This window comes from Notamacropus eugenii, chromosome 2 (assembly GCF_028372415.1).
Source record: "Notamacropus eugenii isolate mMacEug1 chromosome 2, mMacEug1.pri_v2, whole genome shotgun sequence".
Lineage (NCBI taxonomy): Eukaryota > Metazoa > Chordata > Mammalia > Diprotodontia > Macropodidae > Notamacropus > Notamacropus eugenii.
In genome coordinates, this window is record NC_092873.1 from 57,148,729 (window position 1) to 57,263,010 (window position 114,282).

General features: G+C 47.4%; 5 protein-coding genes across 6 annotated transcripts; all 5 read right to left on the reverse strand.

Moving 5' to 3' along the window:
* Positions 1-13,917: 13,917 nt before the first annotated feature.
* On the reverse strand, positions 13,918-20,604 carry ABCF3 (ATP binding cassette subfamily F member 3). Its single transcript, XM_072640465.1, has 21 exons — positions 20,337-20,604; positions 20,101-20,248; positions 18,516-18,595; positions 18,106-18,152; positions 17,797-17,894; positions 17,589-17,711; positions 17,197-17,463; positions 16,963-17,043; positions 16,814-16,873; positions 16,648-16,704; positions 16,534-16,556; positions 16,349-16,404; positions 16,042-16,242; positions 15,883-15,959; positions 15,702-15,746; positions 15,479-15,611; positions 15,167-15,255; positions 14,999-15,090; positions 14,747-14,879; positions 14,492-14,579; positions 13,918-14,391 (listed from the first exon to the last, which is right to left on the reverse strand). Exons 1-21 carry the CDS (start codon positions 20,407-20,409, stop codon positions 14,233-14,235), a joined length of 2,130 nt encoding a protein of 709 aa, XP_072496566.1. The 5' UTR covers positions 20,410-20,604; the 3' UTR covers positions 13,918-14,232.
* Positions 20,605-21,674: 1,070 nt separating this feature from the next.
* On the reverse strand, positions 21,675-31,323 carry AP2M1 (adaptor related protein complex 2 subunit mu 1). The gene is given in 13 exon segments (XM_072640466.1): positions 21,675-22,306; positions 23,494-23,605; positions 24,046-24,143; positions 24,231-24,366; positions 24,444-24,563; positions 24,812-24,953; positions 25,049-25,184; positions 25,311-25,316; positions 25,734-25,816; positions 26,097-26,301; positions 26,303-26,363; positions 27,833-27,949; positions 31,193-31,323. Coding segments are annotated over 12 exon segments (1,308 nt in total). The 5' UTR covers positions 27,907-27,949; positions 31,193-31,323; the 3' UTR covers positions 21,675-22,171.
* A 3,582-nt stretch (positions 31,324-34,905) lies between these two features.
* DVL3 (dishevelled segment polarity protein 3) lies at positions 34,906-60,034 on the reverse strand. 2 transcript variants are annotated; one of them, XM_072640464.1, is made up of 16 exons: positions 59,731-60,034; positions 52,464-52,533; positions 51,709-51,830; positions 51,417-51,526; positions 50,995-51,130; positions 50,695-50,788; positions 50,516-50,585; positions 49,068-49,207; positions 48,784-48,860; positions 48,258-48,370; positions 47,744-47,893; positions 46,872-47,003; positions 46,552-46,719; positions 37,432-37,650; positions 36,929-37,333; positions 34,906-35,641 (listed from the first exon to the last, which is right to left on the reverse strand). In XM_072640464.1, exons 1-16 carry the CDS (start codon positions 59,889-59,891, stop codon positions 35,610-35,612), a joined length of 2,199 nt encoding a protein of 732 aa, XP_072496565.1. In that variant the 5' UTR covers positions 59,892-60,034; the 3' UTR covers positions 34,906-35,609. The 2 variants fall into 2 exon arrangements, with proteins under 2 accessions (XP_072496565.1, XP_072496564.1); XM_072640463.1 differs by having other exon boundaries at positions 48,303-48,370; positions 59,731-60,028.
* A 1,145-nt stretch (positions 60,035-61,179) lies between these two features.
* Positions 61,180-78,995, reverse strand: EIF2B5 (eukaryotic translation initiation factor 2B subunit epsilon). Its single transcript, XM_072640462.1, has 16 exons — positions 78,553-78,995; positions 74,872-74,996; positions 72,634-72,819; positions 72,368-72,545; positions 72,156-72,236; positions 71,866-71,943; positions 71,397-71,709; positions 70,256-70,401; positions 69,796-69,934; positions 69,598-69,714; positions 69,297-69,404; positions 64,443-64,533; positions 63,523-63,646; positions 63,011-63,136; positions 62,120-62,230; positions 61,180-62,002 (listed from the first exon to the last, which is right to left on the reverse strand). The coding sequence occupies exons 1-16, from the start codon at positions 78,730-78,732 to the stop codon at positions 61,943-61,945; spliced, it is 2,163 nt and encodes a 720-aa protein (XP_072496563.1). The 5' UTR covers positions 78,733-78,995; the 3' UTR covers positions 61,180-61,942.
* Positions 78,996-101,082: 22,087 nt separating this feature from the next.
* Positions 101,083-106,466, reverse strand: LOC140523482 (5-hydroxytryptamine receptor 3C-like). The gene is made up of 8 exons (XM_072638328.1): positions 106,303-106,466; positions 105,789-105,833; positions 105,178-105,287; positions 104,697-104,866; positions 104,020-104,180; positions 102,604-102,808; positions 102,192-102,407; positions 101,083-102,083 (listed from the first exon to the last, which is right to left on the reverse strand). Exons 1-8 carry the CDS (start codon positions 106,447-106,449, stop codon positions 101,914-101,916), a joined length of 1,224 nt encoding a protein of 407 aa, XP_072494429.1. The 5' UTR covers positions 106,450-106,466; the 3' UTR covers positions 101,083-101,913.
* Positions 106,467-114,282: the final 7,816 nt, after the last annotated feature.

Sequence of the window (114,282 nt, forward strand, 5' to 3'; positions counted from 1 at the left end):
ACCAAGTCTATATCCCAAAGAGTTTTTAAAAAGTCGGGGGAGCAGGCAGGGGAAGGACTTTTTGCTCAAAAATATTTATAGCAGTTCTTTTTGTGGTGGCAAAGAATTGGAAATTAAGAGGATGCTCATCAATTAAGAAATGGCTGAACAAGTTGTGGTATATGATTGTAATGGAATATTATTGTGCTATAAGAAATGATGAGCAAGATGATTTCAGAAAAACTTGAAAATATGTAAATCAATTGAGAATGAAGTGAGCAGAGTGAAGAAAACAATATACTTAGTAAGTACAGTAAAGTAAATGGAAAGAATTGACCAAAAAATCACATCAAATGGGGCTCAAATGACCTCCAGCCTACCCCCTTCATGGAGGTGAAAAGTCCACGTGTTACAATTGTACATTTCCAATGTGCTGATTGGTTGTATTGGCTTTTTTCTCTCTCTAAAAAAATATTATTTGTCTGTGGGAGAGTTGGAACATTGATCCATTGTTGGTGGAGCTGTGAGCTGATCCAACCATTCTGGAGAGCAATTTGGAACCATGCCCAAGGAGCTACAAAAATGTGTATACCCTTTGACCCAGCCATATCTCTTCTAGGGCTATATCCCAAAGAGATCATAAAAATGGGAAAAGATCTCACATATATAAAAATATTTATAGCAGCTCTTTTTGTGGTGGCCATTAACTGGAAATTGAGGGAATGCCCATCAATTAGGGAATGACTGAACAATTTGTGGTATACAAATACAATGGAAGACTCTCATGCTATAAGAAATGATGAGCTGGTGGATTTCAGAAAAATCTGGAAAGACTTATATGAACTGATGCTGAGTGAAATGAGTAACACAGTGACAGCCACAGTGTGTGAGGACTGTTTCTGATAGACTAACCCTTTCACAGTAATGTAAGGATCTGAAACATCCCAAAGGACTCGAGGCAAAATGCCATCCACATCCAGAGAAAGAAGTATGGAACTGGAATGCAAAATGAAGCAGACTTTTTCCTCCTGTGTTATGTTATGTTTTGTTTCATTTTTTTCTTATGGTTTCTCCCATTCATTTAATTCTTCTATGCAACATGACTAATTTGAAAATATGTTTAATAAGAATGTAGGTGTAGAATCCATATAAGATTGCATGCCTTCTCAAGGAGGGAGGGGGGAGGGAAGGGGAGAAAATTTAAGACTTATGGAAGTGATTGTTGAATACAGAAAACAAATGAATTAATTAAATTTTTAAAAAGTACTCTTTGGCCTAAAGGATGACTCTCTGAAAGGGGGAGAAGGCAGGAGGATATATGGGATACTATGATGTATGACACAGAAGATAACAGTAAAAACAAAAAAAAAGTTGGTGTCTTCAAATTCTAGGTGAGTGATTTTGACTTCTCTTTCCAACAATACTCTATCAGGCGTGGGGAGCCAGTGACTTTGAGGCTATATGTGGTCTTCTAGGTCCTCGGGTATGATCTTTTGACTGAGTTCAAGTTTTACAAAAAAAATCCTTTTATTAAGGGGATTTGTTCTGTGAAGTTTGGCTTCAGGCAAAGGGCCACACTTGAGGACCTAGAGGGCCATGTATGATCTTGAGGCCTCAGGTTCCCCGCCCCTGCTCTAGACCATAATATTAAAGCCATCCTTAGAAAGGAGTATGGTGATCACTAAAAGTCAGACCAGATCATGCCACACTATCCTCACTTTTTTAAAGATAAGGTGAATAAATATTTGGGTATAAGCTACTAGACCCACAGAACAGTCATGGGCTGACAAAGAAGTGGACTCCATTTGCTCTCATAGGTTTTATTTAAGGATATACACACATAGTTTGCTTCCTCAAAATGGCCATAAGCAGCAGCTGCTTCCCTCGCCCATACATTTCTGGAATTCCAAGGATGCAATTGCTGCTGCCAGTAGTTTACTCATCATAGGCTAGGGTTCCTATTAGAGCCGAGTACTCTGCCCCCTTGTGGGGATTTGTGACTTTATTCTAGGCCAATGATCATTTACAGAAAACGTTTGGTTGGAGCAACAGGTGCAAAGTGCTGTTTACCTGAGTGTTTGTCTACTGTTTGTTCAAGAACCAGGTCTGATCCCTGCCTGGAGTGATAAACACAGGCAAGGTGAAGCTGTTGTGGCTACCTCTAGGAGGATAATGTTTTAGATCAAAGACTAGACAGAGGACAGTACGAAATTTCAACAAAGAATTGGACAGGGTTTCTCATGGTATCTTTATGGACTAGAAAGAAAGACGTGGGCTAGATAATAGAATAATCAAGTGAATTCCCAAGTGGATGAATGATTAGACCAAAAGAGTAATGATTGTGTTTCATTTGGACCATTTTATCCAGTACTTCAGAGAAGTTCTCTTCCTTCTCATCCTTTGGGACGAAGATTCTAGCTTAAACTGCCATTATTTTATGATGTTCTTCTTGCAGATTATTATCAAAAGGCTCAAAATGTGAGATGACTAAATGTCCCAAGAAAACAATTTCTTGCTGCCCTGCGATGTGTGATAAAAAACAACTCTGATAACTCCTTTATTTGCCTGTGAGTCATCCATTTATTGGGCTCAACGGCCTTTTTATCTGTTGGCTTCATATGTAGCAAGAATACCAAATCCGAAATCTTTCTGTTCCCCTAGTGTTTAATATGGCCGTGCATTAGGCACTTGGTCTTTAAAGTACCCAAAACAATCAAACTAATGCTTAGAAAAGTGTTTAAAAATCTGACTCTTAATCTCCTCTGCCTCCCTTTCCACTTTGATGACACTGGTACTGAAAATGCAGGAGGGAGAGAGGCTTTGTACTTTTGTTTCCTGAGTTGCAGTGGTCAAATATTTCAAGACCTGATGAGGATACCATCCACTCTTGGTTTTCACTGGTCTTTGGAAAGCAGATTTAGTCTGTTTTGGAGACAAAGCCCATCCACTTGTTCTTTCCTGTGTGGATGATCAGGTCAATCTCTTCTAACAGGTTTAAATCTTTTTTTTTTTCCAGGAGGTTCTGCAACATTGTAAGGCTTTAATGCCAATAGTACTGAAAGCAGGAATACTGAAAACAGGAGGTTTTTATCATCCACAGGGAATCCTGCATAAACTTGGACTCATCACTGGATCTCTTCCATTACTATTGTGAAGAGCGTGGATCAAATACACCACCCTGCTTGATGCCTCATTTGATGTTATGGCTATTACGCCAGATTGTATCCATTATTATAATCTGTCAAAGACTCTTGAATAATTTTGATCTATAGATGATATAGAGTCTTTAAGGTTGCATTTTCTTGACTGAATTGACTTATTTTATAATCAGCAAACAAGCATTTATTAAGCCACTGTTATGTGCCAGGAACTGTGCTGACTGTTTTTACTTATTTTTAAAATACTTATATTTTTATATTATTTCATTTGATCCTCACAGTGCCTTGTGAGGTTGGTGCTATTACCATCATCTTCATTTTACAGTTGAGGAGACTGAGGTAAACAGAGATTAGGTAACTTGCCCAGGTTCAGACAGCTAGGAAATGTCTAAGGCCAGATTTGAACTTGGGTCTTCCTGACTCCAGGCCCAGTGTGCTATACATTACTACCTCACCATCTTGTGTCCTCTAAATCTTTTGGCCAGTTGTGAGATGGTAAGGATATGGTCCATTGTAGACTACCACTCATGAAAAACTGCCTGCTCCCCATTGAGGATGTCCTTAATAGGAGAATAGATGATTCTCAACACAATTACGTATAAATGGGAAGGCAGTTGTGGTCTTGTCTGACTCTCCAGACCGCATCTGGGATTTTCTTGACAAAGATACTGGAGCAATTTACCATTTCTCTCTCCAGCTCATTTTACAGATGAGGAAACTGAGACAAACAGGGTTAAGTGACTTGCCTGGGGGTCACACAGCTAATAATTGTCTGAGGCTGGATTTGAACTCAGATCCTCCTAACTCCAGGGCCAGCATGAGTTCTACTGCACCACCTAGCTGCCTTTCCAGGCTGGTAGTATTCTCTCAGTCGCCTTTTTTTTTTTTTTTTTGATCTGATTAAGATCTGAAACATTTTTGATAGCTTCTCCTCTTTCAGATACATTATGACAACATTCTTCAATGTTCTCCTAATTGTGTCACCTCAAGCACAGACCTTTCTCATATACTAGCCCTATTTTGGTTGTTTTTTTCCCATCTTTGTTAACCTTAGGGCCATTTTCATCTTTAAATTACATAAACAGTATAATTATATAAAATAAAATTACATAAATCATATTCTACTTCTATTTTTACTTAAATTATATAAAATCTTGTATTTGCTTTTGAATATATAAAATAAATTCAGCTAAGATAAGAGGAAATAGGCTCTGAGAAAAGGTGTTACATAAAATATCTCCAATAAAACATATGTTATAGCTAAAATCCATGGGAAATTGTTGTAAGTCTCTAAGATTATGACTCATTCCCTAAAAGTTGAATGGTCAAAGAACAACTACTTCTCGTAAAAAGAAATGCAAACTACCAACAGCTATCTAACAACATTTTTAAAAAATCACAATTAAATGGAAAAGTATAAATTAAAGCAACTGTAATCACTTTAGATGTCAAAGGATCAAAAAAATGCCTTGCTGGTAGGAATGTGAGAAAACAGGTACATTAATTTACCCTTTTAGAACTGTGAATGGATCCAAACATTCTGAAAAATTGGAGTTATACACAAAAAGTTACTAAAGAGTACATGCCTTTTGATAAAGCTGTACCACTGCTAGGCCTATACCCCAAAGAGTTCAAAGAAAATGAAGAGGTCCTGCATATGCAAAAAATATCAATAACCACTTTTTTGTGATGGAAACAATTGAAAACTAAGGGGATGCCCATTAATGAGAGCTGAACAAACTGTGGCATATGAGCGCAATGGAATACTACTGTACAGTAAGATAGTTTCAGAGAAACGGGAAGATTTGTGTGAACTGACACAGAGGGAAGCGATTAGATCAGAACAATTTATAGTACAACCTATATCTTTTAAATGAACAGTTTTGAAGACTGTATAAACTGATGAAGAATGAACTGTATAGACTTATGAGTCAATAATGCCACAGTGAAACTGTTGTCAAAACTTTTACAAGTTTTCTTGGATCCAAACCCCCAAACTATTACCCCAAATACTGAGACTGACTAACAGCTCTAATTAATGGCTTTATCAAGAATGGACCGTGCCAAATTAACTTTATTTCCTTTTGGGACAGGTTTATTAAACCAGAGGGAAGGAGAAGGGAATAAGTAATTATATAGAGCCTTCTATGTGCTAGGTAGGCACTGGGTTAGGCCTTTTAAAACATGATCCTCACAACCACCCTGGTGCTGTGATCCCCATTTTACAATTGAGGAAATTGAGGTAGTTGGAGGTTAAGTGACTTGCCCAGGACTGCACTGCTAGTAAGTATCTGAGGCAGGATTTGAACTCAGGTCTTCCTGACTTTATCTACTGTACCACCTAACTTTAATGAGGATAGTCTTACAGTTTACTACTCCAAAAATCAATTTCACAAGATAGGAAAGGCATGATTAATCAACAGTTGTTTTTGAAAAAGATCTGGAGGTTTTAGGGGACTACAAACTCCATATGATTTGGGGATATAATGTGGCAACCAAAACAGCTAAAGAAATATTGAGTGGTATTAAGAGGCATGGACTTCAGGAATAGGGAGGTAATAATCTAATTCTCCTCTGCTCTTGTTAGACTCATCTGAAGTATTGGATTCCATTGTAGATACTATTATCTAAGAAGAATATTGTTAGACTGGAGCATGTATAGGGGAGGGCAAACAGAATAGTGAATGGATTTAAGTTCACATTAAATTGATTGGTTGTTGTCCTTTGTTCTCAAAGAGGACCAAAATGACTTCACTATATTAGAGTCAAGCTACAGTGTGTCCAACTGGCTGAGCAGACCAATAGGAACTTGGAATGCTCTACCAGAGGTTGGGCACAAATAGTTCGTGTGAACATTTGGGGTGGATTCTCTAAATTTGCACATCTCACTTTCTTTTGAGCCACTTCAATTCTCCATTGCTTATAGGACACAGCACCTTCTCTGACAACTATGACATAAAAACACTCACGCTATCCCTTCTCTTTATATTTTCTAGAAACAAGATCCTCTGTCCTTTGTCATTCTTGTTCATACAGCAAACTAATTGGGAGAAGGGCTGTGACGACTCTTTGAATGCTGTCACATTTCCTGTTTTAAGCACTAATGATGATTGTACACAAAAAGTAATGTTAACAAAACAAATGAGATGAGCAGCTCCTACAGTGAAAGCAGAGAATAACAGATGGAAAGGCAGAGTGCCCATGAAATATTAAAAGACCTAGAATAACCAAAACATCCATACCCTTTAACACAGAGATCCTGCTGTGAGTCATACACCCTAAGGAGATCCCTGACAAAAAAAGAAAGGCTGTATGCATGTGTACAAAGAACTGGAAACACAGTAGATGCCCATCAGTTGGGGAATGACTAAACAGACTGGGGAATGTGAATACACTGGAATGATATCGGGCAGGCAGAAAAGGCAAGTATAATAAATGTGGAGAAACATGAACTTACAGGAAATGAAGCAAAATGAAGCCAAGAAAACAACATACACAATGAATGCACCAATGTGAATGAAAAAAATAATCACAAAAAATCAAAACTGGATGTTGCAAAATTATAGAGAATAATCTTGCTGTTCCATCATGTCAGATTCTCTGTGACCCCATTTGAGGCTTTCCTGGCAGAGACATTGGAGTGGTTTGTCACTTCCTTCTTCAGCTCATTTTACAAATGAGGAAACTGAGGCAAACAGGGTGAAATGACTTGCTCAGGGTCACAGAACTAGTGGCTGAGGGTGGATTTGAACTCAGGAAGATGAGTCTCCCACTCTGCCACCTAACTGCCCCAAGAACAAGCTTAACCCCAAAGAAGAGACAGAAGACGTTGTCTGGATCAGTTTTGCTGAATTAAATTTCTTTTCTTTTTTCTTTTCTTTTCTTTTTTTTTTTTTTTTTTACAATGGATGGGCCTCTGGGAGGAATAAGGGGGGGTGGTGGTGGTGGTGGATTCTGAAGGGGATATAAAAGTGAAACATGTCAATTATTTTTAGAACTAGAGGAAGGTCTTCAGCACATTGGGTAGAGCCTCTATAGAGATTTTGTGGACGGATATAAACAAGATTTCCACAGGATGAGATATGGAAGGGTTATGATCAGCAAAATGTATCTGTTTCCTGAGTTTGGCAGTTGTGGCTGGGGGAGAAGTCAGTAAATGTGCATAATTGCTTCCTTCCCCCAGGCAAGGCAGGGGTGGGGTGGCAGCATTATTGGATGCTTGGGGGGACAGCTCATTAGAGTTACATGTGCTGACCTATGGCTTTTGAGCACAGGTCAAAATCCAGATATCTGAGAATGGTTTTCTTAACCCAAGAGGAGGAAGAAGCTGAGACAACAATGGATAATCTTACAGAAACATATAATAGTGGTAGATAAGTTCTTGCTTACTTGACCCAAGAGAGGAATTCATGGACAATGTTCTTGAATCACAGCCTACTTTATAGAGGAATGGGTCAGGAATCTTAATTTCCTTGACAGCCTAATCTAGCCTTCAACCATAGAATGAACCTCAAATTCAAAAGTTTAGGGATACAGGGGTAAGGCAACAAGCATTTATTAAGTACTAACTGTATGCCAGATGCTATGCTAATCTCAGAATTCTTTAACTTGCATGTCTCTATATTTTCAAACAGCTACTCATAGCCTGGATTTCCTCATTTGAAAAAAGAAATACAGAAGATGGAAGCAAGGCTACATAAGGAGATAATAGAAGATTAAGAAGGACAATTTCAATAGTACAGAAATTTAGAAGATTCTGAACAAAATCAGTATGGCTACAATTAGAAGGGAAGCCAATAATTGGTTAAAATCTCTCATCAAGTTTCTCTAAAAAAAGATCCTTTTTTCAAGACATAAAAAGAACTGATTCCAATTTATAAGACTTAGTCATTCCCCCCCAAAAATAATCAAGGGATTATTGTTTAGTTGATTTTTTTACACTTTGTGACTCGTTTTGAGATTTTCTTAGTAAAGATACTGGGGTTTGCCATTTCTTTTTCCAGCTCATTTTTCAGATGAGGAAACTGAAGCAAAGAGAGGTAAGTGACTTGCCCAGGTCATACAGTTAGTGTCTGAGGTCAAATTTGAACTCAGGCTCTAACTCGAGGGCTGATACTCTATCCACTGTGCCACCTAGCTGCCACAGGCAAAGGATATGAACAGGCAGTTGAAAGACTTAAAGAACTCTGATCAATGCAATGAGTAACCAAGATGAGACATGCCCCCCATCTCCTGACAGAGAGGTGATGGATGGACTCAGGATGCAGACTGAGACAGATTTTTTGGACATGGCCATTGTAGGAATTCATTTTGACTACGCATATTTTTTACAAGAGTTTGTTTTTCTTTTCTTTCAGTGGGGATGGAGAGGTAGGAGAAAAAATAGATTTGTTAAATGAAAATTTTTATTTTTAAAAATTTCAGGGGCCTCATTATCCAATTGATAAATGGTCAAAGGATATGAACAGGAAGTCTCCAGATCAAGAAATTAAAGTTATTTATAGTCACATGAAAAAAATACTCTAAATCACTATTGATTAGGGAAATGCAAATTAAGCAACTCTGAGGTGCCACCTCACACCTATCAGATTGGCTAACATGGCAGAAAAGGAAAACAGATGTTGGAGAAGATGTGGGAAAATTGGAACACTAATGTATTGTTGGTAGAGTTGTGAACTGATCAAGACATTCTGGAGAGCAATTTGGAACTATGCTCAAAGGGCATTCAAACTGTACATACCCTTTGATTCAGTCGGGAAAAGGAATTACATGTACAAAAATATTTACAGCAGTTCTTTTTGTGGTGGCAAAGAATTGGAAAATGAGGGGATGTCCACCAGTTGTGGAACAGCTGAACAAATTGTGGTATATGCATGTAATGGAATGCTAATGATCTCTAAGAAATCATGAGCAGGCAGAAATACCTTCAGAAATACCTGAAAGACTTGCATGAACTGATGCAGAGTAAAGTGAACAGAACCAGAACTTTGTACATAGTAACAGCAACATTGTGCTAATTATCAGTAACATAGTAATAACATCAGTAACATTGTGTCTACCTTTGAAAGACTTAGCTTTTCTCAGCAATTACAATGGTCTACCACAATTTCAAAAGACTCAGGATGGAAAATGCTATCCACAACCAGAGAAAGAACTGTGTAGTCTGAATGCAGATCAAAATAGATTATTTTCACGTTTTGTTTTTTTCTTTCTCTGGGGTTTTTCTCTTTTGTTCTGATTCTTCTTATTCATCTAATGTGGAAATATAATTGTACGTATACAACCTATATCTGATTGCTTGCTTTCTTCATGAGAGTGGGAGAGAAGAAGGAAAAAGTTTGGAACTCAAAGTTTACAAGTGAAAGTTGAAAACTTTCTTTACATGTAATTGGAAAAAAATAAAATACCATTAAAAAAAGGTTCAGGGTTCTGGCTATCTTAGGAAAAAGATGGGCCTTTCCTGAGCAGCACTGGGGCTTAGTGAAGGAATAAGCATGTGATGGTAGAGAAGTGGTGTACCACTTTGTCCCTTGGTCAGTGGCTCGGACTGTGCAGTTTCAGTGGGAAAGGGCTTGCCTAAGGAGTACCCAAATGTGTTTGCCTTCCAAGGAGACCAGAGGGTGATACTATGAGCCTGAGGCCTGTGTACAATCACAAGGGAGAACTATAGATTTACCAGAAATATCAAACTATTAGCCCTCTGACAGCTCTGAGTTAATTTCCTTTTGAAAGGAGCTGTGAATGTTATATGTTTCCTGCATGTTGTGTATGGCATCCTAAGAATTCCCTACACGGCACAAGTTTGTTTGTTTGTTTGTTTGTTTTGTGACAGGAAACAGACTGTCCTCTCCCCAATATGTATGTTTCCTTGAATACTTTACATGGGAGTCAGTCACCTTATTACTCATGTTTGTCAAAACAGACACAAGTGAATTTGGCAATTTCATAGTAAAATAATGTGCCCAAGAGAAGGTAACTTTTTAAGATGTCAGCCCCCTAAAGGTGGGTCTGGTATATGTGAAAACAGAGCCATAGAGGTTGCATAAACAAAGTGCTTTTACCTTCCTTTGTTCAAGTCTCAGCACCCCAAACCAATCCCTCCTTCATGACCTATTTCATTGTTAATTATCTTGGCTTTCATCTTAGTTACCTGGGGGTCCTGAATGCAGATTTTCACTACTCTGACACCAAGCCTCTATTGATCCTACAATATTCCCACCAATGATGTCTCAGTTGCCAGTTCCAAATGCCTTTATTTTCCTCCACTGTTATCCTCCTTCACCTCTATGCAGCTTTGGTTAATCCTGGATCTGTCCCATTGCCTTCTACTCTCTCCTCGTTTTCCTACTGCCTAAGTCTCCTTTCCTGGCTTTCCTTCTTTGTTCTGAGTGGTGTTATTTCTCTCGTGGGCCCTCTTTTCTTTCTATGCTCTCTTTTTTGGTGATCACATTGATTCCTGTAGGACCAGTTGCAATCGCCATGCAAATGACTTCCAACTTCTCTCCTGGCCTACATTAAGGAATATGTTCTGTCACGACCACAATCTTAACATGTTCAAAATGAAACATCTTTTCTTCTACACCTGCCCCACTGGCAAGCTTTCCGATTTCCACTGAATACACCATTATCTTTCCAATAAACCGCTTTCATGACCTTGAGTCAGCCCTCTTTCTCACTCCTCATGCCCGATCAGTTGCTAAGTCCTACAGATCCTGTCTCCACAACATCCTTGACTAGTGCCATCATCCAAACCCTCAGAACATTTTGCCTGGTTCTAACTGGTTTCCCCCCTTCCCTCTCTGCTTTCCCACTCACCCTCAAAAAATCTTCCTAAAACACAGTCTTGACACTCTCTCCTGCTTAAAACTCTTCAGTAGTTCCCTATTACCCCTGGGTTAAAATGTAAACTTCTCATTCTGACATTTAAGGCCCGTTTACAATCTGGCTCCTATCTTCTTAGCTTTTTACATTTTTCAAACACTTGCTCTTCATTCCATTGAAATTTGCCTACACCTAGTCCCTAAATTGGACATTCTACTACCTGCCTCCATTATTTACCCAAGCTGTCCCATCTCAGGATATTTATCTATACTCAAGGTTAGGCTTATGTGACACTTTCTCCATTAAGCCTTCCCTGATCTAGCTAATACTCTTTCCCTCCTTGGTGCTATTTAAGCTTGAGTCCCCACGGGGACTGTCACATCATTATCTTTGGATTCCCAGGGCCCAGCACAATGCCTTTCACACGTAGGCCTCATGCCTGGGAATAGACTAGAATTGCACAGGATGCATGAAAGGGTAGACACAGAGATGGCAGTACAACCACGAGATGAGAGTTCGCCTGAGCGTTCTGACAACTCCCACAAAGCAACATCTCACTCTTTACCCATCTTGGATTTCAGTTTCCTTTGGCTACTTTTGCTCTACTCCTCTGCAGCATGAAGAACCTTATCCTTAGTACTGAACACAAAAGCTCAATGTGGCCAAAATAAATTCATCTTTCTAAAACCGCTTCTCTATCTCTGCCAAGGGTCACGTTTGACTCCTCTCACTTTGTCCCATGGGTGCCATGAGGCAGACACAGAAAAGGCTTCATCACCTAATCTAACAACGGATTGCCATGACCTACATAATATACCTCTCTCCCGCGGTTGTCATTTGGAATAAATGATATTATTGTAAAATACCTGGCAAGTGCCTGGCACATAGTAAATGCTACATGTTAACTATTATTGTCATCTCTTCCTTTGAAGTCTAACTTGTCCTTCCTTTACCCTGTACTGCCCCCTCAATTCAATTAAATCCTTCTTGGGTACCAATAGAAAAATAGGAATTTCTGCCTTCAAATGTGCTCTCTCTGGGAGCTCATGTTTATGACTCAAGGTAGAGTATGATCAAGGTACAGAAGAAATCTCAACGGTTGAGGAACATGTTCTCAAACTTGCTTGGTGTCAGGACCCTCTTAAAAAGTGAGGATTCTCCAGAGCTTTTATTCAGGTTGTGTATCGAGATTTACCAAGTTAGACAGCATCCTAGAAGTGTAGAAAGTTTTGACTGTGCAGACTCCCTGGCAGGGTCTTGGGAAGCCCCAGACCCCAAAAAACTGATCTGAGAAAACTTCAGAACAGAGATTATTTTTGGTGAATAAGAACAGGCTAGTAATGATCCTGCATCTTCTTTACCTTGGACATAACAGAAAGAAACTTGATGTTCTCCCTATCTCCAATTCAAACTAGGTAGCCAGATTTGCCTACCTTGAAACAAAGAACTGATTGTTGCTATTCCCCTCCGGTGACATGAGTTCTGATTCGGTCATATTTAGGACTAAGCCTCAATTCTGTGAGGCTTCCAAAGCTCTTCACAACTGTGCTTCAATGGCATTAAATACACAGCGCCCTTCCTGTCCTCTGCTCCAGCCTCACTGGCCTGTCTGCTTCTTGCAAACACCCCTACACCTTCCCTCTCACCATTCCCACAGCTGCTGTACCCTCCTCCTTGCCCACTTACTTTGACACTCACACCCTGCCTTCCCCAGGAACCCCTACCCACTTTCTCCCCACCGTGAGCATCTTTGCCAAATTACTTTGTATCTATTGCACTTTGTCTCTAACATCCAACATCAATTCCTTGAGCAGGAATTGCTACATTGTTGCCTTTGTACATGTACATGAGGTTGGGATGCCCAGTTGTACTCTTATCTGCCTGTTCAAGGTGTCTACTCAAGGCAGGCAGCATGCATCCAAACGGGCTCAGTACAGGGCAAGTTCGCAGAACAAAAACCAAGATTAAATGCCACCTGCTGTCTGAGGACCAATTCCAAAAGTGGCTGTACCTGTTGCCAGGTTTGTGGCCCCTTCCACAGAACTCATTAACAAAAGGCACAAGCCCAGGGTGCATTAGGTTCTGGTCACAGCCTGAAAGTTTGAACTGCTCTGCAGCCACATGGGTGAAGGGAGGCCCCAGAGGTCCCCCAATCATGGAGCAGGTTCAGGAAGGGCTTGGGCAGCAGGTAAAGGGGATCACAGGGGGTTGGAGGGGGCATGGAAATCAAATTCTATAAAGGATGGGAGATGGGGCCAGGAGGTCAGGATTGTCTCCAGGTTCCACCTGGACATGGACTGCATAGACAAGAGATCCCCAGGCTGGAAAACCCTGGATCAGAAGACTTCATTGATTTGGAGCTTCCTAAGGCAACCACCACCTTCCCTTCCTCCCCTTGTCCAGCTCAGCTCGGCCATTCCCAGGGGCCTCCTCTAGTTTCTAAGTCTCCAGAGGGCCAGGGTTTATTAATTCACAACTCAAGTGAAGGTGGCCCAAGGAGTCCACCCTCCCCTTAGGTGAAGATGAATGTGGAGGTAGAACCAGCCATCCAAGCGAGCTCAGCGAGGCTGTACCTGAGGCTTTGGCCCACCTCTTCCAGGTACGCAGGTGGAATGGGAGCAGAACGGATGGATAATGAGTCTAGAGGAGTGAGTGTGGATCAGGGACCAGAGCACTAGCTCCCGGTCCTGGCCAAGAAAAGAGCAACACTAATCCACGCCTTCTATCTCATCCAAGGGCTGGGTTGCTGCCAGGCCCGGGTTCATCAAGGCCACAGTCTCTTATGGTGACTTTGCTTCCAGAAATCTCTGCATGGATTGGGATCCACAGCTGCTGTTGCCTTAATCTGTGCCAAAGGCATTAGGAAAATCCAGAGCCTGAGAGCAGACATTACACGGGGCCCCAGCTCCCTTTCAAGGCAAGAGATATAGGAGTCCACCTTAGGGGGCAGAGACAAGTCTGGGGGGACAAAAAGGGGGCAGGTTTAATTTACATGACGGCCACACTGGGCCTAGGCAGAGAGAGGGGAGGGGACCATAGCCCCAGAAGCCTTCTCTACCCCATGGAGAACAATCTTCATAGCCTCTTCCACGGAGCCCCCTAGGATGTATAAAGGGAACTGGTCTGAGGCAAGGGGTGGAGAAGAGAAGGTGGAATAAGGCTGTCCCCATGTTTGGGGGAGGTCCATGGCCGAGGCCTAAGAAGCAAGTTTGCTGCCTGGGGGGCCCGCAGGTGCCAGTCTGTGCCCCAGATCAGGCCTTCCAGCAGGAAGGTCCTAGAGGAAACCCTCCCGCCGGAACTGCTCCTGGAGAAGGTCCCGATAATGGTCAAAGCCCCCCTCGACCCGGGTGACACCACCGCCTTCACACACCCACAGCTCTTGGCAGACCAGGCGAATGAAGCGCTCATTGTGAGAGACAAGGATCACCCCACCCTGCAGAGAATGAGAAAAGGGTGGTGGCGTCAATGGCAGCTCTGCAGATGGGAAATGCATTCAGAGGGTTTGCTGGTGGATGGGGGGGACTGGGCCTCACCCTGAAACTGTTGAGGGCCCGGCCTAAAGCCTCGATTGTTTCCATGTCCAGGTGGTTTGTTGGTTCATCCAGAATGTAGAAGTTAGGGCTACAAAAGAGAATTCCAAGAGGTTCATTCCACCCTGAGAAACCACCTTCACTCCAAGCAGGGGAAGTAGGAAGAGGGGAATGTCTGAATAGCCTCACTTTCCAGGGAGTAGGAAGGGAAGGGACAAGGGGAAGCATAGAAAGGAGTGTGCAGCAATGCTATCTCACCAGGACATAGTCATCTGGGCAAAGGCCACTCGGCTTTTCTGCCCTCCAGACAGGCTAGCAACAGGGCGGACAGCCAGCTCCCCAGAGATGCCATAGCGTCCCAACTGGTGGCGATACTCCTCCTCAGGGCGCCCTAGAACATGTCCCTGACCATCATGCGGGTCCTTGGCCTGGCTCGGAACCCCTCAGGCATCCACCACACCTGCACCCACCCTTCCTCCTCCTCCTCCTCCATTCCCCACCCCCACACACCAGGGAACTTTCGAGCCAGCAGCTCCACAGCGCTGACATTCAAGTCAAGCTGCTCCACATGGTGCTGGCTAAAGTAGCCAATCTTCAGGTTCCTGCATGGAAGCAGCAAAGAAGAAGTGAGGACACTGGGCATGCTGCCCTTTCTCCCCAGGGGTGGGGGCTAGCTACCTGTGGGCGTGTCTGATCCCCTGCACGGGCGTCAGTTCTCCCATCAACAGCTTCAGCATGGTAGACTTCCCTGTTCCGTTCTCCCCTACCTACAAGACACAACCCTCAGTGGGGAATGATGACCTCAGGCCTAGAGCCTTCCTTCAGGATCCTTGCAATGGAGCTGGGGCAGTGAGAAAGCCTTGGCTTCCTGGATCAGCAGAGGCTGAGGGGATGAGGCTGGAGGAGAGAGGGGAGGGGGATAATGACACATTTCAGGGCCCTGGCAGGCCCAGAAAAAGATGGGGGTAATGGCAGCAACAGTGCTCATACCACACAGATCCGAGACTCGAGGTCTGCTGAGACAGAGAGACGGCTGAAGACGGGGTGCTGAGGATCGTAGTGGAAGTCCACTTCGTCAAGTTGCAGCACGGGGGGTGAGAACTTTTCAAAGCCATCAGGAAACCTGGCCCAGGTGAGGCAAGGTGATGAGGCCTCCTGCCTGGCCCCCACTGCCCCATCCTCCAGCCCTAGACACCGCCAACGAGGCACTTACTTTATCACCACCTCCACTTCCTTGTCCACAGGCTTCAGTTCTGGTCTGAGGGAAAGAGAGGGGGTGGCTCAGTGAGGGCTTTGAGTGTGACACAGGGGAAGAAGGGAGGGAGAAAGAGTCCCCAGAGCCAGGGTCTGTCCTGGGATGTAGATAGCGTGGGTCACAGGCCCCTGGTACTCACAGCTTCTCCAGCAATTTGAGTTTACTCTGCACTTGGGATGCTCTGTTTGCATTATAGCGAAAGCGGTCAATGAACACCTAGGGGAAAGGAGAGGAGGGTGAGGCTCCTGTAGCCACCACAGCTTCCTGAGCCCCACGTACCAAGCACGCACCCTCGCACCTGAATGTGCTGGCGATACTGCTGCTGAGCTTCGTACTCGCGCTGCTGGCTCTTCAGCCGCTCCTGTTTACTCTTGAGGAAGGTCTCAAAGTCCCCACGGTAGCTATCCAGCCGCTGGCTATGCAGGTGGATGATGTCTGTGGCCACCGCGTTCAAGAAGTTTCGGTCATGGGAAACAACCAAGATCGTCGAGGGCCAAGTCTGAGGGGTCATGTGGAAGGTGGGCACAAGTTGGGGAGGCATCCCCAGAAGCCTGAGACCAGAGATATCCCCTTCTCCTCATTCATCCAACCCCAGCCCCACCCACCTGCAGGTAATTCTCTAACCACAAGATAGCGCGCACATCCAGCATATTGGTGGGCTCTGAAAAGGAAGAAGAAATAAGATGCATGGTCGAAGGTGAAAAGCCAATGGCCTGTCACCACTGCCCATCCAAGCCCCCAGTCTTGAGCCACTCCCTCCCCTCTCAGCCAAAGCTCCCCAAAGACTCACCATCCAACAGGAGCAGATCTGGCCTAAAGAAAAGAGGAGGGACACCATGACACAATCTCCTCAGCTGCCCTGTCTCCTTCCCGTGCCCCCTCCTCATGAGCCCTGTGGACTCACCGGGCAAAGAGAGCCCTAGCGAGGGCCAGTCGCATCCTCCAGCCACCAGAGAACTCCCTGCAGAGAGAGAGAGATGCCCAGACTCAAGGGTGGTGTGGGTCATGTTCAATAGGCAGAGCCAGTGGGAAGAGGGGCCCCAAGGGCTGGCGGGGTGGGGGACACTCACCGCGTGGGCTGCTGCTGCATCTTTACATCGAAGCCAAGTCCGGCAAGGATAACAGATGCCCTGGAGAGAGAGAGAAAGAAGGAACCTGGAAGAGGGGATGCAGGGAGACAGGGAATAGAAGAAAAGGCATAGCAGGAGGGTGTGAGTACCTGGCAGGGGCTTTGTCAGCCTCAATCTCTTCGAGCTTGGCATAGATCTCACTGAGCTGTGCAGCCTCTGGGCCCTCCGCTCTGGGGGAAGAGGCAATTAGTTGGGAGCACGTGGAACCCAGGGGCCCCTCCTCCACATGCCAGCAGGCTGTTTGCTGGGCAGTTTGTTGTCTCCAAGGGGGTTGAGAATCTGGGAATGGTCTGCCTCTGCTAGGGGATGCCGCAGATTCTCACCGGCCTGCTGCAATCTGGGCACTGAGCTCGCGTTCCCGCCGCAACAGTCCTTCTCGGAAGGTGTCGCTCTCTAGCACGCTCTGCAGCGCCATAGTGCCATCCCCAGCCACCTCCTGCTCCACATGTAGGACGGAGATGTGGGCCGGGATCCGAAGACTCCGAGTCGCCAGCATCTTCAGCAACGTTGTCTTGCCCAGCCCATTCCGTCCAACCAGTCCATAGCGGCGGCCCCATGCTAGGTTCACATCTGCACCCGTCAACAGAACCCTGGTGGAGGAGTGAAGACAAGGACCCTCAAGGACCAACCAGGAGAAAAGGGAAAAGGGGCCAGGCCTCCAGAAAGGGCCCCACTTCTGTCTCACGGTCCCAAACATCCAACACGAGCCCCTCACCGCTCGCCAAAAGAAACATCAAAGTTCTCGATTCGCACGTCGTAGGATTTGTTCTTCCCTGATGACTCCAGCCGACTCTCCTTCTTGCTTCCTGCCTGGCTGGCTGAAGCTTCTTCCAAGACTCTGCGAGGGCACAACAGGGAATCACTCACAGTTCCCCTTGCTGCCTCGCCTCCTTGGCCAGCCTGCCGCCATCCCCCAGGCTTACGGAGGACCAGCTGTCCTGAGCGTGTCCTTCTCAGTCCGCTTCTCCTGCTTGGCCTTGAGTCGAGCTTCTGCCTTCTCCAGCTTCTTAGCGTTCACCGTCTGTGGCCAAGAGACACAGACACAATCACACTTCCAGGGGCCCACACAGCAGGGGAACCCAGGGCAACCCTCAGGGTCAACGTGTCACAACAATATGAGCAACACACAATGGGGCCCAGGGAGGCTCTCAAGTGCTACAGTGGGGGACAGAGGTCATCCCCCATACCCCAGAAGAGACAAAAATCATCCTCCGCCACTCTACCCTCCTCACCGAAGACTGGTCCCTCTTCATTAGTCCTGGAACCTTATCGCCATAATCTAAAAATAAAGCAGATGGTCACCTCCACTCCACACTTAGAACAGTCTCTAACTACCATGTTCCCTGACCCTAACCTATCCTAGCCCCACTCCAGTTCCCAGGAAATATCAATTGCCTTCAAGGAAGGGAGAAAGGACATATGGGAAGGAGGAATTATGATAGTAGAACTAGAGATAAAAGTACCCAAGGATTTCTGAGCACCCGTGAGAGCCCTCAGAACAGACTGGGAGAAGGCACAGTGAGCTAGGCCCACAAATATGGGTAAAGTTTTTCAGGCTGGTAAAGCATATGAACAATGCACAGGACTGAGGAAGGGTCTGAGGTCAGGGAAGAGCTGGGTTAAAGACATTCCCTGCACTCACCATAATTTTCAGTCATCTTAGACAACTGGATGGGAGCATCCAGTAACACCTGGCTATGTCCTTGGCTCTGGGGTTCTGCCCTGTGGAGGAGGAAAGAGATTTGGTGTAACTGACACCAGATGATCAATGCCGCTGGACCTTGCCCTGACACCCAGTAGCCATGGCATAGTTGTTTGACTGGCTCTGATGAAGAGTGCTAAGGCCTTTGCGGCCTGTGAATAACAAACATTTATTAAGAACCTGTCAGGCATGAGACAGTAGGGATGTAAAGTTGAAAACTAAAAATGTTACCTGCAAGGAGCTTAGGGTCTAACAGAAAAGGGGGTACAGGGGAGGGTTCAATATTCCTAGAGAAGGAAAAGGGGGATACATCAAGTACCATAGATAAAGCCACAGATTTGGAAACAAAAAACCTGGGCCCACATTCTACTTTTGCCACTTACTGCCTGTGTGACTATGAACTAGTCTTTTGCCCTGCTGAGGCTCACTTTACCCATGCGTAAAATGAGGGAGTTGGGCTAGACTGTTGACCAGTTCTTTTCTACTGTTATACCCTATAATCTCAAATGCTGCTTCTCCTCTCTGGGCCTGTGAAAGGGGAGGAGGGGGAATGAAAAACTGGATGATCTTTGGGTTTCCCTTCAGTTCCAAAGTCACACTTCCGGGTCTGAATTTCTCTAAGAGTAGAATGAGGCTCAGTTGGCCTGGAGTCCAAGTTCCCTTCCAGCCATAAATTTATTTATTAAGCTCCTATGTGCCAGGCACATAGCTGGGAATACAAATAGGAAAAAGAAAGCCAGATGTTACCTCCCCACTCTCCAGACCTCAACATCCCTAGCCATAGAATGGGGCAGTTAAGGTGCACACGGACCAAACGATCTCTAAGGTCCCTGCCAGATCTGCAGCCTCTGACTTTCTACATCTTCTCTCTTTCCTGGGGTTCAGTTTTCCCCATCAGTCCAATGGAGAATGTAGTTATCAACAAACTTGCTCTCCAAGCTCCTTCCTACTCCTAAACCTTCACATCTCTGTCATTGCCTTGGGCTCCATTTTCTGAGTTGTAGAAAGGAGGGTAGGAGTGATCAAGGACTAAAAGATCTCTAAGCTATGGCTCCCTCCCTCCTTGGGATTCAGTTGCTTCATCTGTAAAAGTCTTGTCCTAAGTCTCTGATCTTGTGTGAGCTAATCTCCTCTCCCATGGGCCCATCCTGCAGAGGACGGATGGTCTCTAATATCCAGTGCCCTTTCCCTGTCTTGGAGGTTCAGTTTCCTCTACTGTGTAGGGAGGTGAGTCTCTGGGTCCCCTACCCAAGGTTGTCTACCCGCTATATAGGGAAGGGGGAGGGATCTCCAGGCCCCTTCCCCTCACTCTTGTACAAAGGGAAGGGTGGGTGTCTCTGGTTCCCCCATTCCCCCTTCCTCCCAGAATTGTCTCCTCCCACATAACAGGAGGGGGGTATCTCCGCTCTCCCCCGCCCATCTCCATCCCTGCCTGAGAAGGGGAAGAAGTGTCTGGGCTCCTCCTCCTATGTCCTTCCCCCGCCCCGTGCCTCAGTCTCCCCCCGCCCCCCCGCCCCGTACGCACAGGCGCAGCGTGTTGAACATGCGCTGGCACACGGCCCGGATGCCCGCGCCATCCTTGCTGTCCCCGGACACCTCCTGCAGCAGCTCCCCCACGGCCTCCACCAGGTCGTCCACGGACTCAAAGTCGGCGCTGCCGCTGTGCAGGACGCCTGCGGACGGAGGGGCCCCGAGGTAAGGCCGGCCGGGCCGGGGGCCCCCTCTGGCCCCTCCCACACTCGCCGCCCGGGTCCAGCTCACCTGTCACGTAGTCAAACACCTGTCCGTCGATCTCAGGGAACTCGCTCTTCAGGATGTCGGCGCACGTCGCCATGTTCCAGCCGGGGCCCGCTCTGCGCAGGCGCCTTGAGGACGTCGACGCGCAGTCCCCGACACACCCCACCCCGCTCTCCTTCAGCGCCGCTCGCGCGCAGGCGCCAAGAGGGCTCCGAACGCACGCCGAGCCTTCCCAGGCTAGCGCGGATCCCCGTGCGCAGCCGCCGTGCGGCCGCCGACATGGAGTTTTCGTCCCACCCCTTCCGACTTCTCCACGCCGCTCGCAGATCCTAGCGCGCAGGCGCCGTTCGGTCGCTGACACGAAGTCCTGTCGCTATGTCACGCCCCTCCCCGAACGTCACTTGCAGGTGCCGAAGCTAGATCCCCGCGAGCAGACCACGGCCCCGCCCTCGGCTTACTGAACTCAGCTGACCTTCGCTCCGCCCTTCCCCACCCACAGGCTGCCTGGGGTGGTCGTGGCCACAATCCCTCCGCCTTCGCTCTCTCCGACTCCTAACGCGCACGCGCTGGCGTAAGAGAGGGAAGACCCCACCCCCCCACTGCAGGAGCAGGATGAAGTCACCTGACGGAACCCCGCCTCCCCCTTCCCCGTCCCAGCATCCTCCGCGCAGGCATAGCCTCCTTAGTCGCCCCTCCCGGCAGGTTTAGCCACGTGAGCCACACAGATGCTTCTTGGGATTTGTGGTCCCGTGAGGCGGGCACTAGTCAGGCAGGTGGCCCAAGGTCAGGCAGGTAGGGAGGGCCCCGGCCTGGCCGGCCCTCGGAGCGAGAAAATGCGCGCGAGAAGGTCAAGCTGGAGCTAAAAATAGAAAGCTCGCCCCGCCCCCGCAGTCTTGGCGGGGGGTGGTGGAGGGGGTGGTGGACCAGCCTCCCTCCTTTGGACCCTGAGCCCCTTGCGGACAGAAACTGGCCACCCTTGGGGCCCCGCTCCCTCCTCCCCTGCCGGATCTCATTTCACCCCCAGAAGCTCCCCCCGTAGCCAATGGCCTCTCTGGCTAGGGCCCCTCCTTCAGGGAAATGCCAAGGAATGGACCCATGGGGCCAGCACCTTCCTGCACCCTGGTCTTCCCCGCCCCCCAAGAGCTGAGGCCAGTCTAGTTGGCACAGACCTGGTCTTTGCCCTCTGGACCCAGGGCCAGCCAGGGAACTGTCACATGAGACAGGCCACAGTAAGTCAGAGCATCCTCACGTCTAGGCCACACGAGGGTTGTACCCGCTGGGTTTCTCTGTGAACCTCGTTGAGGGCCCCCGAGCCAACTCCCCCCCCCACCTCCCCAGTTCCCATACCAGGCAATCAGAGCCTCCGCTCTACAGAATTTATTGGGTCGATAACTGGACAAGTCACACGTGTACAAAATGGAGCTCACACTATCCCAAAGCAAGGGGCTGAGGGGGAGGAAGGGGGTGGGAGGCAGTTACTGGCCTTTCAGGGAGGTGCAGAGGCTAGGGGCTCTGGCAGCCCGGGCCCCCCCCCCCCCCCACCCCTGGGAGAGGGTCAGAGGCACGGCCACTCAAGAGACCCTGGCCTGGCTTTGGTCACAAAACTCAAAACAGAGCCCAGAGCTGGGCTGGGACGGACAAAATGAGGGTTGGGGAACTTCAGGACCCTAAGGGCCACTGTTCATCCCCTTCATGGTAGGGTCGGTCCAAACCTAGTCTAGGGACGTGTGCAGGGGATGTGCAGCGATGCGGGAAAGAGGAGACACCAACAGGGGGAGGCTGGGGCAGACTGCCCAGCCTGGCTCCTCCCCAGGGGACACCCAGATTGGTGAAGGTTTCGTGAGACCACAGCTGGGCAGCTAGCAGCGGGTTTCATAGATGCCACTGCGGCCGATGTAGCGCACCCATTTGATGACGTCGTGGTCGCTGTAGTTCAGCTTGGGTTCAAACACCTTTAAGTATCGCACCTTCAAGCCAGAGGGTGCAAATGGTACCTGGAGCGGAAGAAGGTGGTCAGAGGGCCTCCCTCTCCATCCCAACACTCCCCAGAGAAAGATGGGCAGCACTTCTTCCCTGCATAAGAGGCCTGCAATGGGCCCCTCCTCCTGGAGGCTTTTCTTGCTGCCACTGGTTAGAACTCCCACCTTCTGATTCTACCAGTCTGTGCACAACATGCATGGTCTTCTACTCCTCAAGTAGAATGTTGATTCTCTGAGATCAGGGACTACAGTGCATGTTTGTGTGCAAGAAAAGGGAAGTGGATTTGGAACTGGGGGGGACACGACAGGTGGGACACCTCAACACCATCTTAGTAAACACTTATTGAATGAATCTCTCCTTCTTACCCACATGGGCCTCATTACTAAGTCAGCCACAGAGGAGATGTTCTGGGTGGGCTTAGGGGGTGGGATTTCAGGCACCAAGACAAAGGGTATTTTCACCCACTTTTCTCCACAGAGCCTCGCTGCAGAGTTCAGGGATGACCTAAATTAAACTTTTCCAAAGTTCATGAGCAGAGAGAAGTCAGGAAGATCCCACCTTAAAGGCAATTGGCAATGCCAATTTGAAATGGCTGGCCAGAGTTGCTGTATCTTGAGGCTGCCTGAGGCCCATGCAGTAGGCCCTACAACCTCAATGTAGGGGCATTTCCTTCTAAAATACTACGACTAAGTGATTCAACAAAAATCTTCAACATGTGTGACAATTTTTAATTGGGCTTAAGTCTTTGTTTTGCTCCCCAATTTCTTATTCTTAAAGAGTATTCTCAATCCCTGCCCCAGAACACCCTGTATGGCCCCTATCAATGTATTACTTTGTGAAACACCAACATTAAAGAATCTGATCTTCTGGGTCCCTGTCTTGTACAACTGGCTTTAACTAGGCCTCCATTTCCTCTCCTCTAAAAGTTGGGCTGGACGAGGTAGCCTCTTGAGATCAGCCACCAGGGGTGGGGAACCTGTGGTCTCAAGGCCACCCACGTCTGGCCCTTTAGGTGCTTGGGTGTGGCTTTTTGACTGAGTCCAAGTTTTACAGAATAAATCCTTTTATTAAGGGGATCTGTTCTGTGAAGTCAGGATTCAGTCAAAGGGCTGCACTTGAGGACCTAGAGGGCCACATGTGGCCTCAAGGTCACAGGTTCCCTACTTCTGAGCCAGACCCATTGGCTTCCTGAGGATCTCACCTCAAAATTCATGGAGATGGGAGGCCGGGCCCACTTCTTCTTGTCGTTGGTCGGTAGCAGCTCAATCTCCGCACTGATCTGTGATTCCTTCATTCCTGCCATGCGCTTGATCCTAAGGGCATAGAGTCAGATGTGGCTGTTTTGACCCTACATTCTGGAGGGGTTTCCAGGAAGCCAGAGGTTAAGGTGAACAAACCAGAAGAGGAGACAAGGTGGCTTGGAAGGATGGCTCCAGACTGGAGGCCAGGCCTTTGGGGGTTTCCACATTTATCCCTTTGGGCCTCAACTATCTGTCAAAGAGATATAAGGTCACCTGCTCTGTTGTACCTTGCAGAGATATGTGCAGATGAATGCCCAAATGCTTGATAAGACAGAACTTTGAATTTGATGAATGCCCAAATGCTTGACCACAAGACAGAACTTTGAGGTGTCACTGGGATGAGACCAGCCAACAAAGAAAGAGGAAAAGAGGGAGATGCTCTCATGCTGGGGCCCAATAGGAGTGCACAGGGGCCTATCAGCCCTCCCGGTGCCCTACTCCACCCCACTCACTTCCATACGATGGCGTTCTCACTGGCCTTGTACTTGGCTTTTCCCTTCATGCAGATCACTTGAACCCCACTTGTGTTCAGCGGTGTTGGGATCCGGACCTAGAATTCATGAGCCCATCACCAACAGCCCCAAGTTGGCATGAGTGTTCCCTCCTCCCTTTCTCCCTCCCAGCTCCCCTCCCGCACCTCAATTTTCTGGGCCAGCAAAGAAGGCTTGAAGTTGGACTTAATGACAACTTTAACCTCCAGTTTGGTCCGTCCCACCTCCCGCACCAGGGGTATCACCCGGAAGGGTAGGATGATGTCCTTGGTGGTCCGGTACCTGTGGAAAGAAGAAGCAGGACAGTTATGGGGTAGCAAGGATCCAGGGGGATCCCCAGCCCACTCTGCCATACTTGCCTCATAAGCTCAAATTCTCCATCAGGGGGGATGAAACTGATGCTTCGTTCAGAGTCAAACTTACTGAGCCTTACACACTGGTGGAAGGTGCAGTCATCTATGGCAATAGACTGCTTCCCACTGTGGGCAGAAGCAGAGGGTGAGCGGGGAGAAAGGGGAGACAGGGCCAGAGTTCTTCTGGCAGGAAACAACCTCCTGAGGAAATTGGGCCAGAATCTGGAAAAGGTCTACCCCATTCAGCTGGGGGGAACCCAACTCAGAAGCCAGCTCACAGGCCATGGCTGCTGTGAGGCCCAGAATAGGACAGAGAGAAACACTGGGTCCCGCCTACCCAAGAGCCTCCCTCGCACCTCAGGGTCTCTGCCCACCTCTTGCCCGTCTCATCAGCCGTGCCCTTGCCCTGCTTCTCGATGACAATTTTGTCATTCATCCCAAACTTGCACTCGGGCATACCACTCAGATAGCTCTTCATCACAACCCGGCCTGACACGTGAGCACTGAGCACCTGCCCTGGGGAAAGAGGACAGGAGAGTCAGGCTGTCCTGAGAAAAGCCAAGGAAGAAGGCACCCACCCGAAGGCTCCCTCGGGAGGCCCGCCCTCTCACCTTGAGGAGACATGAGCAGGTTGACGCTCTCAAGCACGTCCAGGAAGAGCTCATTCCGACGATATTTGATGCCCTCCCGCCGCCAACCAATCTGCCCAGTCACCTGGCTGGTGATCTGAGACTGTTCTTCCTTTGTCTGAATGGAGGGGGTTGGGAGGGTCACAAGAAACTCACCAACATCTCCCATTCCCACCTCCTGCCCACCCAGCCTCCCAAATCCGGGGGAGGAGCCCGAGGGAAGGAAACTGAGGTACTAGCATACCTGATGCTGAAGAAATGCCACAGGAAGAGGAAGGGAGCCAGAAAGAGTCCGAATTGGGACAGGGAAAGAGAAAAGAAAGGCAGGTCAGGCCTGAGCCCCAGAGGAGCACCCATCAGTTTGCCAACCCTGGGGCCCCCAGGCCAAGTCACAGAAGAGAATCAAAGGGATCCAGCCCAGGCAAAGAGACTCTACACTTCCCCTTCTCCAACTGTGGGGCTTCGCTTCCTCTTCTTCCCCCCCCCCCGCCCCCCGCCACGAAGCAAAAAGCTAAATTCCTCGAAGCAGGGCTGCAGACTCAGCTCATCTCCTGCTGGGAGAAGGCCAACCAGCCTCTCAGAGAAGAGTCAGTAACCATGGTAACCTGGGCCCAGCCCTACACTTCCCATCAGGGCACATGACTGAGCCCAGCCAAGGCTCTGGTACCTGGCTCTTAATGCCCTGCTGGGTGATGAACGTTTTCAGAGCTCCTGTCTCCGAGTTCTGTGGGTAGCCAAAGTCCAGGATTTCTGCAGGGGGAAGAGGATTGTCAGCGGCAGAGGCTACCCTGTCTGGGGTGAGGCTGGGAAAAGCTTGGCCTCTCCAGAGCTGTGCCCAGAGGTACCAGCTCCACAGCTTGATCTTTAGGATTTTACTTTTACAAAGAAGTCTAGAGAAATGAGAGCAGATGGGGGAATCTACAGGGTATTCTGGAGCCCAGCCCAGGTGTTCATAGATCCCTGCCTGGCCCCCAGGGGAGGTCCCCCCTCCCCAAAAGGCCTGGCTGTCCTGCATTGGGCCCCCCCTCACCATCCAGTAGCTCGTAGATGAGCACAAAGTTGTTCTTGATGTTCTCCTCGCTGATCTTGCCAAAGTAGGCAGCCATGACATCACACATCTTATAGAGAAACTCAAAGACCATGGCGGCGTTGACATTTTGCTTGGTGACGGCTGCCAGCCAGATGTTGGAGCGTTTGACGTGGAAGAAGCTGGTACGGGCAATGTTGGTGACGGGGGGAGCGCACCTGCTGCCGGGCATGAATCACGTTGACGCGGAAGGCGTCCACGGCATTCCGCCTGGAGGGGACATGAAGGCTGCTCAGGGTCTAGTGGAGCAAGCCTGCTGGGGGGATACCCCCAGCTGCCACCCCTCCCCCCTTACAGGAGCAGCCTCCCTTCTTTCTGGGGGTCAAGGTCAAGCTGAAAAGATATATGGGATGACCAGCTGCCAGGGACTAGGAAAGAGAGAACACCCTCTGGACAGGCCTAAGAGTTAGTGACTAGCTGCCAAGCCAGGCCTGAGTCCCCTTCTCAACACTGGCTGCATCTCCCTAGTGAAACAGGCCTTGGGCTGCCCCAAACACTAAACATGAGGAGCCAGATGAACATTCTGAATGGCTGTTGCCTCTAGAGGCCACCCTGCTAGCCAGCCTCTAAAGAACCAAGGATTTGGCCCACTCTTTGGGGTGGGGAGGGAATGTTCAGCAGGGACTTGAACTGCCCAAGCTTGATCAAGATTGGATTCCTGGGCAAGGGAGGGAAAGAGGGGAAGAGGGAGGTCAAAAATCAGGGTTGTGGGCAAGATGCCCCAAGCCCACCTATGCCAAAGGCTGCAGCTGGCAGGCCGCTTACCTATTGCTATGGCAGCCAATGAGATGGGATGAGAAAAATGATGCCAGCGAGGAGAACAGTGACAGCAAGGAGAGAAAGGGTTAGACAGACACATGGACACACAGACACACAAACAGAGGAGGCCCACGGCTCAGGCTCAGGCCCTGGGTGACAGAGGGAAGAGGAAGCCCAGCAAAGCCCCAGTGGGCAGCAAGTCCTTTGGGGGGCACAACAAATGCCATTCTCCTCAAGGCAGCCGCTGCCCTCCCCCAGCTGTGCCCAGCAGCTCTGGCCCCCAGCCCTCTCAGCTGCACTGACTCTGCCCCGTCTCTGCCTAGCCCTGGGCTGGGGCAAGAAGGGGCCAGAGAAGAATCCAGCTCAGAGTAATGGGGCCTGGGGAAGAGTCAGGAGTGGGGGAAGAGGGAAGCAGCTCTTTGGCCTAGAGGGATCCCTCTAACAGGACTGCTTGAATCATGGAGTCAGTGACTGGGAGAGCCCTTGCGGCCATCTAGTCTAGCCACCTCCCTCATTCTTACAGATGAAGAAACAGAGGTGGCAGGTGATTTGCCCAAGTTCACACAGACTGGAACACCAGTCCCAGGACTCCCAGTTCTGGGCTCTTCCCTCTGTTCTGTCAGCTGAGTGACCCCCCCCATCTTTGGGCAGGACAGATGGCCTGAGGGCTCTCCCAGCCCCCGCAGACAGCCAGACTCTGCCAAGGCCGTGCCAAGCAGGCCCAGAGTGCTTTGGCCAAGCTCTTACAAAGTTATGAAGTGCATAGTAGCCTAGCCATTTCCAGACCATCCAAAGAAGCAGGACTAGGCCCAGGTTCCAGGCTTTCCAAGCCCTCCTGCTTGGTTCTCCGAGCTGGCGGGCATGCGAGCATCACATATGTTCCATGGGTGGGGCATGCATAGCCCACCACCGACACTCACCCGATGTCATCTCGGTAGACCCGGGAGATAAGCACCTCCCCCTTGTGGTTGTAGATAAAAAGCCCTCCGATCATGGTGGCGACTCAGTCTCCTCTGCCCATGGCTCTGAGAACAGACCTAGGGAAGGAGAAGAGAAGGTGATGCTCAGGTCCAGAGTCCCTAGGGCTCTGCTCAGGGCTGCAAGGGCCCAGCAGGCTGCCACTCCAAGTTCAACTGCCTCACCCAAAGATTAAGAGAAGTGGGGAGGGGGCAGGGGGAAGAAGGCTGTCTGACCTTTGCTACCAGTGTGCCCCTCTTCCCCCAGTCCCAGTGTCCTCATCTGTAAGACAGGAGCTGGTGAGGGTTGCCCCTGAGGCAGTCCTAGGCCCACAGCACAGAAAAGTTGGCACATCCAGCCAGCATCCACCAGGATAGACAGTTACTTCATACCCCCCCAGGTCCTCTTGAGGCACCTGCAGCCCTGAGTTACTGAATAGGCCCCAAGGCCCCTGACCTGGCAGCAGCCCCTCTATGCCCTGCTTCCCCAAGGCTTTCTCAGGGGGAGCAGTTGGGGTAAGGAATCTCCTGTCCCAGGCCCAGCCAGGACTGTGGGAGTGTCTGATAGGAGTGGGCAGGACAGATTAGAGAGGCAGGCCAGGCAGAGGGGTGATGGCCTCAGGGCGAGGCCCCAAACATACAAGAAACTTAAGCAGCTTATTAGAGCTAACAGCTGACTGAGCAGCTCCCTAGTGTCTAGGGGCTGAGAGGGAGGGAAGGGAATGACTCCCACTCCAGAGCACAAAGCCTAGACTCAATTCCTTTAGCTCAGATAGGGCTAAGGAGGCAGTTGGGACTTTGGGAACACGCCAGAAGACCAAGAGACCAGAATGCTCATGCCTGACAAGTCATTACTTGCTACCAGCTGCCCAGGGCTGGAGCTGGGTGACTTTGGGGCAGTCACCTCTTTAGGCCTATTTCTTAACCTGTAAAATGGGAAGGCCAAATTGGGCTTGAAATCCATGAGGCCGGTCCTAAAATGGTATGATTTCTTGGATAGTTTCTGGGTCCTCGTTGCTTACAGAAAAGGCTTGCAATCCTGCCAATTTAAGGAAAGGCCAACTTTATTCCTCCTCTCAGGGTTAAGCTTGGCATTGGTTACTTCCCCCTCCCTGCCCCACCCTACCCCCAACTATACTGTGAAAAAAAGGGGTTCAGGCCAATAATGGTGGACAAAAGAGTCAAAGGGAGATGATGCTACCTACAGCAAAGTAAGGGCAAGTCCCTGTAGGCCAGGATCAAGTGGGCCCAACATCCTGGGGGAGAGAGGAGCCGACCCCAAGGGTTTGCTTAAGGAAGGGAAAGTAAAATTGACAGATTTCAGCTTTGCTCCAAGAACCCATGAGTGCCTCTGAAAGGCATGACATTGGCAAATTCTGAGCAGAATGGGGGAGGGGGATACAGGCCTGGAGGAAGTTCTCTTCTTGAAAAAGGACAGGACAGGAATGGGCAGGGGACTCTTTCTGGGAAATCCGGAAGAGTAGGAATGTGTGTATGTGTGAGGTGGATCCCTCTGAAGAGGGCTGAACTCAGTAGGGTAGGCAGGAGGACAGGGCTCTTGTCTGAAAAGGAAAGGACACCCCAGGGTCTCTGGCTGAAGGGAAGAGCCCTGTCCTAGAGGGTGGGTGGGGTTGGGTCAAGGAGGGAAGGAGAACGGGAGAGGGCTGGGATCTGATAAATAGGAGATTATCAAGGAAAGGGACTCTGGTCAATGAAGACACAGGTAGAGAGGGTAAAGTGGGTAGAAGGGGAAGGAAAGGGTGGGTGAGCCCCGATAGAAAAGAGGGGAGACAAACACTGCCCGGGAATGCAAGGATAAGGAGTGAGGAAGGAAGGGGGTGGGGCAGTGAGTGGGTATGTCCCCTGAGGAGTTGGGAGCGGAGGCTTGGCTTGGTTCTAGATGGAAAAACGTAGGGAGACAGGGAGGTTTTGCAAGGATAAAAAGCTTAGAGTAGATGGGGCCCTGGCTTATTAGACCCTTCTCCTAGAAGGACTAGGATGGGTTAGGCCTTTGGTCCTGGAAAGGTTAGAAGGAGCCATGAAATGTGGAGTTGGGGAGAGTCTGCTTTAGAGAAGGGCAGTGGTAGCAGCCAGGGTAGTCTGGAGGTGGTGAATGAAGCAGGTAGAAGAAAAGGTCCTGGGTGTGAAGGGTTCTTTCCCTAAGAGCCTGGGCCTTAGGGCTCTCCAGTGGGAGGAGGGGGACATGCAGGACTGGTCATGGGCCTGGGGAGGGGGATGCAGGGGAGGCATCTCTCCTGATAAAGATGGGGTTAGGGATGGCTGTCCTGAAGGGGAATCAGGAAAGGCCACAGCTATGTAGCATCTCCCTTGGAAAAGGGCATCAGTCCCACAGCTATAGGGGTGGGGCAGAGGAGAGCCCCTTCTTGGGAAGGTACAGGCAAAGGGCCTGACCCTTTGGGGATAGGAAGGGACCACATGCTTCAGATCTAGAGGGGTGGATTTCCGTGGGGGAGGCCCCGTGAAGGCCAGGAAACTGGAGACAATTGCTCCCTCCTGAAAGAAGAGGGGAATAGGAGGGCAGAGTCCTTCCACAAACAGCGGGTGGGTCTCTAAGTGCCTGTCCCCAAAGGGTCAGCCCCGGAGCAAGGGACTGGGGGAACTCTTCTGCAAGGGAAGGGAACGCAGGGTTCTAGGTTTGAAGCTGGGAAGGGACCCTGAAGATGATTTCCTATTTTTAACTAAGAGGGAACCCTTAATCCTGGAGAGGAAAAGTGACTTGCCCTAAAAGTCACAAAACTACTAAGTAGCAAAGGCAGGATTCACACCCAGGACCTCCAAATCCAGTGCTGTCTCAGCCCTTTCATGGTGCCCGCCCCTGGGGTACGGCAGGAAAACGGGTCTGTGCCAGGGGGAGAAGAGGAGGGGTCTGCCAGTGCAGGGGGACAGAAGTCGCGGCTCTAACCAAGAGGGGTCTGGGCAGAGAAGGGGGCAGCCCTAATCAATGCGGGGAGGGCTGAGGGTTCACCCAGTCGGCTCCCGAGGGGGAGGGCGGGTCGTCCTGGAGATTCCGGCCCCGGGGTGGGGGCGGTGGGGGGCTGGGCCGGGACAGGGCAGTGGGGGGATGGGGGGTGAAAACAACGGCGGCGTTACCTGGGAGGGTCCTCGGTGTCCTTGTCTCGGAGGGATCAGTTCAGGTTCTGGGGGGGGTGGTTCCGGGGACCCTCGGGCAGGGGGGGTTAGGGGGGTGACCTGGGATTCCTGATGAGGGGTGTCCCGGGTGGGGTCGGGCCCAGGCCTGCCTCCCCACCCCTTCTCCCGCCGCGCCCCTGGGCATCCACTGATCACCGCTGCGCCCCTGCTCACCAGGCGCAGCCGCGGCCCGTCCGTCCGTCCGTCGGTCGCTCAGTCAGTCGATCCGTGCGAGGATCCAGCTCCTCCGCCGCCGCCGCCGCCGCCGCTCCCAAGATGTCCGCCCGCCCCCCGCCCGCGGCTTCAGCTTTCACCGCAGTGCCGGCTCCGCCCCGGCCTGCCTGCCCCGCCCGGCTAGGTCCACTGCGCACGCGCACGAGCACCCCTCGGACTACGATTCCCGGCGGGGCCCTCGGCGCTGGAGGGGGGCATGCGCAGGACGCACCGCACTACAGCTCCCAGCAGGCTCCGGGGGCCCTTCTCCAACCTCGCCTCCCTCGGGAAAAGAGTCTCCCAGCATGCTTCGCTCCGTTTCCCCATGCAGCTGGCTGGGAAATGTAGTCAGCGTATGTCCTAGTCTAGCTCTTGTAGGAGCCTGTATTCAGAGCCCGAAGGAGCTTTGGAGGTCAGAGATCCAGGGCCTAGGGCTGGAAGAGACGTTGGAGGCCTTCCTAGCCTTGCCCTCTCATTTCACAGATGAAGAAACTGAGACCCAGAAAGATGAAGTGCCTGGCTCCTGGTGGATGCTTAATAAAATGCTCCTTGATTGGAACCCAAGCCATTTTACCTTCAAATCCCCTTCTCGGAGGCTCAAAAAAAAAAAAAAAAAGCTCATGGATTTGGGACTGGAAGGAAACTCCCTAATCCTAAATGCCTTTGGAGCCCAAAGAGGTGAACATAGTGGTCCCAGACGCCCTCTGGCCAGTGCCGCTTCCCTCAGGCTCTTCCTCCAGACATGACTCAGGTCCCAGCAATCTTTACCAGACTCCCAATTCCTAAAGCGAGGGTTTGGACCATGTTACTCCCCTGTTCATGAAGTTCCAGGGGCTGCCTCTTGCCTGGTTGGCTTAGAGAGCCCTCCAGGAACATGGCCCAGGGAAGCTTTCCACTCCCCTTTGTGCACTTATGGTCAGGCCAAAACTGTCCTCCATGTTCCTCGAACAGCACCCTTCATTTCCCACCTCCAGGCCTTTGCACAGGCTGTGCCTTTTCCCTGAAATGTGTTTTCTCCTCTCCTTTTCTCCCCGCATCCCTAGGTCCTCCCTTTCAGACTCAGCTTTCCTGGGCACCCCCTAATTACTTTGTATGTATTTTGTATAGATTTTTCTGCTTGCCTAGTTTTTCCACAGGGACTTTGGGGGTTTTGTCTTTGTCTCCCTGGAGTGCCTGAGCGATGCTTAATTAATACTTGTTGAATGACTGACTGGCCACCAGGGATCTCCAGACCCCTAGTAATTCTAGTTCTGGGCTAAAATGCCAGAAAAAGCCCACTGGAGGCACAGGGCTGGTAGGGACCCTCATGAGGAACCATCACTTTACAGCTCGGGAAACAGGCCTAGAGAGGGTGCCCTGACCATTCACCTCACCACATCTATTGTTCCCCCAATAGAAGGGAAGCTTTTTGAGGGCAGGGCCTGTTATACTATTTTAAATCCCTATTACAGTGCCTGGTGCATAATAAGTATGTAAAACATGTTTGCTATTCAGCTGACTGATTTTTTGACCTCAGCAGGACTTACTGGAGCTCTGAAATCTCAACCCTTTTTTCAGAGAAAGGAGTGCCTAGTTCCAGATGCTTTCCCTTGAGAAGCCAGGCGAGCCATTCTCCAACCCGAGTCCCCTGTGGTTTGTCCTCAGCACTGAAGAAGTCAGTTCTCTCAGGTTTCTCCTGGGCCTGGGGAAGCCACAATCCCTGAGACGGCCCCTGAGGATGACCAAATGAAGGGCATCAGTCACCCAAGGAGGGAGGGGAGGGGAGGGAAGACGTGGGCAGCACACAGCCAGGCAGCTGCAGAGAAGGAAGACCTAGGCTTCAGTCCCAGCCTCCCCTCCACTCCCACTCCCCCCAAAAAGGGTGAGACCATTCATTTTTCCTTAGTTTGGCACTCAAAGCCTTCCACCATGGGACCCTGAAGCTGCTTTTGAAAGCTTACCTCTGTTCAGTCCAACAAAGCTATTTATTAAGCTCTTTCTGAATGCAGAGCACTGTTCTAGATCTCAACGTTAAATAAACCTCAGCCCCCCACCCTCATGCAGGGATAAAGATACAAAGACAACTGAGGCAGCTGGTTGGTGGCACCAATGAGCCTGGAGGCAGGACCCTAGTTCAAATCTGCCCTCAGACACTTTCCAGCCAGTCATTTAACCTCTGTTTGCCTCAGTTTCCTCAACTATAAAGCAAATAATAGCCCCCTCAGGATTGTTGTGAAGATCAAGTGCGATCCTATTTGTAAATGGTAAGAACTCTGTAAATACTTATTCCTCACCCACCCCCATGCCCCCCCACTTCAAATCCCAGTAGTACATAAGTGCTCACTGACAGTGGAAGGGGAGTCTGATCCCTAATATGAAAGACCATGGAATTCTTCTGCGAAGTGGTGTTTGAATTGGACTTGAAGAAGTCATGGGAAGTGAGCCAAGCCGCATCCAGGCACAGGAATGGAGGCAAGAAAGGGCAGGGTACATTCGAGGGCAGTCCAGAGTCCTGCTTGGCATCCAGTACATAGAGAAAAGAAAACCTGGGGGCGAAGGGTGGGGGGAGGGAAGTTGGGGTGACACCAACTCTTAGGGGGAATCTTGAATGCCAGGTAAGCTGGACTCAATTGGCAATAGGGAGCCATGGGAGAGGTGTGAGTAGAGAGGTGAGAGGGCCTGACTTATGTTTGAAAAAGATGATGCTGTCATCCCCTAAAGGAAAGAAGGCAGGCAGAGGTAATGTGGGCTTGACTAGGGTGGGGACAGGGGGAATAAGGAGAGGGGGACAGCTGGGAGAAAGTGTGACCATGGATTTGATGAGACTTGAATTGGATGTGAGGGGAAGGTGTACAGTCATAGGATCATAGATTCAAAGCTGGAAGGAACATAAAGCTAGTCAAGTCCCTTCATGTTACAGATGAGAAAAGTAAGGCAGACAGGGGTTAAATGGCTGGCCCAGGGTCACATAGCTAGCCAATGTCCACTGTGGGATTCCAAGTTCAGTGACCTATCCCCTACCCCATGATTTAACATTAGGAATAACCCACAGTTTTCAGCATGGGAGACGGGGAATGGTGGAGGCTGCTGATGGAAGATGAAATCAGAGACAGGCACATTCTGGCCCAATGAAGGCCAGTTTCCAAATCCACCCTGAACCTTTCTTCCTTCTGGGCTGTATGTTCCAGGTGAACTGCCCTTCCCCCACATCTCCACCGGCCCAAAGGCATCCTGGAAGGCCCAGCTCAGGCTGCCATTTCTGGGCAGCCTCCTCTGATGATCTCCATTGAAAGGATGGTATCTCTTACTCAGAATTCCATTCAGGATTCCCTTGGTTCTGTTGCACTGTGATGTCTGTATGTGGCGCCTTCTTGGCGACTCCAAGGTTCTTAGGGTCCCTGTTCCCCTATATGTGCCTTCTTCTAACATGTAACCTCCTTGAGGTCAGAGACTGACTTCATTTTGTGTTTGTATCCTAAGCACCAAAAGTACTTAATAAATACTATGTGTTCACTCCCTCACTCACTGGCTGTTGCATTCATTTGGGTATTCTCATGCATAGGAGGCTGAAACAGCGTCTAGAGTGAAGACTTATGGGATGAATGTCTCGGGGTCTCCCACTTTCCTCATCTGTCTGTGCTGGTCCCAGAGACTCAAGCCATAGCACCCATGCTGTTCACTGGGAGGGCATCAACTGTGGTACCTGGGAGCGTTTATTGGCGAAATGACCAAGATTCATACATATTGAAAGAACTTGAAAGTGGGAAAGGGCCAGAGACCCCAGGGGACAGCCTAAGTCTAGCTGGCCAATGGGCTCTTGGGCCCTGCTCTGTAGCAGGGAGGCTACAGGGGAACCTGAGAAGGCTCTCCAGGGGGCTCTGGGGATGCAGAAAGGAAGGCCTCTGGGGAGTAAGAAGGAAAAAATCAGAAACTTATTGGCTGGCTCAGGGAAGGAAAGGTGATTTGAGGGATGCATATAAAGGAGGGGAGTGAGGATGTCAGGGGGTTCATCAGAGGCTGAATTGGGGATGGGGGGGCAGGAGAAGGGAGGAGTGGATCAGGGCCAGCCCCGTAGCATAAGAGAACATAAACAGAGTGTAGTGGAGGGGACCAGCCCTGGGTCAGAGTCACATGTAAAAATTGTCTAGGCCCTGGAGAGGAGAGTCTCCAAGATAGGGTACCCTTGAGCATCAGCCAGTCTCTGCAAGAGGCTGAGATGTGCGACCCATCTTGGGATGAGTGGGGGGCGTGACCCTGAGATCCTGTTGGGGACCATGGGGGGCATAGGGTGGTAGGACAGGACATCTTCAGGGATCACTGAGGGGCTACAAGTGTGGCTGCAGCAGGAGTGGCGGGACTCCTGGTCTCCTCAGGATCGGGGCCTCCCCACGCTGGGTGCTCAGAGAAAGTCAAAAAGCCCGAAATTCTTGGCTTGGTTGAGGAGGAAACAAAGAAAGAAAAGACACATTTAAGGCCCAGGGGAGAGAGGCCTTGCTAGTTAGTGGGGTTATGGGGATGGCAGCAACCAGTACACGGGCATTGGTAGCAGCAGACTGTTAGATGGGAGGGCTGGGCCCCATCCAGGGCATCACTGCCCATCAGGTCCACCCAGGGTAGGGGGAGAGCAGGAAGCTCCATGGGTCTAGGGAAGGTTAGTGAGGATGGCAGCAGATCCAGGATGTTGAGGGTCAAGGCTGCAGGCAGGACTGGGGGAGGGAAGGAAGAAAGGGACTGCACCCTGTGCTGGGGGAGGGCCCAGGAAGCAAGGGAGGGGTTGGCCATGCCTTCTGGGTTTCTGGCAGGGTCAGTCTGTGCCTTCCTGTGTCTGTGTCTAAGGCAGCTCATCTGGAAGAGTTAGCATGTCTGTCTCAGGCTGCCTGTGGGTGTGTGTGTGTGTCCAGCAATGCCAGTATGTAGGCATGGCTGTACCAGGCAGCTTGTGACTGTTGGAGTAGGTATGTTTATCTGTCTGCCCAGTGTGTGTCTAGGGGTGTGTGTGTATCTCCCCATGTGTATATCTATGTCTCTGTATATGTGTTTGCATACACCTCTGTAGGTGGGTATATTTTTGTGTCTATCTGTGTGTCTCAGTGTGTGTGTGTGTGTATGTGCGTGTGTGCTCTGTGAGGCTGCCAGTATCTTCGTGTGTGCATGTGTGTGTACGTGTATGTGTGTGTGTGTGTGTACACTCTGTAAACTGGTATATGTGTCTCTGTGAGGTTGCCAGGGTCAGCGTGTGGCACCCAGTGATGTGGCATTCACAGAGCTGAGCCAGCACTTGAGTTGTTGTGATTGGGGAGAGAAGAGAGTGCCCTTCCCACAAGGAATCCTGAGCATGTGATCCTGGTGGGGATGCAGGGGACAGGAGGGAGCTGGGTTTCCCTGAAGAGACTGGAGGAACCCTGGGGTGATGGTTAGGGGGTGAGCAAGCAGCTGAGGGAACAACCAGGGACAGGAGGCAGTGGCTGGAGGTGGGTTAGAGGCCTGAGGTTGCAGAGGCAGCAGCGGCAGCCCTGAGGATGCCCCTCTGCCCCTCGCCCCTCCCCCCACCAGTGGTCAACCCCCCAGTTTAGTTCACTTTAGTTTATTTCCCTTTGTTTAGTTACCAGACAAGTAAAAAGAACTGACTGGTGATGGCACCAGCCCGGGGGCCTGGGGGATGGGACGGGGCCAGAGAAGGGATGGGAACCGCTTACATCACATCCACAAAGAACTCACTGGGATTTCCCATGGCCATGCGGAAGGACTGTCTGCTGGCGGTCAGTTCTGGGGGCACCGAGGCCAGGTCTCGGCCTGGGGGGGCTCCGGGGGGACCCATGGCAGCAGGCGGAGGGGGCATCATCAGCATGGGTGGACCGTACAGCGGGGGCACCCCCGGGGGCCCGTAGGACTGGTGTGTGTGGTGGCTGCGGAGGCTGTGGGCCAGTGAGTGGTGGCTGCGGACACTGTGCTCGCTGGCGGCTGGCCCAGAGCGCTCGCTGGGGGCTCGCTCCCGCCTTAGGCTGCTTCGGCTCGTGTGGTCTGACTCGCTTCCACTGCCCCCTGACTTGGAGTCCCCGGCCTTCGGGTCCTTTTCCTTCCGCCGGTCACTGCCGCTGCGGTTGGAACCACTGCTCCGGCTACCTAATGGAGGCATGGGAATGGAAAGGGTGAGGGTCTGATTATAGGAAGGAGCCCCTGCCAGGCCTCACTGACCATTTCAGGGCCCAGGGGCAGCTTACCTTCACTGTGTTGGCTGCCCGCACTGCCCCCACCACCGTAGCTATACCCTGGCTCAGGGAAGCCAGGGTGGGGGTTATAGGGATGTGGGGGGGGTGGGTACTGGTAAGGGAAAGCCATGGGCCATGGCGCAGCCCCTGGGTGTGGGAGAGGAGCCAGCGTGTCTTGGTCCGAGGCCCCACTGGAGCCGTCCTGGTCATGCAGGGACAAGTTAGCCATGTCTGCAAAGGAAAACCAAGAGAGTGAGCTTTAGGTGCTAGCCCCCACTGCTGCCTCTGTCTCTCTCACCCACGTCTCAGCTCCAAGGCCTTCAACAGCTTCCAGGTGACCTCTCTACAGCATGGCCTTCAAAGCTGCGCCTCCACATCACATTTCCTGCCTGATTGTGTATACTCTAGACAAGTCAGACAATGCATATGACTCAGCTCTAGAGCTGGAGAGGACCTCAGAGGCCATCTAATATAACTGTCTTATTTAACATTTGAGGAAACTGAGACCCAGGGAGGTTAAATGTCTTTGGATCAAAGATCTTTAAAGTCATTTTTCATTTGTGTTTGACTCTTCATGACTCTTTTTTGTTTTTTTCTTGGTAAAGATACCAGAGGAATTTGTAATTTTCTTCTCCAGCTCATTTTACAGATGAGAAAACTGAGGCAAACAGGATTAAGTGATTTGCCCAGGGTCACACACCTAGTAAGAATCTGAGGTCAGATTTGAACTCAAGCCTTCCTGACTCTAGGCCCAGAACTCTATTGACTGTGCCACCAAAGATCTAGAGTTGTCTTTTTTTAAAGACAACTTTTTTTTTTAGACATTTCAAAATAAAAATTTCAATTTATTTTAAAATCTTTTAAATTAAAAATCTTTTACTCAAAAAAGTCTTCCTTTGCCCCCCTCCCACTGCTTTTCTTCCCTACCTCCTCACACTCCACTGAGAAAGCAAGAAAAACCATGCCCTGGTACAAACGTATGTGGTTTAGCAAAATGAAGTCTTGCAATGACCGTGTCCAAAAAAAAAAGTATGAAAGACATAGAAATAGAAGGATCCTCAGAGGTCAACCAGACAACTCCTTTATTTTACAGATAAGGAAACTGTGCCCCAAAGATGCAACGTGCTAAGTGGCGAAGTTGGAACTCAACCCGACCTGCTCAGACTCCAAACCTGGCTCTCTTGCCACAATCCAGGGGCCTCAGTAAGCCCCCATACAAGCCCTCAGATGCTAATGCCTTCCCCTCTGGGTTATCTTTATGTACTCTGTCTATGTCTTTTATCTAGCTAGATATTCTACCCATTGTTTCCCCGTGGGAACGTAAGCACCAAGCACCGTCAGGGCAAGGCTTGCTTTTTGCCTCTTTGTATCCCTAGGATTTAGCACAATGTCCAGCACATAGAACTTAACAAGCACTTACAATGAGGATGCCCTCTTCCTCTCCTATGGAAACTGTCCCACAGCAACAAACAGACAAGCTCAGAGTCACCGCTCCTTGACAGACGGTGCAATAGTTAAGGCAATGGAGTCAGAGGACTTATGTTCAAACCCTGCTTTGATGCTTCCTACCTCAGTTTCCTCAACTGTAAAATGAAGGGATGAGAATTAGAAGGGATTAGACTAGAGGCCTCTGAGGCAACTTCAAGCTCTAGAACCCTTAAATAAATGTTGACTGACTGACTTAATGATCTAGGGAGACATCCCTGAAGAAGAAAGGCTTGGACTAAGTCTGCCCCCCAAACTGAATTACCCTTCCCCACTGCATTTGGGGTAATGGGATTTGAGTTCAAATCCTTGTTTCTGTCACTTCCTGCCTATGTGACCTTGGACAAGTCACATAAACTCTCTAGGCTTCAGCTTCCTATTTATAAAATATAAGAGGTTGGACAATATAATTTCACAGGTCCCTCCCAGCTCTAAATCCTACAAATTTACTCAACTATCTGTGTGACTGTTGACAGGACCCTTTTCTCCCTCTCTGGGCTTCAGTTTCCCCATCTGTAAAAAGAAGGGGTACATGACCTTGAATGTACTTTCCAGCTCCAATTTAAAGTTCTTGGATTCTCAGTTCCCAAAATTTAGGGATGATTATTGAGTATAAGGGGTCCAGGAACTTAAAAAAAATTATGTATTTGTATTGAGCAGGAGATAGAGATGAGGAGGGAGGTATGCCTGAAAAATGCCTGGAGTTGGAGAATCGAGTGTCTTGTTCATAAAAGAGCTAGGAGGCTAATATCACTAGATGACACAGTCCATGGTGGCTGGTGAGGAGGGTCAGAGAGTAAAGTGTAAGAAGATGGGGAAGGTAGGAGGGGGCTGGGCTATGAAGGACTTCAAAGGCCAAACATGGCATTTTGTATTTGTTTCTGGAGGTGACAGGGAGCCACTGAAGTTTATCAAGTAGGGGGTGACATACATGGTCATCTATACTCTTTAGGAACATTACCATCATCACTACTGCACTGGCTATACTCTCCTCTCTTCCCTGAACTGACTTCTTGGTGAAGCAGTTCAAAGCCACACTGATCTTTTCTAAGTCTCTTGCCCCCTCATCCTCTTACCAATGTTGCCCCTCCAAGCTTCAGTCTTGCATCACCCCAAATATCAGCTGTCTTTGCTCCTGTTCACATATTACTAGAGAAAATCATGAAACTGTCCTAACTGAGTCCACTACAAAATTATGTTACATATGGGCCCTCACTGTGGCAAGGCAATCACTTTACATCCTCTCATTCAACTCACTTTCCCACTTATCCTAGCAGTTCTTCTAAAACTTCTCATCTCTCTTCATTTCATGGTTTCTCCTTACTTTCTCAGCTGAGGACTTTGAATTGTATTTTACTGAAAAAATTGAGGCCCTTTGATGTGAGGTCCATCTTCTCCCCTCTTCCTCATCTCATATCACTCAGATGCCTTCTGTTAATATCTCCTCCTTCATCCCTGTCTCACATGACAAGGAAGTCCTTCTCCTTGCCAAAGCCATCCTCTCTATGTGCACAAGTGATCCCCTTTCAGATTATCTCCTCTCTCATTCATACTCAGTCTCCATTTGTTTTCTAGTTGCTTCCCTATTGGCCTACAAACCTCTATATTCCTAGCACTTAGCCCAGTGCCTTGCATAGAGCATATGCTTAATAAATGTTTGTTGAAGATCATAAGGGGAGGAGCCAAGATGGTAGAGTAGAAGGACAGACCTGTAGAAGCTCTCCCCCCATAGCCCATAAAATACCTGTAAAAAATGACTCTAAACAAATTTTAGAGCAGCAGAAGCCACAAAACAACAGAGTGAAAGATTTCCAGCCCAAGACATCCTGGAAGGCTGACAGAAAAGGTCTATCACACTGGGCTTGGAGTGGAGCACTGCCCAGCCTTGGCTATGCAGCGTGGCAGGGACAGGACTGGAGCAGGATCCAGAGTGTGGAATCACCTGTGGTACCCAGACTACTCAACCCACAAATGCCAAAGGCAGCTTCAAAGGTCAGTGAGAAAGTTCTTTCACCTGGGTGAGAAGGGAGCAAGGTCCTGCCCTAGACCCAGCCCCAGGCGGCCCCAGCACCCATTTTTGGAGCCCTCTGCCTAAAGACCCTGGGGGAATAGAGCTGCTGATCTGGATCTCAGCCCTGAGTGGCAGTCCTGGGGTGAGGAGGAGCACTGGCTGGTGGAGCTGGTGGTGACTATGGAGAGGGAATTCTACTTGAAGATCCTGGGCAGAAAAGCTTGTGGTTGCTCCCAGACCAGAGCACAGGCCTGGACAGGAGTAAACTCATCTTCCTTGATTGTGCCACTTTGGAGGAACTGAGAACTTACAGGTCCCTACAGTATACTCTCCTCTTGACAAAGGACTCAAAAGTCAAGTAACTGGCTGGGAAAATGCCCAAAAGAGGGAAAAAAAAATAAGACTATAGAAGGTTACTTTCTTGATGAACAGGTATTTTCTTCCATCTTTTTGGGTGAGGAAGAACAATGCTTACCATTAGAGGAAGACATAAAAGTCAAGACCTCTGCATCCAAAACCTCCAAAATAAATATATAATAGTCTCAGGCCATAGAAGAGCTCAAAAAGGATTTTGAAAATCAAGTAAGAGAGGTGGAGGAAAAATTGGGAAGGGAAATGAGAGAGATGCAAGAAAATCATGAAAAGCAAGTCAACAGTTTGCTAAAGGAGATACAAAAAAATGCTGAAGAAAATAACACCATCAAAAATAGACTAACCCAAATGGCAAAAGAGATCCAAAAAGCCAATGAGGAGAAAAATGCTTTAAAAAACAGAATTAACCAAATGGAAAAGGAGGATCAAAAGCTCACTGAAGAAAATAATTCTTTAAAAATTAGAATGTAGCAGATAAAAGCTAATGACTTTATGAGAAACCAAGAAATTACAAAACAAACCAAAAGAATGAAAAAATAGAAGACAATGTGAAATATATCATTGTAAAAACAACTGACAAACAACTGATCTGGAAAATAAATCCAGGAGAGACAATTTAAAAATTATTGGTCTACCTGAAAGCCATGATCAAAAAAAAGAGCCTAGACATCATCTTGCATGAACTTTTCAAGGAAAACTGCACTGATGTTCTAGAACCAGAGGGCAAAATAGATATTGAGGGAATCCACTGATCACCTCCTGAAAGAGATCCCAAAACAAAAACTCCTAAGAATATTGTAGCCAAATTCCAGAGTTCCCAGATCAAGGAGAAAATATTGCAAGCAGCCAGAAAGAAATAATTCAAGTACTGTAGAACTATAATCAGGATAGCACAAGATCTAGCAGCTTCTACATTAAGGAATTGGAGGGCTTGGAATATGATACTCCAGAAGTCAAAGAAACTAGGATTAAAACCAAGAATGACCTACCCAGCACAACTGAGTATAATACTTCAAGGGAAAAAATGGTCATTCAGTGAAATAGAGGACTTTCAAGCATTCTTGATGTAAAAACCAGAGCTGAATAGAAAATTTGACTTTCAAACACAAGAATCAAGAGAAGCATGAAAAGGTAAACAGGAAAGAGAAATCAAAAGGGAATTACTAAAGTTGAACTGTTTACATTCCTACATGGAAAGATAATATTTGTAACTCTTGAAACTTTTCTCAGTATTTGGGTAGTTGGAGGGATTATACACACATATATAGACAGAGGGCACAGGGTGAGTTGAATAGGAAGAGATGATATCTAAAAAAATAAAATTAAGGAGTGAGAGAGGAATATATTGGGAGAAGAAAGGGAGAAATGGAATGGGGTAAATTATCTCTCATAAAAGGGGCAACAAAAAGCTTTTCCAATGGAGGGGAAAAGGGGGGAGGTGAGAGGCAAAAAGTGAAGCTTAGTCTCAACACATTTGGCTTAAAGAGGGAACAATATGCACACTCAATTTGGGATGCAAATCTATCTTACATTACAGGAAAATAGGGGTGAAGGGGATAAGTGGGGTGAAGGGGATGATAGAAAGGAGGGCAAAGGGGAGGAGGGAGAAATTAGAAATAAACACTTTAGGGGAGGAACAAAGTCAAAAGAGAGAATAGAATAGATGGGGGACAGGAAAGGATGGAGGGAAATATAGTTAGTCTTTCACAAAATGACTATTACGGAAGTCTTTTGCAAAACTACGCATATATAGCCTATATTGAATTGCTTGCCTTCTCAGTGGGGATGGATGGGGAGGGAGGAAGGGAGAGGAGTTGCAACTCAAAGTTTTAGAAAAGAATGTTGAGAACTGTTTTTACATGCAACTGGGTAATAAGAAATAAGAAATGGGGTATAGAAATCTATCTTCCCTTACAGGAAAAGAGAGAAGATGGGGGTAAGGGAAGGGAGGGGTGTGATAGAAGGGAGGGCAGATTGGGGGAAGGGGTAATCAGAATGCACAGTGTTTTGGGGTGGGGGAGAGATGGGGAGAAATTTTGGAACTCAAAATCTTGTGGAAATGAATGTTGAAAACTCAAAATAAATAATAATAAAAAATGTTTGTTGACTGACTGACTGAAACATGACCATGTCTCCCCCATCCCTCCCAAACCTTCAGCTGATCCATCCATCCCCTCTATCACCTCATATCTCTCCTGCCTTTTGTGACTAAACTTCCCAAGAAGACTGTCTACAAAGGGTGCCTCCATTTCCTCTGATCTCACTCTCTTAACTCTACATAGTCCTGCTTCCAACCTCAGCATTCAACCAAAACTGCCCTCTCTAAAGTTACCAGTGGCCTCTTAATTGCCAAATCCAGTGGTCTTTTCTCAGTTCTCATCCTTCGTCTCATCTGTAGCCTCTGACACTGTCAATTACCCCTCCTCCTTGGTACTCTCTTCTCTTCAGGTTTTTGGGACATCCCTCTCTTCCTGGTTTTCCGTCTGTCTCTCTGATCACTCCTTCTGTCTCCTTCACTGTATCTTCATCTAACTCATTCCCATTTCTCCCACTATATTATCTTACTTTTGATCTCATCAGCTCCTATGAATTCTATGCTGATAATTCTCAGATACACTTAGCCACTCTTAACCTCTCTCATCATGTCCAGACTCACAACTTCAACTGCCTATTGGACATCCCTAAACATCCTGGCAGGATAAGGTACCAAACACTGAGGTCCTTGCTCAAACTAAACTGCCAAGCATTCCTACTATACTTTAAAGAGTCCAACTCCGATGGGCTGGCCATGTTTTTCAAAAGCAAAAGGTATGCTTGCCAAAGACTATTTTTATGGAGAACTCACATGGGGCAGGTGATCAATCAAATGGTGGTCAGAAGAAGTGATACAAGGACACTCTCAAGATCTATCTCAAGAACTTTGGATTTGATTGTGCGACATGGGAGACACTGGCACAGGACCCCTCAGCATGACTCTACCAGTTTGAAAACCTTATTCATATTTGGGGGCCTACCTTTCTGTGCCTGCTCCCATCAGAAAGAGTGCTGTGCTCTGTGAGCAAAGGAGAATTGAAATAGCAAAAAGGAAACGTAGGATGCATAAATTTGGAGTATCCACCCCAAATGTTCACACAGACTATCTGTGCTCAATCTGTGGTAGAGCATTCCGAGCACATATTGGTCTGATCAGCCACAGTCAGACACATTGAAACTTGACTTTATCATGGTGATGTCATTTTGGTCCTCTTCTAGAACTAAGGACAACCAACCAAAGCTAATCCTCTAAAACTGAACTCAGTATCTTTCCCCCCAAACTCTCCACTCCTCTAAATTTTTCTATTACTGTGCAGGACACCACATTCTCCCAGTCACTCAAGCCTGCAACCTAGGGGTCACCCTGAGCTCCTCATTATCTTACAATCTGCTCAGGTCCCAGTATCCAATCTATGGTTCAGTCCTGTTGATCTCACCTCTGCAGCATCTCTTGCCCGTTTCACCTCTGCCGCATCTCTTGCCCGTTTCACCTCTGCCGCATCTCTTGCCCGTTTCACCTATCTCTTGCCCGTTTCACCTCTGCCGCATCTCTTGCCCGTTTCACCTCTGCCGCATCTCTTGTCCGTTTCACCTCTGCAGCATCTCTTGTCTATGTCACCTCTGTAGCATCTCCTTCCTCACCTCTACCTCCTGGCTTCCTTCTAGTCCCAGCTAAAACTCCATCTTCTATAAGAGGCTTTTCTCAGTCATCCCTAATCTTAGTGCCATATCCGGTGTTGATTATCTCTAATTTACCCTGTATATATCTACTTGGTACATAACTGTTTCCATGTTGTCTCCCTTGTTAGACTGTGAGCTCCTGAAGGGCAGGGAATGCCTTTTGTCTTTCTTTGTATCCTCATTTCTTAGCATAGGGCCTGGCACAGAGCAGGTGCTTAATAAGTGCTTACTGACCCAATGACTTCACCTTTCTGGGCCTCAGTTTCCTTATCAAGAAAATGAGAGGGTTTTACCAAATGGCATTTAAGTTATATCCCAGCTTCTGGTCTATGAATTTTCTGGGCCTCAGTTTCTTCCTTTGTGAAATGAAAAGGTCTATGACTTCACAGGTCTATGCCAGCTTTCAACTTACAATTGAAGGATTCTTAAATCACTTCCCCTCCCTGGGACTTATTTTCCTGATCTGTAAAATGAGGGGATTGGATGAGATGCCTTTAAATCTATGATCCTAGAGTTACTTTACAATCTCAATTACTTATCAGGTGAAATTCAATAAATAATACAGTAAATCTTGTATGAGATTTTTCTAGATCCATTGGGATCAGTTGGTGGCACAGTGTATACATAGAGTGCTGAACCTGGAGTCAGGAAGGAAGACTCATATTCCCAAGTTCAGAAACTTAGAGTAATCGTGTGACCCTGGAAAAGTCACTTAACCATTTTTGCTTCAGTTTCCTCATCTGTAAAATGAGCTAGAGAAGGGAATGGTAAACTACTCCAGTGTTTTTGCCAAGAAAAACCCCCCAAAATTGGATCACAAAGAGTCAGACATGATTGAAAAATACTTGAAAGCTAGCTCTATTCCAAGTTCAAGTTAATTTTCCAAGACTAACCCTGGAGTTCCATCCCTGAGACATGGTAGTGTCCACTTTCCTCGGCAAAAATACAACTATCATCTAGCTCCTGTAAACCTTAACGTAGGTCATTTCCCTTCTTTACCTTTACCTGTGAGCAGCTTCTTGTCAATGCAACTGACAAAAAGTTCTTTGTGCCAAGTAGTTCTCTGACTTGAGACAAATGTTCATGACTTCTGGCCCCTAGTTTTCATGTTTGTCTCTGAATGAATGTTTCCCCAGACTCATTCATGCATATTTTAATTCTGCATGCTTAATACATGTATGACTGCTTCCAAAGTAGGATTTAGGTGAGTATAAATTCATAGGTTCTGAATTCAAGAATTGGCAGGCACCTCAGAAGACCACTAGTCAGACCCATTTGTTTTACAGATGAGGAAATTGAGGCCTAGGGAGGGTCATAAGATCAGAGATTTAGAGCAGCCTCAGAATCCAACTAGTCTAATCCCCATCATGCCAAGTAGGACACACACACACACACACACACACACACACACACACACACGCACATGCATATGCACACACATACGCACACAACCCCTCGGTTTATCAGCTTATGATTTTTCCAGTGACAGGGAAGGTAGGAGTGGGGGGTAGGATAAAGCACTGAGGGAGGGAGGGTGGAGAAGCACTTACTGCCACAGAGGTCACCGAAGATATAATAGCACTGCTCTGAGAAAGTGATCTTGTTGACCGTGTGACGGATGAAGCCGGCTTTCAGCAGGTTGCTGGCGTATTTCCGGGCCTCGCGCCGGTCCGTGAAGCCCTCCACATTGTGGTACAACCAGTCCACTACATCTGAACCTGAAGGCAACCCAACTTCTTGAGAGGCTGGCAGGGAGAAGGTCCTTGCCCCCAGCTCAAGCCCACCTCACCCCAGGATCTCAGCCTGAAGTTGGCTTCACCTCAGTGGGAATCATCAGTATCTCAGGTGCTGTGTGGATGATGAAGCTTACCAATGAAGGCGTTGGGAATGGTGATCTTGAGCCACATACGGTCTCGGACCTCTAGCCCAGACTCAGGGGAAGCCATGGCTTTAACTATGGTGGCCATGTCGCTGTGGATGGACAGGTGAAAGTCATCGAGGCCTGGGGGGGCAGAGACAAAGCAGTGGGAGGCAGAAAGAACCACTGACTCTGGAGTCAAGAGGACTTGGGTTCACATTCTGCCCCAGCTACTTTCCATCTGCGAGAACTTGAGGAATCTCTCTTTCTCTCACTGTTTTGTCATCTGTGAAACGAGGTGGTTGGAATGCTAAGATGGCCCCTAAGGTCCATTCTAACTCTGAAAGTCTTTGTTCTAAGTGGAATAGAACAGAAAGGAGTAATATTGTTGACCTTCTACCTTCCATATTTCAGTTAAATTCAACAAGAAATTACTCAGTATCAACTATGTGTCAGGCTCTCTGCTAGGTTCTAGGGATCCATAAATCATGGAAACAATCTTGGCTCTACCACTGATTCCCTGTGTGACTTTGGGTAAGTTACTTCGGCTCCCTGGGCCACAGTTTCTTCATCTGTAAAACAGGTCTTGCACTGGAAGGGCCCTTGAGGCCCCTTCCAGTTCTAAGTCTATATTCTTTGACCTTGGCCTTGAGAAAGGCAAACAATGAGGTTAGGGATGCCAGAGGTCAATGACTCTGAGACAGCTGGAGAGCCCCCAGGCTGGTTGCCCCCTGACCCCTTCTATCCTCAGAACTCGAGGCTCAGTACTGCTCTCTCATCTTCCTTTGCACCCTGCCCTCCCTCCTTCCTCACTTGGGGAGGATGCTTCCCTCACATTCCCTGTTCTGAGGAGGAAAAGAATGGGAGGGCAGGCAGGCACTCACGCTCAGTGTCAGGGATGGAGCTGGCGATGGAGGAGCTGGTAGATGTGATGGTGCTGAGGGAGGGGCTCATGCCATAGGCTGGAAAGGCACCTGTCATCGCTGCTGTGTGGGATACCCAGGCTGCAGGGTCAATGGGGCGAATCGGCTCACCTGGGGAGGGGTGAGATACAGGTAGTAACTGTTGGCCACAAGTCACCAGCTCCTGCTTCTTCTCCCCAGCTCCCAAAGCCTGGGACAATGGCCAAGGTAAAGAAGATGGGAGAGAATGAAGGTGACTCTGGCATAGTCATTTCCCTTCTCTGGGCCTCAGGATCTCCTCTATAAAGTGGGAGCAGTTGGACTCCACCCTACAGTCCTTTTCCACCAAAGGTCTTAGGGATCTGAAGGGCTGTTTCTGCCCCTCTCTCTCTTGCTCTGCCTATGGTTCGGCCTGAGAATAAGCTGTCCCCCAGGGGTGTGGGAATGACACCCTGAGGGGTGGCAGATGCAGGAGGTAGGAGAGACAGGGGCTCACATGTGCCAGGCACCAGCTTTAGGGACGACTCCCCCATCCACTTACTCCTGGGCAGGGTGAAGCAGCCTCGGGGGCTGGGATCCCAGCATTTGGCCACTGTCAGGGTGATGGGCCTGCAAGCAAGAGGCAAGGGGTCAGGGTTAAGTGTAAGATCCTTCCTCTCTCTCTCTTTCCAACATGCATACTTTCCCTTCTCCCAGTTGGTAACAGGTTACAAACCCTTCCCTGATCCCCAGAGAGTATCCTTTTTGGCAGTGGGAGTGCTAGGTTTGAAGACATGGAACCTGGATTCAAGTCTTGCCTCTAGCACTTACTTGTTTACCTTAAGCACATCACTTAACCTCTGTTTGCCTTAGTTTCCTCCTCTGTAAAATGAATGGGTGGGACTAGCTGGTCTCTAAGGTCCCTGTCAGCTTCTAGGTCTGTAATTCTACAATGACCTGTGTCACTGACCTGCCAAATGAACGAATGCCTTCTCTCCCTCAGTCCCAGTTATGCCCCCTCTCCCTTCCCTCCCACTTCATACCCTGGTTTGTGCACGATTTCTCGAAGTACTCGGACAGCATCATCATTACTCATGTTCTCAAAATTGATGTCATTTACCTGGAGGATGAAAGCATAGGAAGGGAAGAGAGTTGAGCCTATGGTTAGATTCCCCTCTTCCTTCCCCCATCTCCCACCCCAGATTCATCTCAAATAATCAGGCAGGGGGGTTCCTACTCAGAAAGGAGGGAGTTGTGACCAGGAAACCCCAGGCTTCAAGGAATAGGGATGCAAGATCCCCTCGGTGGTCAGGGAATGTGTGGGCACCTGTAGGAGCATGTCCCCCGGCTCAATCCGTCCATCAGCAGCCACGGCTCCACCCTTCATGATGGAGCCAATGTAGATGCCCCCATCACCCCGTTCATTGCTCTGACCCACAATGGAGATGCCCAGGAAGTTGTATTTCTCTGTCAGGATGGGGATAGAGGGAGAGACAGGATCGTACAAAAAGACAGAGTCATAATTCTGACCTCCCAATAACATGGATAACAGAGGTCACCCAGCCTCTGGGTAGCTAATTAGATAGCACAATGGGCAGAAGGTTGGGCCTGGATTTAAGAAGAACTGAGGCCAGTTCAAATCAGGCCTCAGTTGCTTAGTAGCTGTGTGACTTTGGGCAAATCACTTAACCTCTGACTACCTCAGTTTCCTCTTCTGTAAATTGGAGACAATAATAGCACATAGCTCCCAGGATGGTTGTGACATTTGAATGAGAAGATATATAAGATACACACATATTCTCACACGCATACACACATATATGAAGATATATAAGATATATATACACAGACACATTCATATATAATGTAAAAAACCTATACAGATGTTAGTTATCATTAACTCTGATTAAACTCAATGGCAGTGAGGCAGTGACTGGGGAGATAGCTCTAACGTTAGAAAGTTTTTCATAGGATTTTAGGATCCTAGGATTAAGGCTGGCAGGGATCTCAGAGCCATCTAGTACAATCCCTTCCTTTGACAGGTGAGGATTTTGAATCCAGATCCTTGGACTCCAGAGGTGGGGCATGATACTGATCTATAATACACCATACACATCCACCTTGGCCTGACCCCATCTGGGGCAGCCCATTTCCAGAAAGGTATTGACCAGCTAGACAGTGTGTGGGGGAGGGTGTCCAGCAAAATGACAGACCAGAGACCTGACCACCTGAGGATGACTTGGAGGACTGGGAAATTTAGCCTAGAGATCAGAAGCCTAGGCAGTTAACACAGAGGGGTCTCCTATTCAGGTACAGGTTGGACTAGCTGCCTCTGAAGGCCCCTAGATCATGTTCCAAGGAGGCCAGATGTTCTTGAGTCATTAGCACAGGAGGGAGGGTAGAAAGTCCTGGGTACATGAAGACTCTGAGTAGAGGTGGGCCACAGAGGGTCAGGATCACAGCTGTGATGTGAGGGCAGGGGAAAGCAGGAGAACAGGTCTCAGCGGACAGGACAGGGGCAAGGGAGACAGTTAAGTGGAGGCTTAAGACAAGGGACAACTACCTGATACTGGGAGCTGTCTAAAAGCAGGAAGGCTGGCCCCTCCCCAGAGGCCCTTGGTGGGGTGCTGGGGTTGGACTGGCTGGCTTTCCCAAGAAAAGGTAAGGGGTGGGGGCAGGATTCAGAACCTGGCTAAGAGGAGAGATATGGAGGGCAAGGGAAGGTAGCTGAAAGCTTGTGATGATGCGGATAGAAAGGGAAGTGGGCTTACTCACCCATGTTGAGCGTGACAGTGATAATGTTGAGGGACATTGTGGAATCAGTGATGCTGCTGAAAGATGAGGACTGTAAGAGAAGAAGCCCATGAGAAGGGGAAGCAGACAGGCCCCCCCATCCCCTCCCACAGGGCCAAAGAGGTCCTTGTCCTCAGCTCAGCCCAGGGCCAGGCACATACCCGCTCGATCCGGGCCACCTTCTGTTTCCGCCGACGCCGCTTGTGTCTCCTCATGAGGCGGGATGCACTGCTCTGTTCTGTGGAGCTGCTGAACCTGGGGGTTCCATAGTCCATCCCCATAGTGTCCCCACTACCAAGGCTCTGAATCCTCCTGCTATCCTTTGGGCTCCTGGGGCCCCCTCTACCCCCTGGAATTGCTGAACCTGGAGGGCCCACAGTCCATCCCCACAGTGTCCTCTGAAACCTCCTGCTATCCCTGGGGCCCCCAGCCCCACCTGAAGCCCTCCTCTCTGGGCCCACCTGCTGGTAGAATCATCCTCGTCAGAGTCGAAGAAACTCGTGGTTTCCAGCTCACTGCTCATGAGGGTGGAAGAGCTGTCGTAACCCCCAGGCTCCCTCCTCCGCTCACCTTTGGCTGTGCCATTTATCCGGGCCACTATGGAGGTGGGGGCAGGGGAGGGGCAGCATAGTAAATCAGTGCGGGAAACCCAGCTTCCAGGTCAAGCAGGAGCAAGAAGGGGAGAGGCTGGGCAGGGTCTCTGGGAGGCAGAGTGGTGCATTCTGGGAAACATAAGAATCCCAGTCTATATGCTGGTGCAGAACTGCACATGTGACCTAATGCAAATCGCTCGGCCTCTCAGAGGGAAGTGGACAAAGCTCTGAATCGACAAGCCTATGGGCTGGGCAGAGGGGTCAGGGGTTGGGGTTCAAGGGGTACGCACCGTGTTCTGGCCCATCCCTCCGTCGGGGCCGCTCCTGCTGCGCAGACACCAGGGAATCAGTCTCAGTGTCATTGTCCAGGTTCTCCTGGCTCCCCCCACCAGTGTGAGGGCTGCAGGGGGAGAGGGACCCACATTGGGGGATGGGAGCAGAGACACACTCCCATTTTCAGGCCTGGCCAGAGGAAGGTCAGTCTCCTCTCCCACTAGCTGGAAGTTCGATTACTTTCTTTCCCATCAACTCTTTTCCCACGGGGTATCCTTCCTCCCTCCTCCCCATCTTCTCTGTACTCACTGGAAGGAGGGAGGTCGGGAGTCACCAATGCCACCCGTGCGTTCCATAGGGGGTGGCAGCTCGGAAGGATTGTCAGGGCAGAAGGAGCCAGGCTCTGGGTGTGAGCCCTCTGCTGACACCAGCTAAGTGTAGAGCAAGACCATGGAAGTGAGAGAGAAGTCAGGTGATTTTTTGGTGGACAGAGGATAAAATGGGGCCAGTTGGCAGGTTGGAGGTTTGGGCAATAAGACGGCATGGCACTACATTTGGAGAAGAGCTGGGTTTGAATCATGGCTTTTTTTGAGTGCCTATGAGACCCTGGGCAAGGCACTCAGGGCCTCAGTTTCCTCATCTGTAAAACTGGGGCAAGAGACTAGATGGTTTATAAGGCCCCACTCAGGTTTAATTTCAATGAAATGGTTTGGGAAGGTGAATGAGACAGGGCAGATTAAAGGGGACAGGCCCAGGGAGTTGAAGCAAAGGTCACCAGAGGCTTGAAGAGGCCTAGCCAAGAAGATATCTTGTACCCATAGGAGGTCCTTGACCCTCTCCCCTTCTCCCAACCATGCCTGCAGAATAAGCGATCCAATTCAGACAGGGAAGATGCTGATCCCAGAGGACCAGCCGGGATCCCCTACACCCAGTCATGGCCACCTTCCTCCAACACCAGGGAGCTCGTGTGAGAAAGGAGTGCTCCATCTTAGGTTGGAAGAGAGAAGAGTAGAAAGGGATATGACAGTCACGGGGAAGGGAAGGCTGGGGCCTCAGCTCCTTACCCAGGACACCACCCGGCCATTGAAACACGGGAGCCTTGCGTTGTCATCAGAGATCTCTTCCTTAACCACCCTGAAGGCAATGAGGAGGCCAGTTAGCCAGGGGCAACCACTTCTTGGAATAAAGCCTCCATCTGCCCACTTCTCCCTCTGCCCGGAGTCAGCTTGTCAAATGGCAGAAGGCAGCAAGCACTCCTCTTCTCACCCACCCATTCTGTCATCTTTTCTCCAATTTAAGTATTCCCAATTCTTTCAACTGCCTTTTTTCAAACACAGGCAACTGATATCCCAGGATGGCTCTCCAGCTGGACCTCTCTGCCTCCCCCTCATGCCAGCCACCACCTGCTCCCAGATATCCTCTGTTATCTCTTTGCCAGCCCTGTCACATCTTCCCCTTCCTTTTGGTCCCTCCTCCCCAGCCCCAAACCTGAAGCCAAACCAAAGGGGCAAGCCTCGGGACTAGGCAAAGGGCCCCTGGCTTCCCTGATATAGGGAGCTCCTGGACAGGAAACTCCAGCCCCCAATGCAAGGCAGTGCCTCCTCTGAAACTCAGGCTGGGTCAACTGGGTCGAGCAGCATTTGCCAAATTTTTGATCTCAGGACCTCTTTTATACTCTCATAAATGAATAAATGACCCCACGTGTGGGTCATAATTATCAATATTAAATGTGATCTTAGAATCATTATTTGGGGCCGAGGTGATAAAGTAGACAGAGTGCTGGGTCTGGAATCAGGAAGACCCGAGTTCAAATCTGCCTCAGACCCTACCTGTGTGACCCTGGGCAAGTCACTTAACACTGTTTGCCTCAGTTTCCTCATCTATAAAAATGACCTGGAAAAGGAAATGGCAAAATCACTCCTATATCTTTGCCAAGAAAAAAACCCATGGATATTATGGTCCATGGGGTCACAAAGAGTTGAATACAATTCAACAAGAATTATTATTAATCGTTTTGACCTCACAGATTCCCTGAAGGAGTCTCAGGGACCCCCACGGTTCTCTGGATCACTTTTTGAGAAACACAAGCTGGACTCCAGGGAATCAATAAAGTGAAATGATTTGCTCAGGGTCACATAGGCTTTGCGTGTGTGTGTGTGTGTGTGTATGTGTATGCGCACGTGTGTGTCATACAACACAGACACACATATACATATATACACACACATATTTAAATTTTATATATCTCAGAAGCAAGATGCTAACCCAAATTTTTGCCTATGATTATTTCCAATGTGGAAACACATAGAGAAAAAGTGCTCACTGGACCTTTCCCCTTTTCCAATGATCACAAAAGTACTTAGTATGTACTCTGTATTTATTTATTTGGAAATATTTGCTATTTTCCCCAGAAGAAGATAAGCTATTTGTCAGCAGGGACTGTCTTGTTCTTGTATTCTCAGTTCCCAGTGCAGTGCCTGGCACACAGGACATGCTTAATAAATATTGGTTCACGACTGAATGAATGAGCTGGAAATTCTGGCTGTGGGTTCCAGCCAGGCAGGATGTGGGAGAACATACAGGATCAACGCAGGGATGATGGGAGCCAGGGTTTGGAGAGTATAGGGCAATGGAAGTCTGAGCACTCCTGACCCTCCCAAGTGACTCAGGGAGATGGGAACTGAGGGCTCAAGAGTGGGTCGAGTGGAAGGTGGGTGGCAGGTATCTGGAGGGTTCAAGGTCTGGCATACAGATAAGGAGAGTGGAGGGAAGGGAAAGAGACAATGTAGAGTGAGAGAAAGAGTGTGGAGGGAAAGCAAGGACAACCCAGTTTCCCCTCGAAGTGGGAGCTGCTCTTGGTCGGAGGAAGAAATGTACTTGGCCGCCTATGACTCTCACATTCCTGGCGTCTCAGCCAAGTTTGTGGAATGAGCCGATCCCCAACCCCCGCAGAGTCCCTCTTTGTCCTAACCGACTAAGGTGGTCCAAGGCACCCTTTCTCAGGCTCTTGGGCAGGGCCATGCAAAGAGGAGGAAGAAAGAACTAGAAGACAGAGGCTGAGGGAGGGCTGGGGGAGGGTCCCTCAACGAGATGGGAAGGACGCTGGGGCATTTGGCCTCCTGTGCCAAAGGAGACAAAGTAAAGAAAAGGGACAGACCAGAGCATCTCTAAGGGCTCCTGAGTTCCCAGTTCCAACTTTCCTGGGGCTCACTGGAGCCCCATAGTGGAAATGTTGAGTCAGGAAGACAGGTTCAAATCCTGCCTCAGACACTTACTAGCTATGAGACCCCAGGCAGGCTACTCTCTGAACCTGTTTCCCCATTTTTAAAAGGGGGAGAATCACACCAACGTCACAGGGCTGTGGAGGGGGTCAAATGAGATCGCGGATGCCAAGTGTTTTGCAAACCTTAAATCAATTTGTGAATGTCAGCAGCTACCATCATCACTGACTCAGTGGAAGCTGAGGAGCCAAAGAATCTCTCAGGGTATCTGGTCACCTTTCTGAAAAGAAGGGCTTTAAATTCCCTCCTTTCTCTGGACCTCAGTTTCCTCCTCAGGGCATTCATAACCTGGTCTCTTCCTATTTTCCAGTCTCCCCTTCACATAATTTGAGATGCAATGACTCTGCTTCTTGGCTATTCCTCAAACAAGATACTCCATCTTCAGCCTCCAGGCATTTCCCCTGGCTGTGCCCCATGCCTAGAATGCTCTCCTTCCTCATCTCCCATTCCTGGCTTCCTTTAAGTTCTAGATAAAATCCCAAGAAGCTTTTTCTGATCCCCCTTAATCTATGTCTGTTGCCTCTGTTGATCACCTCTAATTTATCCAGTCTGCGATAGCTTGTTTGGAGTCATTTGAACATCATCCCCTCCATCAGAAGTGAGCTCCTTGAGGGTAGGGACTGTCTTTTGCCTCTTTTTGTATCTCCCATGCTTAGCACTGTACCTAGTACGTGTGTAGTAAGTACATAGGTAGGTAGCACAGATTAGGTGCTTGATAAATCTTTGTCACTGACTATAAAATGAAGGGCCCTTCCAGCTCTGTCTAACACTCTAGGATTGCTGTGGCATCTATCCCCACAGAACTAGGGCTGCCCCCACATTTTCAAATAGACACCTCTTATTTCCCCGATTAGGGGTTTCTCAAAGTCAGGGAAGCAGGGAGTCTCCTTCCTTCCTGTGTGTGCCCCATAATGCCTAGCACAGGACTAGTCACTCCATTCCATTCACTTGACAAATATTTACTGAGCACCCAACGTGGGCCTATGCTGAATAAATGTGTCCTGTTCTCAGCATTTCAAAACCCCACCAATTCCTCCCAAAGCATCGGCTGAGATTCCCACCTCTCTCCACACTGCCCACAGTCAGGCTCTTGTCACAGAACTACAGAGAACATCTGACTCAGGAGGGTCTTCAGAGATCACTTCTACCATGCTGTGGTTCAGGGAACTGAGGCTCAGGGTTAATGCTGCTAAGAGCTGTGGGGGATATGAGCTTTCAAATTCAGCTTTTTTAGCATATGCTTTTCTGAGTTTCAGTCTCTCAGATCCTTCTTGACATCTAGCCATCTGTCCTCATGCCCAGCAGCTGTTCTCCACCCCAAATCCAGTTTCTTTGGCTTGCCCTCAGGAAGCCATCCCCCCACACCAAAGGACAGTGTGGGTACAAGGAGTGTGAGGAGACTCTGTGTGTGGGGGGGGAGATGACACACATCAGGGTCACCATCAATCAGTGCGGCAGAGCTGATGGACAGCTGGGCGAGGAGTCATACTGCCTGGGATCCCTGGGTAAGGTATAGCCTTCTAGTGCCCCAAGAAACTCTCTAAGACTCCCAGGTGCAAATATCTTAATGAGTGGAGCGAATTTCCTCACCTGGATGTTCTCTACACTGGTCCAGTAAAAAAAATTACATTTACTTGGTGCCTTAAGATTTCCCCAGTGCTTTCCATTAGCTGGCTTGCTAGACTCTGTGAGTAGGCAGTGTGGTACAGTAGGCAGAGTGCTAGACTTGGGATCAGATTCTGCCTCTGACTCTCCCTACCTGGGTGACCATGTACAAATCACACAACCTCTCTATATCTGCTTCCTCATCCAGGAAATGGGGCAAACGCCCATGGTCCTGACCTCACAGGGCTGTTCTGAAGACCAAATGATATTAGGTAGGAAAAAAGCTTTGTAAACCTTAAAATACCAAACCAACAGTAGCCATTTTTTCCCAAATTTTTGCTGCAGCTAGTGATTTCATCGATGTCAGGAACTCCCAGGTGAGAGAACTCCTTCCACCAGTGCAGATTTCTAACAGCTCTATTATTTATAGGTTTAGAGAGGGGTCTGGGGCACTGCAATTAAGTGACTTGTCCAAGGTCACAAAGTCAGGATGTATAACTTGAACCTACGTCTTCATGTGACTACGGAACTGGATTTGCCACCCAGGATTTTCAATTTCAATTTTTCCCCCAGGTTTTTTCAAGGACAGGGACAGAGTGAGTCTCCTTGTCTTGCACATCCCACAGAGAAGCTGCTTTTTATTATCATGAGAGATGAAAATAATTAATTTGCATGTGAGAAACTGAGGCAAATGGAAGTGAAAGGGTATGCTCATGGTCATACAGCTAGAAAGTGTTGGAGGCAGAATCTGAACCTTGACCCTAAGTCTAGCACTTGTCCATAGTCACACAACTAGTAAAGAGATTTCTAGACTGGAAGGAATATGGTGAGATTTGGCAAGTTTTTTAAGTGTGGAGATGAAGTGATAACATCCTTATCCTCAAGGAGCTGATAGTCTAACAGGAGGCTCAGATGTGCTCACAGAAAATGAGTGGGCTGGGAGCTTTAAGCAGGACAAGAGAGGACTTGGGAATCCTTGGACATGGGGAACAGCCCCTCTCCTTACCCCAACATGAAAGGCTGATGATCTGCCCTCACTCCCTTCTCCCCAGGGTCTTGACTGTGCTATTAACGAACCTCCCCACTCCCTGTCATCCTTCTAGCCCCTGCTTCATCACCATCACCTTTAATCTTCATTTCTTCTTCTGTCATCTTCCTAAGTCTGTTTGCTATCTTAGCTCCAAATTTTCCAATAAAGCACCACCAGCCCCTAGGTCCTTCCTGATCTCTAGCACGAGTTCAAGATCCCTTGGTCTCACTTTCAAGACACTCTTGGTACCTACTAGTATTCAAAGAATCCTTTGGAAGTAGGGGGAGGGAGTGGGCAAGAAAAGTCTTTTGGATCAGGATAGGGTCTCCCAGACCACCCTAGCCCTATATTCCCAGAAGCGCCCCCAGACTCAAGCCCCATAGAGTCCCTTAGCTGGCTTCCCTAGAGCACACGTCAATATATCTCTTCATCCACTTCCACTACTCCATCTTCCATCCACTCCTCATTTTCCTCTTTGGCTTCTTTCCTACAAATTGTGTCCATCAACAATGGGGACATGTCACCCTGGAAGTCCAGTTGGTGTTTCAAAGCCTTCCCCTTCCCCAAACTTCCCTCTTTCTGTTGAGGATTCTACCATTCCTCTACACCCCCAGTGTGGTTAGCTCACATTCAGCCTCCATCTTCCCTCTTCCTTTTAGGACATATCCAGTCAATTCCACCTCTAAATCTCCCACAACAGTCCCCCCCCTTTTTTTAAAATCCCGCTCAAAAGGCCCTCATCATCTTTGTCTCCCACTTTCCTAGTCATCCCATGCAGGTGCTAAAATCATGTTCCCCAAAACACAAATCCAATCAATGATGACAAACCTTCATGAGCCTTCCCTTCCCATGCAGGTGCTAAAATCATGTTCCCCAAAACACAAATCCAATCAATGATGACAAACCTTCATGAGCCTTCCCTTGCCATTAGAATAAAAGACAAACTCCTCATCTTGACTTTAATGCTACCCTCCTTCTTGTCTACTACATACCAACCAAGCTGGCCTACGAGCTCCATTTCCTACCTCTGGGCTTTTGTCCAAATTATCCCCATCTCTAAGATGCCCTCCTCCCTCTTCTCTTTTAAAACTCTTCTCTCCTTTCAGAGTAAGTTCTTCCAGTAAAGCCTTCCTGAATCCCTCCTCAAGAACCCTCCAACATATCCATGAACTAACTGATTCACTTGGCTCCTCCACTAATGCAAATCTCAATCCATTCATGCTTTCCCATGAATTCATCCTACTGGATCCCATCTAACCTGCTGAAGACCTTCCTCAATTTCTCAAGTGACCTCACATATTTAGGCATCTGTACCATTTACTGTCTGCCGTTCTATAGAGCAGAACAGAAGCCCCTTGAGGACAGGGGCAGGCTCCTTTTTTCTTTGTTTTCCTAGTATCAGGCAGACAGTAGGCACCTAATCAATGTTTGGTGAATTCAATGTCTATGTGGCCAAATTAGTCAAACTCCACTGAAGGTCCTGACCCTGCTGTCTTCTCCCAGGTGCCCTCTTTGCTGGCTCCTCTTGCTGCCTGGGTCAAGAGAACTGGAGGGGTAAGAAATGGAGACCTCCTGGGCCAGGGCAGGACCGTAATACTGGGAGCTGACATCTGCAGATCCGGCCAAGCACTTTACATGTATTATCATCTCCAGTGATTCTCTCTGTTCGAAGGGATGGGCCAGCCTGGAAGAAGAAGCTGGCTGGACGGTGAATGACCCCCTCCCCATAATTCGAGGTCTTCCCTTCCACAAAGCAGGACCCGGGTGGAGAAAGGAGAGAACCAGACTTGGGGACGGGGGGAGCGGAGGAGGCAGCCTATCAGGCCACCCCCACGGGGCCTCCTAGCCTAGCCCCCAGTCCCTTCTCCTGCCAGATTGAGTGGGAGCCCCTCCCCCATTCCCAGGGGAGCTGGGGGGGAGGGGGAGGAGGGAAAGGGGGGCCTCTCCAGGCCAGCTGCTACAAAACCTTCCGGCTGCAGCAACATTCGCTCCAACATTCCATCCCCTCTTAAAGGGAAAGTCTCTCTTCTAAATCCCCCCCCACCCCATGCTGGGCATTGGGGCTGGCTTAGAGCAAGAGTGTAGGCCCCGAAGGGGAAAGGGGGAGAGCCCCGGCCGGGCCTCCCGGAGAAAAGAGATCCTCCTCGCCGGTGGCTCCCGCCCCTTAGGGCTCCGAGCAGCCTGGAGAGGAGGAGCCCCCGAGACCCGCGGACCTGACCCTGGGACCCCAAAGAGCCGCCACTTTGGGGGTGCGGTGGCGGCGGCACCGCCCACCAGCCCGAAGTTTTGCTCCTGGCAGCCAGCTGGCACGGGTGCCCGGTGGGCACCGCCCCCCCCACCCCCCGGGCCAGGCCTGGGCGGAGGCCCCTCGGCGCTGTCCTGCCCCCGGGCTCCCCGCTCGGCGCCCACGCTCACCCGAAGTCGTCGTCCATAGACTTGAAGAAGAACTTGTAGGTGGGCCGCTGCAGGACGCCCTTGAAGTCGGCCAGGGTGACGCGCTCGGCGGGCAGGGGCAGCTTCACCAGGTACGGCGTCTCCTGGCCGTCCAGGTGGTAGATGATCTTGGTCTCCCCCATGGTCCCGGCGCCCTGGCCTCGGACCCGGCCGGAGCGCTGGGCTCCGATGCCTGCGCGGCGCTGCGCTCGGCGGCTCGCTCTCCGGGCCGCGGCGGCAGCGGCTCCCTTGTTCTGCGGCCGCCCCCGGGTCCCAGCGCCGCCCGGCCGCCTCCCCGCCTCCCCCCTCTCCAGCTTCCGCTCTCCCAATCTCCCTGGCTTTGGTGCCTCTTCCGGCAGCCCTCCTCCTCAGCAGCCCCGCCCCGGGATTCTCCGGTCACTGTCCCTCCGCTGCGCCCCGACCCCACGACTCGGCTTCCCAGCTCTTTAAAGGCGAGGGGAGTGGCCCTCCACGGCCCTGGCCGCTCTCCGAGTCTTTGTGAGCCCCACGGAGGCTTCGGGGTGGCCCCGGGTGTAGGGGAGAACCCGGGGATGGACTTAGAACCCGACGGACCGGGATGGGCCCTTCCGCCGCGAGTCCAGCCGCAATCACAGCTCCTCAGGGGCATGGCAACTGCCTCCGAATCCAAGGCCAGGGGTTCTGTTCCCACCTCCGATCTCAAGGTGGGGGGCCTTCCAGGGCAAGCTCGGAGCAGCCCGGTCATGGGCCAGGAGCGCTGCCGCCCAGCTCTTTACAAGGGGGGAACTGGCTAAGGGAGGTCTATCAGGAGGTGAAGACTTGGTTTCCTAGTCAACATAACTAAGCCTTGTCCTCCACTCGAGGTACAAATCCTCATCTTACAGATGAGAAAAGAGATGCTCAGAAAAAGTACCAGTGGCCATCTGACCAGCAGGCAGTCAGGTCTTCCATCCGGTGTTTGATAAGAATCAGGCCAGCAGGGGCATTCTGCCAGGAAAGAGGCCATAGCCAACTTCTCCATCTCCTCCACCAATGTTACAATTCCTTAAAGCCTTAACAGTTGGCCAGTGTGGGTCCAACCACTTGTCCCAGCTGCTTTCCTGAGGTATTCAGCACCATCTTGTGTCTCAAGAAATTATTGCCTTATGAACTCTGTGAAAGCGAACTTGATTCCAAGGTCCTCCTTGGACTTTTGCAAATTTTCCTGGCTTAGTCCTGTTCCTGCTGTCCCCTCCCCCGAACTCAGAGGCTTCCTCAGTGGGCAGCCCTCCCTCTCTGAACCTTTAACAATCATCAATCCCCTTCCTCTGCCATTTACTTGCTGCTAAATGGCCCTGCTGGTCATTTGTGCTCCTGTCTCATCCCGCCCTAACAGCCTCCTGGAGGGCAGACACAGTTCTATTTTTCCTTTGTCCTCCTCACAGGCTGCCGGAAGCAGAGGTAGTACTTAGAAAGGATGGAACAGTCAAGATTTATTTGTTTCCTGGTTGTGAGAGGCAGGAGGGGCTACTCTTTAGAACCCCCAGCTGGCTGCAGCAGGCCGAGCCATGATAACTCATCACCATTACCCTCCTGACCAGATACTGCCCGTGAAGGCCCAGCAGGCTGTGCCAAAGGCAGTACAAGGTGTCTCACACAGGACCACCCCCTCTGTCTGGCCCTGCCCAGGCTTCGAGCCCCACAGCTCTGGGGTGGAAGGAGGCTTCTCCCCAGGCCCACAGCCAGCCCCATCACCGCCCCCAGATACCCAAGAGGGCTGCCTCCACACCCCACACCTCGAGAGCCAGTTAAGGCAGAACAGAGCAGAAACAAAACACACTTTGTTTTTCTTCCAAATTGTCAATAAAAGCAGCAGAGAACCCCCAGTCACTCACTGCCATCCCCCAAGAGAGGTCAGGGGAGCAAAGATGAGGGAGCCCATGGTCTCTAGAAAAACGTCCACCAGGGGATGAGATTCTCTGACAGAGCCAACCCCTAGACTTGGGGCCTTGGTCCCTGAGCAGATGTTTCTTTCTTGTAGATCGTCACCTCTTCCCCCATATCCTTGACCCCACTGTTGATGGGGGCCCTGGGGCTCCTGAGGGGGGAAAAGTGCCCTGAGTCCCAACCCACAGGGTAGCAGCTCATGTCTGGGCTTCCTCATCCACACATGCCCTTTCTCAGGGATCAGGAGGGGAGGCCACATGCATGGGGCAGCCCCAGCAGAGCCTCAGTCTTATTCATCTTCTGACGACTCCTCTTCCGCCTCCTTGAGCCACTGGATGAAATTCTGTAGCTATGGAAAGTAAAGCAAAGGGGCTTCTGAAGGAAGAGGGGGGCAACACTCTCCTTGGTCCCAATCCTGAGGACTCCCCCTGATCCTTGGCCTGGCTCCCCACTGGGCCCAACTCACCCGCTGGTTCTTTCGGAGTTGTTTGCCCTTGTCGGGCACATCCCTCTGATGGAACCATTGTAGAATGGTCTCCTCAGCCAAGATGTCCAGCTCATAGAATGTCATCAGCACCTGTGCAGGGCCACAGGAGGGCAAGCTCAGTAGGCCCAGACTCACTCTGGCTCTCGAGGCCCTTGAGGCTCACACAGAGGTTTGTATTTGGCATCTGGAGCTCTTCCCTTGGCCCCTGGCCGCCTTCCTAGTGTTCCTCCGTAGCCCCTCATCTGCAGGCCCCTTCTGCCCACCTTCCAAGCCCCACTCCCCTCAAGATTCAGTTCAGATATCCTCCCAAGGCAGGATCCTCCCAAGGCACCCTGAGCCCTGACCTTTAACAGAATCTTCCATCTACTTGTTCTGCATGCTGGGTATCTTATTTGTATGTGTGACTGCTGTCTTCCCCCCTCAAGTGGTGGCTTCTGGACAGAGGCTATTTTCACCTGTCCTTATGTCCCAGCTAGAACAGCACCTGGTGCTTCTGCTGGGCACTTCCCTCTGGCTCCCACTGTCCCAGCTGGCCTCTGAAGTGGACAGTTGTGGGAAGGCCTCCAGCTGGCTTGGGAGCAGCTATGTAGCTGAGGGAAGGAAGCAGGGCTGCCTTCTTGAGGCTCACCTTGTGAACCTCTATGGGCCTTCAAGAGGACTTAACATTCTCTGTAGCGGAGGCAGGAGAGAGAGAGAGAGAGAGAGAGAGAGAGAGAGAGAGAGAGTCTGTGTGTGTGTGTGTCTCTGTGTGTGTGTCTGTGTGTGTCTGTGTCTGTGTGTGACAGAGATAGTCAGGGGCAGCTTCTAAACCACCACACTAGGGTTTCTCTGTGTCCCATGGCCTCAAGGTGGACCCAGGGCTCCAACCACCTTGGCTAGGGAGGTGACCAGGCTTTCATGTTCCAGGAAGAAGTCCTCGATGGCCGTCAGGGCCTGCAGATGGTCTCCTGTGCGTTTGATGTAGTTCTTGAACACGGGGCTCCAGGTCCGGAGCAGCTGGAGAGAAAGGTGTCATATGAGAGAGCCCCGTGGCTTTCCGCTACCCCTGATCTAAACACTGGCCTGCCTTGGGGAATCTACTGAATGGAGGTGTCTCTCATAGCCCCCACTTTGTTCTGGAGGTTCTGCTGGGTCCCTGCAACGACTCTTGGCTTTCCCCGACACCTCATCTCAGTCCACCCTGGAGCCCAAGCTCAATGCTGAGGAGATGCTGCTTTGCCCTCCCAGCACCCATGGCCCAGACTGGTGAGGACTTCCTGCTTCCTCCCAATGTGACACTTATCCATCTGGCTCTGACTCAGCTTAGAGAAGTCATCACCTTGGAGGCTACCCAGACAAGCCTAGGGAGGTGAGGGGAGCCCAGGAGAAGGAGCTCTGCTCACGGGTAGCAGAAGGCCAAAGTAGCAGCTAGGGTCCAACTGGGAGTTGAGCTGCTCCAGGGGGAACTCCAGGACAACTTGGCTGAGCACCTGCATCACCTCCTTGAGGCTGATGTTGTAAGCATACCTGCCAGGGGAGAGCAAGCAGAGGAGTCTACAAGGGGGGCTCTGTCAGACCTCCTGAAATGCAGGGCTTCTCAGGGCAGGTGAGGCCGAGCAGAGCTGCCTCCACTGCCCCTTGGCTCCAGTGGCCTCCCCCTGCCCTGCCTGGCCTTCTGAGCCAAGATGCTGAGGGGAGAGGGGAAGTTTCTGAGGAGGCCTGGCTACTTGGGGCAGGGCTTGCTCTGGCTGCCTGCCCACACCTTGTCCTGTGACATCCCTGTGTGCTTCCTGGATGGAGCTGTCAGCCCTCTGCCCCCAGCCCCCTCACAGCCAGTGCTTGGCCAACCCTAATCTTCCTCAAACAACCTCCTGTGGCTCCTATGCTTCCATACTCTCCTAGAAGCCTCTATGGCCTCCAAAGCCCTCCCAGCTCCAGCCCTAGGAATCTCCTGGAGCCGAGGGATAGTCAGGTTCATTTTTGTATCCCAGGGTTCTTCACACACAATGGAAGCTTAATAAAGACTTGGCTGCCTGGGACCGAGGATACCAGAATGGCTTCTAGAGACCCCCACCAATTCCACCCCAATCCAGAACCTTCTTCATGTCCCCATTTCCTGGGGCAGGGCCTGGCACACTGTGGGCGCACGTGAGTCCCGGGGCTTCACTCCCTCCCCTACTGCCCAACGTCCCACAGCTGGGATGTTGAGTGTGAGGCTGACTCTAGCCACTGGATCTCCCTGCCTTCATGCCCCATGTTCCATCAGTCTGCTCAAGCTGCCCCTGAGCCCCAAGTCCTTTCATGGCCCCTGTGTGCTTCTTACTTCAGGGAATTGATTTCCAGGACCAGGTTGTCACAGGAGATATTCTCCTCTTGGCCCCGCTGCAGCGTCCCTGCCACTTCATTCTGAAACACTGAAACCAAAGATGAGAACTGAGCCACAGCCCGGTTCTAGGAAGTGGCATTCAAGGTCCATACACCTCACATAAAGTCCATCTCCCAACCCCCTGTAATAGTCCAAAGGGAGGTGGGAAGACAGAGGAGAGAGAGACTCACAAGGTGCCACAGAGGAACCTGACCCCAAAATCTGCCTAGAGAAGAGGGCAACAAGGATCTCCTGGGAGCGGCTGGGTCTGACCCTGAGGAGGGAGGTCTGGCCAGAGATGACGAGTTAGCTGCCATTTTCATGGACTTAAGTGAATAAGATTGCCAAGGAAGAGCATAGAGAGGGTGGCTCAGGAGACCCCTCAAGGAACAGTTTGAGAAGATGCTGAGGGTTCTGAGAAGGACACAAGGAAATGTCCAGAAGAGGCCCAGAAGAGAAGGAGGGCACTGCAGCCATGTCTTCAAGAAGGTGGACAGGTAACAGAAGGAGAGAGATGGGGAAAGAGAAAGGCCAAGCATTTCCGCAATAAAGAGGGAAGGGGTGCTGCTGCAACAAGGTTCTGAAGGATCCAGATAGAGAACAGGGTAGAGGGTGCAGCCTTACCAAGTGACTCGGAGCCAAAGAAAAGGAGGGGGCCAAGAAGGTCCCATCGTCTGCTATAAATCTGGGGAAGGGGGTAATCAGGGCCAAACACTGCTTGGCAATGAGAGCACGAGGAAGTTAGCCTCAGAAGGAGAAGGAAGCAGTCACTGGAGGTTTTCTCTACTGACTCTGAGCAGCCCTAGAGGGGGAATGGAGAATTCTGCTGGGGCTGGGGAATCCTAACAGGCTAGCGGTCACCCAAGCAGTCACAGTGGAGGCTGAGGAAGACTGCCAGGACTGAAGCTCACAAGGCATCAGGAGATATAGAGAGGACAGGAGGTTACAGCTAGACAAGGCTGTTCAAAGCTCCCCACCCTGTAACAGCAGGAATTCTAAGAGAAGACAGCTCTAGCAAGTGAGAAGGGGAGGACAGAAATGCTGCTGGGGCCTAGACCTTGGACTCTGAGAAGGAGACAAAGGAGCTCTTCTGTAGGTGATGGAGGGGGCCCATAATGAGAGGGAGCTGTGAGCAAGTGACCATGCCCAAAGAAGGTAGCTGCTAGCTGCCAGAGGTCAGGAGGGTGAGAAGGCCTACAGAGCCTGCCTGGGTCTCCAAAGATAAGAAGGCAAACGAGTGTGGAGGCCAGCACAGGGGAACGTGGCAGTGAGGCGAGTCCTGCCTGCTAGAGGGAGGACTTCGAGGGCTATGCAGGAGGCTTTGGAGGCCCCTGGGCTTGGCTTAAATTGTGCAGATCACAGGACTGGCTGAAAAGTTCCAGAACAAGGACAAGAGGGGGCAAAGCCAAGATGGAGGAGTAGAAGGACGGACCTGCTCTAGCTCTCCTCCCATAGCCCATAAAATACCTGTAAAACATGACTCTAAACAAATTCTAGAGCAGCAGAAGCCACAAACTGACAGTGTGAAACAGATCTCCAGCCCAAGACAGACTAGAAGGCTGACTGAAAAGGTCTATTGCACTGGGCTCAGAGTGGAGCGCAGCACACACAGGACTGGAGCAGAGTTCAGAGCACGGAATCACGGGCAGCAGCTGTGATTCTTTGATTTCTCTACCCACAAATGCCAAAAACAGCTTCAAAGGTCAGTAAAAACTCTTTCACCTGGGTGAGAGAGGAGCACAGTCTGGCCCCAGGGCAGTGGCAGTCACTGCAGCAGCAGCAACCACTTTTGGAGCCCTCTACCTAAAGGCCCTGGGGGAATCGAGCAGCTGAACTGATCTCAGCCCTGAGTGGCAGTCCTGGGGTGAGAAGTGCTGGCTGGTGTGGTGGAGCTGTTGGTGGCTGTGGAGAGGGAATCCTATTCGCAATTCCAGGGCAGAAAAGAGTGCTTGTGCTGCTCACAGACAAGAGCATAGGCCAGGAGTGGCATAAACTCCCCTCCCTTGATTGTGCCACCTTGGAGGAGCTGAGAACTTACAGGTACAAAGAGTATACCCTCTACTTGAAAAATAACTCAAAAGTCAAGTAACTGACTGGGAAAATGCCCAAAAAAGGGAAAAAAAAAATAAGACAATAGAAGGTTACTTTCTTGGTGAACAAGTATTTTCTTCCATCTTTTCGGATGAGGAAGAACAATGCATACCATCAGAGGAAGACATAAAAGTCAAGGCCTCTGCATCCAAAACCTCCAAAATAAATAAGCAATGGTCTCAGGCCATGGAAGAGCTCAAAAAGGATTTTGAAAATCAAGTAAGAGAGGTGGAGGAGAAATTGGGAAGAGAAATGAGAGAGATGCAAGAAAATCATGAAAAGCAAGTCAATAGCTTGCTAAAGGAGACCCAAAAAAATGCTGAAGAAAATAACACCTTTAAAAACAGACTAACCCAAATGTCAAAAGAGGTCCAAAAAGCAAATGAGAAGAATGCTTTAAAAAGCAGAATTAGTCAAATGGAAAAGGAGATTCAAAAGCTCACTGAAGAACAAAGTTTTTTAAAAATTAGAATGCAGCAGATAGAAGCTAATGACTTGATGAGAAATCAAAAAATTATAAAACAAAACCAAAAGAATGCAAAAATAGAAGACAATGTGAAATATCTCATTGGAAAAACAACTGACTTGGAAAATAGATCCAGGAGAGACAATTTAAAAATTATTGGTCTACCTGAAAACCATGATCAAAAAAATAGCTTAGACATCATCTTCCAAGATATTATCAAGGAAAACTGCCCTGAGATTCTAGAACCAGGGGGTAAAATAGAAATAGAAAGAATTCACCAATCACCTCCTGAAAGAGATCCCCAAAGGAAAACTCCTAGGAATATTGTAGCCAAATTCCAGAGTTCCCAGGTCAAGGAGAATATATTACAAGCAGCCAGAAAGAAACAATTCAAGTATTGTGGATATACAATCAGGATAACACAAGATCTAGCAGCTTCTACACTAAGGGATTGAAGGGCTTAGAATAGGATATTCCAGAGGTCAAAGGAGATAGGATTATAACCAAGAATCACCTGCACAGCAAAACTAAGTATAATACTTCAGGGAAAAAAATGGAATTTCAATGAAATAGAGGACTTCCAAGCATTCTTGTTGAAAAGACCAGAGCTGAATAGAAAATCTGACTTTCAAATACTAGAATCAAGAGAAACATGAAAAGGTAAACAGGAAAATGAAGCCTTAGGGAACTCATTAAAGTTGAACTATTTACATTCCTACATGGAAAGATGTTGTTTATAACTCAAGAAACCTTTTTCAGTATTAGGGTAGAGGGAATATATATACATGTAGGTGTGTATGGGCATGTTTGTATGTATATATTATATATGTGTGGGTATGTATATGGGTTTTATGTGTGTGTACATACACATATACATATATATACACACACAGACAGAGAGCACAGGGTGAGCTGAATATGAAGGGAGACTACCTGAAAAAAATAAAATTTACTGTTGAATGGAATGTACTAGGAATAAGAGAAAGGGAGAGGTAGAATGCAAATCATCTCACATAAAAGAGGGGAGAAAGCTTTTACAACGAAGGGGAAGAGGGAGGGAGATGAAAGGAAATAACTGAACCTTACTCTCATGGGATTTGGCTTAAGGAGGGAATAATACATACTCAATTGGATATGGAAATCTATTTTACCCTGCAGAAAGGCAAAGGGGAAGGTGATAGGAGAGGGAAGATAATAGAAGGGAGAGCACACTGGGGAAAGGGATAATCAGAAGCAAATACTATTGTGGGAGGACAGGTCAAGGGAGAGAATGGAATAAATGAAGGGCAGGATAGGACAGAGGGAAATGTGGTTAGTCTTTTACAACGTAACTATAATGGAAGTGCTTTGCATTGTTACACATATATGATCTGTACTGAATCGCTTGTTTTCTCAATGAGGGTGGGTGGGGAGGGAGGGAGAGAATATGAAATTCAAAGCTTTAAGAATGAATGTTAAAAAGGAAAATAGAGGGGAAGTGGGACAGAAGAAGGGTTGGTAATAGAAGGGAGGACAGACTGGAGGAAGGGGTGGATGGGGTGCATACTGTCGTGAGGTAGTGGGGTAGGGAGAGATGGGAAGAAATTTGAATTCAAATTCTTGTGGAAGTGAATGTTGAGAACTGAAAAATAAGTAAACTATATATTAAAAAATTAAAAAAAGGACAAGAATCTGGCTGGTGCCACTGGAAGAGTTCTAGATTGTGCCACAGAAGGGGTGAGGAGAGGATGGACTGTACAGCAGAAAGGCTAAGGAAGACAGGAGAAAGGCAGGGTAGGCAGTGGCAGCTGCTTGTACACAGAGTCAAGACCAGATAGATGGGCAGAACGGGGTGGGGGCCTGTGTGCAGACCAGTGAATGGCATAGTGAACAGCACTGGGGCATCTTGCTCTGCTCCTGATCCTCACTCCTCTTCAGGCCCCACTGTAAAGCCAGGGCATAGCACGGGCTCCAGGCCTCCATCCTTCCATGGGCAGCTTTTACCACCAGCTCCACAGCTCTGGGACTTCCCTGGACCTTCCCATCAGGCCCTGGGCTAGGCACCTTCCCTTTTCTGTTTCTGACTGTGGTGTTTTCCCCTATTCGACTATAAGCATTTTGAGAGCAGGGACTGTCTTTGCATCTGTATCCCCAGCACTCAGCCTTGCACAGAGTAACTGTTAGTTGACTGACTGGTAGTCTCTGTCTCTCCCAGTAAAGCAGGAGCCAGGCTCAGGCTAGTCCTGGGCCCCAGCCTGCCTCCCCCTGCTCCTTACCTTTGATGTCATCCAGCTGCGGAGAGCCTGCCCTGCTGTCCAGCTCCTGGGAGTCCAGACTTTGCTCACTGTCACTCTCGCTTTCTTCAGCCTCGTTAATAGTGAGTCCTGGAAATGGAGGGGTACTGAAGTGTGTGTTGGGGGAGGGGTCTGGGCTGCCCAGCATGGAGGAAAGATTCGGAAGAGCTAGGTTCCAATCTCACCTCTGACCCAGGTGAGTTCTCTAACAGAAGTTTACACTCAGTTTACCCCCCAGGCATTATGGCCCCTGCAGTGCCCACCCCTGAATGTGAGGTCTCACCCCACAGGCTCTGCCGCAGCTCCTCCTCTTCATCGTCCTGCACCTCCCTGGGGCTTGTGCCCTCTGCTCTCCAGAGGTAACCCTGGCCCGCAGCACCCACATCAGACGGGTTATAACCTGGAAAAGGCCTGGCCTGTCAACAGGGATACGGGGCAGCCACATCCCAGGGCCAAGGAATCATGCTGGGAGCTCCCCCACCTGTCGACTTCACTCTCTCTTTTCTGTCTGCTCCAGAGTCATCGCTGAACTGGCCTTCATCATCCTCCTCCTCCTCATCAGGAGGATGCAGTGAGATGACCGAGCCCTCGGGCAGCTCGAGGTCTGGGCCCACCACCACCTAGATGGAAGGTGTAGGTCAGGCCCAGGCCCATGGGCTAAGGGTGTGGGCCAGGATGGGGAACCTATGACCTCTAGGACTTAATAAAAGGATTTGTTCTGTGGTGTTTGGATTCAAAGGGTCACACTTGAGGACCTAGAAGGGCACATGTGGTCTCAAAGTTGCAGGTTCCCACCCCTGGCCTGGTCTGGGCAGAAGCAGGTCATTTACTTTAAAGATTCAGAGCAGACTGGGCACGCATCCAACTGGGTCTGGAGGTGAGGAATGCGCCTTTGGGATAGTTTGGCCACTCCCCACTCTAGACAGGGAGTGGGACTTCACCTGGGAAGTAAGGACACAGCGTGGCTTCAGAGTGACTCGTTCCTTGACCTCAGAATGATCGCATAGGAGAGACTGATGAATCTGTGCCCCATTGGCTACCCGAACACCTTGCCACAAGTAGGCCCGGTCCAATAAGACGTTGTCACCTGGCTCAGAATTGGAAGGACTTTTGGTCATACAAAGGTCTTATTTTAAACAAGAATTCTTCCTCACAAAGGGCAAGGCCAGGGAGGGAACCAACCAACCTCTAACTGATCCTCACCACCCTTCCAACCCATTCCAACTCAAAAGTACTCAAGAAGTCAAACCACCCTCCTTCCCTCATGTCAAACCTTACCAGTTCAACAAAATTTCTCACCTACCCCTCAACTTCCCTGTCCTGTCAGATACAAAGAATTCAAATTCTTAGACAAATAGGTCCCATCTGAGAGTGTGGACAAGGTCTCCCTAAGTGCTAACACCATTTTAACACTGGACAGAGGTCCAGGAAATATGTGCATAAAAGAGCCAAGTGACAGTCAAATCTACATTTACTGTACAAGGCCCTCCTTTAATGCCCCCTTGAGTGGAGGTGAAGTCATGGAGGTAAAGACATGGAGGCTCCCAAAGATTATGCCAGAGCGAGTTGTGACAGGGAGGGCCCAGCAAGCTGGAGGGCCTGGACTGACAGACTTTATCCCTGCCATTTGGGGACCTCAAGAATATGAGCTGGAAGGAAACTCAGAGATGATCTAAGGTAATGTCTTTGTTTTACAGATGGTGAAACTGAGGCCCAGCAAAAACAAGCAACCTAACGTCCATCCCAAAGGTGGCAGGTAACTGGCACAGGGGGGATTCAAAGGCAGGTCCTTTTTCCACTCGATGATGCTGTTTAGGCCCATTCATACACTTTCCTCTCAGGGGTGCAGAGCCTGAGGTTTGCATGAGTCAAAGGGATGCCCACCAGGATGCCCTCACTGTGCAGGACACACCCTCTATCCCCTAGGATCATGCCCAGAAGAGATGATTATGCTATGCTAATGACCTTCCAGGCAAAGAGGGTGAGAGCACAAGGTTCCAGGGAGTCTGGATGGCCACATGACCTGAGGTTCCTGGGCTTCCCTGAGGACCCATCCCTCCTGCAGCTGTCCCCCAGGCTCACCGATGTGGCAGCCTGGGCCGATGACACTGTTCCTGATGGAGCAATTGCTGCCGATGACCGTGCCAGCGCCCAGGAGCACGTTCTCCTCCAGGATGCTACCATGGCCCAGGCTCACCTCTGGCCCCCGGTAGATGTTATGTCGGGAGTGAGTGCAACTCTGGGCTGGGCTGTCGGTGAAATTCATCTCTGGGGTGAGGGGATAGACCCAGCGGCGAACAACATCAGCACACACTGCCTCATACATGCGCAGGTTGGAAACACGAGCTCCATACTCCCGGGTTGTGACATGCATGTGAATATGGTTTCCCAGGACCTAGGTGACCAGTCAGGTGAGCAGCATCAGAGAGTAGCCCAGGAGTCCCCCACAATCCATCCTGGACCTGGTGCTTTCCCGTCGCCCCCTTCTCTGACTGCTCTTTGGGGCTCCACTCCTCTTCCCTCTCTCAGAGTCATCCTTTCCCCCCTTTACCTCCTCATTCACCAACAGGCCTCGCACAAAGTCATCCCGGGTTTGGTAGTCAAAATTGTCGGTGAAGAGTTCAGCCACCTATTGAGGAGGAGGGTGGGGAGAGGTACTGCTCACTTACCTAAGTTGGTGGAACAGGAGCAGCCTGCAGCTGCCCTCAGACACAACAGCTGGAGAAGGCTTAGGGAAAGCCCCCGGAGCTGCTGAGGACTTCAAGCCTGAGAAATGCTGGCTTCTGAGAAGCTGGGCAGCAGCAGGGAAAAGACAGAAGCAGATGAGCAGAGAGGGCTCACCTGAGGGGAGCAGATGCTGATGTGACAGTCTAGCAAATCATAGCGAATATCCACTCCTTCCCCACTCCCCTGGAACAGGCTCTGTGGGGGAGAAGCAACAGGGAGGGGTCTCATGCCTGGTCCTTCCAGCCAAGGCAGGCTGGCAGGCCAGCATACTCATCCCACCCAGCTTCTCCCCATTCCCACTTCAGGAGCCCGAGATGGCCACACACCAGGGGAAAAGAAAAGCGCCGGAGCCCTTGGGTCTTCTGATAGTGGAGAACCCGGTGTGTGGCGCTGTCCATGGCTACTACAATGTTGTTCTCGGGGCACCGGGTGGGGTGGCTGGGGGAGGACTCCTTGAAGATCATTGTCATCACAGACACATTCTTCTCCCGTTTCCTCCGCAATCTGTAGAAGTGAGGGGAGAAGGCTGCAGGCATGTGGTCCCAGGCCCTGCCCCTGGGTATGCCCTCCTCAGCCAGTCTCCCATTCACACCTGTGCTCCTCCAGGGCACGGGTGATGTTAATGTTAGAGATGACATCCCCATAGACAAGCAGGAAGTCAGAGCGCACTAAGGCTTTGGCATCCACATCCCGGAGCACGTCCCCCAGGGAGCGGTACGTCTCCGAGGTCACGATGCGAACCATGTTGGGTGAAGTTGGCAGGCACCACTTGGACTTCCTAGGGAGAAGGGAAAAGAAGAGAATGAATTCGGTGGCCAAGATGACATGCATCTTTGTGCTCTTAATGACACGCAATGGCCTTCGAAGCCCATGGACATTTATTAACTGATTACTGTTTGCAAGGCACTGGGGATATGGAGATGAAACACAATCTGGTCCCTGCCCAAGCGAACTTAAGGGTCTAATGGGGGCAGAGAGGAGCCATTGTGGAGAATGGGATGAAGCCAAAAAAGAGATCCAAAATACTCAAAGAAAATCTCAGGAAGGAGATGTCAATTAGGTCTGAGCATAAATGAAATGAAAATAAGGAAGATGACACACCTGAGTTGGGCCATGAGGAAAGAAAGATTCAATAGCCTACATCAAAAGAGAACATTTCAGGCATGAGCAGAGGCCTGGACAAACATATGGAGGTGGGAGAGTCTGGCTAAAAAACAGACTGAAGGAAGAAGAGGGGTGGGAAATAAAGCTTTATTGTGGAGGGCCTTCAAGGTCAGGTGGAGGAGACTGAATGTTACCCTTTAAACAGAGAATCACTTAAGGCCCTGGAGCAGAGAGATGCTATGGCCAGATCCATGACACCTGGAGTGGAGGGACAGCAGAGAGGAGGCTGGGACAGTAGCAGGAGAGAGGCGATGGCTGCCCAAGCAGGCTCGGGGCAGCAAAAGACAATGTGAAGCTGGCATTGGCCAAATGTGGGCTGCCGAATGGTTAATTTGACAGGGAAATGCATGTCCTCTGCCCTACTACGACACCTTCTTCAACGACTTAAACAAAGCCCTGGGTGGCCAGCAGGGAGGGCAGCTCTGATGGTAGCGGCCAAAGGCAGAATCCCCAAAGGGCCCGGCTAGTAAGAATGCTGGGTCATGTCAAATGATTCACACTGAACAGAGATAAACAGTCCCATTTAAGAAGGAGAAACGTGGCTAAGCAAGGTGACAGTATTTGGGGGCTACTCAGGCTGTAAGAAGAGTGACATAGTAACCCAGGAGGGTGCGCCACCCTTGGCTCTGCTTCAAGGACTAGGGAGGGACAGCCTTAGCCCATGGCAGACCACCACTGGGCACCTCAGAACACTGAGAAGCTCGAGAGCAGCAGGGAAGGGAACCAGGGTGGCGAGGGGGTAAGATGCAGCTGAAGGTGCTGGGGATGGTTCACCAAGAACAGCCCCAGGGGAGGTTGTCATGTGATACAGGGAGAAGTCTGTGTCTGAATTCCAGCCCAGCTACCTGTCAACTCAGGCAAGTCACTGAGCCTCTCCAGGCCTCATTTCCTGCTCTACAATGTGGGGGCTCTAAGAGCTCAAAATCCAAGCTGACCTGGCAGGCTTTCAGCCAGTATGGTGACTGAGAAGAGCTAAAGCCCTTCTCAGTGGTTTTCCAAGCTCCCACCTACTTGGCGGAGCGTCCCCAACTTCAAAGAATTCTGCAGACTCTAATTATGACTTCCAGTTTCCTGGGTGTCACCAGCCTTCTTTTATAGGCTGGACAGAGAACAACACTCCCATTCTGCCCGGTGTGCCATGGCCCCTGAGACCACAGGGCAGAGAGGGGGCTCAGAGTCATCTCTCAGTCAAAGGCCCACATTAGAGGCAGCACGCGTTTCAGTGGGGAAAGCACCAGGGCTGAAATTCAGAGATCAGATTTTAAATCCCATCTCTAATATTAGCTGTGTGACTTCTCTGAATCTCAGTCTTTTGATCTGTTAAATGGGAGTGACAGGACTCTAGGATTCCATGTCACAGGACTCTATGTATATATATACACACATGTCTCGTCTCTCACCTCCCCGTGCTCGAAGCATCCAGGGACTTGCCCTTTCCCAAGGAACAAGAGAGGGAATGTAGGGAAAAATAAGGAAAAGAGGTGGTCATTGGCAGACCAGCAGCTCCCTGGGGGAGACACAAAAACAGCCTCTAGAGTTCAGTGCTCCAGGCTCTACTCTTCTCTGCCAGCAACAGGCATCCTTAGGGGTTGGGAATGGATGGCCCTTCCCCTCCCAACCTGTGACTGTCCCACTTAGAAAGGACTGAGAAGGGCCAGGATCTTACTGTATGTGCTCTTTGATCTGGGGAGCCTTCCAGCAGCAGAACACAAACGTCTCTTGCACCCCTGTGGCAGTCAGAAACTCCAGAGTGTAGTCGATCAGGGCCACATTGGCCAAGGGCAGGAGGGCCTGAGGAGCGGAGAAGAGAAAGCCTTAGTTGGGGGGTAGCTCGTAAATACCATCTTCCTCTCCTCAGCTCTCACTAAGGTTTCCAGTCCCCTGAAAAGGCCCTGAGCTGAATGCCAGCTTCTTGTGGGAAGGCCAGAACAAAGCAGCTGCTTATTCAGAAGCATCTGGGATCCCCTCTCTCTATTCTGCGTCCAGGAACTGCCTCTCCTGAAACTCTGCAGACCAACTTCTAGGGAGCAAGCAGGGAAGCTTGGAGTAATTCATCTTCCAACATGCCTTCCAGGTCACCTCAGGGAAGTGGGGTGGGGTGGGGGGAGGACATTTTCTCTTGTCCTTCTACCACAATCTGTCACACAAAAGCAGAACCCAAGGCCTCAATCCTTTCAAGCTTCCTTCCTTGTCCTCGATTGCCAGGAACATCCCGAAGAGGTACAGTGGTGCAGTGGGCAGTGATCGCTTTGGATCCAGGAAGTCATTCCTGGGTTCATGCCCGGCCTTTGCCCAAGCTGGTGGCCCAGGTGACCCAGCTGGCTAGGCAAAGAGCCAGAGGGAGGCCCCTTCCCAAGGATTTCTCCAGCCATATGAGAAGACTGTGGAACTGGCCATTCCTAGATTCCAGTTCAAATCCCAGCCTGCCTACCCACTTGGCCCTGAGCAGCACTGCACTGTGCTGGGGCTCAGTTTCCTCATCTACAAAAGGAGGTGTTGGATAAGAGGCTGTTCCCATCCTCTCCACCTTTCTCTGTGATCCATCATCACAGATCCAGACCAAAACAAAACAAAATAAACCCATTCAATGCTGTGAAGGGTAACATAGGAGTTGGGAGCCAAGGCTGCGGTCACCTACTTCTGGTCTAAGAGCTCCCTGCAGGCACTAAGGGCCAACCAGCCCCAAGCACTGGCCCTGGAACATTTCCCAACTGTCCAGCAGAAGGGTTGAGGGAATAGGAAATGATCTTTAATAGAGGGCTCCAGCAGCTGGGCCTCAGAAGCTAAGGTCAATTTAACCCTCTCACCCGTGAGAACACACAGTTCCTATATGTGCTCAGAATTATAACCATTTCTCCTGCAGCAGAATGAGATTTTGTTTTCCTTCACCTTACAGGGGTGAAGAACCTGTGGCCTTTAAAGCCACACGTGGCCTCCCCGGTCCTCAAGTGCAATCCTTTAACTGAATCCAAATTTCACAGAACAAATCCCCTTCATAAAAGGATTTGTTCTGTAAAACTTGGACTCTGTCAAAAGGCCACACTTGAGGACCTGGAGGGTCATATATGGCCTGAAGGCCACAGGTTCCCTACCCCTGACAGTTTCCCCCTGCTGATGAACAGAGAAGCATGGAGGAATCTATATGAACTGACAAAAAATGAAGTCAACAGAGCCAGCAAACTCTATCCAATGACTTCAACAATGTAATGGAAAGAACAGTACAACTGACTCACGAGTTCTGAAATGATGAAAGCCAAGGGAGGCACTAAGGAAGAGACAGAAGATACCCCTCCGCCTCTTGCCTGGTAGAGGCAGGAGACCATGGTGGGGAACACCTAACACAGCGGCAGACTTTTCCCATACGGGAGCTGCTTTTGCTGAACTTTTTTATTATATAAGAGATGTCTCCCAGGCAAGGGACAGACACAGCTGGACATGTGAATAATATTTTAAAAAATCAATTAAAATTTATTTTACAAAGCTTCTTTTTGGAAACTAGTAAAAGCCACTAGGACTTGTTCCTCCTGGGGCCAGAAAGCACCTGAACTAGCTCCTCATTCCTCCCTCCTTCATCCTTGGGAGTGAAAAGAGACTAGACTTTCCACACTAGCCATACATTCACAGTGGGATTGGAGGCAAGCTGCTTGGTCAATAGGACCCCCCTGTTCTCTCATTTGTAAAACAATTTGTGACCCCCTCTACGGTCTTGCTTTGTAAACTGGTCACCACCAGAAAAAGGTGAACCATCCATCTTTTCGTTCATCTTTGTGCTAGAAGTCCAGCTTCCCCATGTGAGATTGGGGGGTGAGAAGAGGGCCAAGGGCTGTCTTCAGATGATCCCAAATCTCTCCCACCCCCAGAGTTTCCAAGTGTCCCCAAGGCTGCAGATCCTTCAGGTAAGGGAATCGGTTTCTTGGTCCCTAGCCACCTGCTGTCAGGAAGCCTGTCCCTCTCCCTGACAATCAGATGTCAATATAATGCCCCTGGGTAAGGCTCAGCCTAGGAGCGGATATGGGAGCAGTGAGTGCATGTATCAGCAGATCTGATCAGGCCTGGCTGAGCCTCTTCTGGGGATGTGTGCACAGAGTGTCTATGTACATAGTACAGAGGAGGTAAAAGTGCTCCCCTACGTCCCCTGACCAGGGCGGTTTGAGAACATGTCCATAGATACCATATGGAACTAGCAGGGGCACACCCCCACCCCCTTTCACCTGACTCTGGGTGCCCACCTCAATCTCTGGGGTACTGCAGCAAGGAGCTGCCCCTCTCTGCTCCTTGGGATCCTCTTCTCCCCTGTGCAGGGGAGAGGGGGCTCTCCTCCCTTCCAGTACTCTGCCGCAGGGTCACCCCACTCCCAGCTCCTTTAAGATCCCTGGTCTCTCACCAATGCATTCCACAAGTGCCCTGCTCCCACCCCCGTGCTCTCCAGGTATTCCTCACTACGTTCTCAGCGTTCCCCGGGTCTCCCCGCCCTGCGCTCCCGGGTCTCCCCGCTCCGCGCTCCGGGGTCTCCCCCGTTCCGCGCTCCGCGGTCTCCCCCGCTCCGCGCTCCGGGGTCTCCCCGCCCTGCGCTCCGCGGTCTCCCCCGCTCTGCGCTCCGGGGTCTCCCCGCCCTGCGCTCCCGGGTCTCCCCGCCCTGCGCTCCGCGGTCTCCCCCGCTCTGCGCTCCGCGGTCTCCCCCGCTCCGCGCTCCGGGGTCTCCCCGCCCTGCGCTCCGCGGTCTCCCCCGCTCTGCGCTCCGCGGTCTCCCCCGCTCTGCGCTCCGCGGTCTCCCCCGCTCCGCGCTCCGGGGTCTCCCTGCCCTGCGCTCCCGGGTCTCCCCCGTTCCGCGCTCCGCGGTCTCCCCGCCCTGCGCTCCGGGGTCTCCCTGCCCTGCGCTCCCGGGTCTCCCCCGCTCTGCGCTCCGGGGTCTCCCCGCCCTGCGCTCCGCGGTCTCCCCCGCTCTGCGCTCCGGGGTCTCCCCGCCCTGCGCTCCCGGGTCTCCCCGCCCTGCGCTCCGCGGTCTCCCCCGCTCCGCGCTCCGCGGTCTCCCCCGCTCCGCGCTCCGGGGTCTCCCCGCCCTGCGCTCCGCGGTCTCCCCCGCTCTGCGCTCCGCGGTCTCCCCCGCTCTGCGCTCCGCGGTCTCCCCCGCTCTGCGCTCCGCGGTCTCCCCCGCTCCGCGCTCCGGGGTCTCCCTGCCCTGCGCTCCCGGGTCTCCCCCGTTCCGCGCTCCGCGGTCTCCCCGCCCTGCGCTCCGGGGTCTCCCTGCCCTGCGCTCCCGGGTCTCCCCCGTTCCGCGCTCCGCGGTCTCCCCGCCCTGCGCTTTCCGCTCTCCGGGGTCTCCCCTCTCTCCCTCCCCAGCGCTCACCCGGGGCCGGTCCTTGGAGATGGGGAAGAAGCGGCGGTTGAAGCTATCCGCGACCAGCACGGCCTGCAGGGGCGGCGGCGCCTCCTCTTCGGCTCCCCGGCCCGCCGCCCCGCTGCCGCCCGGCCCACCACCGCCGCCGCCTCGCTTGCCTCCCCGGGAGGCTGCCGCCGTAGCCGCCATCTTCGCCAACTGTTGCCGCTTCCGTGCGGCCGGTCGCTTCCACCGTGGTCCAGAAGGGACAAAAAGGAGCCGGGAGCACGAGCGCGAAGCACTACCAAAGGTAAAGCGCGTGTGCTAGCGAGTGTGAACCTTGGGGAGCAGGGAGAGAGGGGTCAAGCAGTCACGCGCATGCGCATTCCGGCCGGCAGCCAGGCCGGCCAGCCTCCGGGGAGAAGGGTGGGGCGGGGCTACACTCTGCAGTCCCGACAAGGAAAAGCCGAAGTGCGCGTGCGCACTGCAGTACAGGGCTTGTGGATGGGTCCGAAGCAGCATTCTGGGAATTGTAGTCTTTTGACCTTCACCTGGTCATTTACTTCTTCAACCCACAAGCCGAGAAGATGCATGGCTCATGTGCATGGCTCTGGAGGAGAGAGTGAGGCAAACCCCGCTTCGCTTTGATGCAGTTCACACACGAACGTGACGTCATTGACCCTCTTCAAAAATTAAGGACCTACAGCAATAACTTTGTGTGTGTGTGTGTGTGTGTGTGTGTGTGTGTGTGTATGGCAGGCTCCACAGTACGGGACCCAGAGATAGTAGTGACTTCCCTTTCTATTTCCATACAACAACCCTGGAAGGGTGATATTATTCCCATTTTACAGGGGCTCAGGGAGCAGAAATTTAGAACTGGAAGAGACTTAAAGGTGAGATTCCAGCTCAACCTTTTCATTTGATGCACAGGGAAACTGGGGGAGTGATATGTTTAAGGTTGTACAGGTATTACGCTGCAGAATTTGAACTCAAGCCCTAAGATTCCAGTCTTTCCCTAGGAACACACCCTGGCCTTCTGTCTCTATACCACGGCCATAATCTATCTGATTATACAAATCAATCAATAAGCATTTATTAAGCTCCTATTACATGCAGGGCACCATGCCAAGTTCTTAGGATAAAAGTATAGAGAGTGTACTCCACTTTTTTCAGAAAGCTTATAGTCTAGGATCAGGGGTAGGGAATGTGTGACCCTCTAGATCCCCAAGTGCAATCCTTTGACTGAATCCAAACTTCAAAGGACAAATCCCCTTAATAAAAGGATTTGCTCTATAAAATTCTGACTCAGTCTTGAAAGGCCACTCCTGGTCTAGGTAATTTGGAGGAGATGGGGAGAAAATTGTACTGAAGAAGGAAGACAGGAAAATAGTTCCCTGGATGGATCTCAGGAATGATCAGAAAATAGGGCAGACTGGAAGAGTCTGGAAGAACATCAGAGACTAGAGAGACATCTAAGCTGATGCTTTAGAAATATAAACCAGTAAAAGGCCAAGAAAAAAGCCTGCAGTCCAGATCCTCCACAGAGGGGTTATGGAAGGACCAGAGTAGGAACTGCTCAGGATAAGAAGGGGGTGGGGATATGGGTTATAATCTTCACTTGTGACTGAAATGCCCACATGGATGAGGCCATGGATTTCTGGAAGCATGGAAAGTGATAGCGTTTGGGAAGCCAAACTACAGTTACAATCTGTTGGGAGGCTGAGCCTTAAATCTCATCAGGATATAAAGCAATCTGTAGCGCTGCCAAATAGGCATCCCACATTTCACCTCGGTTCTGCACTCTCTCCCTCAAAGTCTGGCCAGGGACCTGGGCTCCTTCTCTTATCAGTCTTCTGTAATGCAGAAACTTCCCTTGTTACCACTCAGCTCTATTCAATGGACTGAAGACCTATAGACTTTTCACTTAAAGAAAGATATTATTACCTATTCAGGAAGGGAAACATGAGAGAGAAAAGGCAGCCAGGGGCCCAGAAGCAAACTTGCTTGGTTGAGTCTAGACTCTATGTGGGAGTGGCTAAAGGGCAGGGACAGGGAGGTGGGGAGAGTACCACGGATTGCTCATTCCCTCACTAAAAGTCTATAGACAGACTATCACTACTTGTCACAGGGGAGAGAAAAAGGAAGAGAATGAGTCAGAAGCTACCTCTACTTTTTAACTGACATGGCACCCAAGGCCTACCTCATCCCCATCCCCACCCTTACCGACCTTTCATATCCTACCAAACCACAAACTCCTTTCAGTGCTGAGTTCCCACAAGGAGTCACAGGCGTGGTTGCACCCAAGCAGGAAGGACAACTTTATGCATATTCCATGAGAAGCCCTTATTATACCTTTAATGAAGCTCTCTGGTGTGGCTTTGAGTATCCATACAGAGAGGCAAGGGTGCTAATATTCCCTGGAGGAAGTCTCAGGATGGGAGAATCCCAGCAGATTTGCGTCTGGACACAGAAATTTTGTCAGAAGGCAGAACTTTGAAAAGAAAGATGGGAGCAAAGCTAAGCAGGACTTGCCTGGAGAAGGTACTGGGCATTCCTATATTACTCTGGGTGGAGAGCCAGAGCTGGAGTCAGTCAGTAAGCATTTATTAAGTATCTACTGTGTGCCAATCAAGTTGGTCTTGGTTCTGACACCTCATGGGCAACCCATTGTCCCTGGAAGCCCTCATCTTTGAGGGCAGAGAGATGAACTCCCTCCCCAAACTTCCACTTAAGAAGCACCCGCTCCACCAGTCATTTCTTTATTTCCTACCTCTTTGCTCTTATTTGGACTTTTCCATCATACTCCCTCACCACATACCTCCTTCTCTCCTCCAATTCAATTTCCTTTTGTGTGTTGTCTTAAGGTCTTTGAAGGTAGGGAGTGTCTAACTTTTTTCTTTTTTTGTGTGTGTTCATCCTTCGTTGCCGAAGAAGACCATGCCATCAGAGAAATAACGACATGACTTGCACTTGACTTTGTTTTGAGTGAGGGAGGTCTGGGCAGGTCACCAGCCTCACTTCTCCAGAGCCATCTGAATCCAATGACCAGATAGTCATCAGGATGACTAGAGATGACCCAGGATGAGGCAACTGGGGTTAAGTGACTTGCCCAAGGTCACCCAGCTAGTAAGTGTCAAGTGTCTGAGGTGAGATTTGAACTCAGGTCCTCCTGACTCCTGCACTGGTGCTCTATCCACTGCACCACCTAGCTGTCCCCTAAAGTGAAAGTCACATAGTGTCAGAAGGAGGATTTGAACCCATGACTTTTGACTCTAGAGCCAGTTCCTTTCTCCTGCCCCACACTGAGGAAGAGATTTCTTTTTTTGTACAATTTTTGGAACACAGTAGACTTAGTAAATGTTTGTTGATACACTGAGTGCCAGGTGCTAAGTGTTAGCCATCCAATGAAAGGAAAAAGATAGTCCCTGCTCCTAATTAGCTCAAAGTCTATTGGGGAGAACTGGAGCCCTCTGATGTCGTAGGAGATGATCTACTACACTGAACATGTTACAAGCTACAGTTGTCACATATAGACCCTGAAGGAAGGAAACAAGCATTTATTAAATGCCTACTATGTACTAAGCAGTGCATGAAATACTTTACAGATATCTCATTTGATCCCTATAACAACCTGGGAGGTAGCTACACTTATTATCCCCATTTTACATTTGAAGAAACTGAGGCAAAAGGAGATTAAGTGACTTGCCTGGGGTCACACAGCTAGTAAGTATCTGAGATCAGATCTGAAGGTCTTTCTGACCTTGAGAAAGATTCTGTTGCCTCTTTATTTTTTTTATCCACCTTGCTATTCTGTCCTAACTAAATAATCGGCTATTTGACTTAGACTCTTCCATGGTCTGTAAATAGAATGTCCTGCATTGGTGGGAGTCTAGATCATGATGATTTACATAATGAGTTATTTCAAACACCTCACACAGAAACTCAGAAGAATAGAAAAGGTTTGTAGAGCAAGAATTTTAACAGGACCTCAGGGCATTCATAGGATTATAAGACCACAGATTTAAAATTAGAAGAAATCTTAGAAATCACCTGGTCCAATCCTCTCACTTTACAGAAGAGGAAACTGAGTCCAGGAGGGGAAATTTCTTACATAAGGTTACACAATGAGTTAAGTAGCATATCCAGGATTAAAACTCAGATCTTTTATCTCTAAATTCAGTAGTCTCTTTACTACAGTAAATAGTGCTACTTTATCAGGGGCTTCAAGGAGGAGGTGGTTTTAAGGTCTTGAAGGATACTGGAAGGGTCCTTTTTTAAAAGAGTATTTTTTTCAATTATATGTGAAGACAATTTTTAACATTCATTTTTACAAAATATTGAATTCCAAATTTTTCTTTCCCCCTGCCTCCACTCCCTTCTTCCTATAACAGTAAGCAATTTGATATAGCTTATATATGGGCAGTCATGTAAAACATTTCCATATTATTTATAGTTGTGAAAGAAGAAACATACCAAAAGGGAAAAAACCATGAAAAAAAATAAAGTTAAAATAACATGCTTTGATCTGTATTTAGAGTTCATTCAGTTCTTTCTCTGGATGTAGATAGAATTTTCTGCCATGAGTCCTCTGTAGTTCTCTTTGATCATTCCATTGATGAGAAAAGCTAAGTCATTCATAGCTGATCATCCCACAGTGTTGCTGTTACTGTGTATAATGTTCTGATTCTCCTTATTTCACTTTGCATCAGTTTCCAGGTTTTTCTGAAATCTACCTGCTCATCACTTCATATAGCATAATGGTATTTCATTACATTAATATACTACAGATTATTCAGAACCAATTGATGGGCATCCCCTCAATTTCCAATTCTTAGCCACCATAAAGAGAGCTGCTATAAGTATTTGTGTACAAGTAGGTCCTTTTCCTTTTTTATTTTTTATCTCTGGAATATAGATATAGTAGTGGTATTGCTGGATCAAAGGATATGCAAGGTTTGATTGCCCTTTAGGCATAGTTCCAAACTGCTCTCCAGAATGGTTGGATCAGTTCACAACTCCACCAACAGTGTATTAGTGCCCCAATTTCCCCACATCCTCTTCAAGGTTTATCATTTTCCTTTTCTGTCCTATTAGACAATCTGATAGATGTGAGGTGGTACCTCAGAGTTGTTTTAATTTGCATTTCTCCAGTCAAAAGTGATTTAGAGCATTTCTTCATATGATTATAGATAGCTTTGGTTTCTTCATTTGAAAACTTCATATCCTTTGACAATCTATCAACTGGGGAATGACTTGTATTCTTATAAATTTGACTCAGTTTTCTATATATTTAAGAAATGAGGCCTTTATCAGAGACACTTGCTGTAAATATAGTTTCCTAGCTTTCTGCTCTCCTTCTAATCTTGGTTGCATTGGTTTCATTTGTGTGAAAACTTTCAATTTAATAAAGTCAATATTATTTATTTGGCATTTCATCATGCCCTCCATGTCTTGTTTGGTCAGAAATTCTTCCCTTCTCCATAGATCTGACAAGGAATAGTTCCTTGCTCTCCTAATTTGCTTATGGTATCATCTTTTATGTCTGAATCATGTATCTACTTTGACCTTATCTTAGTATATGGCATAAGATGTTGGTCTATACCTAGTTTCTGCCATATTGTTTTCCTGGCAATTTTTGTCAAGTAATGAGTTCTGGGGTCTTTGGGTTTATCAAACACTAGGTTACTAAGGTCATTTACTACTACGTCTTGTATATCTAATCTATTCCACTGATCCACCACTCTATTTCATAGCCAGTACCAGATATAATAATATAATTTGCTTTGTAATATAGTTTGAGATCTGGTACTGCTAAGCCACCTTCCTTCATATTTCTTTTGATTAATTCCCTTAATATTCTTCACCTTTCTTCTTCCAGATGAATTTTGTATTTTTGTTCTAGCTCTATAAAATAAATTTTAGGTAGTTTGATTGATTTGACACTGAACAAGTAAATTAGTTTAGGTAGAATTGTCATTTTTATTACATTGACTTGACCTACCCATTATCAGTTGATATTTTTCCAGTTGTTTAGATCTGACTTTATTTGTATGAAAAGTGTTTTGTGATTGTGTTCATATAGTTCGTATAGTTGTCTTGTCAGGCAGACTCCTAAATATCTTATATTGTTCACAGTTATTTGAAATGAAATTTCTCTTTCTATTTCTTGCTGCTGGGCTTTGTTGGTAATATACAGAAATACTGATAATTCATGTGCTTTTATTTAACATCTTACAACTTTGCTAAAGTTGTTAATTATTTCAACTAGTTTTTTTCAACTATTTGATTCTCTAGGATTCTCCAAGTATACCATCGTATTCTCTTCAAAGAGAAATAGTTTTGTTTCCTCGTTGCGTATTCTAATTCCTTAACTTTCTTTTTCTTCTCTTATTGTTATAGCTAACATTTCTAGCATAATATTGTATAATAGTGGGGAATCCTTGCTTCACCCCTGATCTTATTGGAAAGACTTCTAGCATGTCTCCATCACAGATAATGCTTACTGATGGTTTTACGTAGATACTACTTACTATTTTAAGAAAAGCTTTCTATATCCCTATGCACTCTAGTGTTTTTAATAGGAATGAGTGCTGTATTTTGTCAAAAGCTTTTTGAGCATCTATTGAGATAATCATACTATTTCTGTTGGCTTTATTATTGATATGATCAATTATGCTGATAGTTTTCCTAATATTGAATCAGCCCTGCATTCTTGATAGAAATCTCCCCTGGTCATAATATAATGATCATAATATAATGATTGCTGTAATCTCCTTACTAGAATTTTTTAAAAATTTTTTTGCATCAATCCTCATTAAGGAAATTGATCTATAGTTTTCTTTCTATTTTACTCTCCCTGGTTTAAGCATCAGAACCATATTTGTGTCATAAAAGAAATTTGGTAGAATTCCACCTATCTTTCCAAATAATTCATATAGTATTGAAATTAATTGTTCTTTAAATGTTTAGTAGAATTTACTTGTGAACCCGTTTGACCCTGGGGATTTTTTTCTTAGGGAGTTCATTGGTGATTTGTTCAATTTCTTTTTCTAAGATGGGGTTGTTAGGTATTCTATTTCCTCTTCTGTTAATCTGCGCAATTTATATTTTGGTAAGTATTCATTGATTTCATCCAGATTGTCATATTTATTGGCATATAATTGGGCAAAATATTTCCTAATGATTGCTTTAATTTCCTCTTCACTGGTGATGAATTCACCCTTTTCATTTTTTTTATACTGGATATTTGGTTTTCTTCTTTCTTTTTTAAAAATCAAATTAACTAATGGAGTTCCCCCCCATAAAACCAGATCCTAGTTTTATTTCTTAGCTCTCTAGTTTTCTTACTTTCAGTTTTGTTAATATCACCATTGGTTTTCAGGGTTTCCAATCTGGTGCTCAGTTGGGGATTTTTAATTTATCCTTTTTCTAGTTTTTTTTAGTTGCATATCCAATTCATTGATCTTGTCTTTCTCTATTTTATTGATGTAAGAATTTACAGAAATAAATTTTCTCCAAAGCACTGCCTTGACTGCATCTCATACATTTTGGTATGCTGTCTCATTGTTGTCATTCTCTTTAAGGAAATTATTGATTGTTTCTACAATTTGTTATTTGATTCACTTATTCTTTAGGATTAGATTGTTTAGTTTCTAATTAATTTTTAATCTATTTTTCCACTTCCCTCTGTTAAATGTAATTTTTCGTAATCATAAATCATAGTTGCATTATGATCCAAAAATGCATTTAATATTTCTGCCTTTCTACATTTGATTTTGAGATTATTAATATCTTAATACATGGTCAGTTTTTGTGTATGTGCTATGTACTGCTGGGGAAAAGATATATTCTTATCTATTCCTATTCAGTTTTCTCCAGAGGTCTGCCAGGTCTAATTTTTATAAAATTCAATTCGCCTCCTTAATTTCTTTCTTGTTTATTTTTTGGTTGGATTTATCAAGTTCTCAGAGGGGATAGTTGAGGTCCCCCACTGGTATAATTTTGCTATTTCCTCCTGTAACTACCTTCTCCTTTAAGAATTTGGATGCTATACTACTTGGTGCATATATGTTTAGTATTGATATTACTTCATTGTCCATGGTACTTTTTAGCAAGATGTAGTTTTCTTCCTTATCTCTTTTAATTAGATTTATTTTTGCTTTTGTTTTGTCTGAGATCATGATTGCTACTTTTTACTTTGACTGAAGCATAATAGATGCTGCTCCAACCCCTTACTTTTACTCTGTGTGTGTGTCTCTTTGCTTCAAGTGTATTTTTTGTAAGTAACATATTGTAAGATTCTGGTTTTTGATCCACTTCTGCTATGTGCTTCTGTTTTATTGGAGAGTTCATCCCATTCACATTCACAGTTATGATCACTGACTGTGTATTTCCCTCCATTCTACTTTTCCTCCTGTTTGTCCTCTTTCTCCTTTTACCCTTTCCCTCCTCACCCATGTTTTGTTTCTGACTACCACCTACCCTAATCTATCCCCCCTTCTGCCAGTCTCCCCCCACCTCCTTTTTCACCTTCTTCCCTATCTACTTTTGTAGAGTAAAATAGATTTCTATGCTCACCTAATTGTGTATGTTATTCTCTTTTTGAACCAATTCTGATGAGAATAAGATTCAAGAAATGCCTACTGCCCACTCTCCCACTTCCCCCTCCATTGTAATAGGTCTTTTGTACTTCTTCATGTAAGATAATTTACCCTATTCTACCTCTCTCTTCCTTCTGCTCCCAGTGTAGTCCTCTTTCTCACCCCTTGATTAACTTTTTATGTCATTCCATCAAATTCACCTTACACCCATACCCTTTGTCTATGTATACTCCTTCTGACTGCACTGTTAGTGACACAGTTCTTAAGAATTACAAGTATCATCTTCCCAAGTAGGGATGCAAATAGTTTAGCCTTATTGAATGCCTTAGGTTTTTTCTTAAGTCTTGATAATGAAAAGCAAAATTTTGGTTCAGCTCTGATCTTCTCCTTATGAAAGTTTGAAATACTTCTATTTCATTGAATTGCCAATTTTTCCCTTGAAGGATTATGTTTAATTTTTCTAGGTAGGTGATTCGTGGTTGTATCCCTAGCTCCTTTGCCTTCTGGAATATCATGTCCCATGACCTCCAGTCTTTTAATGTTGCAACTGCTAAGTCCTGTGTAATCCTGATTGTGGCTCCTGAATATTTGAATTGTTTCTCTCTGGCTACTTGGAATATTTTTTCTTTGACCAGGGAGTTTTGGAATTTAGCTACAATGTTCCTAGGAGTTCACATTTTGGGATCTCTTTTCAGAGTTGATCAATAGATTCTTTCAATTTCTATTTTACTCCATGATTCTGGAACAATAGGGCAGTTTTCTTTGACCATTTCTGGTACTATGATGTCCAAATCCTCCTTTTGATTATAGCTTTCATGTAGTCCAATGATTCTTAAATTATCTCTCCTGATCTATTTCCTAGGTTGGTTGTTTTTTCAATGTCATATTTTACATTTTCTTCTATTTTTTCATTCTTTCGATTTTGTTTGATTAATGTATCACAGAGTCATAAGTTTCCATTTGTCCAATTCTAATTTTTAAGAAATTGTTTTCTTCAGTGGATTTTTGTATCTCCTTTTCAGTTTGGCCAATTCTACTTTTTAAGGAGTTGTCTTCTTTTTCCAAGCTATTAGCTGTTTTTTGATGGTTCTCTTGCATCACTCTCATTTATTTTTCCAATTTTTCTTTTGCCTCTCTTTGATTTTTAAACTCTTTTTTGAGCTCTTCCATGAGTTCTTTCTGGGTTTGAAACCAATTCCCATTTTTCTTTGGGGCTTTGCCTGTAGGCATTTTGACATTGTTGTTCTCTTTTGAGTTTGTGTCTTGATCTTCCCTGTTGCCATAATAACTTTCTATGGTCAGATTTCTTTCTTCTTCTTCTTCTTTTCTTTTTTGCTCATCTTTTCCAGTCTTTTTTTCTTACTTTTAAATTTGACCTCTGCTCCTAGGGTGGAAGATTCTTGTGCTGGGGGGGGGGGGGGGGCTGCAGTCCCTGGCAATTTGCCAGATGTTGTACTGGTGTTGCCCTGAGGCCCCTTGTGCCTGGCACTGTAATGAGGGAGGTGGAGTGAGGGGTGCTGGTGGAGGCCACAGAGGTCTGGCAGCTTACCTGGTGTGCTGAGGCTCATGAGGGGTCTTGGTATGGGCATTTGCCTGCTTGCCTGGCACTGCCCTGGAGCTCAGGGCCTCCCTTTGACTTGCTAAGCCTACTACTGTCTTGCCAGGATATTTCCTATCCTGGACTGTGCTACTCTTACCTGAGTGAGACAGACCTTCCCAATTTCATGGACTGGAAGATTGTTTCAATTTATCTTTTTGCTCATTCTGAGGTTCCAGAATTCATTTGTGGCTGCTATTTTATGGTTGTTTGGAGGTGAATATGGGACACTTCAGGAGATTTCATGCTTACTCTGCTATCTTGGCTCCCAGACTCATGCTTGAAGAGTCTTGAAGGATGCTATATCACTAAAAATTTCCTATATCTACCAATACTCCTACTCTTTTCTGCCTGTAAGTTTCAAGACTTGACTTGCTAAAGAAGAAGAGCCCACACATACACAAACATTTATAACAGCTCTTTTTGTGGATTTTCCAAAATCCATCAATTTTGGAAATCGATAGGATATCCATCAATTAGAGAATGACTGAACAAGCTGTGGTATATGATTGTGACAGAATACTATTGTACTATAAGAAATGATGAGCAGGTGGACCTCTGAAAAACCTGGGAAGACTTGTATGAACTGATGTAAAGTAAAGTGAATAGAAACAGGAGAATATACATAGTAACAGCAATATTGTAATGATAATGAAATGTGAAAGACTTAGCTGCCCTGATAAATAATGTACTTTTAGGCTTAATCTGCATTATTGTTAACCTTTTCTTCCTCCTTTTCTTAAGTCTACACAACAAATAAAACAATAAATCAAACCCTGATTTATAGTGTTTATTGCTTCCCAAGCTGTAGGTGCTCACACTGAAAATTTAACAACCAGTTCCCTTGACCTGGTTTGTTCTGGGTCCAGCACACCCCAGCTTTTACCATACTAAACCAGAGCATACATTCATTAAGAGCAAAAGATAAGCAAGATAAAAGCAAAATAGCAAAGTAGATAACAAGGAAAAGTCCCCACTTTCTGCAAGGACACCATTTCCCACAGTTTCCATTCTAGCAACAGCTGTTCAGAAGGAACACTCCCTGCCCCACCCCAGCAATGGTCCTGGGACTGGCTCTCTCTCAGCTTTCACGCTTCTCCCCAGACTCCTGCTCATTGCTTACCTGAAGAGCTCCCTCTGCTGCTGTTCTGCTGAAACACTGCTACCTACCGCCTCACTTCAGCTACGGCCACTGGGCTACTTCTTCCCCTTCCCAAAGAGGCATGTTACAATTCTTTGGGCTCTTTTGTAAGTCATACCCAAAGCCATACCCAGCCAACAAAGTGTATCTGGTCAAGTCTTTCTTTTTGCCTGTCATTCTCTCTCCGAGAGAATTTCCCTAAGCTGATTTAATATTTGAGTTGGGGATGAACACATCTCTTTTGTGGAGGACCAGGGCTTCCTTAATATCACTGGAAGGGTTGGGTGGGGCTGGGTGACTCACTCTACATTTTCATTGTCCCTAAATCAGTCAGTCAGTCAACAAACACCATGCTCTTACAATGTGCCCACCACGGGCACTAAATGATGGGAATACAAAGAAAGGCAAAAAACAGTCCTTGCCCTCAAAGGACTTCCAGTCTAAAAGTGGTGACACATGCAACAACTAGCTACAAATAAGACATACAGAGACAATCAACAGAGGGAGCATATATATATATATATATATATATATATATATATATATATATATATATATATATATATATATATATATATATATATATGTGTGTGTGTGTGTGTGTATATATGAAACTTATGGTTTGTAAAGCACATTCCACACATTCTCTCTTTTGATCCTTACCACAACCCTGTGAAGTAGGTGCTATTATTATCTCCATGTTACAGATGAGGAAATGGTGGCTGAGAGACATGGAGTGATTTGCCCAGGATCACACAGTTGTAAGTGACTAGGGCAGGATTCAGACTTCTAAGTCCAGGGCTCTCGCCATCTTGCCACTGTGCTGCTTGGTAGAAGACCCCTCTTATATTATAAGAAATGTCCTTCTTATACTAAGCCAGCCACCTGATTCCAGGAGAAATGCCCACGGTGAAACGCTCTCAGTGTTTCCTAACCTGGACACACAAGAGTTTAGGGCTTTCTACTGATTTTCCTCTCCTTCTATCAAGAAATCATTACAGAATCACAGCATCTAAGAATAGGAAGGGACCTCAAGGAATATCTTGTCTGACCCATGAACTCAAGACTATCCTGATAAGTGGTCATCTAGTCTGTGAGAGAGAGCCCATCTACTTCCCAAGGCAGCCTGTTCCACTTTTGGACAGCTCTCTTTGCTAGGAGTGTTTTCTGATAGGTAGCTTAAACAGGCCTCTTTCTAATAGCAATAGCTTCTCATTAGTTCTACTTTTCCCCTCCAGGGCTAAATGAAATAATCTTAGGCCCTTCTCTATAAGACAGCCCTTCAAATGACAGCATCCCCTTGAAGCAGCAGCTGCTCCTCCTGACCAGATCTGTCTAAAAGTGGGCTGAGTCCTCTGAGTTTATCAGAGTTTGAGGCTGCTGCGCCTGACCTAAGAGGAGCTTTGTGTTGAGGCTCAGCATTGTGGATTGGGAGGAGGAGGAGAGGGACCTGGCTAACTGAGTGGGCTGCCCCATGGGCACAAGTTGGTGTTTCCTTGGACCTTTGACCAACTGCTTCACTGTGTAATGTTTTAGAAGTCTTCAATATAAGCACTGCTCTCTTACTACATCATGGGTCAGGAGGATCTTTCAGGCAGTGCCAGGATGAGCTCAGGTTTCTTTTTCTTCTTTTTAATTTGCATTTATTTTCAATTTATGAAATAAAACAAGCATTTCCATAACAGTCAAAAAAAAAAAGATGATTGCAATGCAACTGCAAGTCTATTATGTACTCTTGCTATTCCTTTTAAATATATAATGATAATGAAGTTATCAGGCAATTTTCTTTTTTTCATCATATTTCAAGCAGTGAAGCAATTGCTTTAAAAAGGAGAATCATTAAAATGACTGTTTACATAAAGTCTCACCCTATGGAGTAGTAGGATCTGCCCTTGAGTTCTGGATCCATTGCCTATGTATTCTCTGGGTGCCTCTGCTCCCCATCCAGAGCCTGTTTCCTCATGTGTAAAATGGAATATTAAAGCTTGTTTCTCATAAATTTGTTGTGAGATTCAAAAACTTTGCCTCTCTTGCTCTCAGTATCATCATTTGTAAAATGGAAAAAGATACCCTCATCAAATGGTCGATGAGACAGTTTGACAAAATGACCTCTAAGGTCTAGTCTTACTCCAAATGTAGGGTACTCTAAGTCTGAAATGGGTACTTTGTAAAGACCTGTATGAATTGGGCTTTGGCAGGAGTGGAGTTTCTAAAACTGCATGGTTTCTAGAACAATCTCTTAGAAGTAGGGGTGATAGGGGTATATGTGGACCTTGGAGAAGCTATAGATGGCCTGGCCTCCAGCTGAGGTAGGGAGGAGAATGAGGTTTAGAGCTAAGACTTTAGGGCCATCTAGTTCAAACCACTTATGTTACAGCTGAAGAAACTGAGGTCCATGGAAGTTAAATGACTAGCCCAGGGTCACATGGATAATTAGCATCAGAGGGGGATTTGGACCCAAATCCTCTGGCTCCAGAGCCAGGGCTCTATTTCATTCTTCTTCATAGGATCATGGAGCTATATTTGGAAAAAAGAGTTGGAAGAATCCTAGCAGGGGGTGGAGGAACTGGGTAGACTGTGATTTCAGAGCAGCATTGTAGCATGTTGTGGAACCTACCAATATTGAACAGGAGTCAACTTTCCATATCTGATCTCTAATTCTATAGGAATAGAGGTAGGGACTTAACCTCTGATTTTATTGTTAAAGAGAACACATGATGAGAATACTCTATCTGCTAATGTCAATGCACCTTCTCTGCAACTTTTAGTCTTAGAGGGTTATCTAGAGCCCCAGTAGCACTTCTTAAACTGTGAATTGTGACCCCATAAAAATATGGCAAGAGTAAAAAGTTTCTGAACACCTAACAACCAAAAATTAATTCAAAATCAAATACATAATGAATCCAAGGTATTTCTGGAAATACTTGCCAATGGTGTACCATGTGACTTTACTGTGGCCTTGGTTCTGAACATACACCATGTGCACTTTGCACTACACATGCCCTTATGCCATGCAACACCCATGAACAAAACACAAAAAGGGGTCATTAGTGGAAAAAGTTTAAGAAGCCCTGCTCTAGAGCAGGAATCTTCAAAGTGAGGGCCCATGTCTTGACCCCAAGGCATTTATAATCAATCAGTCAGAGAATTGGAACCAATCACAGGGATTTTCTCTAGTACAACCACACCAATGCTTTATCCATTTATCCATATCCATTATCCACTCAACATTTCCTTCCCACTGCTATCCAAGTCCCTTAACTTTTTTTTCTGTCTCAGCCATTGGCCTCTCAGGGCAATTATAACCTAACCCAAAACACAGCAGTTATAATTACTGATAAAGGTGCAGAGTCAGAATAGTTTAGAAACTACTATAATGTTAAATAATTTTCTCAGAGTCACACAACCAACATGTGCTAGGGTAGAATTTGAATTCAGGTCTTCCTGGCTTCAAGGCTGGCACTGTATTCACTAGAGTAGTTGCCTTACCTCATGGAGTTCATGTAAATATAAAACATGTGTTTGCCATTGGGGATTTTTGTGACTGCAATCCTAAACTTTCTCCGTGAACCAGAATGAAATTATATTTTTTGTCAAAGAACAAATTTAGGCATATCCAGTTATGTTGTTCCATTAAATTTTTTTTCTCTAAGACATTAAAATCCTTGTAAAATCCCCACCCCAGAATGTCCTTTTCCTGCTTTCTAAGTCAGCATTCATATATAGAAGCCAAACTTTAACTTCTTAAAGCATCAGTTTTATTGTATTCCTTAAGAAACAGCAGCTAGGTGGTTTGATAGACTAAGCACTGGACCTAGAGCCAGGAAAGTGATTCAAATTCAGTCTCAAATACTTACTAGCTGTGTAATCATGTGTAACCCTGGGCAAGTCCTTTAGCCTCTATCTGCCTCAGTTCCCTCAACTGTTGAATATCTGGACACCGGACTCAGATGACTCTGAAGAAGAAAGTGAGGTTGGTGACCTTGCACAGCCCTCCCTCACTCAAATCAAAATCAACCGCAATTTATGCCATCATCTTGCTGATGTCATGGTTCTCTTCGAGAACAAAGGACAAACATAGCAACACAACAACAGTAACATAAGAAAAATACAAGCCTCAGTTTCCTCAACTGTAAAATAAGGATAATAGTAGCATCTTACCTCTCAGGGTATTCAAGCCCAAGAATATAAAATCTGATGCTTCTTCTATTTCTTCTCCCTCTATTTGCCAGGAACTGATGGGATCATTTGCCAAGATCTTGGAATTTTTTGATGTTAAGCTTCAAGCCAGCTTTTGTACTGTCCTCTTTCACCGTCAGCAAGAGGCTTAATTCCTCTTCACTTTCTGCCATCAGAGTGGTATTGTTTGCATATCTGAGATTGTTGATATTTCTCCCAGCAGCCTTAATTCTAGATTTTGATTTATCTAGTCTGGGACTTTGCATGATGTACTCTGCATGTAAGTTAAATAAGTAAGGTGATAATATACAGCCTTGTCTGATCTTAAACCAATCAGTTGTTTGGTTGTAACTGTTGCTCCTTAACCCACATACAGGTCCCACAGGAGACAAGTAAGATGATTTGATATTCCCATCTCTTTTAGGACTTGCCACATTTTGTTGTGATCCACACAGTTAAAGTCTTTAGTGTAGCCTCCTGTGAAGCAGAAGTTGATGTTTTTCTAGAACTTCCTTGCTTTCTCCACAATCCAGTGAATGTTGGCAATTTGGTCTCTAGTTCCTCTGCCTCTTTGAAAACCAGTCTGCTCTTCTGGTAATTCTTGGTACAAATATTGCTGAAGCCTAGCTTGTAGAATCTTAAGTATAACTTTGTTAGCATTTGAAATGGGTGTAATGTTTTGGTAATTAGAACATTCCTTGGTATCATCCTTTAGGATTGGGACATAAACTGGTCTTTTCTAACCCAGTGGCCAGTGTAGTATTTTCCAAATTTGCTGGCATATTGAGTGCAGCACTTCAACAGCATCATCTTTTAGGATTTTCAGTAGCTCAGCTGGAATTCCATCACCTCCACTAGCCTTATTGTTATCAGAGTTTCATAAAGCTCACTTGACTTCATTCTCCAGGATATCTGTCTCTAGATCAGTAACCACACTGTTGTGGTTATCATGGTAATTAGGTGGTGCTAAGTTCTTTCTTTACTTTCTTTTGTGTGTTCTTGTCACCTTTTCTTAATCTTTTCTGCTTCTATTAAATCCCTACCACTTTTTTCTTTTGTCATGCTCATTTTTTTTAAAAAAATGAAACTTTCTCTTGATTTCTCTAATTTTCTTGATGAGATCTCTTATCTTTCCCATTTTATTGTTTTCTTCTACTTTTTTGTAATGCTCATTTAAGAAAACTTTATCTCTTCTTGCTATTTTCTGAAATTCTGCCTTCATTTTGGGCATAGTTTTCTTTTTCACTTTCCTTCTTTCCTCAACTACTTGTAAGGCTTCAGAATCAGCCAACCATTTTGCTTTCTTACTCTTCTTTTTCTTTAGAATTTTTTTTTTTGTTGCTGCCTTCTGTACAATGTTGAGAGCCTCTGTCCATAGTGCTTCAGACACATTATCTACAAGATTTAACCCCTTAAATCTATTTTTCATTTCCATTTCATATTGATAAGTGATGTTATTTAGGTCATATCTGTATGGTCTAAAGGCTTTCCCTATTTCAATTTAAGCCTGAATTTTGCAATAAAAAACGTATGCTCTAATCCGTAGTCAGCTCTAGGTCTTGTTTTAGCTGACTGTATAGAGCTCCTCTCCACCTTTGGCTGCAAAGTTTATAATCGATCTGATTTTGATGTTGACCATCTGATGATATCCATGTGTAGAGTCACCTTTTGGGTTGTTGAAGAAGAATGTTTGCTATGAGCAGCAAGTTATCTTGATAAAAGTCTATTAGTCTCTGCCCTGCTTCATTTTGTACTACAAGAACAAACTTGCCCATTAATTCCAATTATCTTTTAATTCCATTCTTTAGCATTCCAATCCCCTACGATGAATGTGACATCTTTTTTGAGTGTTATTTCTAGAAGATGTTGTAGGTCTTCATAAAACTGATCAACTTTGACGTCTTTGGAATCAGTGGTTGGAGCATAGACTTGTATTATTGTGATATAGAATGGTTTACCTTGGATTTGGACAGATATCATTCTGTCATTTTGAGATTTTACCCCAGGACTACTTTCCTTCCCCTTTTATTGACCATGAGGGCTATTCCATTTTTTCTAAGAGAGTTTTGCTCACAATAGTATATGTAACAATCACCTGGATTAAAGTCACCCATTCTCATTCATTTAAGTTCACTTACACTGATGTTTATTCTTTCCATCTCCTGTTTGACCACATCCAGCTTACCTTGGTTCATAGCTCTTACATTCTAGATCCCTATGCAGTGTTGATCTTTATAACAGCAGACTTTTCTTTCATCACAAGATACATTTGCAGCTGAACTTCCTTTTGGCTTTGGCCCAAAAGTCACTTCATTAGTACTGGGGCTACTTTTAATTGTTCTCTACTCTTCTCCAGTAGCATATCGGTCACCTTCTGACCTGAGGGGCTCATCTTCTGATGTCGTCTCTTTTATTATTTTAGTACTGTCCCTCAGCCAGATGCTGAGTGGTAGATCATTGAATGGCTCCATGGCAAGTTGGAAGGAGTTTTCTAGTAGAATGCCTTTGGGACCTGTCCTTGGTCCTATGCTGCTTAACATTTTTCTCAATGGCTTAGATGAAGAGATGCTTGTCCAGTTTGGAGAGGATAAAAAGCTAGGAGGAATAGCTAAGATGGTAGCTGACAAAGTCAAGATCCAAAAAGATCTTAGCAGACTAGAATAATGAGTTCAATTGAATAAGCTAAAAATGTTCATGTCTATAAATACTTGGATTCTGAAAATCAAATCCAGAAGAGCAGGATGAAGATGATATGCTTGGGCAACAGTTTCAACAAAAATGATTTATAGCTTTCAGTGGATTTGCCTTTCACTATGAGTGAGCAGTGTGACATAATGCCCATACAGCAAAGGCTATTCTAGGCTGCATTAACAGAAGGACAGCATTCAGAATGAGCAAGATGGCCATTTTCCAATGTTCTACTCTGCTTAGGAAGTCTTACATCTAAAGTAATGTGCTCAGCTAAGGGCACTACAATTTAGGACAGACACAGAAAAAGCTGGAATGTGTCCAAAAGAAGATGTACAGGATAGGGAGAAAGCAGAAGGCTGAGATAGTTGTGTGACTTTTAAAAAGATTCAAGAGATATAATTTCTGGTTAATTTAATCATTTTATTAATAATGCCAGTATTTTAATCAAAGGATAGTCATTTGGCTGTCTCTCTCTTAGCCAAAGACAATCATAGCCTATAAGCCTATTGGAAGAGGGGTGTTCCTGAGGGTGGCAATCAATTCTGATTTGATAATAATTAATGAGAAAACAAATATTACAGTGAGGAGCTGGACCTGAACTTAGATTATGTCATTTACTTTTCAGTTATCCCCAGCCTTGGAAAATCTATTCAAAGAATTTATCCCCACCCAAACCTGAGTAGAGCACTATGGTTTCCCCACCTGGGTGGGGTTTGGATAGAGAAGAAATTTAGCTTAACCTTCAGAGACTTTGAGATTTTGTCAGACAGAGGTTTTGAAATGAGGATAAAAGAAAAAGGGGAAAATCTGAATCTCTCCACATCATTGGTTATTAATAATAATTCCTTGCACTTGCCATCAATTATTGAAGGGCAGCCATATGCAAGAAGGGATCAGGTTTCTGCTGTTTGACACCAATGAGTAGAACCTAAGAGCAACAGGAAGAAATTTAGAGAAGGGCAGATTTGGGTGTAATGACAAGAGAAACTTCTGAACAAAAGAGAGCTGTCCCAAAATCGAATGGGCTAATTTAGGAGGCAATGGCATCTCTTTGAATGGAGGCTTTTGGGCACAGGCTGGATGGTCATTTGTTGGGAATATTGTAGAGGATTTGTGATCAGGTAGGAGTTGGGTTAGATGACTTCAGAGGTTACTTCTCAGTCTTAGAGTGAGTCTGGGAGTATGTTATCTTTGCTGAGTCTCAGTTTCCTTATTTATAAAATAGGAGCAATAATACCAGTAGTATTTCTTCATAGGATGGTTGTGAGGGTTCAGTGAGATAATGCTTGTAGAGTACTTTGTAAAACTTAAAAGTATTATACAACTGTGTTGGGAATAATCTGGCTCTTGTGATTTTAGGGTCAGAAGACTGTGAGTTCAAATCCTTCCTCTGATGGTATCTGTCTTCCCTTCGTCAAGTTGGTTGACCTCCCTTGACCTCAGTTTCTTCACCTGCAAAAAGAAGGAATTAGACTGGATGCCTCCTGAGATCCCTTGAAACTCTACATCCATTTCCTACTCATATATGTAAGGCACAGCTCAGCCTCACTTTAAATCCAATTTACGCACAAGTCAAGACATTACCTTGATGTCAAAGGTCCTCTCTGAGAATGAAGGTAGGTCTCCAGCTTTAGACTGAGCCCTTTTTCTGATTGGAGAGAGCAAGGTCCCATAACATACAAACTTCATTGAGGAGGAAGAGGAAGCGGAGAAGGCATCATTACCCCCTACACCCTGATGATGGTGTACGTCTGTGGGATCCTAGAAGATTTAGCCTTCCAGTTTGATCCTGAGGATCTTGGACAGAGAAGCATAACTTTAAGATTGCAGGGAGGCCTAACCCTGGGAAAGAAGGTGTGCCTTTTAATAAGTAGGAAACTTCAGAGAAAGGGTGTAGCCAATGGAACATGGCTACAAATCCATTGATTAAAAGGATTACTTTGTTCTGAGACTTTGCCAGAGGAAGGCCTTTGCTCAGGAGTTCTCAAGGGTCCTGGAAGTTTTTCCCTGAAACTTTTTGAGAAAGTAAACCACATTATTGCTTGTTTCTGCTGGCCTTGGATCTAGTCTTTCAGACTTCAGCTGCCCCATGCACTAACCACCTCTTTCAATCTGCTTTGGATTAGCCATTGTATTTCAATTTATTTCAAGACTGGTTATAAAAGATCTTGAAAGCAATGCTGGTTTGCACCCAAGAGAAGTGGCATGGCATGGTGGACAGAGAACAAGTCTCAGAGCCAGCAATGCCTGGGTTTAGAGGCTGCCTCTGATCCACACTGACTCCATGGCTCTGGGCAAGTCACTAGATAGTTCAACGCTCTAAGCAACTCTGTAAATGTGTAAGTAGGGAAGGTGACAACTTGCATTGGCAGAAGAAGTCTCCTTACCTAGAAGTTCCCTATATCAATTAGAATCATAGGTCTAGTGCCTATACCTTTTACATGTATTTATGTATATACACATGAACATACATATATATATGTATATATGTCTGTCTGTATGTACCAGGGTGTCCCTGAGGAGTTGTATCTCTTCTCAAATGCTCTTGGCTTGAGCATCCATCCCAGTATGATCTGCCTACAGTTGGCTGGCTATGATTAGCACTCTCAGTCAACGTAGCCAGTTATCATCAATTAGCTTTTACAAGAGATATTTACTTCAAATCCAAACAGGCACAGAAGTAGAAAACAAACATTCCTCCCTCCCCTGCTACACGCACACGAGGGGCACATTCTCCTCTGTACTATTTCAATCCTTGGGAAGAGTGGGTTCAGACTTAACATCATGTCTGCATAGCCTTGGTACCATCAATTTCATCTCCACATTCGAGATTGTGGCTTCATGACTCTTGTGTCAACTCCTGCTGGGCTAGGTCCTGAAGGGTCTTCATCATTTCTCAGGGTCTCAAAGCAGGACTGGCTGCTGTAAACTCCAGGATGGACTCCACTCCTGAATGTCCTGGCCGCTCTCTCTCCTGACCTCTCAAAACTAACAAGGTTGTGACTTCTAATATCCTTTACCTATAATAAAAGAACAAATCCTAGGCAAAGAACCAAGGACATTTGATAGGCCAGAAGTAAGCCTAGGATGGGAGAATCCAAGGCCTGTCATTACACAGCACTGTCTCTCTTCTCTTAATGGAACACAGATCAGAAGAAGCAGATGATGTTCTGGTTTACTAATGCCTTTGGAATGCCCCCTGGCTTCTGCCTATGAGCCATCTGAAGAGACTGTACCACAGCAGAATGAAGTCAGTTACAGAATGGCTATATGTACTTTAATATCTGCATGGAGACTGAATTGACCAAGCACTCTGCATATACTTATAAGGACTGGGCTCATTAACTAGTACTCCTTTCTACCCAGTGTGTACTCCTGGTTTCATGGTGCTGGCTCAGGGAGAGAATCAGCTCCCCCATCACATATATGGGCACACATACATGCATTTATAAGGCTACATATACACATGCACCACTCCCCATGTCTGGGGCTTGGATGTATATCTGCATATATAAATATAGATATATATTTACACATGCTGGATATACATACCATATATCTATACACATACACACACGTACATGTATACACCTAAGCATGCATATATACATATATGTGTGCATGTGTGCATATACTTGTATATTATGTAAGTGTGCATTTATGTGTGTGTATATGTATGTATGTTTATATGTATACACACATCCCTAGGCAGGTTTCTTGAAGGAGAGCCTTCAAATGCTGTACTCTATGGATGTGGAAAGAGACAGGACTTCTGACTAATGGAGAGCCTTTTGAGCTATGAAAGTGTAGAAAGACTTCAGAGGAAAAGAGAGATAAATGAGTTGAAGAGTCATGGAGTGCCAAAAATATGGCTCTGGGGAGCCAGCTGGAGAAGGCAGCCCCACCCAGATGCTCTTTGATGACCCCCACCTGGACTCCTGGAGACTTCTCCTGGGCAGATTATTCTTTCCTCAATCAAGTTGAGATTTGATCTTGCTTCCAAGTTGGTGGAGAGCACATTGACTCTCAGGTATTCTATTATCTGTGCTAATCTCAGAACTTCCCTGATTTCTGTTTAACTTGCTTAGATAAATGCTTGCTCAGAGTTTGAGATCATTTTGTGTACTCCCAGCATTTGATTGGAGGAAGCTACATGGACTGAGAGTAAGTTACCTGATGTCCCCCTTCAGAGAGACCAGGAAAATGGCTTTTTTTCTGAATCCCTAAAAAAGAGCACAATATCCTTAGGTAAGAAATATGTGAAATGTGATAGATAGGCATAATTCCATTTTTTCAAAAGTTTTATTGCTGTGCTTAGCTTTTACATTACAAACACAGATTACTCTTGCTTCATCAGAGGTCTTTTGTAACAAACAAAAGTTAAGTAAAACTAATAATATATTGATCTCATCCGAAAGTACATGCAACATTTCACATCTGTGGTGCCCTCTCCCCTCATTTAAAAAATTAACATAAATCTATTTTCCCTCTCTCTCACCCCAACCCCACTTGAAAATAAAAAAGAAAAACCTCTTTCTGGTAACCAAGATGCACAGTCAAACCAAGCACATTCCTTCAATGGCTGTATATAAAGATAGATGTTTCCCCAGGCACCCTAAGTACATGGCCTCTCTGTAACAGTATATTTCCTCCTTGGTCCACTGGAATGATGGATGGTCATTATCCTAATGGTAGTTCGTTTAGCTGCAAAGTGATTTCTTGGGACAGTTTTGTGTTGTTTTGTTTTGGTTTTTTTTGCCATTGTAAATGTTGATCTCCTGATTCTGCTCATTTCATTTGTTCTATGAAAATGTTAGTCCTCTCTGAAGAGCAATTTATTTCAAAAACTTAATGAGGATGGAAAATTGTCACTCGTGGGCTGGAGGCTTGAACAATAAGGGAATTGGAGATGAACAGAAGCTCTGGGAAAACTGGAAAGGATGAGAACAAGAAGCCTAGTTTTGGGGTAGACAAAAGTTTCCTTATTGATGGGATTGAGATGGGTATGTAGACTGAGACAAGGACAGGGGGGTTATGAGGAATGGGGATAGGCAATGACTGGCTGCCAGAGGAGAGATAAAGCTGGAAGCTGGCATTGGCAGGTACAGAGGGAACCCCAATTTCTAGGTTCTCCAGAGGACAATGACTGTGATTAGGGAGGAGCTCATGAACAACAGGTAAAGTCAAAAGAGCAGTGTGTCCAACACAAGGCTGAACTTCACCCACAGATCGATGGTCTTGTGCTTCTGGATCTGGTGTTCTGACTCTGCCCATGTGGATGGTGGGTCTCCATTCAGCTCAACCTTACTTGGTCCTGGCTCCCATCCTGCCATTTCCAGTGAGTCCTTCTGGCCTGCAGCAAGCATAAGAGTTCAGACAGCACCACTGGAAATAGTCAGTTCAAGAGGGTTAGAATGTTGGGTCATCGGACATTCCAAGTGAGTCTAATGAGGCCACTTACCTGGCAGATGGATGGAGTTGAGTCCAGGGCCCTTTTTCTCTTTTGGGGACCTCTTCTTGCAGTATTCTGTAGCTCTGATGTATCTCAACATAAGTGAATGGAGCCAGGATGGCATGGGAGGGGGCTGTGTAGTGACCATGTGTAAGAGATAGGTGAGGAAGACTGACTCTAGCAGGCTGGTTACCATCAAGGTCAGACAGAGGGCAAAGTATACACCTGAGGATCATATAGGGCTGCAGTGAGACAGGGCCAGAGTGATTTTCACTTTCCTTCTTTGTCACCTTTCCCCAGTCCCAACCTGGCTAGGATAATACTTTTTCCCCAAGAGCCCTTGTCCCCTTGAGCTGGTGAAATCAAATACTCCCCCTTCTCTTTACTCTCATTTTTCTCTCAGCGGTGGGAGGAGCCATACTTATCAGTGGGATGCCACTGGCAGGAAGTAAGTCATTCATCATGAGTAGGAAGACAGTGTAGCCCAGCAGAAGAGTCATCTTGAATGGTGCTCGGTTCCCACTCTCAGCTGGCAGAAGGAAGCTCAGGGCATCGATCACTATCAGAAATCCACTAGGTACTAGCAGGTTTATCACATACAGACCAGGTCGACGTTTGATAGTTACCTGGAGGGCAAGGAGAAGGAGGAAATAGGTCATTTTGAGGAAGGTGAGCTTGATAGGAAGAGCAGCATTTATTACAGACTATGTCGGTCTCTGGCCAGAGCCCAATGGGAGTATCGCTCCAGACTGCATTGAGTACAAAGTATATATATATAGTTTCCAGAGGTCATAGACCATGCGACAGGTCTCAGGAAAGGGTTATAGCTTAGGGACCCAGGACAGAGCTCTAGAGGGATCCTTGATAGGAGAAGATTTCTAAGCAGAAGTGACAAGAAGGCTTTCTGGTTAAGATGGCAACCTCAATATCCCAGCCCTAGTTTGCCAGAATGGGAGCAGGGGACAGAGCCACAGAGCCATACAGGGAGATGAGGTTGACCGTACACTTCTTTGAGCACTGAGAGTCACAGCAGGAGACTAGACTAATTGGATTCCATGGTGAAAGTACAGGGTGGGAGATGGGGTACTATGCAAGAAGACTGAGACCAGAGGATCAAACCAACTCCTGAACAGTGAATGGGCAAGAAGGAGGCAAGACCAAACAAGGTCTACCAAACCATTCAGAGGAGACTGAACTGAGCACAAAATCCCAAACTAAGAACAGAAGCTGGAAATACAAATAAACAAAAGCAAACACAAAACACATTGAAGAAATACTATGGGTTAAGACAAGCCCAAGAGGTAAGCCCAAAAGAAAAGAGTTACTCACAACTGTAAAGAAACTCAGAGAAAAAAGTGGCATGACTATGAGGAAAAATATAGATCACCATCACTACAAAAGTCACTGGAAGAAATAGAGTAAGTGATAGAAAATGAAATTTTAAAGGAAATAATAGTTTAGGAGTAAAAAGTCAAAAGGAGAATAAATAGCTTAGAACAAAAGGTAGAAAACTTTACCCAAGTAGTGAACTCCTTTTAAAACAGAATGAAACAAAGAGAACTCAATATTGTCATGAGAAAACAAGACAAAGCCAACACTTTAAAAAGAAGAAGAAAATGTGAGGTCTCTACTATTTAAAAAAAAACTGACCTAGAAAACAGGTCAAAGAGGAATATTTTAGGAATCATTGAACTCCCTGAAAATCATGACCAAATAGAAGCTAAGATTCTTCATTTATAACCTATGAAACTCAAAAAAAAGTTTTGGTTTGATAAAGATTTCTGATAAGGGTAGTGCTTGGGGGAGTGGGTCACAAGATGGGGAAGGTTGGGCTTACACGAAACATGATCTGATCATAAAGACTAGACCCCACTGCCATCTTTGGGGTGGCTTTGTTGATACCAAGGAGTTCCCGCTCTCCTTGGGTCTCGATAAGATTGCGTGATGTGTCTACAGTCTCCCGTACTTCCTTTTCCATGCCCAACAACATGTCGTCCACTGTAAGGGAGAACCAATCAATCAGTCAATCAGTCACCGAGAATTTACTATCTACTATGTGCCAGGCATTGTGCTTAGTACAGGGAAGACAAAGACACAAATAGCACAATCCCTGACCCTAAGGAGAGAATTTTCTTCTCTTCTTTCCTTATACTTTCATGGCCCCCTATTTTTCAGTGCCTTCCAATTACACCCGAGGCTACTACCACCCTCCTGCAACATTCCAGTGCCCCCCCCCCAAGGGGTGGTATCACCCACTTTGGGAACCTCTGAATTAGTCCACATGACTATGGAGACAAACACAGGAGATTTTTTCCTTGTGGTTCAAGGGATACTTTCTTATTTCTCCCATCCCAATAAATCTGACAACCCCTTTGCTGTCCATCCATCTGCACTATCTTCTGACTCTCAACTGGCCCCTGTCTTGGGCTTTGTCATTGCCTCCTCTGTTTCCTTTTAGGAACCCCACTGCTCTCTCCCCCGACCCTTTCTTGTACACATGCTTCTCCTACTCACCTGTGTAGAGAAAGGACCTAAAGGTCAGAGTGCAGTTCTGCTGGTCAAAGGGGAAGCAGTAGATGTCCAGGTTACAGACAGTGGTCACCCTCATTGGTTTCTTATATTTGATGTGACCTTTATTACTCACATATGCGGTGAGACCTGTTGGAGTCTGATCCACATCTACGCTGCATGTAAGAGGTTGCAGGAGGTAGGAATTATGAATTCTTCCTTCTGCTTACCTCTTCCTTCCCGGTTATCCTAGGTCATCCCCATGCTGGGCTCCCTATCTTTCCCTTTCATGTTCAACTCTTATGACATCCCTCATAGTATATCATTTCCCTCCACCTGTAGTCCTGCAGAGGCCATTCAGTTAGGCTTCTATCTATTTCTCTATTGTCTCTCCTTGTCCCAAAGGATGCCTTGCTGAAATGCCTTCCCTTCCTTTCCTGGGGTCAGAGTGGGTTTCCTTCAAGGTTGCCCTAGGTCCAATACGCACGACTCTATGATGAAGATGTCTGGGAGCCACAGATTTTGAGCTATCATAGAGATTCTCTGAATGCCCCCACATTCCTCTGGGTTCCAGCTGATGAAGGCATTGTCCCAGACCTAGAATCCAGGGAAGCAGGGCTATAATGAGCTTAGAGCCAGTTTTCTCATGCTTCTCCTCTCACTTTTTATTCCCTTTTAAACTCTGATTTCTCCCTCTCTCACATACATTCTTCATGAGTGAGATCATCTTCCACTTTCTGTCTAACAAGGTCTCATTTGACACTCCTTGCCCCTTCATTGGTCTCTTTTCTGGGGAAAAAGAAGGCCAATTGACTGTGGGTTTAGGTGTTTCAGAGTAAAGCATCTGTAGTTACTTCTTGACTCTCTCCCAGAATCCCCTTCTCTACGTGGTCTGTTCTTTTTCCCGCTGGGGTCCCATTTCTGCCTTCCCAGTTGGCAGGCTGCCCAGGGACCTTTGTGCCCCAAAGTTGGACCAGCTCCCTATGGCCTTGTCTAGTTCTCAGGACACTGTCAAGTTCACATAATATTTTTTGGGAAGCAGGAACAGAGGAAATGGAATGTTTAAGGGGAGACAAAATGAGGTTGAGTTTGCCATACCATATCCAGCCACAGGAATGATGTCAGAAGCTGGAGCTGCTCATCCTTTTAAAAGAGATTCCTGTTCTAGGCATATGACTTGGTAACATCTATGTCCACTGCCATCTTATTCTCTGTGTTATCCTTTATGGTACTCTCAAAGAACATTTGTAGCTCGATCATGTAATGGAGCAGTGACAAAAACTAGTTGACGCTGAATACTTCCAGTTCATAGGAGGTCTGACTAGGCTGACACTGCAATCTTTGCCAATGGTTTACTTACTGATAGATGGTTCAGGACATCAGGATGGGCTAGGAGAGCCCTCTGGAATATGGCTTTGACTGTGGGCTTTCCTGGATTATATCCTCACCCTAAATTGCACCAACTTAGTCTTTTGAAGGCACCAGGACCAATTTTAATCTGATCCCTGGTTGGTATTAGGGTCTTTATGGTGGTTGGGGGGAGGTGATGTGGGGAGACAAGGGTTTCAATAGATTATGGAGCCCACAAAAGACTGTAGGGCTAAATACTCACCACATCCAAGATGGAGGACACGGTGAAGGAGAGGTTGACCTGGGTTGGTACACTGTAGTTGAGAACTGGACGAAAGTCCTTTCTCACAATCACAGATGCAAAGACAGTGGATTTCACCCCTTGAGAGTCAAATCCTGTGCAATTCATGGTGAAATCATCCCCCTTGCCTGTTCAGGATGAAGAAACTGTGAGATATACAATAGAAAATTTATATTCTGTACATGATGGAGGTGCTAGAGAACGGTTCTTTGTTGAGATCACCCAGAGAATCCTGGGGAAGAATATGAACCCCTCCTTCCTGTTCCCAAAATCCAAATGACCAGAGAGAGTCAATATCCTGGGGCCCTTCCATCCTGGGGCAGGAAATAAGGAATGTGATTGGTAGGGAAATGACTGGTGTGGTAAGCTCAATCAATCAATACTCAATTCTCAGTTCCATTGGGTTTTTGTCCCCATGCAAAACTCGCCCAAATCTACATGCAAACTCAGTCCCGGAGCCAGGAATGGCTCCTTTATTGACTTCCAATCCAAGGATCCCAATTCTACTCTCACACATACCTGTCCCAAACTTCTCCTGAGCTCAGCTCCCTGAACCTTCCTGTCTGGAATAGCAGGTTAACTGCCTCAGTTCCTTCCTTTTGACATTTTTCATCTTTTAACAGGGATTTGTAAGATAGGGGGTATGGAAAAGGAGAACAAACATGAGCCATATAAGATGGTATTGCCACCTTATCTGTTCTGTTACGGGTCCCCCAAACATCCAATGAGTGACCATTGTTTGCATGACCAGATGGCAGTAGCTATGCTGGTTCCTAGGTCAGATACAGAGAAATAATGACTCTATCTTGTCCACCCCCCTCCCCAAACCACCTCTGGTTCAGTCTTTTTTCCTCCCATTTTGTGGAGGCCATGTAGCAACACAACAGAAGCAGTCTAGCTTTTACCTTGCATTCCTAGGACTGTGCATACCATTGGTGCTTAATAAGTGTTCAAATCAAGCTCATCTCTTTCATATGAGGCATTAACCAGTCATTCAGGTATCTTTCTTACATTTAAGACCATGAAATCATAGATTTAGGGCTGGAATAGTCCCTAGAAGTTGTTAAAATATTTTGGAGATACCCTGTTTTCCAGAACTCAGGCTTAGTAAGCAGGCTGTGCCCTGAGCTTGGTATAATGCTTTGCATTCTGGATGATATCACCCTTTGGCAAAGTGTATTGGGATTTAGCTCCCCCTACTTTCCAGGCCTGTCCATCACATACAATCCCGTTCCTTGTCACAGATAGGTACTACATTCCTCATAGATCTCTGGTTCTGTGCCCTACACGGTGGGCACAACCCCCCAGACTTGAGACAGTAACTGTTTCCACAGGGCCCATGGACTAAAAGTGACTACGTCATGGTCCAGCTCAGGATACATATAAGATCTGCCTTTAGTCCAGCCTGTGAAGTTCTTCTTCTTAGGACAGGGGCTTCCATATGCATATGACATTTCCCTCACTCTGAAACTAATTAAACTTGTGTTTTGTGTCCTGACTCCTGTTTCTGGACTGCTCTGTTTGTTTGGTTCTGGCCACTCCCAGATTAAAGGCTAGTTCCAAACCAGTTGACAGAGTCACCTAGCCCAACCCCTTTATTTTATAAATGAGGAAAGTAAGGCCCAGAGAGGGGAAGTGATTAGTCCAAGATGAGCCAGGTAACCAGTGGAAGGAGATTGGACCAAAGTCCTCTAATTTGAGGTAATTCAGTGTAGTTGAAGAAATCCTAAGAGTCAGATAACTTAAGTTTGAATTCTGGTTCTGCCACTTTATATCAGTGTGACCTTAAACAAGTCATTTCACCTTCTCTATGATTCAGTTTCCCCCTCTGTAAAATGGTTTGCACTAGAGGACCTCTAAGGCCCATGATCCTGTTATCTCATTACTCTTAGTGACATAAAAGTGTTACTACTGAGGTCCTTAGGCATCTGACTCCTGTGAGATTAGAGGCACAGGATATTTCTTCAGTTATCAATGAGCATTCACATTAAATTGCAGACAGTAAGTCCTTTTTGAAGTGCATTCATTGTGTATAGTAACTATTTAAAATATCTGTTGAATGAATGAATACCATGCCTGAGAGTGAGAGCAAGAGGTGTGTTGTAATACAGGATCAATCAATCAATCCACAAGCATTTATTAAGTACCTACTGTGTACCAGGTGCTGCCATTGGTGCTAGGGATACAAATTCAAAATATAAAGCAATCCCTTGTGTTTATCCTCCAATCAGGAAGATGAGTGCATATGTAACTATATATAGAGAGAGATGGTCAGGGGTTGGTAAGGACTGATGCTAGTAGATGCACATCATAAGGTTTTTCTTCTTTCTCAGAAAGAAAGTTGACATAGGCATTATGGAAACCTCATTATAGGAAAATCAAAGTGCTCCAAGTTGGAGGCATATTCAACAGCGTCAGTTGGCTGGAGCCTGAGAGAAGGTACCAAGTTTTCCTCAACACCATCCCCCTTTCCCCAGAACTCTTGCCCCTCCCCCATCTTACCTGGCAGTAGAACGCTGAGGAAGACACAGCTGAGAAATCCCAGGGGCCAGTGCTGCATGCTGCAGTCCTCTCTGCTGCTCCTTAGTGATATGCCTGGTGATAAACACCTGAGTTTGAGGAAACAGGCCACACCCAAAATCTCAACATTTAATATTAATAGTGTCAGGTGGTCACTAGCATTTCCCAATTCCCTGACAAGTCTTGGTGCCAAAAGAACTTGGCCTTGGCCCAAATCTGGCAGCCTTTGACTGGAGGATGCTGGTTGGGCATCCACAGAGAGAGCCATTTCATTGGCCGAGGGGCAATCACAATAGTGATCAAGGTCTCATCATGCAATGAAGAACTCTTCAGGTAGGAAATATAGACTATAGTGAAGGAGAGATTGAGCAATGCTGTCCAGCTGTATTAGCTTGCAGTTTGGGTAGGTTAGACTTAGAAGCAGAGAATCTTTGATTTTCAGGGGTCTTCCATTCCAACTCACCTTCCTTCTGTATTCCTGACAGGGAACTATTGGTCCTGGACTTGAAAACTTTTTCAAATGCTGGTCCTGCAGAAAAGCCTCTGGGGTGTGTGTGTGTGTGTGTGTGTGTGTGTGTGTGTGTGTGTGTGTGTGTGTGTGTGTGTGTGTGCGCATGCTCATGTGTGTGTGTATGTGCGTGTGTGTATGAGAGACAGACAGACGGAGAAAGAGATACACAAGACCAGCCCAAGCTGCTATACAGAACTGATTAGGAATGGAATCCCCAGGGCTATAGCAGGGGCCTATATAATGGAAAGGCTCTCTGATGCTCCGTATGGTCCCCACATATGAGGTTTTTCCCATTGTGACAGCATGAAGCTCCTTCTGTTCGGCCTAGAGGCCGATGGGCTACCTGAGCCTTTCTTACCTGTTGTCCAGGTCTTCGGGGATCAGCCAGATAAACGTATTGAGAGAAGAGACTTTCCAGAGTCGAACAAGGGTTAGGCTTTATTCAGGGTCTTGGTTACATGTGCAGGGTGAATTCTTCTGCAGGAGAGAGGAATCCTCCTCCTCCCAAGGGGGCAAGAATCGTACAGCAAGAGGATGGGAGCAGGAGAGGGGAGGGACCCTCTGCCCTCTAAGGGCCCCTCAGCGTGAAAAGCGCCTTCAGGCTTTTCTGACCCTACTTAAGCTCTCCCGCCACATAGTTTGCACGTGAATACCGTGCGTGCTCTCAGCCCCTAACTAGTCAACAACAGGTGTGCTCAGACCACGGGCCAATCTCAAGGGTGGGATGCTCTCCCCAGCAAGTTTCCCACTGAGAAGAGGTGGAAATGCACGAGATAGCCCGTGTTTCACGCCTCAATTCCCAGCTGTTCCCTGGGGGGCCTCATGAGAACTCTGAGGTTTAGAAGTCCTCACCTTTACCTGCCCGAGACTGTCCATGTGAAAACTGAGCTTACACCCCCAACATCCTTCCAGCACTTTTTGCTCTGTTTACAATGTTTTTGATTCTAATCAGTATCCTGGGGGAATTGTTTGTCATTTCTCTTATGTGTAACATCCTGTTTTCCTGGGGCAGCTAGGTGGTGCATTGGATAGAGCACCAGTGCAGGAATCAGGAGGATCTGAGTTCAAATCTCACCTCAGACACTTGACACTCACTAGCTGTGTGACCTTGGGCAAGTCACTTAACCCCAATTACCTCTTCCTGGGTCATCTCCAGTCATCCTGATGAATATCTGGTCACTGGATTCAGATGGCTCTGGAGGAGAAGTGAGGCTGGTGACCTGCCCAGCCCTCCCTCACTCAAAACAAAGTCAAGTGCAAGTCATGTCATTATTTCTCTAATGGCATGGTCTTCTTCGGCAATGAAGCACAAACACACACAACATCCCATTTTAATTCTTGTATCTGTGTGAGCTTTGTGGACCAGCTTGTCCAGTGGCCCAGATATGGCTGCCCTGCTTTGGCCTTGGAGAAGAGAGGAGTATGATTTCTTAGCAAATCCCACCAAGAGGCTCACCTCTCTTTCAGCACTGTGTGGGCAGGTAAGTTAGCAGCTGGATAATCTCTGGTTAGGTATGTTACAATGGGAAGTCCTTTTCAGTGTGGTTGGACTGGATGTCTAAGACAATATCTCTTCCAACTTTAAAATTCTGTGATTCTGCCTTCCAGCTTGGTACTATTATCCCTCCACTTTTCTTGTGTTTCCCCCACCCAGTCTAAAAGACTATAAAAGTTCAGATTTTTTCAGGTTTTGGCACCTTTCAGTGTGTTCATGACTGCTCTCTTTTCTTACAAGTGTAAGACATAAAGACTGTCAGTCAGACAAAAAACATGGGAAGGACTGAGCCAGTTCTTTAAGAGGATGGACCCTGATGAAATGAAGTAAGGGTTTGTCTTAATCTTGTCCTTCAGAATAATTAGGATGTTATCCCAAATGCATTAAATATCTGCCTCCTCACTTTAACCAGGTTTCTCTTGACTCAGTCCCAGATTTAAAGTATTTTAAACAATCATTCTCAAATAATACTTCATAGATCTGTCACAAATCTGGCTTATACCTCACTTCTATCCAGGTTTAAAGTGAAAAGAAATCTCCAAATGTAGCCCATATCTGATTTTCCATTAACATTCTTACCTCTGTCCCAATCTGAATTATCACAGATATGGTATTGAGATACCTATGTGGCTACTTTACTTCTCTTGGTATATAGGACACCAAGCCTAGCAAGATGAATTCACATGTTTACTCTTCCCAAGAGAATCCTGAGGCAGCCTGGGTCCCACAGGACCCAGAATACCCAGAAGCCATTATCGAAGGAGAACAATCCTTCATTCCCCCACTCTCTTGTCCATGCCCCAAAACTACAGCTAGAGAAAGAGGAAAAGGCTCTCTTCCTATTTGCCTCGTAGCAGCCCCCACTGACTCCTGCAGATCCCTGGTATATTGCCAGCCTGTCCTGGAGCCTCCTCATAGGTGCAGACATGCCTCAATGTGGGGTAGGAGGTTGTGGCACAGCTTGCCCTATCATGGCTGCTCACTGTTCTTAGGGAGTACAATCTCTCAGAAGCAACTATGGGACCAACCATCTTCTATTGCCCTAGCGACATAGCTCTTCCTCAAGACAGCCCCTACCTGAGTGCATTCATTGAGAAAAAATAGGGAACCTGATTGTAAGATGCCACAGCTTAGACCAGGAATTATATTCTTCTCATCTTCATAGAATGCCCTTATATCTCATTTGATTTTTATGTTCCATCTCCCCCACCCAAAAGAAAGGAGTTGAAGACTTGCCCAGACTATAGGGGCTCCAAAATGATGCTTGCTGCATGTTCTGAACTGTATACAGAACAGCAAGATCTCTACCCAGCTGGGGAAGGTAGAGCCTGGTGTGGATGAGAAAGAACAGTAATAACCACCATTACCAAGACCAAATGATACTGTTTGGCCTGGCCAGTGGCCTCACAGTATTCTCACACTTTGTGAGCCTGATGACTCTCCTAGATCAGAATGTTAGTATATCCTTGGAGGATATCTTAATCTTTCTTTGGGACTTCATAGGGCACGTGGGAAATGTACATGAGGTCCTTTACACGTTGTTAGACCATGGGCTGTATTACAAGGCAGTGAAAGTTAGTTTCACCAGATCTCTCCATCCTTTCTAGTAGTTGCCCCAAACCTAGAAAGGGCTATAGGGAGACCCATGCTCTGCCATGGCAATTTGGACATGGGTGCCATCATAAGTGTGTGTGTGTTTGTCCTTCATTGCTGAAGAAGACCATGCCATTAGAGAAATAATGACATGACTTGCACTTGACTTTGTTTTGAGTGAGGGAGGGTTGGACAGGGCACTAGCCTCACTTCTCCTCCAGAGCCATCTGAATCCAGTGACCAGATATTCATCAGGATGACTGGAGATGACCCAGGAAGAGGTAATTGGGGTTAAGTGACTTGCCCAAGGTCACACAGCTAGTGAGTGTCAAGTGTCTGAGGTGAGATTTGAACTCAGGTCCTCCAGGCTCCTGCATTGGTGCTCTATCCACTGCACTGCCTAGCTGCTCCACCATCATAAGTAATATTGATATGAACCATCATGTCCCTAGGGGCAGCAACATTGAGCAGCAGCTTATTCAGACCAACTTCACCTTGACAGAGCCCTTTTCCTGGCCTTTGAAGAAGAGGACTCCATTTACTTTCTCCTGCACTAGGATCTGACTTTGATCCCCCTACAATGGGGATGCTCATAAGAGGGTCACGTCTATACCACTCATTCAGCTATAAACATTTCCTTATTTGTGGGAATGGGGTCTGTCAGGAAAGAGGTCAAATCTAGGGAAGACAAATAAGTAAGATCAGCACGGTTAAGTTGGGCTGGTGAACTCTGATCTTGGGATTCAGGTTATTGGCTTTCTGACCTGCCTTCTACTATCCAATGGGTATGGGGAGGTAGGTAGCTGAGGTGGAAAAATCAAAGACTTGACGGAGATTCTGTCCCAGACTGAGACAAAATCCAAGTTTCAGGATTTACTCACAGTGCCTGCCTTCCTATTAGGGGGAGACTTCTCCTACCCTATTGGTGAAGGTCCATTTCTTGGAGGAATGTGGGACTTACTCTGCAGACTCAGGTCTGGTCTCCCAGTTGTAGCCCTAATAAGCTCATTGGTAACTGGGGCACTCCTGCGTCAGTCAAGGGTGTGTTGGATAGGACACTACTCTTTTCATTCTGGCAGAGTAGGAACAATATAGCCATGAAAAGAACCGTCCACTAGGGTTTAAGGTGGGAGAAATATGCGATACATGTCTCCTCATGAGCCACATGGAGCAGTCCCCTGGACAGAGGAAGTAGCCTGGAGCAGCGTCCGTGGCATGCTAAATCGGTGCAGTCCACCAGATGGCGCTCAAAGCTTGAGCGATCCCCCCAGATTCCAAATTGGACAGTTGCTTGCCCCAGCTAATTACTCCTAGTTCTGCTTAAAGTTCAGGGGAAAAGACCGTTTCCCCAAATAATTCCCAACCCTTTTGGCTCATGTGCCCTCACCCCCTTGGAGTCTCAGGCTTACTTTTCTTCTCAGCCTAACTCCAAAGAACTCACTCTCTTGGCATATAGGCTAAAATGCATACAGCATAAGAAAATCAAAAACAAATTCTAATCAATCAACAAACATTTATTCAGCATCTACTACACGCCAAACATTGTGTGAAGTGTAGGGGATACAAAAAGAGGCCAAAGACGGTTGCTGCCTTCAAGGATCAGGAGCCCTTCACTACAGAATGAGCTAAGCATCCTATTGCTAGTAAAGTTTGAATTTCCAAACCCAAAGTTCCACCCTTTCACCCAGTATTCAACTCCTTTATTTTGAAATTGTTATTCATGTCTTTTGTTTTTACATCATCTTTGTTTCCCCACCCCAGGTCACCTCTTAGAAAAAAGGGACAAAGGGGAAAAAATAACAGTTAGCATTTATATAGCACC

What these genes read in the sequence shown, in the direction of transcription:
- ABCF3 (XM_072640465.1), bottom strand. Translation starts at nt 20,409, where the DNA reads ATGGCGACGTGCGCCGACATCCTGAAGAGCGAGTTCCCTGAGATCGAC. An exon ending in ATGTTCAACACGCTGCGCCT is followed by an intron (nt 18,596 to 20,100) that starts GTGCGTACGGGG and finishes CCTCCTCCACAG; the next exon opens with GGCAGAACCCCAGAGCCAAG. An exon ending in AGTATCGCCAGCACATTCAG is followed by an intron (nt 15,960 to 16,041) that starts GTGCGAGGGTGC and finishes CCTTTCCCCTAG; the next exon opens with GTGTTCATTGACCGCTTTCG.
- DVL3 (XM_072640464.1), bottom strand. Translation starts at nt 59,891, where the DNA reads ATGGGGGAGACCAAGATCATCTACCACCTGGACGGCCAGGAGACGCCG. An exon ending in GAGGATGATTCTACCAGCAG is followed by an intron (nt 50,789 to 50,994) that starts GTGGGCCCAGAG and finishes TGGAACCCCCAG; the next exon opens with GTTCAGCAGCTCCACAGAAC. An exon ending in AAAGCTGGTGCCTGGCACAT is followed by an intron (nt 47,894 to 48,257) that starts GTGAGCCCCTGT and finishes ACCCCTCCCCAG; the next exon opens with GTGAGCCGATTCGCCCCATT.
- EIF2B5 (XM_072640462.1), bottom strand. Translation starts at nt 78,732, where the DNA reads ATGGCGGCTACGGCGGCAGCCTCCCGGGGAGGCAAGCGAGGCGGCGGC. An exon ending in CGTGCCCTGGAGGAGCACAG is followed by an intron (nt 72,546 to 72,633) that starts GTGTGAATGGGA and finishes TCACTTCTACAG; the next exon opens with ATTGCGGAGGAAACGGGAGA. An exon ending in CTGGAAATCAATTCCCTGAA is followed by an intron (nt 63,647 to 64,442) that starts GTAAGAAGCACA and finishes CTCCCCTGGCAG; the next exon opens with GTATGCTTACAACATCAGCC.
- LOC140523482 (XM_072638328.1), bottom strand. Translation starts at nt 106,449, where the DNA reads ATGAATTGCACAGGATTTGACTCTCAAGGGGTGAAATCCACTGTCTTT. An exon ending in CATTCCTGTGGCTGGATATG is followed by an intron (nt 105,288 to 105,788) that starts GTATGGCAAACT and finishes CCTGGATTCTAG; the next exon opens with GTCTGGGACAATGCCTTCAT. An exon ending in CAACTCCATCCATCTGCCAG is followed by an intron (nt 102,084 to 102,191) that starts GTAAGTGGCCTC and finishes TGCTTGCTGCAG; the next exon opens with GCCAGAAGGACTCACTGGAA.